The sequence below is a fragment of the Uloborus diversus genome, chromosome 3, assembly GCF_026930045.1.
Source record: "Uloborus diversus isolate 005 chromosome 3, Udiv.v.3.1, whole genome shotgun sequence".
Taxonomy (NCBI): domain Eukaryota; kingdom Metazoa; phylum Arthropoda; class Arachnida; order Araneae; family Uloboridae; genus Uloborus; species Uloborus diversus.
In genome coordinates, this window is record NC_072733.1 from 147,615,318 (window position 1) to 147,726,459 (window position 111,142).

The 111,142-nt window shown below is 33.1% G+C and overlaps 1 protein-coding gene across 3 annotated transcripts; it reads left to right on the forward strand.

The window, feature by feature from the left end:
• Positions 1 to 9,056: 9,056 nt before the first annotated feature.
• On the forward strand, positions 9,057 to 110,517 carry LOC129218174 (serine protease 30-like). Of its 3 annotated transcripts, none has more exons than XM_054852390.1 (9): positions 9,057 to 9,169; positions 14,515 to 14,675; positions 17,673 to 17,916; positions 25,537 to 25,647; positions 38,254 to 38,470; positions 76,345 to 76,477; positions 82,911 to 83,067; positions 95,237 to 95,379; positions 110,223 to 110,517. In XM_054852390.1, the coding sequence occupies exons 1-9, from the start codon at positions 9,121 to 9,123 to the stop codon at positions 110,382 to 110,384; spliced, it is 1,377 nt and encodes a 458-aa protein (XP_054708365.1). In that variant the 5' UTR covers positions 9,057 to 9,120; the 3' UTR covers positions 110,385 to 110,517. The 3 variants fall into 3 exon arrangements, with proteins under 3 accessions (XP_054708365.1, XP_054708366.1, XP_054708367.1); XM_054852391.1 differs by having other exon boundaries at positions 17,720 to 17,916; XM_054852392.1 differs by lacking the exon at positions 14,515 to 14,675 and having other exon boundaries at positions 9,088 to 9,169; positions 17,720 to 17,916.
• The last annotated feature ends 625 nt before the right edge of the window (positions 110,518 to 111,142 follow it).

The following is a 111,142-nucleotide window of genomic DNA, read 5'->3' on the forward strand; positions in this document are numbered from 1 at the left end:
TGCGCTATACAACTTTTTTTTTAATACTTACATTTCTTAACGTTTCTATACATTCCATAAATATATATTTTGTTAGCATTGTGTCTGCAGCAAATATTTTTTTATGGAAAACACTTCGTGATTAATAAAGTACCGCGGTTTCATGTGTATTATTCAAGTTATTGAAGGTATTTGTTTTCTCTTTTAAAGACGAAATTAGTAGGGGAAAGGGGCACATGTGAACAATTTTTTCAACTTCTTAATTTCTCGGAAAATATTAACAATCTCTCGTAAAAAAAGGGTCCCCATGATTGAATAGTATTTTCTTTGCCATGGATTTTTTTCAGATTTTTTAAAACGATATTTCTTTGCTTTATGGAATTTTTAAAAAATGTTTTCAATTATTCAGTAAGTTACCGCCCTATTGCCAGGGCTGAGGCATAAATACATGAAATACACCGTCAGCTCAGTCATTTCCAGCCGAGGACTGCAGTTTCGTGCTTATTAGCACTCATCAGTTCGGCATAGGAAAGTGACTGAGCTGAATATACTTGCCTTGCCTGCAATATTCGAGTTGGACCGAACCATTGTTTCGGTCACTCGTCTGGTCAGTGCTAATTCTGTATTAGCTACCAGTTTGTTTGGCACTCTTGGCTTCTTTAAGAGGTTTTCCACCTCCAGCTCAGTCACTTTCCTATGATGGGCTGATGAGTGCTAATAAGCACGAAACTGCAGTCCTCGACTGGAAATGACTGAGCTGGCGGTGTATTTCATGTATGTCTTCAATTGTTCACATGCACATGTGAACAAGCTTAAGCTTGGGGCACGTGTGAACACGATTGAAAAACGCACGAGGAGCACCATATTTCAACGAAAACTCGTCATAATGAAGCATACGTATGTACTGATTACATTCAAGAGTTTGTAACCTATACTGTGTAAGTTTGAATTGTACAGTAACTGTCATTAAGAAAATATTTTCCCCGAATTATATAACTCTGCTCAGTGTCAAATTTCAAAGTTTCATAGCATGTTCTAATCACTGGATCATTTTTGCGATCTTACATTTACTGTTTTCCTAAGCAAAATGCAACAAACGGTATATTTCTATCGCTGCCCGTTTAATTTTTATTGATTTTTCAAATGTATCAGTCATTTTTTGGAACACCCTGTATGTGCATTTACTCGTTGAGTTGGGAATTTTCTAAACTAAATATCTTTAAGTGAATCCATTAGCAAATGTTTTTTATTTCGATTTTAGTATGAATAAAAAACCTTAAAGGATAGCCCGAAATGCATGCAAAATTACAACTTTTAGAAACACGGATTAATATCGTCTATCTGCACTACTTGAATCCGAAAACTAATGTTCTTGAACCGAATCTCGATTATAATATGTGTAAATAAATTTTGAAGCATATATATTTTAGGACTCTAAATTACTTGCAATATCCAAGGTAAATAGAATGCTATACACCTTATCCTCTGCAGACTCAAATGCCTGTACAACTTCTGGCGTTTTTTATGCTGACTTCGTGATTTTTATTCCTCTTACGTGTTTCCATCCCTCAGCATTCAATTCAAAGATAATCTTTAGCCAATCTGCTATTGCAAATGCAGTACAATCAGTGTTTGTTTTTAAGTTTATAAGAACAAAACGGTTCGAAACATAAACTGGTAGCGTAGACAAACTCTTGTTTTAAAAAATTAGTATAAATACATATATGCATAATTTATAGCCTATGTCACTCAGTAAGAATGCACCTTTCATGTAGTGAAAGATTTTTCAAATAGTTGCAAAGGTTCCAGAGATTTCCTCGAACATATAAACACACAAAAATCCGCTCTCTCTCTCTTTATAATATTAGTATAGATAGTGCATTTAAGCATTATACAGAAAATGATGACGATATTAAAAATTATTCTAAACTTCAGTTTTCAGTTAAAGGAAAATATTTTGTTTTTATTTTCCTTGCAAACATTATATAATACGGAATTTTTGTCCAACTATTCAATAATTAAAGAATTAAATAAATAAAATAATAAAAAAATAATTAATAATTACGTAATGATAATTAACAATAAATTTACAAATTAATTGCAATGAATTTATAGTTATAAATCTTTACATCTCTTGTAACACTTATAATAAGCTTACACTAATATTTCTATTGCGGAGAGGATATTGGAACTGTTCACATGTGCCCCTACATGTTGTGTATGGAGTTGTTGTTGTGACATGTTGTGTAGAACTTATTTTCAAAAATAAATAATTTTTAATTGAATTTCAAAATTTAAACTTTGGCATATTCATACGTGAATGTTGAAGTTCATATAATAGTTTGCAATGATTAAATTTAACTTATTAGGTAGTTTAAAATATGTTTTTACACGAAGAAGACAGTGATAGAAGTTCATCCGCATCGGCTAAAACAAAGAAGTTGTCACCACAGGAACATAAACTGGCTCCTTGCTCTGAAAGTTTGGTTGAGAAGAAGGGCTGGTACTGCCATATTACTTGAGATTTTTTAAAGATTTTTTGCTTGACGTTATCCTAGTAAAACATACCATGTTCACGTGTGCCCCATGCTCACATGTGCCCCCTTTTCCCCAATGTAAAATGTTATTTCTAAGGAGAAATAAAGCTGACCGCAACCTGAAAAATTCTAGAGCGAATACAGATTTCTTATGCAGACATTATTTGCTTGGTATTCTGACAACAGTTTACTCTCGGATTCGCTGCAGTTTTCGATTGTAATCCGGTTCTCATACAAATTGCTATGCCTCTTTAGGAACACGTTTTGGATGAATGCATGCTGAAAGAAAGATTGAGATTGATTTCTTACTTGCAAAGGATTAACATTAATCGTGGGAGAAACTATGCTAGTTCTGTGAAGTGATATTCAACAAAACTCTTGCAATTGAACCGTTCAAAATATTTAACTCGAAACATCTGATATGATGCTTTTCATTGCCAACGAATTGATTTATTTTTATGTTCAAGGATCATTTATTATTCATTGTATTATTTATTGTTTTCATTATCAATATTTGGCATTTCATGAGACCACACCTTTATTTTTAATACCAGTCCCTATGACTTAAGAAATAATCTTAATTATTTATGCGTGCAAAAAAATTAAAATACAGAAAACTACTTTTTTTTCTACTACAGGTTTAATAAATACTTAAAATGTATTTGAGATTAGGTTTATAAGGTTCAAAGTGCTTTAAAAATATTTGTTCACTTTATAGAATGCAAAAGAGAAAAAAGAAAGTTAATGGAAACGTTTAAGTACTCACAAGGGGAAAGCGTTATAAAAGATGCAAATTATCTGAGTGAAAGGAGACAAGGCTGAGATTAATGGAAATGATTAATTTTGCACATTTCGTGCAGTAGAAAAAAATTTTTTTTACGAGAGACTTGAAATTTCTATTATGAGATATCACATCTCCAGGATCCCCTGTACCTACCACTATTTATGGTTTAACCATTCGAATGGGACCTCAATTGTCTTTAATCATCTAAAGGAGATCTAATGCGAATCCGGCCTGGAGTCACTGAAGTCATAGACTTAGTTTAGCTTCGCTAACAAAAGAGGACTAGCATCAAAAACAATACATACCGAATAGGCTAATAGAGCTGCTCTTTCTCGCTTTTTCTCAGACTAAGATTTGTGTTCAAATTCAAAACCCCCTCCCTATCAGTAACAATTGAGCAGGGAAAATCAAAGGGGATTTAGAGGACTCTTTTTAAGTTTTGAGTAAAATACGTTCAAAGTTCTTTTTTTAGGTGGCTTTCACTGAAAATCCCATCTAAATCATGCTGTATATCAGCCTCTAAAGAGGTTATTAAAACTATCTACTATCTTTACAAGTCATTTCCATATTTTCAGTATTATCACTTACACCCCTTTGCATCTAGGGAGCTATTGTAATTTGAAATGGTCTTAGGCAAGCATTCGTTTCTGTCGAACATTTCAAAAGGTAATCAATGCCCCAAACATTTTTGTTCGTGGTATTGTCCGTTTTTCACAAGAAGGCACTTGACTCCTCCTTCGTCACGTGGTATCCGATGATTCTATTTCACTGTTTTCGGCAGAAGGTATATTCGGATCATAGCATTTTGGTGTAAAAGCAGCAGTTTTTAAAATGTAAGAATAACTAAAATGACAACAGACAAGTGAAGCAAGTGATGTAAAGGACACTAAGATTGTTTTGCTCATTAAAATGCACGCCCAAGTTAAAGTTTTCTGGTTGTCTCATTTAGAAGCGCGTGGATATGTTTACCGTAAAATGGAACTCAGCGTTCAAGGAGGTGTGGCGAAGTGCCTTCTCGTGAAAGACGGACAATATTTTCCATACATACTATTTATCAGAATAACCTTTTGCGTTTCTGCTGACATAGATAGTGTCAGATAAGTATTGGAGGTAAGCTTTTGTGTCTTAACAAGATAAAACATATGAGAATTAATAAAGAAAGAACTAATAATATGATATTTATCAAGAAACAAGTAACAACCTGAAATTAGAAATAAGACAGTAGAAATTTGATATAGTTATTAGATTTAAGTATTTGGGTTCTAAAACTGACAGCTTGAATCATATAGGATCATAAATCTTTTAGAGAACCACAACTCATAGTCGTTGTTTTTTTGGGGGGGGGGGGGGGGGCGTGAGAGAAAGACACTTGAAATCAAGTTTTCTCTAAATATTAATTGAATTATTTATTCACAAAAATTTAAATACACCCATTTATACAAATGCAGCTAATAACACACGACTTTTGACCGAGAAAAAAAGAAATCCTTGCTTTTTTTCGAAAGAAAAATCCTTAGGCATATTTTTGGTGCCATTAAGGTTTAAAACTTTTGATGACGAAGATCTATTTTAGTATTGTACATAAATTATAAACTCCCAGACTCTATTAAATTTATTAAAATACGCGATTAGTAATAAATCCATCTAGTCTTTTTGAGAGAGGCAGGACCAACCTAGGATAGATAGTGGCTTTCTGGAAAATAAGCAGCAAACCCCAAAAGTTTGAAAGCGGAAAAATCTACAGGAGTGCGGAAATAGAAATTTAGGAGTTTAGAAGAAGGCCAAGATTAACCCGGGGCTCTAGTTTTAGGAAAGAGTAAGAAGACACATTTCTACTTAGACCAACTAATTTTATCACATTTAGTTAACACATTATCTCTTTAAAATATAATTAATTATTGTTCATCTTCATCCCATACACAAAAACGATTTTGTTTAGCTGAAATCACTTTTTGAAATGTCAAGTTCTAGGGTGAAGTTTTTTTTGCTAGTGGCTGATGATTCTTGAATGACAAGAGACATTTGACGAAAAGAAGGATTTCACGGTAATGGATCGAATTCGGCTATGCTTCAGACTCATTCCTACTTCACGTGCAGTCAATTGTTTCCGCTAAAGACCAGCATCCGAAACTAAAGAAAAAAAAAAAAAAAAAAACGAGAGAGAGGGAGGGAGAAAGAGAAAGTGAGATAGACGATGACTTGATGCAGATGAATAAGTTTGGGTGTAACTAAAAGATATAGAGAAATCCGGTGAGTCGTGTAAAGTCGTATGTGTCGTCTTTTACTTTTTTAGCAACGAGTTAATCGCGCGATTTATGACGGAAAAAGAATGGATCTGAAAAGATAGCGAACAGGTTCCCAGACAGTTCCAATTCATTTTTTTACACTTTCCTTTTAAGTAGTTGACACAAAATGCATTTCTTTCAGTCTTTTAACGAAAGTCTTGAAATAGAAAGAAGAAAGTAAAAACGTGTGTCTCATTTTTTGAAGTTGAACAACGTCCATTAAAAAAAAAAAAAATCATTCATTGCTTTGTAAGAAATTTAACTTTTAGCGGGTATTTGCATTCATATTGTGCACTTAATCAGCAAGGCTTTTTATTTAAAGTGTGGATCTAACAAGTTTTTTTTTTTTTTTACAATTATAGATTTTTTTAAGCAATTGTTTTCTTGAATTTCTTCGCCGGGGTTTTTTTTTTCCAGAAAAGTTGATCATCTCTTTAGTGAATGCGGTGTAAAACAGACAGTACTCTTCTCAGTACTAAAATCTAGATGCAGTGAAATAAGTCAAACCTCAGGAATGACATTGTGTCGACCATACTGAACAAAGGAAGAGCAATAAATGAGCCGCTGATATGTTGGATATTTTTGAACATAGAAAAAGATGAGAGTAGCTAAAATGATCTGAGGAATTCAGTAATTTCTCTACAGGAAATTAGAAATAGAAATTTGTATTTGTAAAAGGTAGAGAAATTACTCTCCCGGCAATAAGCAGCTAATGGTTGCAAATGATAAAGATGATATATATGTCAAGCTTTAGTGTAACATACTCTCTTCGGTGTAAACGCTATTGAAGCATTTGCTTCCAAGAGATGATACCTGTGAAAAACTTTGCAGTACACCTATTCTGCCAAGCTAAGAGCAAAGGTCGTATCTGTATCTGAGTTCAAAATGTATGAAATTGCAATTTAAAGTTTTTCACCTAGATGTATTTGATTCAAATGCAAGTTTTGCAGAATTTTTTGAAAAATATTTCCCATTCACAAGTTTTGATAAAACATTATATTTAGGTGACATACGTGACAAAGAACCTCCTGGTGATCGTAACTCAATTTTGATAAAAAGTACAGATATATTTTATGTGCTTAGCACGGCAGTAGTGTCAATTTTAGTACGTCAAGCAGTTGATTATCGCCTAAAACTCAGGTGAAATACAAAACGACAATTTAACTTATCATTGTCACTAGTCAGTTTAAGTTATTTTTTGTACTAACGATATTATTATTATTTTTTGTCTTTAGCCATTACGAGAAAATTTGGATTCATCTTTTCAGCAGCCTTCATATAGCAAAAAGAAAACATCTCTTTTAAGTCTTGATCTTACTATTTGGGGTACCTTACAGTTTCTTTCCCTAGATCTAATACATTTGCATACTACATACGAAAACACAATTTTCGTTTTTTCCTTGTATACAATCATAGTAAAAAAAAATCATTCGTATATGATGAAAAGCAGAGACACATGAAATGAGTAAATTTTTTAGAAATAAAGTAAACTATAATTCTCATTATAAACAAAATTGCTTAGCGGTCGTCTTCATGCTAAAATGGTCATAGGCTTTAAAATTTTCAATACCCCCCCCCCCTCTCTTTCAAACACAGTTTTATAATCGGCATTAACTTCGTCATAATTTCGTTTACAGAATTTTGTTTAATTTTTTGTTCAGCCGTTGCTTCGAATTTAAGTCGAGAAAATCTCTGAAAAATTGAGCAACAAAACAATGCAATCAATTAGAATTTTGCGTTATTGCACGAGAGTTATTTTTAAGCTTCTTTTAAATGCTCTCAGATTATATGAAGAGGGACGTATATTGTGTAGCTTTTTCTACACTAATCACTATTATCATACGGAAACAATTTAGTAAATTGATTATATCTTGTAATTTTGTGATATAGTGTGCTTTGCATGTCTCGCACTATTTAAAGGTACTAAAACCAATCAAATGACCGCAGCTAAAATGAGATGTTCAAAATGTCCTCTGATTTTATACGTCAAACTATGATTTCTTTAGACGTCGGGCTAAATAAAATAAAGAACATTAACGAAGCCTCTGATTTTGCTATTGATTATTTAAAATTTACGTATTGTAAGTAGTAACTTTAGTTACTTTGTTTCAAAGCATCTAAAATGTTTCATTACATTCTTGTCCATTGTTTGGAAAATTTTGACCTTGAAATCAGCATTTTATATGTGGTCATATAAAATCCCTCTGTTGTTTCAAAGGTTTTCCGTTTATATCTTTAAATAACATTTAAAAAACCCAGAATTTTCAATTACTGAAAATTTACGTATTTAGTAGCTTTAGTTACTTTCTATGAATGTATTTTGATGCTTCATTAGATTCTTTACCATTGCTTGGTAACCATTGACCTTAAAAGTAGAATTTTACATGTGGTGGCACTCCCTGTATTTTATAATAGTTTTTCATTAGTAGCTCTTGTCCTACAGATCAGAATGCAATAAAACTTGGCATCGAGCCAATTTTTGTCTTCACAACGTAATTATGTAGTAAAAAATCTACATTCAATTGAAAAATTCAAACTTTGTGCTCATTTTACTTTTTGTATAGCATTATCAAAATTGTATTTAAACATTTTTAAAGAAGACGATACGATAATTTATACTGATGAAACTTATGTTCTTAATTCTAACTACGGTAGAACTTTCAGCGCTCAGTATTATTTCGAATTACGAGCACAGTTGCAGGTTATGTATTTCTGGATAATTAATTTCCTAATCACTAGTCCAGGGTTTCAGCACAGTAGTTGCAACTTATCCCCGTGTTTCATGACGCATAAAATACAAGATGGTCGAGGAATACTACGCGAATTCGTGCAAATATTCATTGCGAGTTATTAACTAGTTTTATCATTAAGAATAATTTAGACTTTTTGTAAAGGACTTTATCAGAATTTTTTTCTAAATACTTTTTTTCTGGCCAGAATGAAAGAAAAAAAAAATCATCTGAGTATAATGTAAAGGAAAATCGTAAAATTTTAGTTGTTGCTTTTTAGTAGTTCTAAGAGTATACTCAAATTTCCGACCATGATTTATATCAATTTGAAACAGATAAAATAAGTATAAAAATGCTAGTCAAAGAAATAGTGAGAAGTATGTGTGTGAAAATATAAGAAAACAATTTAAAATAATGTTACTGAAGCGACTGCGAATATTTGCCACAACACGATATGTTTTTCTTTTGCAAGACAATTGTTGCAGAGATTCAAACTCAATTTATTCATTTATTCTGAGTAATAATATGGCAGTTCTTCTTAAACATATAATAAAAATTGAAAAATAGAAGCAAAAAAGATAAATTCATTTGAGACGAACTTGGCAGTTTTTACAATGGCTTTTCTTATCACGGCTTAACTCAGGAAGATAAATATTTCATCCGGCCACGTCTTAAAAAGATTTAAGATGTCAACGACATCCGGCTACCATGAAAAGATTTGGCATTTTCATCACCTTTAATCATTTTTCTTCCAGATAGATACATCCACCAGAGAACTCAAATAACAGAAAATAGTGCTATTAAACATGTTTAAGAAACTAGTTTATTTGCTATTAATTTTCGTTTTGTTTGCAGGTAAGAGTATATTTATGTTTGACATTCAGCTTCCCATATTTTAACAACTATAATGAAAAGAAACTAGTGTATTCATATCTTTATGAATTTAACTTTAAAAATGCTAAGTTTTATTGTTAAAGTAAACACCAATAAAATTAAAACAAAAGCGCATTTGAAAAAAAAAAGAAAGAAACAAATTTTTTTATGCGTTTTAAAGAAGCGAAAACTATAGTGTCATGTTTATTTAATTAATTAATTTAATGAAATATATTCTAAACATTTTTTACCTAAGACTGTGACACTCTCACGTTTTAGAGTCACAAAGGCTAAAAATAAGGTAACTCTTATCGGGACGCGCTTTCGTTCCATTGTTCTAAAAGCGCAAAAGTTCTTTAAAACATTCTGTTTCGATGTTCCCCAAAAAATAAAAATAATAAAAAGACTCCTGAAACAATTCCATTAAAAATTCAATGACGCACTCCGTGTTATGACCCCCCTGGTGAGCTTTTCTACAGCCGTAAAGTGGTAGAAAGTAGACACTTGACCTACTGGTCTTGTTGCTTTGGTACCAGCAACATTAATTATGTAGGAACACATTCTAAAATAGTATATTTGCAGAGCTGGGTTCTTCTTGAAAGCAATTTAAGCCAAGAAATAACTTGTTTTTAGACAATTTATTTGAAATTTTATTGAAATTAATAAATCTAAAAGTAGCACTCATTAAATTTTATTGTTTCTTTGCTTTTAAAGGTGTTAAAAAGGACCAATAACTTTCCTTTTTATTATAGCTACCGGTGAAGAAAATAGGTAACATTAATCGCCAATTTTTAGAGCAGCTTTTAATTACAAAAAAAAAAAAAACATGGTGTAGATGAACGAAGAAAAACAGAAAACAATGTTACGTAAACTATGCTTTCAATGTTAAAAATGTTTAGCATTTACAAACATTTGAGAGCTCTGAATACACAAACACTTATCAAATATTTGCATCCAATTATTAGATCTCTTCATTTTGGGGTCGCAGAATGAGTGACAATCTCACGATGTACCACGAATCCGGTGACACCTGCGGGCCACAACTGCCGAATAATATGGGTCATCAGAAACGCTTTGAGCTAAGAGTATTCATCATTACTGATTTACCACTTCAGGTTTTAATTTTAAATACCGGTTGTCACATTCTTGCAGAAAACGAGTTTATGAATATGTATGAGCTTCGAACTACAACTGTTATCTTAATGTATTGAATCTGATAATCATCAGTGCACTGTGTTTAGTAATGATGATTTTGTAGCTCCGGCCACTGGAAGCATAACAGGTTCTAATAAGGATGGCAGTGCTTATGAAACATTACCTATTTGTTACGAGTTCGTGTAAATAAATACTTTGATTAGTGTGAGGGACTAAAGACAAAGTCTTAGTCTCTGCCAAATTGAAGGAGATTAACTCTGCTAACATTACAGAAATATAAGTGTAGGTAGACTATGTTAAGCAGTTGAGAGCAGCGCTGCCGTGGGCAGATCAAGGGCAGTAACTGCAAATTTTTCATTTTTCATTTTTTGCATTTTTATCATCTATTGTACGTTAGATTTATTGTACAAGCTTGCATATTTGGTTTTAACTGGAAAAAAAAGCGCAAAAAACCTATCTTATTCCAACATTTTCCTACTGTTAGCATTGAATCTAAAAGGCGTTTCTTCAAATATATCTAAAATTCATTTCTGCAGATACCGCCGTTTACCTGCCCACGGCAATAATAGAGATTAGAAATCATGGGCGATTTTTGGTAATTTTTCTGCTTAAGTGTGTTTGACTGAATTTTATTTTCTATAAACTCAGACAGAGTTACGGTAACGTGATCGTGGTGAGATTTCAAAAATATTAGCGCAACGGTCATTACAAAAGACCATTAAAATGTAAAAATTAAACCTTGACCAAAAAAATGTTCTTTTCTGTTACAGGTACGTCATTTGGTGGTTTTTTATAATCTTCGTAATATATATATTTTTTCGTTTCATTCATTTCCGCCGTATTTGGTCAAAGTTATACAGAACCTACGTATTTGGCTATACAGTCTTTTTAATGAACTGTGTTACAAAACGCAAAATTAAAAAAATAACACTAAAAGTTCCATTACTCTCCAAATGATTATTTTTAAAATAATCCCCAACTCCGTTTTTTTTTTTTTTTTTTAAAATCAATCTCACCTAGCGACCACCATTATCGTAAAACAGTCGAACACTCGCCAAAGTGTCTAACACTGTAAAATACTTGTTCGTTCAGTTACACGATATATTTCTTAATTCTGAAGAGAAGATTCTTGAGATCATATATTCTGCACAGGCTTGGCTAGTTTAAATGAAATATTACCTGAAATTAGGCTACTCATTCTCTAAAAGGAAACCATGGATACAATGGTGGCAAATCCAGCCAATAATTTACAATGCTGATACACTAACTTGGGATAAAAAATAAAAGTGATCTTATTTTTTGGGGTTAGGCTACCCGAGGATCACTGAACACCTTTAAATCAGCTACTTTACATATGTATGTGTATGAGTAAAAAACATTACCTTTCTGACTCGCTTTGTAAAACATAAAAACACTCAAAATACGAATTTAGACATTCTTTAGGCAAATTAGTGGGCCAAACAATTTTCTGGCACTAGCGTATTTGGCCAATCACAGTATGATTATTATCATTTACCAGGGCCAGATTAGCCATAGAGCAGAAGTAGTAAATGCTACGGGCCCCACGCCATGAGAAAAAAATTCCAGAAGAAAAACTACTTTTCCGTATTTTTACGCGTTTAATTTTTTCTATTTAGATCTAGCTTTTCTAAATGTTCAGCTAAATTAAAAATGCTCAACGCGCCTAAAGAAGTTTTCACTTCAAAAACCTTAAATTTTTCATTAAAGCGCAGACTCGTAGCGGAATAATTCCATGCTGACCAGTATCACCGGTGCAAGGAGGAACGGGGGGGGGGGGGGGGCTTCTTCCATCATTTGGAGACGGTAAGAGCCTTCAAACTAACAAAGATTGAGAGCACTCATTACCTTATAACTCCACTTGTCACATGTGTGTCCGTTAGCTCATCAAGGCATCAGAGACTTTGAAGAAACAATATGTTTAGTCACATCAGAAGAAGCACGAAGGGGAGGGGGGGGGGATCGCTGGATGCCTTCCAGAAATTTCGCTTGACTGAAGTCTTAAAAACGCAATTTTAGTTAATCTTTCTTAGTGTTAGGAGAAAAAGCTCAGTTGGGTCGGAAATTTTTCAAAGCTGACCTAAAAACTACAATATTAGGCAATGCTTGGTAATGTTAGGAGAACGGATAATAGGCTTCATTAAGATTTTTTTTTTCAAAATTTAAGTCAATTTTTAGGTATCTTAGGAAATTTGAGGGAATTAGGGATCCCTAAAACTTTCAGCTATTCAAGACTAAAAAAAGCAAATTTAGGATGTTTGATAACACTAGAGGAAAGAAGATGGGGTTCTTTCCTGAAATTGTGTTCAAAACTGAAGTCAATTTCAGGCTATCTTTGGGAAGAAAGGGTTTGAGACATCGACTTAAAGTCTAGAAAACAAAATTTCAAGCAATGTGGGAAGTTTAGAGAAAGAGAAGAGTGGCGGAACTCCCCCAGAAAAAATTCTGACTTGAAGTTTCATTTTGCGATTTTAGATTATCACTAGAGACGTTTTTCGGGGGGGGGGGGGGGATACGGATTTGCTTCGCAAAATGTTAGAAACTGAAATCGACAAGACGCAGGCTATCTTTTGTACTAACTTTAGGTAAAGAGTGGTGGCTCGGAGCCTTTCCCTGGAATGTTGAGAAGCTGGGGAAGTAGTTGGGTATATTTTTTTAAAAATCAAGCTGGTTCAAGAGCTCTCCTTTTAATTTAGGGTCTGAAAACGCAATTTTAAGCAACTTTTTGGGATATCAGGAGGAGGAGGAGGTTTTTGAAACGCTAAATGCACGAATCTTAAAAGCACAATTTAAAGCTCTCTTTGGCGATATTAGACAAGAGAGGGGGAAAGGGTTACCATCCAGAAATCGAAAGTGGCTTTCTTCTTAAAGCTTTCGAAATTGAACTCCTGAAAAGGTAATTATTAATCATCCTTAAACTCTCTTTGGTCTCTTAACTTCATGTCAATTTGTCACCCTCAAAAATTGCCGCCCGCGATACTGTAAGCAATAATGAGCGAAAAACCTTTTTCTTTTGCATCACCAAAGGTAGACGAAAACTTTTTTATTCAAACTCGAAATTCAGAAAAATTCAGGGAGAAAATTGTTTAACATAATCGTAAACCCGCTAAAACTGCTTTTTGGAACTTCAGTTTCGAAAAATGTCCATGGGAGAAATCCCAAGCCCGATTCCTTCCTATAACGTCACCTAAAGGTGGCCTACAAGTGCGTATTTTGTACTATAATTTCAAAAAATTTCTATGCGAGTGTACCTCTCCCCCTCCAGCATTGTTAACGATGGTCTAAAATGTACTTTTAAGACTTCAACTTCAAAAAATTTCCGGGTTGTCTTGGAGAGTGCCCCGAACCCCAATCGATACTAAAAGTAACTCCCAATGGCCTACAATCACGTTTTCAACACTTCTATTTCGAGAAATCTCCAGGAACTCGTCCCCCCCCCCAAATCACCAAAGATCGTATAAAATTATCCTTTTAGAGTCTATAATTTCGAAAATGTTCTGCTCAAAATTGTGTTTTTAGATTAATAATAAATAATAAATTCGAAAATTTTTCAATGGGGCCTCCTTGAACACCCCTCTCCCCACAACAACATTAAAGATAATCTACAGTTCTATTTAAGACTTCAATTTTTAAAAAAATGCCAGGAGAGAGTCACTGTGTGAACCCAAAATTTTCCCTTTAATTTTCCCTAAGATGGGATGTTATCGCGTTTTTTTGACTTCAGTTTCAAAAAAAGCTCCGAATAGGAGCCTCCGAACCTTCTCTCTTCCTAATGTCATAAAGGGTCGTTAGAAATGAGTTTTAGAATTGAAATATCGAAATTTTCCGTGGGTAAACCCTCGGACACCCTCCCTTAATATCGTTCAAAAATTGCGTTTTTGGAATTAAAAGTTAAAAACGTGTAGTGACGGGAAAACGAGGGGCAATATAAGGGGGTCATAACCCTTGTAAAGCTTTGAAATTTTATCCGTATTTATGTATTCATGCGTGTTATATGTGCACCTCCCGTCTCCATGAAGAAGTGCACTATTGTTTACTATATGTTCTCATATTTACTTTATGTACTCATGTAAAAACGAGGACCCCGTGAAAACATTTGCTACGGGCCCCGCGCTGGCTTTTAATCCGGCACTGTTATTTACTCATACTTTTAGAAATAGAATTGGAAGCAAATGAAGATATGTGTAAGGATCAGTCTATTGCTGTAAGAAAAAAAGAATCTGTCAACATTTCTAGCCCTGGTTTCGAGAAATCTCACTACCCAATGAATGCATTATGTTCTTGGACTGTTGTTTCAGCTGATGGATCTAATAGAGTAAGCTAAAAGCACGTTTCCATTTGTTTTATTTCTTCTCTTACGATTAACATTTATGCCCTCTTTGATTGTATTTTTAAACATTATTAACACAGCTTTATTAACGTGTCAGCATTAATTTTATTTTTTAAAAGACCAACGCAATTTAGATATCAAGTTTCAGTAACAGGTATTAATGAAAATTTGCATGTTTGAGTGCCACAATATAATTTGGAGAGGTTTTGATAAAAATGCCCATAAAGGTATTAGCTTATCAAATTTTATTTGAAGGAATTATATTTTTTTCTCTAAGTCTTTTTCGAAAAATGCGTGGTTTGTTCTAATATCTTTTATCACATTCTTTAACGCGTTTCGGCTTTAGTATTGCTTCTAAGCAAAATAACTTTTCCCTTACTTAGGTAAAACCTAGCAGGAACATTCATTTTGCTTTCTTGCAAGTATACGACGAGGAGAAGTTGTAAAAAAAAGAGCAGAATAAAAAAAAAGATTGAATATTTCATAGAAAAGCTTAAAAACTAAATAAACAAATAGTAAAGCTAAAATGACTTTGCAAACGAAAAAAATATGTAAAAGAATAAGGCAAAAAGCTGGAATAAAGATTGATCAATATCGTATGAGGCTCAGCATTAGATCCAATTCCTAAAACTTTAGTTGTCAACGCTGGTTTTAGAAATGAGAGGAGGAATCGGTCGGATTATAATGACGGATGTCTAGCTCTTAACAAGCTCAGAAACCTTTTCTTAGTTATCTCTTAATCGGGAAAAAGATACCAAGCAGCCACCCGCATAAATATATTCAGAAAGATTTCTTTTCCTGTAGGACGTGAATAAACAATTCCCAAACGTTCAGGTTGTCAACATTAAAGCCGTTTCTGTTTACTTCGCGTTGCTCATGAATTTTTTAACTAAACCTTATCAGCACGAAATAAATAAATACCTTTGTGCACAGAAGTAACGTTGGTAAAATAACCAACGTTTTGTACAGCAATTATATGGATTTCTGCACACACGTGTTTCGGAATTTCAAGGAACACCTTTTTCAATTCAAAGTAGTGAGCTTTTGGATGTAAGGACATCCAGTAAAATTAACGAGAATGAGTAGCAGATAGCTTAAATAGCAAAATAGAGCTCCATTTTGTCTTGTTTGTTTTGTTATTGCTATTTTGCTTTTTAAGCTCTCTGCTGTTCATTCTCGATGCTTTTACCAGATGTCTTTACATCCAAATGCTCAGAACTCTGAATTGAAAAAGGGGTTCCTTGAAACCTCAAAACTCGTGTACGCAGCAACCTATTTTTGTGATACAAAACATTGGTTATTTCCTGTTACCTCTCAGCACGATTTGAAATCGTGATTTGACGCAACTCAAGCAAGGTAATATACGTAAATAGAACTAAAGTCATCATTTGAAAATTTGCTAAGAATAGGTATAAACATTGCAATTTTCATACAAAATAGTCATTAAACGGTCAATGGTTTACGTTGTTTTTGATTAGAAGTTTGTTGCTAGAAATATATCTACGAAATTAAAGGTTAAAAACTAGGTTTGAGTGACATCCTAATAGTTTTGCCTGTTTGATGTAACAAAACGAAATCCATTAAATGCACTGGCATTCATATCCAACGAGTTTCAAGAATAATGTCAAGAAATTGTACGAAAAGAAAATAGAAGAATCTCAATTTCGTTTCAAAAAGGAGAATATCTTGCAGTCACAGTTCCATATAAAAGTTACATTTCTAGCTTTTACGGAAAATTAGACAAATAGAGAAATACGAGCAAAAATAATTAGATAAGAGCTAAAAACATTATAACAATATTAACATTGCCCAAATATCCATGAACTGCATTAGAAGCGTTGTTATTGTTAGAGTATCGAGCATAGTAAAAATTTTATTTGTATTTAAGAGCTGTTGAGTAATAACAGTATTATTTGCTTTATGAATTTTTTTTTTCACATATTTGTAAAAAAAGGTACATTTTCCAAGACATAATTAATTTTCACAAAGTACTAAATTAGTCATTTATGATTCTTTCCTCCACAACATTGTGAACAAAAACAATTTCATCGAGCGGAATAATTTTCTTTGGCTTATAACGCTTCGTCTGACTTGTTTCGGGCTTCTCCAGCGCAGATTTGAATCCTAAGAGAAAGTACTTTTTTAAAATTCATTTTACAAGCATTTTGGAAAATTTTCTTGCATAGAATAACGACAAATTAATGTAGTTTAAACGTGACAATTCACCAACGTATTTATTTAACTTCTCTTTGTTCAAGCTACGTGTAGATTTATAACTTTCATGATACTGCTCGTGTTATTTGTTTGGTAGCTTACATATTAATGGGCCTCTTAAACTATTGTATTTGATACATGCCAGCTCAGTCATTCCAGCCGAGGACCAGTTTCGTGCTTATTAGTACTCATCAGCCCGGCATAGGGAGTGAATGAGCTGGAGGCGGAAAACCTCTTAAGGAAGTCAAGAGTGCCAAAAAAAAAAAAAAAAAACTGGTAGCTAATATAGAATTAGCTCTGACTAGACGAGTGACTGAAGCAATGGCTCGGTTCAACTCGAAGATTGAAAGCAGGGCATGTTATTTTCGTAGAAAATACCATGCCCCGCCTTCAATCTTAGAGTCGAACCATTGCTTCAGTCACTCGTCTGGTCAGAGCTGAGCTAATTCTATATTAACTACCAGTTGTTTTGACACTCTTGGCTTCCTTAAGAGGTTTTCCACCTCCAGCTCATTCACTCCGTATGCCGGGCTGATGAGTGCTAATAAGCACGAAACTGCAGTACTCGGCTGGAATGACTGAGCTGGCGATGTATTTCTGCCTTAGCCCTGGCTATAGGGCGGTAACTTACTGAAAATATTGTATTTCATGTACAACGGCTGGCTAAAGAGCACCAAAAATAAAATGTTAATATGTAGTGAAATTACAATGTTGATAACGTTAATGATTTTACAAACATTCTTAAAAACGTATTAATATTTTGAATAGAGATTACATATTGATTTCCTTATGATTTCTCTATGGCCAACGTTCAGTTGCGTAATTGATGGTTTGGTGCTCTTTGACGGAGATTCAAGTTCGGCACCTATGATAGGAACGTATTGTGCAGGATCTCCTTCATCTGGCATTACTACATCAGGTCCGGCTCTACACATAATATTCTACAGCGGAGATTTTCCGCAACAACTATTTCGGGGATTTCTTTTGAAAATTACGGATATGGAACCTGCTGGTAAGTTGTATGCATTTAGGATTTTTGATAACATAAATTTTACATGCCTATTAACTATCAGAAAAACATTCAGGACTAAGCATGAATGATTTCCCGATACTTAAACACTATATAACAAAACGTATTGAAACACTTTCAAAAACACACATTTTTATGGATTTTAAGAGAAATAAGAGACTAATTGTTCTATAATTTTTGTCACATAAAAGGTAAGCTGTCACTTTCAATAAAATAAATAAAAATAAAATAAAATAAATCCTCCGTTCATTTAAGCACTGTAAAAAAATGTGTAAAGTTACCAGTGTTAATGGATGTGAACGTTACACGAATTCTGAAGTGTGTAGCATCATTGTTTCAAAAACTCAAATTGTTTGAGGGACCTTGCTGAATGGTTTCAGTAGAATTCAAAGCGCACGTGTCAAGATCAAATTCGGCGCAGAGCATGTAAACTCTTATTAGCGAAACGAAAACCGGCCTTCGTAGTCGAGCGGTAGAACGCTCTTGCTCTGTGAACAGTCTCGTCTGTGAGATTCGCCATGTGGGTTCGAACACCTCTCAGGTCATTTTCTCTCTTATTCAAACAAGACATTTTTATTGCACTATTAAAATAAATAAATATCGTATAGTAAAATAATTGGTGTACGCTGGTTCTTGAAAAGTATGAGCTTGATAAATCGTTCAAGAAAGTCAGATGATGAAAGCTGAATTTTTGCTAAGGTGTAACTTTTCAAGCAATTTCTCTGTAAGCATACAGGAAATCATGGTGTAACCTCACGTAGAAATTAGTGAGACGTTACGATTAACATAGTGTAACCTTCCATAGCGATGTGTAACATTACACCAGTTATATCAGTTAAGTAACTTCAGAGTAGTGGAGGAAGCTAAGCTGTCACTGATTTTATGGAGTAAGATTACACAAAAATTTTTACAGTGAGAGATCAGCAATAAAGTAATTGAAACGAAATGTTTTTTTTTTATCATTCTTTATCCTAAACAACCGGGAATAAGCTATAAACCTCAGCAATAAGTTTAGGAACTATGTACAATAATTGTATAGATTTTCAATAAATTATCATCTGTATTCACGAAGATATAAGCATGTTTTCAAAAATATCAATTTTGTTTGCCTGCTTTTAACTCATAACAAGCAGAGTTTTTCGTGTTATGAGCTAAAACTTTCAATAAACTTGACAGAATACAAGAGAAAGATAATACTAGAATTTGATATAAAAATCTTGAAAATTTGATGAAATATGAACGTTTAAAGCAATAAACTTATTGTTTTAAACGTTCATATTTCATAAAATTTTCAATATTTTAAATTCAAACTTTAGCATTGTACTTCTCTGGTATGCTGTCAGGTTTTATGAAATATTGGCAACCTGTTGCGGAAAATTCAGCTTGTTATAAATAAGCCAAAAACTTGTAAACAGAATTGATACTTTTGACAAAAATATTCTTTATGAATAGAGGTGATACTTTCACGAAATGCTATTCAATTTTTGCACATAGAAAGTAAAATTCTGTAATTTGCAGCTCATTCCCAGCCTATTTTTACTTTTACAATAAAGAATGATCAAAGGGCGTATCTTCTTTTTTTCACAATTTGTTGCTGGTCCCTTAAATGTATAGGTTATTTCACTTTTATTGAAAAATGATTGCTAGAGCATACTTTTGATGTGACAAATGTTATTGCACATTTATTTCTTGAGAAATCCGTAAAAACATGAACTTTTGAAAATGTTCTAAAACTTTTGGTTTTATATACGATATACAGGTTGTTTATAAAATTTTGCACTCATTAAGAAAACTTATTAAAATAATAGTTATACATAGATCTTTTTTCTGTTTTTGTCCTTATCTCCTAAAGCGTTCCCCTCCCCCCCCCCCATCAATACATTATTAGATACAAGCAATGAGTTCTTGTTAACATCGAAAATTTAAAACGGCTTATATGTAAGAAGAAACTTTCAGGGGGGTGCTGCGATAGATTTTTGAGAGTCAATCAACCCTAAAATGAAAACAAAACTTCAATTTGATCCAAAGATTGAAGTTCGTGTATTGTATCTCAACTTACATAAAAAGCACACAACACCTAAAACAATGGTTAATAGAGGAATAACATGAAATTCAGAAAATGAATTCACAACATCCACAAAACTAACCAGAAGTGCCGTGAAAACTAGTCGAAGCATTTTCCGAAATAATGGTTTGATCAGTTCAGATGAATAATAATATTTTGAATTTCGGTTCACCACAACAGTCAAAAAAGTCAAAGAAACAACAATCACAAAACAAAATCAAAAATGACTTTGACATTAACACAAATGAAATAAAATTGATGAGGCAAAAATGAATTCGTAGAAAATTTCAAGCAGTTTAAAAGCAGGCAATAACGAAGAAAAAATTAAAAAGAAAACCTTCAAATGACGAAAACATGTGCCACTCTTGTAAGAAATGCGGAACGAAAGCTGGATCATGCACCAAACTAAGTCGATTCCATGTAATGCAAAAACGATTTTCTAAGCAAAGATCTGCAGGAGAGAACAGTTTTAGATTTTTTTTAAATCTTCAATTGAATCAAAAGATTGAATGAGATTAGAATACTATTAAGTCTTGAGAAACTTGTGTACTTGCTGATATTATTTAGGAACAAAATGAGTATTAAAAAAATTCGGATTAAAATCCCCACATAACTATCAGTGGCGGATCCACAGGGGGGGGGGGAGCGATTGAGGCGATCGCCTCCCTCAAAAGGGTTGTAAAAACGAAAAATTTCCGGGAAAATGTCCACAATTTCTCTCTCTCTGCCCCCCCCCCCCCCCCGCCAACACAACACAAAAAACCGCCTACAACCGTATTTTTACGACTCTAATTCCAAAAAATTTCCAGGGGAGAGTTTCTCAACCCCCTTTCTCGACGAAGATCGTAAAAAATTTTGAATTTTTGGAGCTCCAATTCCGAAAACAATGCCGGAATCGAAAACTTTTTCAAAAATGTCACTAAAGAGCAAGGACCACCGGTTCAATAACGTTTTTATAACTTCAATTCCAAAAAAATTCCTCGGGAGAGCCCTTGATCTCGAGTCCTGCCCCTAATATCAATGAAGATCCACTAACATGAAGTTTTTGTAGCTTCAATATTGAAAAGTTGAGAGATAACACTTGACTTAACGCTACCAAAGATGATCAACCAACGCATTTTAAAGCTCCAAATTTCGAACAATTTTCGATGGAAAGTTCCAAACCCCGTTCCTTCCCCCTACATCATAAAATATAACCAGGGACGATCCTAGGGTGTCAGCCGCCCGTGTGCAAAGATCTAATGTTCCGCCCTTCAAGAGTAATTTGCATATTTTGACAAATCTTTGACGTCCATATAAATATTTCTTCAAATTTCCATATCAAATTCTAATTAAAAAAAAAAAAGAAAGATGAACTTATGAAAAGGAAGAAAAGTTTTATAGTAAGAAACCCTTAGGTACAATTTATATCTTTGAAGAAAGTAATAGATACCAAAATTTACTAGTCGTAAAAACTCATTTTATAGTCTGTCTTCGGTGACATCAGAGAAAGGACGGAGGAGGGGGAATCAAAGGAGGGGGTATTGCTCCCAGAAAATTATCGAAATTGGCTTATGCAAAATAGTTTTAGTAATCTTTGGTTGTGTTTGGTTGCAAGGAGAAAAGAGTTGGGCATATTCAAGGTGCATGGAGAAATTTTCGAAATTGACGTCAAATATCGCAATTTTAGGAACTTTTTCGAGACTTCAGGGGAAAAGTAATGTTGGAGTTCTCTCCTAAAATTCTTTCAAAATTGAAATCAATTCGAAGTTATTTTTTGTGACCGTAGTTTAGGAAAGATTGGCGCTCTTCCCGAAAATTTTCCGAAACTGAAGTTTTAAATAAGCAGTTTTGGGTTATCTTTGTTGACGTTGCTAGAGGGAGGGAGATTCAATCACCTCCTATCGAAAGTTTTCAAAATTGAAGTTTAAAACGCTAATTTAGGCTGTCTTTGGTGATGGTAGGGGATCTGGCGGCTTTCCTTTGGTAATTTCTCGACACTATTGTTTCAAAAACCCATTTTTGGCTATATTTGAAAACGATAGGGAAAACGTGAAAAAATTCCGAACCGAAATATTTTTCGGAACTAAAATCAATTTTAGGCTATTTTTAGGAAGGAAGGGTTTTGGGGCTCCCAAGTGAATATTTCTAAAAGCGCAATTTTATGCTATCTTTGGTGACGTTAACAAAACTGGGAAGCTTCGGCGGATCTTTTGGATATTTTTCGATATTAATATCTGAAAAACACAACTACAGACTTTTGTCCATCTCGCTTCGATCATTGATGGGTATATGCCCTAGCGCCATGAAAAGTTACATAAGCCAGGCAGTTCTCCTCCAGAGTTTTTTTTAGAAAGTCGTATTTTACGCATTGTTTGATATCGATGGGACAAAGAGCGGGCGGGGGTTCAGTGTGCCCTCACGAACTGTTTTTTGAAACTGAAGACAATTTCAAACTGAAGGGGTGGGATTAGGGGGCTCTCTAAAGACGCTAATTAAGACTCCCTTTGGTAGTAATGTTTGGGAATGGATTTCGGGGCCCACCATCGCAAAAATTTCGAAAGAGAAATACGAAAAATGTCATTAAGCAAATTTTGATGACATTAAGAATGGCTGTCCTCTGAAAACACATTTTGGATTTTAAAGCCAACATTTTCAGGCTATGTTTGATTGAGTAAATGTAGAAGGGGTGAATCAGAGATTTAATTGGGTCCTTATGATCAGTGGTTCAAACAGCAAAATTTTCCGAAATTAAAAACCTAAAAACGCAATTTTAAGCCTTCTTTAGTCTCGTCAAGGAGGTCATGGCATCCTTTTAGATCTTTGTTTTGGAGCCACGTTTAAATTTACTACCCGCGGCAAGAGCCCTGATCTGAAACCGAGCAGTTCATTCGTGATTTTAATTCGAAAAAAAAATGCTGTAAAGGTGGAAAATTACAAAATTTTAGTTCGTCATTCATATATGTTTGACTCTCAGGGGAGTCACAATTTTCCACTGTCTCTCCACGCATCCGCGATTGTTGAAAATAGAATTTGTTGTTTGAAATGCTTGCGAGAGTATCTAATCAGTAGAGCTTTTTTTTAAATATAATATATAAAATGTGTCTTCATTGTTTAGGTCTATAAAAGCTTGGAGGGTAAACATTAGTGGCCGCCTAGGGCCCTGAGTGCTCCTTTTAGAAGACACCCTTTCATGCTTCAGGACAGGAGGGGGCCATTTCCCTCCTCTCCCCTCACCTGTATCCATGCCTGATTACCGGTTCTGTCACAAATTTTGCAACCAAATGAAGCATGTGTGTAAAGAGTAGATATTAATGGACAAGGAACCAACACAATGTTCCCTAACAATCTATTTTTCTTAAACTATGCTATGCTGTCGGGAAATCGGCACTTACTTTGATAATTGAACATTTAAAATTCACCATATTTATTTTAGTTATTATATTACCTCGTGAGAAATTCTTGAGGAATTTTGCTTGATTAAAATAACTATATTATGCGGCTTGAGGCCGCCGCCCCTTGCTTTGGCCGCCCTTGTGCGGTGCACACGCTGCACACCTGCTAGGATCGGCCCTGAAGATAACTTACAACTACGTTTTCAAGACTTTAATTTCGAAAAGTTTCCGGAGAGGAGCCTTTATGTCCTTCTTTCCAACCGCCTGAAACAGCATTTTTGGAACTCCTACATCGAAAAGTTTCTGGAGAAAAGTTCTGAACGCCATGTTTTCTGCAAAGATGGCCTACAATTGCGTTTTAAGACTTCAATTCCGAAATTTTTTTGGGGGAAAGCCCTCGAACCCTCTGGTTTTTAGTATCATTAAAGATATCTAAAATTGCGTTTTTGAAGCTCTAATATCATAATCACGACTGGGGAGAATTCCTGAATATCATCCTTTACCCTCAAGAAAACAAAGGCAACAGTGTTTTCGAAAATAAACCCTTGTATTTCAAAAAAAAAAAAAAAAAAAAAAAAATGAGGAAAGGGACCTCCAAACCTTCCTTTCTCTTATTAAACAACAAATAGTCTAAAAATGCGTTCCTAACAACAATTTTCGGAGGAGAGCCTGCAAACACTAATACTTATGCGCGAATATTAAACAACTCAATCAATAAACAAATCCATAACTACCCTCAAATTTTATTTACAAATGCAATTTTAGTATTTCCTTGTGTTCAGTACGAAAACTGGTAAAAAGAGATGCTATCTTGATACATCAACCTTTCTTTTATAAGGAAAAAAGTACAATTGAGGACCTGTGAATAGCTACTGAAAATACTTCGAGTCCTCAAACGAATCAAAAGTTGAAGGGTTTAATTTAGATAATGGATCCAGAATATTAGTAGAAACTCCTTTTTTTCCCAATTTTTTATTCTTGGTACTCGAAACACACACACACACACAAAAAAAAAAAAAAAAAATAAATAAATCAAACTCTTTGAACGATGCACATTATTCGAAAAAACATGCTTCAGTTCTTAAATTTTTTAAAAATTTTATTTTCATTAGTCACACTTCCCCCTATAATGCATTGCTCAATCATCCCTCCCAACAGGATCGTCTGAATCCGCCACTGATAACTACTCAAAACCTCAAAATAATAATAATAATAAATAAGTAAAAACACTTAAAGAAATAAATTCAAAATTAAGATAGAAATATTTAATCTGCTGAAAAGAAACAACTATCGTTTGTTTTGGGGGGTCGCGGTGGGTGGTTAAGGGCCCTGATGATTTTTTGCTGGGAGACCCAAAATATTTAGTATAAGTAAACATTACAACATAAGATCATCAAACTTTTTCCGTTGCAGTAAGCCGTAAGCATCAAAATTTTCTATGATAAATCATTTAATGGTGTTAATCTTAATATAGACTAAACTTAAAGTGGCTTTGGGATTTGCGAAAAGATGGAATTTTAATTAGTATTTTTTTATTCTCGGTTTAATTTTTACATCTTGCAATAGTGCGATCTTATGACATGAGTTCAATTAAAATGTTTCCTACAGAACAGAAGTAGTTTCCTCCAAGTGTTGTTGCCCTGGGACTGTGCCCCATGTGCAGGGGCGTAGCTAAGGGGGGGGTTTTTGGGGACAACCCCCCCCCCCCCCGAAAAGTTAGTCTCAAGAAAAAAGAGAAAAAGAAGAGAGAAGAGAAAGAAAAAAAAAAGAAGAAAAGGAAAAAATTCCAAGCGATTATACATATATATATATATATATATATATATATATATATATATATATATATATATATATATATATATATATATATATATATATATATATATTATATATATATAAAAGAAGTAACCCCCCCCCCCGAAAGTCGGGTCTAGCTACGCCACTGCCCATGTGCCCATGCCTTATAATCAGGCCCCGACTAATTCTCCTGTTTGTGAAAGCGCGCCTTGATCACGCCTTTATTCCTCCGAAAAAAAACGAACTTCAAAGTAGTGGCGCCATCTATCTTTTCATGTATCAAATATGCAACTTGCTGGTAAATAATTTCTTTTACTACAAAAACGGTGTCCATAAATTCAATGATTCTTTTTTTCTCTCCTTTAGTCGTTTGCACTGACGATGAAATTACATGCCACGACAAAAAGTGCGTCAAGAAAGTATTTGTTTGCGATAGAAAAGATGACTGTGGTGACGGAACAGATGAAGAAACATGTGGTAAGCTAGACAAATTGTTTGGTTTAAAATAGCTTAATTTGACTTTGCTAAAATTTGCAAGCAAAAAAGGGAGGGAATGAGAATTTTTTTTTTTATATTTCAACTTTATATCACTCGCAGCAAAAATTTTGTATAAAAGCTAACAGATGGCAGCACTATTCCACAGTTTAGCAGTATTGAAAGTTTGTTTCAAAATGCATTTTTACCGCTAAAATGAACATTCCATCTTTTAATTAAAACAAATCCAAACATGACCATCAACAACACGAAAACTAGTGCTAAAGCTCAAATTCCTTTAGAAGTATAAGGATCATTCGCCAGAAAACGTAACTTTTGAACGCAAATATTTTTCAATTTCGAAACCTTTTTTTTTTTTTTTTTTTTTTTTTTTTATATTCCTACATGAAAGTGTTACCTACTAGAAGTTTACCATAAACAATGGCCCAGCTAAGTTCCAATTATTTTACTCTTAAATAAAAAAAATAATAAAAAATGCCATGTTCACTGAATTAAAAAAAAGAAAAAAAAACTTTTAATATTTAAAAATCGAGGTCAAACCAAAGTAGTAATTTTGTTAATTGTGCCAACAATCAGCTATTTTAAGGATTAGTGGGAATATAATATTGAGCTTTCTCAATTAAAGTACGGCTTAATTAGTTTCAAATGTATGTATAAAATAGTATTTAGTAAATTTGAGGATATACTGGCAATTTATAATTCTGGTAGAATGCCTATTATTGATGTATTTCCCCCTCCATCATTTATTTTCACCTCAGAAATAATGACATTGATAAGGTCTGTCACGGAGGTAGGAATTTTCCATTAATATAGGACTAATAGATACATTTTTCATGGAATTTTTTTTTTCTTCGTTGCTACAATCTGTACATGCTAAGCATATGAAAACTAAGTTCACTTATTTTTTTACATTAATGTACATCCCTGAAATTCAAGTTCATGGTGGTGAGGAGTCAGAATAACCACACAGAGTTTTTAAAGCAAAATCTATATTCTTGTTTTTCGACAAAAATCTCACAACTTCAACTATGGCTGAAAATAGACAAGGGGGCTCTCTTGTATCATGGAAAATAACATTTGATGTCATTACTGCCAAGGTTAATGAGGAATGACATTTTGTGTTTAGGTAACGGAGGTGAGAATTTATTGTGTAACATGACTCCTTGTCCTACTAAAACGAACTAAAACACACTATTAAAAAAATTAAATACACTTAAACAATTAGTATTTGAGACACTTGTGAAAGGAATAATAAATAAATAAGTTCATACTTTAAATTAAACAAGTTATTAAGCAACATAAAAAGTCACACAAGGTGTGTGACATGCCATGGAGGTGAGAATTCACATGTTGTGAACCAAAAATATGTTAAAATAAAAATTATTATCAAAAAATTGTTAGCAGGTTTAAAAAGATATATATTTTTGATGAAATTAAAAAGCATTGTCAAATGCATTGTTCCTTAAAATTTTTTCTGTAGAAGGCGTGTGACAGAAAAGTAACTTTTTGAAGAATGACCCATAAATTATAAGACTAACGTTTTGAACATTGCATTTACAAATTACAACATATATATGTTGCAAAGCATCAGCACTAAAGTAAGGCGATAGGAATGCAATACCCCCAAGGGCTATTTGAATGCTACGGAGAACCCCATTCAGGACGACAGCCTCCAAAAGGAGATTAAAAACCCTCTCAAACTACCCTTTTCCCCTTAAGACTGTCGGTTGCGCAGTTTGCACCATGGACCCTCTCTTGTGGGCACCCCTTTACTGTTATAAAATTCTTTGTTATTATACTTAGTAAAATTCTTTAAAAGACAAAGTGTAGGGATTCAGAAAATAGGTAACGAGAGAGTAACATCCTAGTCATTCGGTGGTTTTAAACATTTGATAAGAAATAAAATTGAAAGATTTTCCAAGAAGTTTCTAAGATTTATTTCATTATTTTCAAGAACTCTGGAACAATTAAGGTAATTATGGCACTTCTCATAAGCTCTTTCCAGTATCTGAGACTTTAATAGTTGAATGTGTAGTTTTACAGAATTCTCCTTACTGTGTATAGCGTAAAAAAAAACCCCTTGTTTTAAGTTTAAAAAAAAATAGATATAGCTAAAGATTTCTAGAAACAAGATTTTCATTTTGAACCACAAGTCGTGCAGAAAAAGAAAAAGGATAGAGGACGTGCAACAATTTTTACTCCTGCTAAACTGATTAACAGTTTGCAATAGAAGAAAGACAAAAGCACGCAATAACGAAAAAAATTCAAAAAATACTGAATTCTAGATTAGATAAATAGCAACCTATCAATCATAAGAGTCAAAAAAAAAAAAAAAAAAAAAAAAAATCACTGAACTTCACACATTATCATATTACTATCTTCAGAAACGCGAGAACCATGATTTTTCATTTTTGATACAGGATGCATCAAGGAGCTGAATTTGGCAAATTTTGGTACCCCCCTCCCCGCACTTGGAAATGAAATTTATTATAATTTATTCAAATTAATTACCATCTCAATAAGTATATAAATATAGAGTAGTACCTCCTCTAAGGGACACCTACAAGTCAGGGTACTTCTATTCAAGGTAGGGATGCCCCGATTAATCGGCAGCCACTTTGCCGATTATTTGTAATTGCCCAAATTTTGCCGATTAATCGGTGGAAAAAATTATTTTTCAAAATAAATCTTTTTAGGCATACCTTCAACAACTATGATGAATAAATTTACGAACAATAAATAAACGTAATTTTCTGCAAACATTATTTTAGAACTGCAGTATGAAAGTGTACAGAGTAAAAACAAATAGTTTAGAAAGTGCGTAAAACTGAATGAAATAATAAAGAACAGCTCTCACCGCTGAAATTCACATGACACTGCTACAAAGCGTAATTAAATTACAGGACTTCTCAATTGGAATGCGAAAAATATTCCCCCTCCCCTACACTTTTCATATTACCTGCCTTGCAATAACTTTTTAGTTTTATGTTATTGATGTTATTTATATTTATCTTTTGGAGGAAAGAAATGTTACAGAAATAAACAAATGTGTTTATGATCCCATTGGAAATTCTCATTAACTCTCTCGAATGAAAAAGATAAAACTCCCAAATGCTTTTGTTTTATTTTTTAAAGAAAATCAGGATAATTTTCCGAAGTTTACGATGATACCCTAGCCCCAGCTTTTGGTGATACAACTTGATTTTTTTTTTCAGTTTTTTTGTCCCTCGAAACTATACACATGATTACATCATGCAACTTACGATCTAAAGATAACTTTTGATTGAATCAAATATATATATATATATATATATATATATATATATATATATATATATGTATATATATATATATATATATATATATAATTTGATGTAAAAAAATATGTAGGGGAAAAAGGGGTACATGTGAAATTTTTTTTTCATTTATTTATTTTTAAAAAAATATTATCAATTTCTCAACGTAGAAGTGTGCCCACAATTGAATACACTTTTCTTTGTGTCATGGATTTTTTTGGGATTTTTTTTAAAACTATTGCTTTACTTTACAGTATCTTCAAAAAAATCTGCAGTTGTTCACATGTGCCCTTAGAGAGGGGCACATCTGAACAGACGCCTGGAGCACATATGAACACGGGTAAAAATTGCAGGAGAAGCATTATATTTTAACACTAGAACCGCCGGACTTTCGGTATACCTAGAACGCCGAGCGGGTCATTTTGACCCCAGATTAAGAAGCAATAAAAAATGCACAAGCGCTTAACTTAGCTAACTAAAACATTTTATTTAAAAAGTATTTCTAAGCAATTACATGACGTAGTTTACATAAATCAAGAGAAATTGACTTATTCTTTTTTAAAAATCATAGTTTTTGATGTTTATTATTCTTGAGTATCATTATATCTCTCTTCAACAAAATAGGACAAAACTTTCCCACTTTCAAAGAAAAAACATAATATCTCTTTTAAACAAATTTAGATGTTTATAAAGAATCAAAAATTTAAACTTTTTTCATTTACTTACTAGTTCTTGAGAGTAAAAAAATCTGATTTACTGAATACATCTCGCACAAAATTTAGTGAATAGTTTTGTACATTTTCCGCAAATGGGTTTTCTACATTTCGAGCAGTTATCTGTAGTTTTATCCTCACATTTCACACTGTGACATTTGACTCGTTTATGCTTAGCTTGTGCTTCATTTATTTCATTTTTATTGGTTGCTTCACACTTTCTTTTTGCAGCCTTTTTTTGTCGGGAGAGAATAAACTTTTCTCTCAATTCTTCAACTAACTTTTGAATGAGAATTTTCGTCGACTTATAGATTGTCCAGTAATAGCTTTATACAAAACCCAAGCATTGATTGCATCAAGATCCAAAATATTACAAAAAACCTGCACTGGCCACCTACGTGAAGCAGACTTGACTGTATATTTCCTTGCCATCTGGTCAATTACTTCTACACCGTATTTAGTTGCATTGTAGAAAGCGATTGAATCAGGCAGTTTTTTTGGGTGATCTAAAATTTCTACTGTTGGATGGAGACTACTGAGTAACAAAACGTTTTTTTGTTTTTTGCTTTGATAAACAGTTAGACTAATGTCTTTATGTGTTAGTACCGTAATCGTATGCAATGTGGCTTTTGGCATTCTCACAGAGTCCGGTATTTCTCTTCTAGAACGTTTTACAGTTCCAACCAGACTTGTATTTTTGGATTTCAATTTCTCTTCAAGCTTCAGTGTTGTGAAAAAGTTGTCCGTAGTGACATTTCTGCCCTTGTTTTCATAAGGACTTATTAATCGCATCACAACATGTTCAGAAAGAAAAACATCGTTGGATCGACTTTCGTTATTTTTCCCAAGGTATGGGAATCCATTTATCAGATATTTTGAATCAACATCCGCAGCCAACCAGAACTTGATTCCAAACTTATCTGGCTTGTTTGGCATGTATTGGGTGAATTTACATCTAGCTTTTGTAGGAAATAACTGTTCATCTACAGCTATATTTGGGCCTGGTGTATAGTTATTCTTGCAATTATCAATGAAAAGATTCCAAACATCCGAAATAAGAGCGAATTTGTCTGTCTCTAGACGCTTTGATCTCATTGATTTTATATCAAAACGTAGAAATCTCATTATTTCCCGAAACCGGTTCTTGTCATTGTATTTTGGAAAAAGGATGGTCCCCAGTCTTTTGACCACAAGCTATCCAGTTCAAGCCCTTTTGCACAATAAATTCCACGAGCATATAAAATTGCTACAAAGTATCTATTTCTTCTAATGTTATACTCCACTCTTTATCATGAGTCTGACGATGAGCTTCATCTTCAGTACATTTCTGTATATGCTTCAAAATCAATTCATCTATAAAAAGCTTCCAAGCACTTAGAAGACTGTTGTCGATAACATTGCGTTTAGCATGTGCTGTTGGGCCTCCAACTTCTTTCAAAACATTACATTTTGATTTTCTTCCTCCATCGTTTATTCCTATTTCAGCGACATTCCAAACTGTGCCATCTTTGCCAACTTCAATATTTCGAACTTTGAATGTTCGTGTTGGTTCCTTTTCAAAATTTCTTTGCCTATGTTTATCTTTTTTTCGAATGTTTGATTTCCCTTTCACATCGGATAAATTGTCCTTATTGATATAAGAAGGGCCAGCGATTGTTACAGCATTTTTACTGTTATCTTCACTTTCATTTTCTGAATCCGAATCCAAATTTTCTTCACGAGGAGGCAGATATTCGTCCTCACTATTCAAAATCGAAACTCGTTCATCGTTATCTTCACCATCTGAATCATTTTTAGACAACTGTTTTAGATATTCTAACGCTTCATTAACAGTAAGATTTCGGCGTCGTGACATAACTTTCATACATATACTAATCACAGCAAAAACGCAACTTCGAAAGTCTTCTAAGTATTACCTGCCACATATACAATTTTTTTTAATGTAAGGGTTACTCTATATATATTTTGCTTTTACGCTTCATACGTTGTTTGATAATGTATTTTAAAATGATTTTGAACTTTTAGTTTTTAATTTAATAAAAATATTTTGTGTCTTTTTATTTCCTGTGAGTATTATGTAACACTAAATTATGGATCTACTATTTAGTACAGGGGTGCCCATCCCCCCCCCAAGTTCAATGGTGCAAATTCCCCCCCCCAAATTTTCCTCAACTCTCCCCCCCCTCCCTTTTTGTTTTTTAGCTCTTTTTTATTTTTTTATTTATTTTTTAAAAATTATTTTTATTTTTTTAATTTTTAATATTTTTTAGTTATTCATTCTTTTAAATATTTTTTATTTATTTATGTATTTAATTATTTTTAATTATTATGATTATTTTATTGGAAAATTTCTTTGCTACGCCAATGACACACACAAAATAAATAAATGAAATAAAAAATAAACAGAATAAAATAAAATAAATAATAATTTAAATTAAAAAAATAAATAAATAAATAAAAAGCAATTTTAAAAATCCCCCCCCCCCGAAAATTTTGATGGCGCAACTTGCGCCGTAGTCCCCCCCTTGTGGGCACCCCTGATTTAGTACGAAAAAAATTTTAAAAATAAAAGTATTAAGTATTTATTTATTTATGTTTTTTAATATTAATAACAATTGACAATAAATTTACAAACTGGTTCTTGGAAAATAATAATTATAAATATTTACACATTGTTTAACACTTACAATATCCTACACTTGTAATAATATTAAGGAGAGCGGCTATGGGAACTGTTCACTTGTCCCTCTAGATGTTGTGTTCACAAATGCACCATCGTCTACTTTAGAGCTATAATTCGCAAAAATAAAGAATTTTTAATTTAATAAAAAAATTTAAACATTGTCGTAAATTTACTTGAATGTTCATACAATGGTTCGTAATAGTTAGATTTAGATTAGTAGTTAGTTTTAAAAATGTTATCACGTGAAGAAGACAGTGATAAAATTTTTTCCACACATGCGAAAACAAAGTTGCCACCACAGAAACATAAAATGGCTCATTGCTCTAAATGTTTGTCCAAGAGGTACAACTGGTACAGTCCTTAATTGAGAATTTTTCCAGATTTTTTGCTTGAAGTAAAATATACCATGTTGACATGCGCCCCGTGTCCCCTACATACTTTACTGTTATTATTATTTTTCTTTTTATAAACTGATGGTTGAAATAATATATATATATATATATATATATATATATATATATACTATTTTTTTTTTTTTTTTTAACAAATGCACATATATACAATGTTGCATCTTGTTTCATGAATCGACACTTTCCCCCTTTTGAATAGTGCTTTTAGATAACTTTATATTTTTTTATAAGGAATAAAACTTGGATTAAATGGCTGCTAATAATTTAAAAAATAAATTTAAATTGAAAAAATGCTCCTAAATTTGCCTGCTGACAACAGGATGTCCCTAATATTTTTTAATTTTCATGTCTGGTTAATATTATGTGATTTTATTAACATTAATATGAAGTTGGCTGAAAGAAATTGCATGAATTTTTCAAATTATTTTTGGAAAATTAAGGAAAAGGAGAAAAAGCGTCTCTAGAAATAGTTAACAGTTTATTTCTGAAAGTCAAAAAAAAAAAAAAAGTGACGGAGGTATTGGTAGCATTAAAAACAATCATTATGATCATTAATCGTCCAGAGCCGATAAATCGTCTGATTAGCAACATCCGATTAATCGGTAATTGACCAATTTGGTTATCGGTGCATCCCTAATTTAAAGGACACCTCCATTGTAAGGGACACATCTATTAAGGGTCATTTTTTCTGGTCCTGGTCCTTTTGAATTAGGACTTCCATGTGTTTGCCTCCAAGGGACAGTCACAGAGAAAAATTACAGAAATTAATGTATCAATGCGTACGAAGTATTGAATTTACAAGAAATAAAGAATCTCAAATTCACCTAGTGAAATTTTGAAATCAACGTGTACTAATACGACCTATTGTAAAATTCTTGCTAAAATTTTTAGTGCGTGTTTTTCCCTCTCAGTCATTTATTCAAGTGGGCTAACAGCCAATGGATGCTGAATAATTTTGTTGCATGAATAATTTTGTATCTAAAAAAACTTCGTTGAAATTTATATTGTACTGAATTTTAAATTACCTGAAAACAAACAAATCCACCCTAGGAATTATATAAAAATAATTCATGTGTATGCTACAATGCTTTACGATTATCAAATTTTTGGTTAAAATTTAATTTTTAAAATAATAAATTTTGAAATTTGAATAATTTTGATTTTTATTCAGTATACATAAACTATTTTTAGCAATTAAAATTAAATGTTAATTGCTCTTGTTTTTTTAACGAAGTTATACTGAGTTCATATACAGCATGCATCATTTCATATACGAGTACATCCGAAGAAGGGGCACTTCTATTTAACGGACAAGTTATCTGGTCCCCTTAGTGTCCCATATTCAGAGGTTCTATTGCAAATAAACAAATAAAGTTAGATAGCAAAAAAATAGCACATCTCCAATTTTGAGAATGCTCCTTTTAGAGGCTTTAATCTCAACCTCAGAAAATTAACTATGTTTTTAATGAAGTATTAAAAAAAAGAAAAATCCGTTTGCTATTTTTGCAGACATAAAGTAACGAGCACATAGCTATATTACATCTCTAGTCAGCGGAAGTATCGGATCGTAAATGAAGTACTTCAAACATTTTTCATTTTTTCATAGAGGCTTCATAAAAAGAGCTCTTTCGTATCCTTAGGGCCAACGAGAGGCCTATCAGCCAGAAACCAAGGGCCCGGCGCTTAGGGAGGGGGCGGGAGGGCTCGGTTTCGAGAGTTTTTTTTAGTTTTATGGGAGGACGAGAGTCGCTGACCAAACTGACAAGGCGGCAATGCGATGCGAATACTATGGTCTAGTGGAGGGGTAGGATTAGCTATTACCATTGAAAAAATGTTATTGGGAGATTTTGTCTCTAAATCATATCTACTCTCGCTTTTTTTATTCTAATCTTGCACATGGAACAAGGAAAAAAAGGTAAGAATTGCAATTTACACTTTTAAGAACTTTCCTGAAAGGAATTTAAGAAAAGAAATAAAAGTATTAAACAGTATTTTCTGCTTTTTCTAATACTGCACAGCTAAAAAAAATGCAGAATAAAAATAAGCTCATCAGTATCCAGGGGGAGGGTTAACATCAAGCCTTTCTTTTCTAATCCTCGCTTCCCTTTACTGTCGCCTCTGGTAACCAATCTCTGCAGTCATGGTTTGTTGCTTTTTAGTGCTCTAACCTCGAACTGAATTGATCACAATAGAACTTAGGATGAAAGGATTTTTTTTTTTTTAATCTAACTTTACATGTAAAGAGAAGTTGGTTTCTATGTGACGAAATTTACATAGAAAAAAAGGTAGAAAAATAACATTTATCTCATGAATGCGAAAAACTCGTGTAGTATTTCATCTAGTGCGAGACGATTTTCATTTTGGGAGGGGCTGAAGCCCACTAGTCGCTCCCCTGAATCCGCTAGTGGATGAATTAAGAGAAAAATATGCATGTATATTTGGCATTGTGTCTGCGCAGGAATGCACACTTTGAGAGGAACTGCATATGAAAAGTTTGACTTTATAACTGTTTGCTAAAAAATGAAATCCTATTTTCCTTTTTATCAAAGTGTTTTATTTATCGTAAAGTCTAGCGGGTAAATGGAAGCAGTAATTTCGTTCCCCATGAGGTTGATGTAGGCAGATAATGGCCCTATATACAATCAGGTCAGAAGTTTAACGACAACTAAGCCAACTAAGCCGATACTAAACCTATGGCGCATAGATCGCATGCGATCCCCTGAATCCTAGAAATGTAATATGAAATCAAAGAAGAAATTTAATCTGAAAGAAAAATGGTATAAAATCTTAAATTATACGTTAAATTTATGTAAAACACACACAAAACTACAATTCAGATCGAAATTAAACCTTCTAAATTAACAAGAAGAATGTGAATTTTAGCTGCTGCCACTTACATTACACTACAGCATTTGTGTGGCAAAAAATCACACCTAAATTGCTCATCAAAAACTGTTGGGAAGCTGAAGTTCATAATTGAATGCTTGTTGTAACCTTCCATAAGACAAGTTAAGTCAGTTAAAGCCATGTATTTCATATTTTTAGCCTTTCTGTAGAGGAAAATGTATGAACTTCGAACTTTGAAAAACAACGCTTTTTTACCATGTCATCTTCAAACGATGATTGCGCCAATACAACTGTTTAGAAACACGCGGAACTTTAATAATGTCTTTTTTATGTTGCCTAGGCTTCACGCACTCACAGTTAAGCTAAAACAATACCTTTAGTGTGATAATAGAGTTGGTTTTTATTTACCACATGTTTTTTTTATTTTTTTAAATAAAACCCTAACTGATCCTACATAAATTTTTAACTGACGTTTTAGTTTTTTGCTTTTATTTTTGTAAGCACACAAAGCTGTCTAACACTACAGATTCAAGTGTTTAATGGTAGTCTAATGTAATAGTGCGTAAGTTCTTAGAATATTTTCAGGTGAAGTAAATTACTTGAAATTGATATTTCTACTTTCTTATCCAAGTTTATTTAAAAATTAAATCCGATTTTTATGTCTATTTTATTAGTTAACTAACAAGTTCTGACTTTTTACGATAATTAACTTCGTTACATGAAAATTTAAATACATATTTTTGCTTAATGTAGACTTTACTATGCCAGTTTATGGTTTGATTTATTTAGGTTTATCTTTTATAAATACGAAGCTGAGTCCAACAGAGTAATTTTTCTCACTTCTGTAACTAGCAACTTAAAGTGCAAATTTGCCATTTTTCAAAAACTGTCAGGAAAAAAAATATCGAAAGTAATAAAAATAACAGAAGTAAAACATACAAATAATAAAAGATAAACAAAAATATTAAACTTAAGTGAAATATTAAACTTAAGAAAAAGCAAGTGATTCGTCAATTAAAGGACAGCTTTTTTCACCGGTCAAAACGTATAAAAAGCATAAATAGTCCCAAAATGACTAGGTCAATATGTGCAGTAAAATATTGTTTCTTAGGCTCTCGTTGATCGTAACCTGCTTATTTGAGAATTTGTTTTGCTTATTACCCGTATTACCTTGTTTATCCGAAATTTCAATTATCTGTATTGCCGTTGGTCCCAGTTAAACCGGATAATTAAGGTTGTTCTTAGTAAAAGCAATACCGGACAAAAATACGAACTCGGTATTCGGTATTTTTTAGAACTAATTTTAGAAAATCCCCCCAAGACCCCCCACCCCCCAAGTACATACTAGTGTAAAAATTTTTACATACATAAACTGTAAAAATACATAAAAAATAGCAATTATAAAATGCAAAAACGGATGTTATATTCGATTACGAAAAAAAAAATAAATTGATAATTTATGAGGTTAAAAATGAAATATAAATGTAAAAGTGAATTATAACGGTATAACAGTACAATAAAAGAGCAAAACTTTAATTCACTGCATATTTTAAAAATATGATCGTAAATAAAACATAAAGCATCTTCTGAACGGTCGACCTTGAAGGTATCACTGTGCACAAACTTTCTGCAGTTGAAAATAAACAATACACCTAGTACGTACCAAGGACAACTGCCACCTGCTGCTGGTTTTGGAGGGGTCAATAATAAAATATAAACATACAAATAGGAAAAAGGGTCATGAGTGGAATTTTTGGGTCCAAATAGGAGATTTGGGACTCTCCTGAATTAATTTCTAGAAATCGGTGCTCCGCTAAAATGCAGTTTTGTGCTATCTTTGGTCGTGTTAAAGAAGAAAGCATGTGACACCGATGACTCACGCCTTTGAAATTGTTAGGGGGGGGGGTTGATGAGTATTTTTTTCATTATGGAGGGGAGGGGTTCTTGCTTTTGGCGAGTTTTCGGAGGGGGGATGCGCCCTTGATCTTGGGAGTGGGCACCCCTGGATATGCAAAAGTAAAGGAAGAAAGAATTGAAAAAAAAAAAAAAACATGATGCACATAAATGTACGAAAAAGTGCCAAAGTAAACAAAGAAAAAAATGAAGAAAAAAAATGTACGTGCAGCTCATTACTGTAAAAAAATGTAATTCATTTACATACTTCAGTGATGAAAATACCGCTTTATATTCTCACAATACGCTTATTCATTATTCATTTGAGTTACTTGTAATGGATTAGAGGGGTTTTGATGCCAAATTTTCGCTAAAATAATCGAATATCATTCTGCATCAATCATGAAAAAAGACATTTAATAGAACAGTAAATATCTATTATCAAAACCGCTTTAGTTAGAAAATATTTATTCTTTGTAGTTAATATAAAAAATACCACTGTTTTATTTTGACAAATACCGGTTTTACGAAATTTCAATAAAGCTCGAAATATCGGAACTCGGTATGTTGGTATACCGAAATTGCAATCTCTAGTATTGTACCCTTTTCTTTTAAAACATAAATACTACAAATTGTTTGATTAAAATCACTGCAATTCCAACGCTGATAAAATTAAATTGAATGATATATCATTTCCTTTTATCAATTCTCTTAATACCTTAATTCCTCTTCTCAAATTTCCGCAGGATACAAAGTTCGTCATTTAGTGCCTTGTGGGTTTACTCCTATTCATCCTGAAGTGGGAAACGGAGATAGAATTGTCGGTGGGAGAGCGGCAGTTCCTGGAAGTTGGCCATGGCAAGTCTCTTTACGGAGCAGGGAAAATAGTCTCTATGGTCATTTATGTGGAGCGGTTCTTTTAAATGACCAGTGGCTTGTAACAGCTGCTCATTGCTTTAGAGAGTAAGTCTTTAATGATTAGACAATCTTATTTTTCATTAGAATGTATTTCGACACATTAAAGATCAATTAAAGCACAATTTCATTTTTAGATATTCGTAATATGATTAAAAACTGGAGCATTAGGTACAGACGGTAAAGGCATTTTTATTCAAATGTCATTATCATTAAAAAAGAGAGATAACTAGTATGGGGTTTCACTTTTTGTTTTTTGTGGGTTTAAATAAACACTGGTGCAGCAATCATTGTTAATTAACAGTTTTTTAATGAACATGTCCAACCAGTAAACAATGAAGAAATATTTCTCATGAACGACGTGTCGGGTTTTGCTTTAAATCGATGTTTTGTTGATATTTCTTTACATTTTCTGTTTTTTTGTTTAGAATCATCTTTTATTTTATACTATTTACTAGTTACTAATTTTTTGCTTTCGTAGCTTTCTATTTGTTTTTTTTCTTTTGTTCTTCACTTTTTAAGAATAATTTCTTTCATACGTTATTTTTCTTTACCTTTCTTGTACAGAAGAACGTTACCGTTACCAATTTACTTAAAAAACTTTTTTGTAACCTTGGTAAAAATAATTTAAAAAAAAAAGCACATATACTAGAGTGCAATCAGTTAATTCTCTGTTAGCACTACCACACCTTTTTTCTTCGTGAGGGACTTTTCAGATTGAATTAACGTAAATGTTTATCAATGTTAAGAAAGAGAGATATGTTACCAAAAGTTCGAAAACATTGCTAAAGCTTTAATTAAATTTGTTTTTGGTCTCTTTAATGCAGGCGGGAAAAAATTGTTACTGGAAAATGAACTCTCGCATACCTTTTATTTGTCTGTAATTACAGAGCAAAACATCTCACGCTTCTCTCGAAATGCTAAAAATGCCTATATATATATATATATATATATATATATATATATATATATGTAAAAAAGTATCCAATAACTTTCGGCTTATAGCGTAAGTTCAAGGTGACTTAGTAAAAAAAAAAAAAAAATACACATCGTCAAAAATAGGTGAATGTTCTTCCACTTTATCATTTACTCGAGTCATTCAATCACTTCCGCTTTAAAACAAAAAGAGATAGAAATTATAAGCCGCACAAAAATTGTTTCACGGAGGCGAGGAAAACATAACCTGGAAAGAAGATCCAAGAGTACGTTTTGGCACAGTGCCAGCTGTCATGCCAGTATGCTTTCTTGAAAGTCCTTAAGAATTTTCATTTTAATTAATATATCCGCTACTTATAGTTGTAAAAAACGAACACTACCAAAAAATGTCTGAAAATTACGAATCTATCGATATCTTGTTCGTTCGTCAATTCTCTGGCGTTCAGAAGAAGTTAGAGTGACATAGATAAATAGGTGTTTACAAAGATTCATACACTAGCTTTTCAATATATAAGGCTATTATTATGTTATTATTGAGGTGAGTGAACATCTTTTAACAAAAAATTGTGTATTGGCATTATTAGGAACAAGAGCTCCTAATAAGGCAAAACGCAAAACTATCAAATTAACATAAATTGAAACATTCTTTATGGTCAATATAAAAGCATATAAAACCACTTTTAAAAAACTCAAAAGCATGATCGAAAATTCTATTTTTTTTTCAATGAAAAGTAGAAAATCTATCGTCACGTTGATTGGTCGATATTTTTTTGTTTTTTGGTTACTCCTGCGCATAGATGCATAGATCGTGCATAGATGTGCTGCATTGGGTCATATCCTCTACCTCAGGGGTTCTCACACTTTTCCGACTCGCGGCACCCTTTAAAGAATTGGAAATTTTCACGATACCCTAATCTATCCCCATTATACAGGGTTTTCCGTTTTAACCTGCAAGACCTTTATTTTCGCAACCGTTAGTCCTAGATGTACAAAAATGTTCAAAATCAGATGTAGAGTTCAGTAAGAAAGTTTGAGCCAAAAATAAAAATGAGTCATAGAATACAAAATTTAACTTTTTATACGTGCCCTAGGTCCCCGAACTAATATTTAGAGAAAATATCTCCATTGAAAACTATTACTAACAAAAAATATTTAACATTTGTGCGACCAAAACTGAACGAGATATTCCAGTTCAAAGTTTTAAGCGACCATACTGAAGACGAGATTGGAACTTATCTCCCTTTCAGAAGAATGACAGGTCGTCAAAGTAAGAAAAACAAAGTATTTATATTTTTTATTGCTAATCAAAAATTTATAAAAGTGTTATGCCGTTATACGCGAAATCACACAACAAAACCTCGAACAATTTGAAAAACCACACTCTATACACACATATAATGTTAAACACTTGTTAACCGCTATTTTTTTTCCCATAAGGTCTTATTGAAGGCGAGTGAAAAGCGGTGTAAGTCACAAAACGCTGCGTTTCATATCTCGCTAAATATTGGTCGCACAAATGTCAATTTCATTGTGTTAGTAATATCTCATCAAAAACAACCCTGTTGTAAAAATTTCCCCGCCAAGAAAACCTTTAACTTTTCCGCACAAAAAAGAAAACCTGCATCCTAAATCCAAAAACCTTCAGCCATAAAAAGTTATGATATCTAGTTTGCCCGCCAAGTATCTGCCAAACTATCATCCTCCCTCTTCTCCTTTTTCATCACAGCTACTTCCATAAGAACCTCCTCCCACCTTCAACTCCTCAGAAATATGGATAGATCTTTTAAATTGTTTATCTTGTTTGGCGGGAAGCTTTTTGCTCACCAAGCAACCACTTCACTTTGAAAAGCTTCCCGCCAAACAAGATAAACAATTTAAAAGATCTATCCATATTTCAGAGGAGTTGAAGGTGGGAAGACCAACGGTAGCGAAAATAAAGATTTTGCAAGTTAAAACGGAACACCCTGTATACATACATATCAAAAGACTCTGCGAGGTTTGGAAGCCTTATTGAAGCAAATATATTACAAATACAGTAACAATACTGAATTTGCTGGAGAGTGAAACGGTACAAGTTTCGTTTTCATTGAACTTTCGTATTGCGGCAGATATCAAGTCTAAAGTCTAATTCTTGTTTCACTCGCTGTAACATGACACGATCAATCTTAGAAAAAGTGATTATAATATTTTGGCCCAAATCTTTAAAATCACGTAGTCCATCACTATTTTTGATGTAACAACATTAAAAAATCGCTTGGCGATAGGTCCGGAGAACTCAGTGGCCACTGAAGAAAGTGATTGTCGTCAGCAAAATCTCGTCAAATCCAACGATTATGAAGCTGGTTATTGAGAAAAGATGGAACGTCTGTCAGGTATTGGAGGGTGGCCCATCTAGTTGGAAAAGGAACGACCATTGATTGGGATATGTTACAGCAAGTGAAGCAGGAATTAGACATTAGACTTGTTACCTACCGCGTCACGAAAGGTTGCTGTATTGGTAATACATTTCTTTAAAAAGCCACAAAACCCGGACACTTTGCGGCACCCCTCGTCATCTCGTGCGGTACCCCAGGGTGCCGTCGCACCCAGTTTGAGAGCATCTACTCTACCCGATCCTTCTGTGTCTTAATAAGCACGCCTGAGTCCTAATAATGCCAATCATGGTCTTATTGGGATAGAGTCTGCATTTTTAGAGTTATCAAGTCACAGTTACAAATGGTGGTAAACAGCGGAATTTTTCTATTTAAATTCCTCAACTGCATAAAAAAGGCTTTCTAAAACAAATAACTTTTTTATCGTTGTAAACTACAGTGAACTTTGAAGAAACAAAATTTACTGTAAAATAAGATCAGGCAATTTTCCCAAGAGTCTTTTGAAATAATGGTAGCTACACTTTTGCCTGTTGATAACATATGACTTGTTGATAACGTTTTATCATCAGTTAACTTTTTGATGATGATAAAACCCTATCTAGTCATTTTTTGCAACCCTCCATAGAAAATGTGGATGGGCCTTATTTTTCCGCATTGCCTTATTTAACACACACACCTTACTGTATTCACTGTTCTTACTACATCGATAATTTGCAACACTAATGCTCCGTTATCAAAGATATTTTTAACGCCTGTACAGTGTGTTTCCCGAACAGAAAATCGGAAATACGCCTCGAAAACAAATCAAGCGTATGTTCTTGCTTTTTATTTTTAATAAAAATTTAGCATGGCGGTAAAGAGACAAAATGCCATTGGAATTTAAAAATTGAATTCTTGGATGCTTTGCTTTTTTTTAAATACAAAATGCCAAGTGTTCTAAATGTTAAAAATCCAAATAGTACGCATCTCTTCTTTCCCTGCTTCTTTCAACTTCATTCTTAGAAATTTAGTTATCTTTCGTGATTTCGATCAACAATAGTCTGTATTATTTTAATTATATTTTATTCCTAAAATATGAATTTTACGACTCTGATAATTACCAAGGCGTAGTTTCGTACATTGGAAAAAACCCTAGAATTATCTCTGACTTTTATATAATGTTTCAAGATTAGGAGCAAATAATGGAGTTATCTATTTCCAGGTTTCAAAAAATTGTATTTTTTGAAGAGGTGCAAAATAACTATTTAGGAATTTACCTTATTCTACAAAATTATGTAAATTTTTTAGGTTAAGTCTTCATTGCTTGGAAGGTAGTTGTCTAAGTTCACTAAGACTTTGCAGTCTCGTTTTGGACCAAAAATAAGAATGGGGAAAGTAAGCTCCGAAAGAAAAGAAATCCAACTTACAAGGATATTATACTCTTTACAGTTTACTAACCTCTTACACTAATGCATAAATAATTGAATTTCAGAAACGTACTTTTAAAAAGGAGATTTTTACGAGGAGATTTAATAGCTCTACAAATTGAAAACAACTCTCACTCTTCATTTTTATTTTTCTTCAAATTTTAGTTTACGCTAGAAAGTCATCAAAACTTTGCAGCAATAAATTTCACAAAACCTCATTTGCTAAAGAGTTGAAGGGTTGCTAATAACCTAAAAGTGGGAAAGCAATGAGTAGACAGAGAATCATAGAAGTAATTAATTTTTAATCTATGCAGCTGTTATCTCAACTGAAACAGGCACAAAAGTGAGAGCTCATTCATTTCGATGATCAGCTTTTGATAGTTCGAGTCTGCTTTCCCTACATAAGGGAACCGGAAAACTATGGAAAATCAATATAGTTTCAACTTTGGGGATAACGTTAGTGTAAATAGAGAATCTTCTTTTGAAATTTCTTCATCCGAAACTCATAATCGGTTCAAGGCTTTGTAAATTGTTCAACAGTTTGGAGATTTTATCGTGATTTATTTGATTAGATTTTAATTGTAGATTGCGTTTTATTTAGTCGGAATAATTTTGGTGATATTTCAGAGATTGGTTTTACTAAGACAGATTTGCTGCTTTAAGGGTTTTCAGTTATCGTTCAAATAGTTTTGTGATTGAAGTAAAAAAAAACTTTGAAAAGGAATGGTTTTGTGTATTTTCCGTTTTCCACACGAAGGCACTTGACTCCCCCTTAGTCACGTGGTATCCGATGATTCTATTTCGCTGCTTTCAGCAGAAGCATATTAGAACTATAAAATTTTGCGTAAAAGCAGCAGTTTTTAAAATGTAAGAATAACGAAAGTAGCTACAGAAAAATGAAGCAAGTGAAGTTAAGGACAGTGACTTTTTTTTTGCACATTAAAATGCACACCAAAGTTAAAGTTGTCTGGTTGTCTTATTTACAAGCGCGGGGACATGTTTACCGATCACTCCCGCGTAAAATTGAACTTTGCGTTCGAGAAGGTGGGGCGAAATGCCTTCTCGTGGAAAACGGAAAATATATTGTTACGAGTTCGAGGCAACTTCAAACTTTCTTTAATGACGACACAGTTCTTGAGAGAAAAAAAGGAGATTTATTGACAACAATGTACAAGAAATATCGTTAACAACTGCTAAATTAACCATAGCAATTAGGCAAATATCAATTAACACCGTAAACTCAACTGTCACACACGTATTTACATCAAAATACGCAAAAACAAAGCGCAAAGGCAAATACACACTTTCAGTGGAACGATGAGAACGAGACTCCTCAGTTAGAAAGCAAACTGACTCTCCCATTCACAAGACGTCCGACGTTATATACCCAACGAAGAAACATCCAGAAAATTCTACAATGTTCTACCGATTTCTCATATTTTCTTTTTATTCCATTCACAAATCTTATCATTCAGAAAGGATAGACCGTATACTTCAGTCGAATGTTCGAGGGTTGTATGTAGACGGTCTAGGAAGATTGGATGCCGCAGATTGGGCGCCGCATATTGGGCGCCGGGAACTTTGGGCGCCGAGCATTTTGGGCGCCGGGAACTTTGGGCGCCGAGCATTTTGGGCGCCGGGAACTTCGGGCGCCGAGCATTTTGGGCGCCGGGAACTTTGAGCGCCGAGCATTTTGGGCGCCGGGAACTCTGGGCGCCGAGCAGATTGTGCCCATTATTCCCGGGGCCTAAAATGCTCGGCGCCCAATGTTTCCGGTGTCCAAAATGCTCGGCGCCCAATGTTCCCGGCGGCGAATTTTGAAACGCTCTCAATGCTTACGTTACGGTAGCTACTGGTTAGTTAATCACGTGACAGCAAATGATCACGTGCTCCAATCAACTGCTTAGAATGGTAACCGGTTGATCATAGAACGCTGCGGTTAGTAACCGGTCGACCGGTGAGGTTCGTCGAACGCAGGGAATGCTTGCGTTCGACGAGCTCAACTGGTAGCTACCGGTTAATCGATCACATGACATCTAATGATCACGTGCTTCAATCAACTAATCAACATATTAATACGGTAACTGGTTGATGATAGAACGCAGCGGTTAGCAACCGGTTACTCAGTGGTCGACCGGTTAGGATCGCCGAACAAAACCAATTACGAAATGAGAAATAAAAACGAGCGCGTTCTATTAAACAGCATAGTAACCTGGATACATTACAGCAACCCCGAGTAAAATGTAAACAGAGCCGCCCCTTTAAATTGTGAGGTAGAAATTGCAATGCGAAATATTGCTGTTTAAAGTTTTTGTTCGTTTTAATTTCACGATTTACCGTTTTTGTGTTGTGCAATATTTCCGTTTTCGTAGGGTTTCTTCTGAATCTAAATTTACGTCTGTATAGTTGTTATGCTTGGAAAATTCTGCTTGCTGTAAACAACTCACATTGAAAGAGACGCAGAACAGATTTAAACATGGTAGATAATACATGCTGTTTCAAAATGAGTTTCTTTGACTATTGATTTTTTTTAATATTCTTGAGAATAGTAACTGAAATACGATCTGAGTGTGCTTCTCTTATATTGTTGATGTTTTAATTTATTGGTTTTCTCTGAACAATGTTGAAGATTTTGGTTAGTTCATAAAGTTTTTTAACAATAAAAATGTCGTGAGAAAATCTGTAAAAAATACTACCATTTAATGATTTAAGAAATACATTTTATCTCAGGAAAGAATATAATCCTTTTCATTTAATTTGTAATTTCACCTTCATCTGTCTCAGTTTTTAGTTTTATAAAAAAATAAAAATAAAAAGGGGAAAGGATGGGTGGAAAGATGTTGAGTCACTGCTCCTATGCTCTGTGGGGCTCGTGAGAACTTGAGATACCAGTGTCAGCCCCCTTTGAACACTCCCCCCCCATTTCCTAGAAAAAATTGAAATGACACGTTTGTCTACCACCAACTACTCGCAATCAGTAGTCATTGGCCCCAGGAACTGTAAGCTGTTCCATTTCGATTGTTTTATGCTCCGAGCTTGTGTCACTCCTTAACTGTACTAAATCATTATAGTCTAATAGGTGTGAGTTCATTTGTATGCTAATGATAATAGTATATTCAGAGCTCTAAAAAAAAAAAAAATTTTTTTTTTGGCTTTGTAATTTTGCCTGAATGAACTGATAATTGATAACAATTTGCAGATTGCACCAAAATCTTAATTATTAAAAATGTTCCCCATCAAAGGAGTTTACAGAAAATATTGTATAATTGACTTTGAATTCATAGCACCTGTGATAGTTAAGTTAGAGGGGGGAGGGGAGCCAAAGTGAGTGCCCTTGGCTAGTGCATTCTTGCTACCTTTGAACTTGTTCGTTCCCGTTTTTTTCCCTTACATTCATGGCATGTGAAGCAATCCGGAAAACTTGCAGAAGGGGTTGCTATTCATATTGTATTGTAATTAACTCTGAATTTGGAGCACTTCAGAAGTGATTGGTAGTCGGGGGAAAGGGGGGGTGAGAGGCTCTTGAGCTAAAGTAAAGCACCCTACAACATGTGAGCCACCCATGTCTTTCTTTTTTAGGTTCAAAGCAATCCATATAAGTTTGCAGAAGGAGCTTGCAGTTAATTATTCTTGCATTATAATTAATTTTGAATTCATGGCACTGTGGAAGTGGAAGGAAAATTGGGGAAGGGCCAGATCTGAAGCCTAAGTAAGCGCAAGATATGACACGCTTCTCCATGACATTCAATCGTCTTCTCAACTTCATACTTTGTACAGAATAGGGAGCTGAATAAGATTCAGTGCAAAGGGTTGTGAGAGCCCATGGTGCACCTACCAATCCTTACGCCCTTATGAATGAAGAACCTTTCAACAGAAGACATTTTGACAAAACCTTATTCTTTTCAGCCCTCCATAAATATATCACTTAGATTCCAAGCTAGGCCCACTATAGTTGGGGCAAACCTAACCTGGGAATATTGTGAAGGCTACGCAAATCCTAATCACAGCATTACAGAGCTGCCGGTTTGGTTTACACCAGGCAGACATGGCCTCTTGTTGATTTCGTCGAAATTTAAACTTCCTATAAGCAGGCCTGTCATTTAGGAGGGTCAATTGCCTCACCCATAGCTTTGAGAAATTAATGTTACATATAAGGGGTTGTAGTTTCAGCAATAAAATTTGCATTGAGTAAACACCCTCTCCTACCCCTCAAACCCTGGAAAAATTCGAAATGACAAGCCTGCTTATACGAAGTATTAGCAGTTCAGGAATACTAAGAAATTAAGAATTTCTGTACTTATTCATGTCTTGAGCAAACCAATGTGGTTTTAGCCAATTGTTATAATTACTGTGAATAAGAAACAATTACCTTTCACAGATTATAGGTAGTTCAAGTATTTGGTAAATATTCACTTCAAATTACTTCAGAGTTACCAGAAGATTAGTTTTCAGTGGCTGATTTATGGGTTTAAAACGCCAATTGAAATATATTTTTGGGGACCCCTTTGTCTGTAATTATCATTATAATTGGCTGGATAGCCCATTGCAAGCCTTGGCCTTTTTCAGGAGATCCCGCAAGGCTGTCCTCCTCTTTGTCGTTGACCTCCAGTTTTTGTTTTTAATGAAATCAAAATCAGAGTCCACACAGTCGACCTATCTTGTTTTTGGTCTACCCATTGGTCGCTGTCCAAATGGGACCGCACTAAAGACCATCAACGCAGCTCTGTCATTTTCCATTCTTCAGAAATGACCAGCCCATCTCATTGTTTAGTTTGGTAAGTTTCAAAATATTGATATTTCTAAAAAGTTTATTAAGTCTTTGTCTATCATAGAACTAAGTAAAAAAAATATAAAAAAAAAGTCTGCAATTTTGAATCATCTTTATAGCCTTATGGTCCTGGGAGCCCCTTACAATTGCAACATGGTAGATCTGCCATTCCATCTTTAGATTTTTTTTTTATTACTTGTCTTGATGCTGTTCTAGATATTTTGGACTAAACTCGGATTTTTTTAATGCAAAACCAAAATACATCATAGCTTCAGAACAACAGTAACATACCTAATCACAGATATAACACTAAGATATCTTACTGTTGCTTTGAGGGGACAATATACGGTTTTTTTTTTAAAGAAACACAACCGAGATTTTATTAGTATTTAAAATAAATTGATATGATATTCCGTTATCATTCTTTATTTTCAACTTTAACTTTTTAATCACCAGTAGGATTGCAGGAAAGGTAGGAAAAATTCTTAATATTTTTTGACTGTTCCACAACCCAACTAGTTTTTATCTCATAAGTAAAATGCACTTTAATATTTTTCGGAAAATATAAAAGGAATATCGTCTGCAATTTGAATTATGCGTAAGTTCAACACACAGAAGAATCAAACTGAAGTATATTTACGAATTAAAATACAGTGAATCAATACTGAATTAAAAGAAATGTCAAATATATCCTAAAAAAATCATATATTTTTTACATTATATTAGTCAACAATATAACAACTTTTTAGTAACGCTAACAAAATTCGTGGTTGTTTCACAAAATAAGATTTTATGTGACAAAACATAAGTTTCAGGGATTTTAAATATAATACGAGTTAAAATATGAAAGCCATAACGTATGAAGATGAAGCCAAGCTTTCACGACTGCACAAGGCGCATTTGTAAACAAAATTTATAAGTCTCAATACAAAATTTAACTAGCGTAATATCCATACACGACTTGCAACATTTAAAAACTTAATACATATTGTGTTCAAATAATTGTTTAATTAGACCAAAAATATCGTTCAGAGTTTTAAAAATACAAAACTTTATGACAATCGCGACTATTACAATGAACTTTGTTTTCAAACGGACAGGTTGCAAGCAGAGGCGCTTGAGCAGAGCATAAGCAGCATTGCGCTCCGCAAAGAGCAACACTGCGAAATTCTTGCCAACCATTTTGGCAGCTTCCGAATTTCGCCAATGCCCTGTAATTGAGAGGGTTTCAAAATTCGCTTGCCGGCGCCCAAAGTTCCCGGCGCCTAAAATGCTCGGCGCCCAAAGTTCCTGGCGCCCAAAATGCTCGGCGTCCAAAGTTCCCGGCGCCCAAAATGCTCGGCGCCCAAAGTTCCCGGCGCCCAAAACGCTCGGCGCCCGAAGTTTCCGGCGCCCAAAACGCTCGGCGCCCAAAGTGCTCGGCGCCCAATGTTCCCGGCGCCAAATATGCAGCGCCCAATAGTCGGCGCCCAATCTTCGGCGCGCAATCTTCCCATTTCGGTATGTACATTACAAGAAACTATTTACAGGTTACGTTACTAAGATAATTTTAGATTAAAATTAATGGAACAAACGCCAAAATTAGTCAGATTACAACAAATTAATCAAAATAAATAAATAAATAAATAAAACAATCATGATTTACAAAATTTGTAACAATATTTATTAAATTACCTGTAAAGCTACGTAATTTACAATAGCATAAAGACATTGGAAGTTTAGATGCTTTGAACACATATTTACGTTGACGAAAATTTCGATAAAATTCGAAAATAAGGGGGCTCTACGCCCCGCTTAAACTGTATTTTCGCGGGCCTAAAATTTGAGCACTTGAATTAGATGAGAAAAATAACGTTTTTAATGCTATTGCTAAGAAATTTATCAACTTTAATTTTTTCCGTCTACCCAATTCGATGCAATTATATTGCAAGGAATACAGCATAGAACATACTACCGTTATATAATCGGTAGTAATTTAGAATAGGACGAAAACATAAAGGATTCCAACCCCGACGGTAGGATTGTTTGCGAAAGTATTACCCATATTTTGTCTTACTTCAAAAAAGTTATGACGTCACTTTATCGAAAACTTCCATAACATTATTAAAATATACTCCGAATAGCTCCAAAAGGCGTATAATTTAAACAAAAGGGAAGATAAATGAATACAAATATTGTTAATAAGAGAAAGATTTGAAACTAGAGTTACAACAAGGACAAAAGTGTGCTCTTGTCCGTAGATCATAACATGATATTACATTACAAAAATTTATTCGAAAGACCTACACAGCGCACCTCATTCCTATACGTTGCTTTGTCTTTCAATATTGAACAGTTCAAAAAAATATTACCTACGAGAAAGTTAGAATAGTACATAAATCTTGAACTGACACACCGATTTGCTTCAAACAAACTTAATGGAAAAACTACGTTTATCCTTCTACGTTATTAAAACGTAGAAGGATAAACTTTTCGTGCTTCAGGTAATGATAGAAATTGATATTTTCTGGTGAATCAAAGCGCCACATTATTCATCTAATAGAAAAAAAAAAGAAAAAAAAAAAAAAAGCAAAACTTTATGTCTTTCCTAATCATTATAATTCATTAGTAGTACAAGACTGGTTACGAGAATTATACCTTCATGAATATTTGTCATTTATCATTTGAAAGTCTCAGGTGCTGCTGGGGTATATATGCTTACCTTAATTCATTGAACTATAATTAGTGTCAAATATCTAGGCGATATCATACGTAACTTTGATGTTCGTTTAAATGAGATTTATTAGCGCTTGCAGTTAAGGTCTTAATCAACTTTTAGGGTAATGAATGATATATTGATGACGCACCGCGTAATTCACGATTCCTTAGTTAACTTCTCATTCTTGTTCAACACGAAATTTCAATTTATTTGCAGAAAAAGCTTCTAAATTTATAAATTTGGATTTTTTAAGAAAATGATTTCAGTTTCTTCAACTTTTCTAAAATGGTAGTTTTTATCGAGCGCCGTTTAACCTTTGTTCAATAAATGGTGAATATAATTCGAAATATGTATCAGCATGAGTTTAACTATTCATCTGCCAACTAAAAGATAAAGTATGTAGTGTTATTTTGTCGGTATGCATTTATTAAGTGAAAAAAAATCAGAATAAAATACTGTTCTGTTTTGATACATTAGCCATGTTTAAAGAAAAAGTGCAGAACATTAAAGTAACCTAAATGTGAAATAAGAAACTGCTAATACCATGTATGCAAATGTTGCAAGTATTGTATTACTTTCAGCAAAAAATCACAACATAAACATTAAGAAAAGTAACATTTTAGAATAAAAATTCAACTGTCCTCTAAGTATTTATATTACCAACATTTGAGCTTTTTCCAATCTTATTGGAAATTCTAAAGTACATAAAGTAATGAATATTTTGGAGAATTTTAGCAATATTTAATACGTTCCATCTGTTTCTTTCTCAGTAGAAATATCCATTTTGCGCCATTTCAGCTATACAGTTATTTTTACCCTTAAATAAATAAAAACCATCCATAAACAAATTTTGAATAAGATGCATGCTAACAAAGAAACACTGAAATGAGCTGTCGAAAATTTATTGGTACGGAGTAGTTAATGGATGTCCAATAAGGATCCCCATCTTCTTATTGATTACTTATTAGAGGGGAATCGCTTAGTATATTTATCAATATCTCATAAAAACTTTGCGGATTTTTATCTCTTCTTTTATTCATGCTAAGCATCCCGGAAAAACTAATTTTTTTAATTTTAAAGTAATTTATAATGCATCTGATGCTTAATATTTCATTGCATAAAAAATGGATTCCTGTATTCGTTTTTCATTTGATCAGTTTATATATAAAACAATGTAGGGTGATTCGCCAATAGAGTGGAAGTTTCTACAAACTCTACTCAATTTCACAGGATATCAAAAAAAAGGGAAAAAAAAAAGAAAAAAATTCTACGTGTCAATACAACTTATCATGATGAATGATTACCAATCATTTTTCTGTTTTAGCTACTATTTTTCAAATTATTTCAAATCGTAGTTACAAAAGGAAATTTCGCCAGTAGTTGATCTCTTGCCTCCAGAGATTGACCCTTGTCCGCCAGTAATTGACCCCTTTTTAAACACAGTAAAAACTAAAATCTACTCAATTAAAATCCGACCGTATGTATGTATGTATGTATGTCTGTGTGTAATGTTCGCCTAAAGGTTGCCTCTGATGGTCTGTTGGGTGGATGACGTCATCAGAGATGTCACGTGACCTTGATAATGTTACATTGTAGGAATGACAAAAAAAATTCAAAAAGTCACCAAATGTCGTCAAATTTGGTGATATTTAACAATTTTTCGCCAAATTTGGTGCCAAAATGAGTCGTCAGAAATGATGTCAACTTAGCTATGTTTTTTTAATATCTCGCCAAGCCGATAGACTCTAAAAAAGCGATTCCCAACCTTCTCCGCATTGCAAATGATAATGATTTTCTAGCCATGAGCATTTCTTGAAAAACAGCAAATCAAGAAAGAGACAATAGGATCAGTTCAAAGCATATTAACTAACTTCTTTGGCGTTGTACAGAGATAAAAATCACACATATCAAATGTATTTGATTTTTAAAATTTTTACCCGTTTTTTACGAGCACTCTGTTATAACGAGCGAATATCGTGATCCTTTCGCGCTCGTTACAAGCGAGTTCGACTTTATATATTTTTCGAAATAAGCGCGCAAATCTTAGAAAGTACAGAGGATACCAAATCCATGTTTAAATCAATTTAAGATTTTTCACGCAAGCCGTCCATTTTTTTTGCACACATGAAAAATCATATGTCATCAAATTGATCTTAATGAAAGATAATACATATCATTACATATTTTTGGCTCTTATATGTATTATTTAGGAAGTAAACGAAAGCTCCCTCTTGTGCATTTAATTAACTAAATCTGCAAAATGAAGTATCTGAATCTGCAAAATATTTTGACGCTATTTTGAAACGACTAAACATATTATCAAGGTGAGTAACTGAAACGTTTATCAAATTTACTTTGTTATACTAAGAACACGTATTTGACATGTTTCCAAAGGAACATAATAGCCGTGCATATTTTTTAATTTGTACTCCAATTAACTTTTGAATGCTTTCTGATGTACCTCATCACTGACTCTGTGATGAAATTTTTGAAGCGATGCTTCAAATGAGAGATTTGCGGTCAGAATGAGCTGAGAAAAAACGAAATAAAAAAGCGTTCCAACCTGCTACATTCAGCGCGCATGTGTAGAACTTGGCTTAAACGAAATTGTTTAACAACTCATTTGCAGCGAAGCATCCGTGACGCAATCTACTAGCGCCTTCGGTATAATTCGTCGCTAAAAAGCCGAATAGGCGTATTTTAAAAGGACAAAAAAAAAAAAAAAATAAAAAAAATCGGAAAATGAGTTATGACCACCAGCACAGAAATGGCTGAAGTCGATTTTATAATATGACCAATGAGCGTATCTCTACAATAAATAGTTAAAAAATTAGTCCCTCACACTGGTGGTGGTTCTCAAGCGATACAGTAAACTGGACATCGTTAAATCGGTTTTCTGCAAAATGCTAAAAAGTGAGTAACGCCCATTCGTCTTTTTAGCGACTAATTAATGGTAAAATGTTCTTTCACACTTATAAATATATCACTAAGCTCTAAAAAGGATTGCTCAAAAAAGTTAAAATTTAGAAGGAAGAAACACAAGATTTAATTATATATTTAAGTGCGTGTAACATTTCGCGTAAAAAATCTCTTAATAAAGTAATATATTTAACTTATTTTTGTAAAATTTTCTTATTTCTGAGAACTGAAATTTTGCTTTTTTCTTGGTGAAAACCAAACATCAAATTTCAAATTACATACGACGTGATTCTTTTCAAAGTGAAAGATAAAAATAATTTTTATCAAAGGGAAATTGAGCTGTTTCAACACCAGACGACTTTTTCTAAACTAATATATATTTTTCAAAAGTAAAAAGATATTTAATGCAATATTTTTAAATGTTTTTAAATCGTTAGCATAAAAAAATAACTTTAAACGTCTTATTAGTTTTTTTCTTACAACAAAAATTCAACGAAAATTTAAAATTAATCTGCATAGCTACAATAAGTATGTTTCAAAAATAAACATAAAATAAAAAAAAAACTATATATATTTTTCATTCGCAACGCAGATGAATGTTTCATGAGTAGGAAAAACTCGGGAGGTTAGACCCACCCACTCTTTTTACCAGACTGTGCGTTCGCGACACAAAGGAGGGTAATGTGTTTATAAGTCTATGCATGTATGTATGTTTGTTCCTATGTGGCGTTGTAGAGGGTAAACGCCTAGCCCAATTTTGATGATTCTTACGTCAATCGATTTGTCTTAACTTTGGGAGTGTCACTAAACGCATGGCAGTAATCAAAATTCACCATATCAATAACCAGGCCCCATATAGTCAGTGCATGATTGTGTCACACGCTACCTGCGTGCGACACAGCGTGCGACAAATGCAGGTAGCGTTTTCACCGCCTGAATTTTTTTTTCGCTAAGTCTACTAATTCGATTTTCGTGTCTAACGTGTTGCATTTGTTTTTGTCGTGATTCAGGGGACTGAGTTTCGTGACGTTAACGGGCTTTTTTAGTTTTGCGAGAAGAATTTGACTGACACGTTTCCGCGCTTGCGTCATCAGGAGTTATACATGTTATATAGCTGTGCGTTTATATAGCTGTGGTTGACTTAAGTTCGCGCATTTTTGCTAAAGGTCAAGCATATGTAGCTTCAAGCCGAGTTAGGGCCGTAGAGGGACTAATAATCAGTAGCTTAGACCACCGCAAGTCACTTAATAATTCTCAAGATATAAACTCTCTCAATAAAATGACAAGATTGCGAAGTTTACCGTGTTATATTCATAATAACTAAGTCAATGAAAATTAACAAAAAAGTTAAAAAGTAATTATCAAGTAAAAACAAAAACCTGACTGCGTCATAAGCAAAAAGACTAAAAAGAAAAATATATAATCCAAGTAGTTTAGAATGTTATTAAGTACTACTGAATAACTGCACTATTGAAATAGTATTATAATCGATACACAAATAAGACAAATCATAAACTGAAAAGCAGAATGGAAGGATCAACAGTCGGAGCAGTTGAAATTTTATGGGGATCCTTGATTGGTCGAAAAAGAGTGGACCCCGACTGTTGATCCTTCTATTCTGCTTTTGAATTTATGATTTGTCTTATGTGTGTATATCGTTAATAAAACTATTTCAATAGTGCAGTTTTTCACTAGTACTTAATAACATTCTAAACTACCGGGCTCATATTTTTTTTTTCTTTTTAGTCTTTTTGGTTTTTACTTTTATTCGAAAATTATTTTTTATTTGTACATTACGTTTATTTAACTGACGAGGATATGGTACACTGTAAAAAAAATCCAGAAACGTTTCTGAGTATATCGTGCAGCTGTGGTTCATGAAAGTTTCAAAAACGTTTCTGAGTATTTCGGAATCCTCTTTCCGTAATGTCCAGAAACGTGTCTGAGTATTTCGGAATCCTCTTTCTGTAATTTTCAGAAACGTTTCTGAGTATTTCGGAATCATCTTTCTGTAATGTCCAGAAACGTGTCTGAGTATTTCGGAATCCTCTTTCCGTAATTTCCAGAAATGTTTCTGAGTATTCTGTGCAGCTGTGGTTCATGAAAGTTTCGAAAACGTTTCCGAGTATTTCGGAATTCTCCAAGCAATTTTCAAAAACGTTTCTGAGAATTTCGGAATCCTTTTTCCGTGATTTTTTCTAAAATATAATTCTTTATTATAGTATTGCATACCATATCAGTTTCAATTCTTTCATATCTAAGAGCAATAATACAAGCAATTTTAGAATCATTCGTGGATTTTTTTTTTTTTTTTGAATTTCTAATGACAAATAGCATGGTTAACAACATAACATATGCACAGCTATAAATTTTTGAAAAATTATGAAATAATCTAGTAGTTTCATTCCTAATCAGAAAATCGTCGGGGAATTGGAGGGGGGTACCTTCTGAAAAGTGGGGATTGTTTGTTAAACAATCTTAAACTTCAGTTTTTCTCTCAATATTTTCAAGACAAAACCATCAACATATTGTATTTTTAATGCAGAACTTAAAAACATATCTTGTATCAAACTTAAAAGCTTTTATTTTCGGATAAAATTTGACAGAACTTACCTTCCCTTCGCGTCAAGTCATATTTCACTGACGAACAAAGTGTACCGAAAAGTGCCAACATAGAAATTGGTGAATTTAAATATGACACCAAGTCCTCCTGTTGGAACCATTCGGGGTGATTATTTTGTTCTTGCCCTTTTCCAGTTCATCACAAATAGGTTACTGATTTTATTTTTACAATGTGCGCAAAATGCATTACATATTTTATTAATTAAAACATTGAATTCTATTGCATGATTACTCCATTTCATATATACGAGATTCTCTCCCCCCACACCATAAGAGTGATGGTGAACCCATCAAATGCTATAAAGCGCCCCCCCCCCTTAAAAAAACAATCCCTGAAAATGTCAATGGCAGTCTGCGTGGTGAACGCCCCTCGTCTTCTCCCCATATGTACATTGTATATTAATAACATAGTATTTAAAAAAGGATCACTTTTAAAACAATGACATGAAATAATATTTCTTTTTATTTCGGCTTGTAAATTCAGCTGTTCCATTTTTGCCTCTGACTCATTCCTTCTGACTATCCTATATTAAACTAGTATATCCACGAAGGAAATGTTATTTACCGAACAAACTAATGTCAAGGAATTTTTTATTGTCAACCACATTTAACAAAATGAATAAGCACATGAATTAATTGCATAACTATGTTGCTTACTAATAGATAACTGGGCCATTTTCTAATGGTATAAATATTTTTAAATAAATGAATGAATTATAATAAAAAAAGATAAATAATACTGGCACATTTTTTGTGAAGCATATTACAATACTAGAAAACATTTGCATTACCATATTTTTAATGAATTAAACAATTGATTTTTTTTTTGAACCAATGTATGTATATCCAAGTATTTCGAAACAACTTTTCTGTGATTGCTTTTCAAATATAAATCTTATTTCTTTTGCGTAATTAATCAATTTCAATTGGTTACAACAAATAGTACACTGCGCACATAGGTATGTAGGATAACTTTAAATTAATTCGATAAACCCAAAAACAGTTACAATTGGAGCCTCATCAAATGCAAATCAACAAAAATATAAATGTATATAACAACATGTTTTAAAATATTCATTAATACAATTGAACATGAGAGGAAGAAAATCTAAGTACCTCCATTACAACTGGATAAGTAATCCAAAGGGTTTCGTTTCATTAAGTAGAAAACGGGTGTTGAAACTATTCACGCTTGAACACACAATATATATGTAATCATAGTCGCACCGGAAATTGTAAAGGAGCAAATCGTTATTAACTAACTTAATAGCTGCGTACATCGTCTAAAAAATCAATGGCAGCCCAAAATGCAAAGGCGTAAAATTAGTTTCGACACAATTTACTACTGTCTAGACAAGAAGTAGCAAGCAATCCAATGCTAAACAGTTACTGACTGCAGCAACCATAGACAAGGAAAAAATAAGCTCTCGTTATTTTCAACTCAGTGGCGCCAGTTTCGAAGCATTGCGCCTCACTTCCGCTTCTAGATTTCTTGAAATAACAAAAAGCTTTCTGAATAATGAGGAGTTTGCTATTGGATGAAGGATTCTTACTATTTCGGAGACGTTTCCGATATATCTAGAAACGTTTCCGAAATTTGTTACAGTGTAGGAAGGTATCAAGAAGAACCAAAAGTTGTTTCGATTTTCTTGCCATTTTGAAGTAGAATGAAAGAACAATTATATGTGATGTCTTTTTCAGGCAAAAAAGGTATTGCAGTAGGGTCATTCTCCAGAAAACGTAATTTTTGAAAGAAAATATCTTTCAATTTCGAAGCCTTTTTTTTTCTTTTTCTTCATTTTTACATTAAAGTGTTACCTACTAGAAGTAAAGATAAACAATGGTCCAGCTAAGTTCCAATTATTTTACTCTTAAATAAATAAAACAAAAAAATTAAAAAATGCCTTGTTCACTGAAATAAAAAAAGAAAAAAACTTATAATATTTAAAAATCGAGGTCAATTTAATATCAAAGTAGTAATTTTGTTAATTGAGCAAACTATAAGCTATTTTAATGATAAGTGGGAATAAATTATTAAGGTTTCTTAATTAAAGTACAGCTTAGTTAGTAGTTTCAAATCTAATGTTAAAAAATAGTGATGTATTTCCCCTCCATCATTTATTTTCACCTCAGAAATAATGACATTGATAAGATCTGTCACGGAGGTGAAGAATTTTACATTAATATAGGCCTAATAGATAGTTTTCAGGGAACATATTTTTTCTTCGTTGTTACAATTTGCACATAATAAGCATTTAAAAACATGTTCACTTTTTTTTACATTAATTTACATCCCTGAAATTCAAGTCCACGGAGGTGAGAAGTCAGAATAACCACACAAAGTTTTTAAACCAAAATCTATCTTCCTTTTTTTCGACAAAAATCTCACAACTTCAACTATGGCTAAAAATAAACATGGGGGCTCCCTTGTATCACGAAAAATGAAATTTGATGTCATTACTGCCCCGTGTTAATGGGGAGTGGCATTCTGTGTTAAGGTAATGGTGGTGAGAATTTATTGTGTGATATGACTCCTTGTCCTACTAAAACGAACTAAAACACAATATTAAAAAATTAAATATACTTAATCAATTAGTATTTGAGACACTTGTGAAAGGAATAATAAATAAATAAGTATATACTTTTAATTAAACAAGTTATTAAGCAACATATACAGTCACAACAGGTGTGACTGTTTACTAGGTGTGTGACATGCGACGGAGGTGAGAATTCACATGTTGTGAACCAAACATATATGCTAAAATAAAAATTATTATTAAAAAATTGTTGGCAGGTTTAAATAGACATATTTTTGATGAAATTAAAAACCATTGTTAAATGAATTTTTCCTTAAAGGTTTTACTGTAAAAGCCGCGAGACAGAAAAGTTACACTTTTTGAAGAATGACCATGTACTATTCGTCATTAACAAACACAAAAGTAAATTGATTAATTTTTCCAATCAGATTAATATACTAAAATACAGCAGAATTATATTTTGTTATTTTTTATACTAGACTATTTTTAAATTTGTTTGTTAAAATGTCTATTAATGTAGGTTTAACCTAGATCAATTTTGGGAGGCTTGACTCTTCTCAAACATAACCATTTAGTTTTGATTTTAAAAATTCACAAACTGTGCACGACATTTAATTAAATGAAAAATGATCAAATAAGCTTTGCGCTACAAAATTATTCAAGTGAAAACCAACGTAAATAAAGCACAAATTCTCAACAAAATACAGCAAATGGCTTTTTCTAGGCTACAATTGAGCCTCTTCATCCGTGTAAAAAGCTCACCACACAAACCCACGCGAAAGTCGAGAGAACTTTCTCTCGGTTCCAATATTCCTCGCTAATTATCAACGGCCCAAACCATGTTTATGTACATATGAAGGAAACTGGTGTATTTTGATTAGTATCTTAAAAAAAAAAAATCAAGCTGATACTTAAAACGTTTTGAAAAATGTGGTTTTAATGTGCACTTATGAAATTGAACGTATAAAAATATTATTTACAACATTTTAAGAAGCTTGATTTAATGAAAAAGGGAACTTTTCTGGGAAAAACTATTAACGCCTTTATTTATGCAATGATTGCTGAAAAATACCCGTTTAGGTCATTTTGAAGATAAAAGACTGAAGTATTTATCCATTTAATTGAGTAGCATTAGAAATTTTAGAGCTTTTCAAAGGAATATGCCCACAACAAAGTTTTGCAGGTTTTCTCTCGGAAACTTGGATAAAATGCTTGCAAAAAAGAGGTAGAAAAAAGTTTCTTGGTCTTTTCTTGAGTAACTTTAGCTACTAATTACCTTTTATCATTTCTTTTGGAACCTTACGCTTGTATAATTCCTTCAAACATTGTTTTCGGTAATGATTTTTGTTTTCAAATGTTGTACAGAGTATTTACACGCTAATGTCGTGTACTCCTTTTACACAACTTACTGCACTTTTTAAACAATGTTAATAATATTATCTATATGAATAAGTGTTTTTGTTTGTATAGGTGTAGTACACACGCACACAAATAGTAAGGAATAATATACAGTATACTATTCCTTATACAAGTCCAGTTTACGTCGGATTTTTGCCAATTTTACAGAGAACTCCTTTGATGCTCAGGAATTCACATAGGGTAGTTTTCGTCCTGCTGTGTGGGGCATTTCCCTATAGGAGATTTTTCCTTTTACAAATGCAGTTTATTTCTGATCATCGGTAAACTTGGTACAGCAGTTCTTTTGATGCTGAGGAATTCACATTGGGTTTCTTCACACCTTATTGGGGGCTCCCCCTGGAGGTTTACCCCTTTGGAGAACTTTTCCAGAAAATTCACGAACCAGAATGTATGCGTTTATTACTTACAATGACCGGATTTTTGGAAGAAAAAAAAATCCAGAAGCTGAAAATTAAATTTTAAGTCGTAAAATTCAAAAACTTAAGTCGTAATTTTTGATATGCATTTAATATTCACTGCGGTTTTCAATATGCATTATATTTTACTTACACTTTAATTACGACTCATTACTTTGGTATATTTCTTCGGTTAGTATCGGTCATTAGACCTTTTTTTTTATTGCTTTTATACGTCTCCAATAATGTTTTGTCTGCTTTTTACAATAGTTAACTCCCGACAGTTTCTAATTACAAGTTTTAAAATCTTCTTTACCATCTAACCATCGAAATTGAGATATAATCGTAAAAGTTTTCCCTCTTTTTACGGGTGTATATGGAGGTTTTTTATTGCTGCTAAAAATCAATGCCAATGGATACAAATGTCATACACGGATATTAGTTGACTGCTATTGGTTTAAGAGTGAGAAATTGTTGTCAGTATCTCGTCAATGAAACCAGAAAAAAACCATGAAACCAATTTTAAATTACCCTGTGTTGCAACTGAAAGTAATTTGGTCTTGCAGATGGTGTCTATCAGTGTTTATTACTCCTTGCTATTTTTGCTTGTGATTCATAATTTAGTAGAACTTTAAGCTAGAAAATCGTGCACATTTTATCCAATCATCATTTGATATTTATTAAGCTTTAAAACGAGCGAAAACTTGATAAAAAATTTAAAAAAAGAAACTAAAAAAAAAAAAAAAACTTAACAAATAATAAAAAACAATCAGTAAGCATACACGTACGATAGGGGAGACCAGGTATACTTAAGACACAGTTAACTCTTTGATTTTTTTTAAATTTTTGTTTCTTATGTAATGTATCAAAGTAAAATTTCATGCAACACTTTTACTATTTTCTTAACTTTAACACCTATGTTGACATATTTTTTTACATAAAAAAAACCTTCAAATCTGTCGAAATGTATCAACTAGACCCAACGTGGGTCAAGATTATACAGAAAAGAATAATCTGTAATGCTGACATACTAAGAAATGTTTAATAAACAAACCCTTTGTTCTAGACATGTTGTGGTATACATAACTGACACAAAGATTTATCATGAATGAAAAATTGTAACAAAATTAGCGAAGCGGAAATTTTGATTGCATAGTTTCTAAAAACTAAAGAAGTTAACTTAAAACTTTCGGAAATATCCTCATCTTTCAAAATAAAAGAAAGCAATTAGAAACTATTATTTGATATTGTAAATGATTTGAAGAAAACACGTAAGCGTTTTAAAAAGTAAGGTAACGAGAGATCTGACTGGTGAAATCACGCTGAAGATAACGAAGATGATCAGAGCTTTCAAACGGTTCGGGTGGTTGGAACAGGGTGTCCGCTAACAGAGCAAAATCGCCGCGTTTACATGGACTCTTTCGACTTTTCATCCTCCTGCTTCCTTCTGGAGTAAATGCGGAGTTTTTATTCAGAATGCATTATAGTCCAGTAAACTTAGGATTTTTTGCACCACAAATTTATGATTAGGAAATATTTTCAGAATTAGTTCCTCATAGCATGTGGAATAAATCCTAAAAAGTCCGCTAGAGCCCATGTGAGCTTCCATCGAAAATGGCGGATCAAAGATGGCCGCCTAGTACTTTTTGTTTTTCTTATAACTCGGTCAAAAATGAAGATTTTTCAGTTCTAAAAAAACCTGTGTGATCTAAAAGTAATACTGTTTCGATATTTACCCTAAAATAACCAACAAAAAGTTCAAACAATTGTTTTGACATCAAAAATTCAAATTTCTATTTTCTACGTAATATGCAGCAGAACAAATAAGCTACTAAAATAAAGAATTTTTTATGGTATTCTTTTTAAAATATCAATTGCAAAATGATTGATATATTCCATTTATTGAATAATCAAGTAGCTTTTATTCCATTTCTGAAAGAAATCTTGCTATTTCTAGCACTGGAATGAGAATATGAAAAGAGAAAAAAAAGAGACCTTATAATGAATTTTCAAAAAATTTGCAGAATATCATTTATTTAGTACCTTAAAATCTGATATATACTATATTTAAGAAAAACATGTAAAATATATAAAAAGAATATAGTAATGTCAGTAAAAATCTATTAAATGAAAAAAAAAACATCATCATTCAATATAATCATTCTCATCTTCGAAACTGCACAGAAATTGAATTTTTACATGTTTCAACTAAACAGTGCATGCAATGCTTAGAACATTAAAGGTCTGCGTTTTAATTGGCATCTAGGAAGAGATTAGTAGTGAATGGCTTAACAAAAGATTCTACTGATTCTATGATAGCTGCCACGCTTGTGTCTTTCTCACAAAAACAACCAAAAAGCGAGGATAGTTGAGAGGCTAATTCATATTTGAGGTACCTCGTAAATTATCGTTTGGTTTAAAAACAGCAGCATCCTGGTCAAAAACTGTGGAAGATTGAACAGAATGCTCATTTCTTAATAATAACCCCTTTTTCTTCTGAAGTTTAACTTCCGCAAAAGAACTTCCCTTAAGTTGAAGACAGTGATCTTTCACCGACATTTATTCACGTTGTCACATAAATATAAGGAAACGTAATTTTTAAAAAAGTCATTCTTGAGTAACTCTTAGCTACCTAAGATGCACAAAAAATACCATTTTGTGATAACAATGATATTTTCATTAAAAAAAAAAGAGGAAAAAGAAGTTTTGAATAATTTTTAACGAATTTCTATCGTTACGGTGAGTGTTTTTTTTTTTTTTTTTGAATTCACTTAATATTACAAAAGGAATTTGCAGTCACTTTACGTTTTATGGCAGTCTCAAAGAGCTAAACAGATCAGCATTGAATTTTCACACCGAAAATTTTGCATTTCGGACAAAAAACACAATTTTCAGATCATATATGAGGCAGTGAGAAGCAAAGGGATGCAAGTGGCAAAATTAAAAATTTGGAGATAACCAGTACAAATGGTAGGTGAACCCCTCCTCAATCTTAGGGCAAGATCTAGTATTAGTAGCCTTGGCAGATTCCAGTATACAGCTTGATTTAGAAAAAAAATCAATGAAAGCCTACATAGGATCTGATCATTAAACGCGTTTCGCTCTAAACTTTAAAATGTCCACTTGCATCCCTTTGCTTCTCATTGTCTCATATGTTTATAGCTTTTTATAAAGAAATGTCGGTAAACACAAGCACCAATTCAAACATTCATAGCATTTTTTAAAACTGAAAAATAGCAATTATTGACTTATTTATGAAGGAAAATTTTTAAAAAATACCTCAAAAAATGTAAAAAAATATGAGTTTTAGTAGCTTATGTGTTCTGCTGCATGTTATATAGAACACAGAAATGTCAGTTTTTGGTGTCAAAACAAATGTTAGAAATTTTTTATAGGTTATTTTAAGTTATGTATTGAAACAATATTACTTCTAGAGCCTACAGGTTTTTTTTTTCAGAACTGAAAAATTTTCATTTTTGACCGAGCTATAAGGAAAACAAAAAGTAGAAGGCGGCCATCTTTGATCCACCATATTGGATAGAAGCTCACATAGGAACTTAAGGGACTTTTCAGGATTCGTTTTACACATGTTCAGGAACTTATCCTGAAAAATTCAGCCAGTTATAAATTTGTGGCTCGTGCATAGACCCCTTTTTTTGGCTCAAATTTACTGGGCTATTACGCGAAACAAGTTCTTACTTGCTGGGTATAACCGCTAAAGATGCTGGGTAAAAACCGCTTTGTCGGGTACGACGGACAACCTCTTTTTACATGTAAACGGGGAATTTTAAAAACCAACTTTTTTGGGAGCTGAAGCGGGGATTTGCGAGGTACTAAATTCTCTTGTGAACGCGGCTCCGGTCAGTTGAGGATGATGACTGCGTTGACGGAAACATGTCTCGACAATGAAATGTGATAAGGTTTTTGCGTTGTAGGGTATTGAACTACCCTCCTTACAGACAGTGCCGACCTCACACCAAGTGATTTCCATCTCTTTGGAGTGATGCTACAGTTTAGCAATCCATCTTGATGTGGATTCACTCTTGACGATGATTTCTTCAATGCCGGATCTTCAAGTGTGTAAATGACCTAAGACATAGAAATCGCTTGGTGTGAAGTCGGGACTGTAAGGAGGGTGGTCCGATAACCTCCAACGCATCTACCGGCACCGTTTAAAAGCTCTGATCATCTGTGCTATCTTCAGCTTAATCTTCATTCATACTGAGAATCTTTGCACCCGTCAGAGCGTTTGTTACCTTACTTTTTGAAACCCCCTCGTATGTTGGAAAATTAGACTTAATTAGTTAAAAATTATAACGTTGAAAACCATGGGGGGGGGGGAGAGGGGGTAAGTAAAACGATTTTATTTCGTAACAAAATATTGCATTCACAGAAGCCCTTCGATCTGTTTTCCGAATATCCAGTTTGGCTATAATAGAGGTATCTTGTAAAAAACCATGAAATTTCATTTCTCAAATGATGTAACTAACTCTCACCTTTCAAGACCAAGTATGAAAACAAAGAACTTTAATTTAAATAATAGAAAAATAAAGAAACACATTTGATGAATAATTAGTGAGCATTAGAATAGGTTACAAAACGTTTCCCTTAGTGCGGAACTAAATGTGAGATCTCACTCAGGTTACTTATATTCCGATTCCTACAGCTTTTACATCTCTAAACAGGCACCTTGTAACATCTAAGTGCATGTGTGTAATTTATTTTCCAGTTTGCATTTTGTCATATTTTCTCCCTCTGCCATTTGAGATGCGTCAAAAGAGAAGGGAGGGAGAATGGGGCTATGAGACCTTCGTTGTTACTCTCAGACTTAAAATGTTGATTGAGTGTGGGAGATGTCTAATTTATTTTATGTAGTCAATATTAGCTTCATTATTCAGTGCTCAAAAGGGAAACATACTTCATAATGTGTTTCAGAGGAAGCTTAATGGGATATGCAAATGATGTGATATTCTCTAGAGTCTCTATGTTTAAAAGGTCTTTTGTACATTTCTGTTTTTGTCTCTTCAACATACCTTTTAAATTGTGTGCGGCATTGAGTTGAAATCATGTTGGTATTCAGAATTTATGCTTTACAAACTAAATAAAAGTGTTTATTTTAACTTTAAAAATATAATTTGCCTTAGAGTAGTGTAAGATGCAAAACAACAAGTTTTAGCTAATATATTGTCTTATATGAACATTTACTTTAATGGAGGATGTTTAAATGTTTCTTTTTTTATAATAGCATCCTTAGCGCAAAATCAAATTTCTTTAAAATGCTTTTAAATTACTTCTATTATATTTGAAACAAAACATTTTACTTTTTCGCTAAACGATAACTTCAGTTTTTGAAGGATCATGTACGTGACTCTTTTAGTCACCACAAACCATTGATAATATGCTTTTTTAAAACTAATCTGAATTAATAAAATGCAAATTTTCAATGCATAACTATGTAGAAACGAGGTATTTTTACGAAGCAACAATACATAACGGGCAGATACAGTTAAAAATAGCCTGCTGCTTGCATAAAAATTGTGAGCTCATATGATAGTTTAGAATACGCTGTATCATATCGTTAACTTATAAATTGTAACTATTAAAGATAGAAGAAAAAATGGAATTAAAGTACAAGAAAAAGCAATTGAAGACAAAATATTCAATTTAATTAGCGAACAAGACGATGACTCCTTATTAAATTCATACGTGATGTAATGGCTCATGTGAAAATCTGTCAAGGAAAACTAATATTATTCAATTTTGAAAAAAAAAAAGAAAAAAAAAACGTACAAAACATTTTCTTTTTTTAAAGAGAGATCAGTATGGTAGGATATCACAATCTTAAGATTGAAAATTTTTTGCGAAATACGTAACGTATTGTATTTTACCTGTATTCTTGTGGATACTCGTAACACGAGTATTCCTTTCATGACACCTATAAGAAAGACACTACCGTTAAAATATGATTTTCATACTAAGCATCATAGATCATTTGTTTGATTCATTTATATTTAATCCGCCCTATTATGACTTAAATACTATTGCTTGAGAAAAATAATTTTCTAAGGTGCTCCGGAAGAAGTATTTTCCAATAACCTTTCATATAATGATGAATGTTATGAGTATATTTTGAAATGTTGCACATTTTTTTTTATTTTAGAAATAAAAAAGGGAGAAATTTGAAAGCAATAATAAATGGGAGAAATTCGAAAGCTTTTTTGTTTTAGGACAATGGATTGGAATTCTAAACATAGAAACAACCTCTTAGCAATTCACATTCAAATAATAAAAGACCTACTGTTGTTACTGCTGTTTTATAACTGTATTATCTTCAGTACAATATTTACATTCTTGAAGCTGGAATGTACATAGTTGATAACTGCATACAATTTAAGTCAACATGAAATTTAAATAAATTCCATTGCTCAAAATTGAATTTATTACGAGAAGCTACTTAGAGCTTTTGAAACTATTTTGTCAACTAATTAAATCCCTTGGGTCAGACTCTGCCAGCAAAAGATGACAGTTGGGAAATGAAACGCCTTTTAGCATGCAACACTAACGAGTTTAACTGTAATCTAGTTAAGAGTTAACACTAAACTCATGTTTCTGAATGCCTAAACCGATTTAAGGAAATACCAGTGATCAGTAGAAATATGTGCACTTTACAATGATCATTTCGCATTAATACGCAGGCTTGTGGAATATTGGGAAAGCACTAAACTGTTCAAGAGAAAGTTGTGAAATGTACCCCATAAGTTTTAGCAATCAACTTAAATTGTTATTGCCGAATGTAATAGACCGATATTTTCCCCTTAGTTAATTTCTTTTTGTCTTTGTGTCAAGGCCATTATGATTTGAGTAAAAATGTGACAACGTGTATACATGTACAAATAAAAGAATTAAAAAATAGTTTAAAAACTCTGCAAACAGCTGTTTTGGGTTTATAAAATCAAACTCCTTCATCAGTGCATAAAAGAGCGATGGAACACAAAGTCGAACGACGGACAGGTCAACGAGAAAAGGTTTTTCTCGTTCAAATTTGTGATCCATCGTTCTTTTATGCACTGATGAAGGGATTTGGTTTTATTACCCCGAAACAACTGTTTGCAAAGTTTCTTTTTAAACTCTTTGTTAATTGCTTGTTTGTACGTGTACACACATTATCATGTTTTTACTCATTTCATTGTACACAGTTTTCGAGTGCATCTTTTACAATTATGATTTATTTAGTTTCTATTCATTATATTGACGGAATATTTCAGAATATCATTTTTGTGTCTAAAATCTATTTGAAATCACTATCAAGACATTATTTCAATATGAATCAGGCAAAATTTAATGATAAGAAAATCGTAAGCAATGACACATTTATCCTTATCTCTTATCCTCCTTTTCATAAGCCCATTAAAATAAAATAAATAAAAATATTTAAAACTACTCTATTGTTCCAGTGTTATGCGATGAAGTAAACGCTTCTTTTAATATCTTCTTATAAAATATCTTAAAATGTACCTTTTCAATTGGAGAAACTACCGCAAAAAGTAACAGTCAGTAGCATAAAGAATTTCAATAGTTTCTTGGGTCATATTTGTATTAGGGTTATAGTGACGAAAGTAGAACAAATCAAGTCCAGCACTTTTGAATTGTATTTGTTCCTTTCAATAATGCCTCCTAATAATTGCATTTTTTATTGATTCTTCATTAATGATGTATAATAAAGTATACATTTTTTGCACATAAGTAATTTATCACAAAACTGATATAGTAGTGTAAGAGTTTGTTTCTTGGGTGATATTTGTAGGTCATTATGTCACGAAAATTGTACAAATGAAGGTCGACACTTTTCAGTTTTATTTATCACTTATAATAATTTCCATGTACTAATTTTACTTCTTATTTACTTCTCAAATTGTACTTCATTTTACTTCTTATTTTTCTCTCATGTACTACTAGTACCCGCACGGCGATGCCCGTACTAAGAATTAAAAGAAAGTCAGTTGAATAAAAAAAAATCCACCCCCCCCCCCCCCCCCACCTTCTGATGAAATGATCAATTTTTCTTCAGCTAAAATGCGTACACACTAGGGTGGCCCTTAGCTATAGGACATTTTTTGAAAGTTAAAATTTTATTGCTCCCACCCTCTTACCTTGTTCCAATGGACAAAAGAACAGCCTGTGCAAAATTTCCCTTCAATCGGACAATTTCTAGGGGTGCCTCAAATGCCCTGAAGTTCAGTCAGCCCAAGAAATCTAGTAAAATGTTTTAAAAAATTGCATTTTTCTTTAATATCGCAACAATTTCTAGAGAATAAATACATTTTAATTAGGACTAATAATTTCTATAGAATCAAAATATAGGAAGATAAACCAATGTTGAACTTTATTTTTTATAAGTGCGGATTTAGTATCAATAGGGCAGTTTTTATGCTCTTCAGCAACGATGTGTGAAATAATTTTTTTTCCTCACTCTCATCTTCTGCGAGAATATTATTGTGTTCCTGAATTTATCTTACACTTCTTTCTGTAGCATCATTCACAAAAATTGTTTTGTCAAGTTTTTTTATTCCTCTTATAATATACAAATTCATCCTTCCAAGTTGAAGCCTTCGTTAAGAAAATCGGAAATGATAGAAAATCGGGTAAAGAAATATTTTGTAACAGGTATTACAAAATACTTATAAGCTTCTAGAGTAATTTGAGTCATAATTCTCTTAACCGTGGTTGGAGTAATATCATCTAAAAAGGAAAAGCCATATTTTCGTAAGCCAAATTTAAGCTATGGTTTGGAAATTTTTTGAGAGTAACTGATTTCTGGATCAATATTTTGAAAATTGATCAGTTGACGCATGAATAGAAAATCCGGATAGGGAACTTTAACAGCTTCCGGGGAGAGAAAGCAGGAGCCAGGAAAAATACATAATGTTCGTAAAGAATTCCTCTTCATTTTAGATAACTGAAACTGACCCTTAAGTAATTAAATCTTGAGTACATAAAGAGCCTTTGACATCCACCTGGTATGACTTTATAGTTCCTGGCTTACGAAATGATATCCCATTCTTTAGAATTCCCCGGTAAGAGTATAATAGCTAATTCTAACAAATCTCGATGATCATCACGCTATTGTTTCTAAATAGAAAGGTGTTCAAGATATCCGAGCATGGTTGATAATACATCATCAAGTACTTCCAACGTTACCAGATATATATCTTTTTTATCGAATTTTGTCCTGGTTCTCTGTCACTGTCGTCAAAACCATCGTTGCTTGGGTTGTTCGACGCTAGAAACTAAATCATAAGCTGTTGATGAGACATATTGTTATTCCATTTCTTCATAAGTTCTTTTCTTTCGAACAACTCATTTTTTTTTCTTTTTTTTCTAATCTTTTTGTGCTAGTATTTTTGTCAGCACCATTATCCATGGAACCCGGGCTTCCTTTCTTGCACTGAAGAGTTCAGAATTTCCTATCCTTTTCATTTTTGATCTCCCTCAAAGCATTTGCACGCGTTGTGTCAGAGAAATGATCCATAATTTCAGGTCTCTCCCCCTCAAAAAGATCTTTTCTCCTCCATTTTTTAACCTGAAATTCTTGAAAAAAAAATCTGTAATTGTTTCGTAAATTATAGAATTAGGCTAATTTATCAATTCAGTGTTCGTTCTTCTAGTAGGAATTCGTGATTTTTTTTTTTTGTCAGAAAACAGAAATTTTTGACGCAATAATGCTGTACTTCTTGTATTTTTGCAATTGTAAAAAAGAAAAAAATGCATAAAAATTGCCTATTTGATTTTATTTTCACTCCAACAATTTGATTGGAAATGTAATCGAGAAGATCGATGTAAAAATCTCTCCAAAACTTACATGAACAGCTACCGGTAGGCGTTGGTGCTATGTTACAAGCCTAGTTTGATCATTACAATAGTTGGCCAAAAGTTACCAGCAGCACAAACCGCTCTTAAGTGAAAATTAGGGAAAATGGTTACAGAATAAGTAAACGACGCACATTTTGTAAAAGTAGAGTTTTCGCACAAAGTGAAAATTAATGTTAAAAGATAATGTTTTACTTAGTTAGAAAGTAAATAAATCATACACATTTCATAAAAATAGAGTTACAAATTAAGTTTATATTTAATCACTTAAAAAAATACATGGATTTATTTTGTAATATCAATAAAACATTACCTTTCATAATCCTTTCATAAGTGTTTTCTCACATTCCCTTAACAGAAGTAAATGGTTAATTAAAGTTATAGAAAGCACTCTATGCTGACAAAGTTCATAAAACTCAAACTAAATTGTAATTCTAATTAATTTTAAATACACTTATAAATTTATATGTTTTCACAAAAATAACTCCGCTAGAAACTAACAGAGAAGCTTTTGGGAGAGTGTTGTAGAAATGATTGCAAAAACGTCATGAGTCGCGAGAGTCGTCTTGGCGAAAAAGCTTCGCCACCTGAAAAGGAACCAGTTGAAAAGCGGGAAAACTATACAAAGTCACAGGAAAAAGAAGTTTGAATAAAATAACACTTGTGACAGGAAATAAGACCATCAACAATCCAGATCTGCTAGAAATTTGTTTAACTTGAAAAAAGATGAAAAAATGTCTAGGTGAAAAATTTATGATTTCATACCAATTGAGGCACCATTTAAACTTTTCCGATTGAGCTAATATTTCGCACACATCATTTTTTGTCCATTAGAACAAAATAGAGACTTGGGAGCTAACTTTTTACAAAGTTGAAAAATAAGGGCCTCCCTAGTACGCACCTTTTTAAAACACCTATTAATGTCGCTTTGGATTTTAAAACTATTTGCCAAAACACATAAAAAGATTAACAGTTGCTTTAAAACTCAAAATAAATCTTCAACTGTATAGTTCATCGCTTAACGCGCCAATCAACCTCGCTACCGTAATCCTGCCCTTTAGCGAGTGAAGCGGTTTTTATCTGCAATTTAAAATGTTTCGCCAAATAAAAAAAATACTGTAGGAAAAACGTTATAAGGAACAGTCACAATTGAATAATACAACAAATCAAATTATTTACTTAGATAAGTAACTATCTTCAAATATAAGAACAAAAACAAACGTTGAAGAAATAAGGAAAACAAAATTAATAGATAGCAGAAAATTCCTACTAAATCAAATTATGTACCTGAATATCGAAAGAAAAAACCGCATTCAAAAATCAGTTCTCTGGACACAACAGCGTAGCCGACCACGCGTCTTAGCCGCAAGGCATGGTTCCTCGCTGCTATCGGCACTGTCAGCCAGCGCCCTCTCGATGAGTTAACTTACTTCACCATCCATTAAGAATTCATAGAACTAAACTTACCCCGCCATCTATTAAGAATTCAGACAACTAAACAATTAATTAAACATTGAAATTGCAATTACAAATATTTCGGTCAATCTGATTTAAAAAAAAAAATAGCCTTCATAGTCTTTCTCAATAAGTGGACTATTCAACACAAAAATAATTTTTCAATTCGAATTAGTAGTTCTTGAGATTTGCGCGTTCAAACAAACAAACACTTCAGCTTCATATTATTCTTATAGATAATAAAGTATACATGGTTTGTGCATAAGTAATTTATGAGGAAGTATAAAATATTTTGGACCACTCCGTAAAAGCGTGGATGAATAAGCCATTATAAAAACGTTCTGATCATAAAGAAAAGTTACAATCAGGATTTTCAGAATGAAGTCAAGTTTATAAAACTGTTATTCTGTCTTCAGTTTCAGGAAAAAAACCTTTTTCTTGACTTTTTCTCTGAAACGAACGTAACAGAATGGACATTCATTATTTATTTAATTTTCGAAATGGTAGCTGTAGCAGAGGACAGTGCGAAGCATAGAATATGCTCAAACATTAATTAACATTATTTTTTTCAGCGAATTCCCTTCCCCCTAATGTTGTGTTGTAACTTTATTTTATGCAAAAGATAAAGTATAACTAATTGTTTACATTGTTGTTGCATTTAAGCTCAAACTTTATTCGCATTTTAACTGCTAGTGATTTGAAGCTGGGGCTCGTAATATATTCCGTTATCTTTCAAAGAAAAACATTTTTCAGCCATCTGATAAGTTACTTATGTACATACAATTAACAATTGATTACAGACAATTAAATGAAGAATCATTAAAAACACTTGATCGATTAGAGGTAATTTTAAAATTGATTTAAACGTTCCAAAATATCAGACAGGATTTGCACCATTTTCGTGATTAATGACCTATAAATACATACTAAAACATGTACAGGTGTCCCTCGTATAGCACGGTTAATTCGTTCCGTGTAGTATCGAAACCGTGTTATACGAGACCTTTTTAAAGATAACATTTTTACTTATTTTTAATACCAATTATGTATGTGCATGAGAAAAATCAGGTTAAGGTGTATCGTGTTATATTGAAGCCGCGTTCCGTGTTACATCGAATCCATGTTATACGAAACTTAGAAATAATGTAAATCAAGGGATGTGTACCGTATTGTATCGAAACCAAGTTTCATAAAAACAAAGTAAATTTTTAGAGTTATTAGCAAAAATTAATAGAATGTATTAGAACAAAATAAAATTCCACTTTTTATAAATATAACATTCATTTTATATAAAAACCCAAAGCATTAAATTCAAGTTTCGTACCGTGTAATATCGAAACCGTGTTACTATAATCGCGAATTTGGTACCGTGTAATATCGAAACCGTATTGTTAAAGTACCGTGTTATACGAGAGACGCCTGTATAATCATTTTCAAACTGGTAACCATGCTAATATTGAAATAATATTTAAATCTAGTAATTATTCCTCTCAGAGGAAATGTTTGTTTATAACATATGAAAATGCATGGACCTTCAGAAATGAAAACTATTTCATGTTAAAAAACTAAAAATTTTTTTTTACAAATTGATGCGTCAACTCATTTTTAATATAAAATAATGCCATTTTTTATTCAAAATACTCCTATCAGTGCAGTTTTACAAACAAAGTTTTCCTTAATCTCAATTACGGCAGGGTTATGGATCATCAGACCCTTAATTGTCTCTTCTTGCAGCTAAATACAATGTAGCCTTTGAAAAAAAAAAAAAAAAACTGCGGTAATATGGAAGAAGTGTTGCCCATATAGGCACAAACTGTTGAATAAGAACTGTTCATTATTCTCTTGAAGAGTACAAGGATCTGTCAGTTGTGTCAGTGAAGCCGATACGGTGAAGGTCGTTCCAGAAGTAGTTTATTCGGAAGTTAGCTGAAAAAAAAACAGCCGAAGAAGATCCATGGTAACAGGGTTGTGGTGAAGGCGGAACCACCCCTTCTTCACAACATCGAACGCCTCGGATTTTTTTTTTTTATAAATTACTTGAAGCCGTTACAATGATGGTGAAATTTCGTTTTAAGGCAGAACAAAGAGGGGCTGTGTAAGTTAACATTACAAACAGAACAAATAGGGGCTGTGCAAGTTTGCATTAGTAATAAAGTGGTAATGAGAAGTTTTTCAACTTCCAAAACCAATTTCCTTTTGTATATTTCAGTGTATCGCAATTTCAAAGACACAAAGCATTAATTTTTTTCAAAGTGATTCATTATATATTTCATTAAAGCCATACCAATATTTGATAATTGCATTCCAAAATTGCGATTTAAATTTTTTTTTAAACTATAAAATATCAGAATTTCCATTTTTTTTAAAGCTTTCTCTCTTTTATTTTTTAAAAAAATATTTTATGCATCAAAATAGATTTGGCAAAATGTATATTTCGATGTATGTGGGAAACATTCATGTTCATGAGAATGCGGAAAAAGTAAACATGATAGTATGGAAATTTTTTGCGTGAGAATAAATGTCTGTAAGGAACGTTAAGGAAAATTTCATTTTTTAAAAGAAATAAATTGGAATAGTTTTGCATTACACACTTTCATTTCATTATTAAAAATTAACATAATATTTATAAAATGTAGATACAAATTATTATTTAAATTTACTTCGTAACTTTAGGAATCCTCGAAGGGGGGGGGGGTAGTAAGGAATAGGTAGCCTAAATTGAGGCAGTCAGAAGTAAAGGGATGTAAATGGACATTATTAAGCTTTGAGAAAAACGCGTTTAAAGATATGGTCCTATGTAGGCCTTCAGTGAAAAGATTTCTAAATCATGCTGTATAACTGAACCTACCAGGGCTACTAATACTATCTCTTTCCCCAAGACAGAGGAGAGATTCCCCTACCGTTTTTACTGGTTATATCCAAATTTTTAATTTTACCACTTACTCGTACATCCCTTTGCCCACTGCCTCAATTCAATTTCAAATTTTTCCTGCTGCTAAATGCTCTTAGAATCAAAAATGTTTTATTTCTATAGACATAAATTATGCATGAAGATAACTCATTTTTCAGATGCTGAATGCCAGATAGGGATGCTTTACATAAATAAATCCCTTAAGGGTTGGAAACGTTTAAAAGCTGAGAGACAAGATTAAAATTGCATTCAGTGAAATATATCATTTAAAGGTTTTTCTTTTATTATGCATGTAAAGCTGAATGGTTAAACTATACCAGCATAATGCAATTTATTAACTTCGAATTTTATCATTTATCTGTACTTAAAAATATCTGAGGGTCAAGAGGATGCAAAGATACTAATTGTTGATACATTTACACCAACTCTATTAATGTTTGTAAAAATTTCGCTTTAAATAACATCGGTACTCTTGTGGAATTATGATAACAAGTAAATATATAAATAAGCGAGTTTTCTTAACAATGTTTTTGGAGTTATATCGAAGGAACTTAAGAGTTTCCATTCCTGGAGAATTGTCCCTAACGTAATATTTCATCTAACATTTTAAACGCACTAGGAATGGCTTGAAGCTAAATGGGCGGATAAGAAGATGCTTTTTAAATAACAGGAAAATGAAAGAGGTACGTAGTATTCTTCTCTTAAGATACGTTAACTTTGGAGATCAATTTATTTAGGCAATAAAAATGCCGTTTCAAACATATAACTCCAACATTGCTTTGTTGCAAGTTTTTCACTAGTAAAAAGAGATAACTGCAGGGAAAAATACGTTTTGGCTTTGCATTTATTATCATTATTATTTTTTTATCTTCTTTTTTCCCCTGAATATACTGTTTTTAACTGTTGCTTGACCAAAGTTACCAAAGTGCTTCCATAATGGTTACTAGAGCAAGAAAAATAAATAACATTTATGAGGGCCTTGTAAAAGAGCTAAGAGTAGAGGCTCACCCCAATCTCAATGCATTCTAAATGTGCAAGGCTTAGATTTCTTTCTGGAGACCTATAAGGATAAAAGCGTCTTAAATGATTGCGGTAACCATTTTTAAGAAGCTTGAAAACTGATTTGTCACTTCAGTACTCATCTTTTCGTTTCTCAAAGTAGTGCCTTACGTATAGGAATTCGAACTATTCACTATTGTTGAGTCATGAGTCCAGATTTTGTTCATTTTGCACATGTAGCTCTCATCCCCAGAAGTAAAGTGTCATGCGTTGAAAACATTGCATTGAACCGGATCTAGATTCAAACAATTATTAACATTTGCTTTGGTCAGTCTAAACTACAAAGCGATGTATAAGAAGCGCATGGTTCGCATTGTTTTTGTAGTTTTAGAAAAAAAAAAAGCAACTTTATGTTAACTTTTTAAAAAATATCGGAATCATAGTTAATTTAAAGTGTGATTATTACTACAATTTTGCTTCGTAAGTTGAGTTACTTCGTTTTTAAAATAATTACTAAACTTCTGATTCATGTTCATATGTGTTCTTGTCGTTCATTATTTGTATCACAATAATAAACAGATTTTCAGGTTATTTAATGTTTACAACTGCTGATTTTAGCCTACACAACGCTAGTCAATGGACGGCTCATTTGGGTAAATATTACAAAGAATTAGAAGAAGAACAGGAACAAGTTCGTTACTTAAGGAAGATAATTGTTCATCCAAAATACACGGGACTGTCATTAGACCTGGTAAGATGTTTATATTTCCTTATGAATTGCATTCACAATTACCACATCAAGCACTATCTTCATTTTTTCGAGATGCATGATTAACGGGTTTTCGGACAGTTAAACCTTTTCAGCATTATTGAAGGTTTTTCTAAATAACATTTTAGAATCAGTATCAATTGTGTGATAAGCATACTTAAATAATATGCAGTGAACTCTCACTTTTGAGCCCGTCCAAAGACTCAACAGAAAAAAGAACGAAATTGAGAGATGTATAAGTGAAAAAGTGTATTTATAATTGAAGGGCTCGGGGTAGAAATGTGACAAGGCACATGAAGTGACTTTTCGATCAAAACGTTTGTTTCTTTTAACTAAAATTGAAATGAATATGTCAACGGATTATGTCATTTGGAGAAAAGCATATCTGGTTTTAGTAGGTATTTCCTCTGAAAAATTCTACAAATATTTTTTATATGTTGGAAATTGGTCTTCTGAAAAATTCACATCATGTTTCACCATCCGATTCTTGCTCCGAGCCCTTCAATTCTAAATTGCATATGAACTGCAGTGAGAACAAAAACAAGACTGTTCCTCAAAAATATGTGTTGATCTTTATAATGGTTTGGTACTTACTCTATCTTTACAAAAGAAGAAAAAAAACTAACATAGGGTGGTATTACCAATAAATGACCACTTTTTAGAACACAATTTCATTTCCAGAAAGCTGCAATACCACTAAAATCTGCGCGATTTTGTTCATGACATTAAAATTTTATTGATGCGTGTAATAATTTTCAAAAAAGCAAAAACAGCACCAAATGATTCTGCTTCGGGTATTCTTGAAGTTTTAAAATAATGGTGGATGCTGAAACCCCCAGTATAAACAAATGCACCTTACCAAAGGCAAAGCAAAAAGGTTGCTAGTCGTATCCGTTGTTGTTGTTGTCGTGTGCCAGCAAGACTGGCAATTTGGGGTGCGCTGCTTCACTTTTCCAACTGCACCGTAATTTGGTGTGAAGTCCGACTTCTACAGTAAACACATGCCATAAGGACCCGGTTATAGGGTAGGCAACCATTCACAGCACAACAACACATTCTCACAAAGAAAGGACAAGGACAGGAGAGAAAAAGTACGTCCATGCCCGAGCCGAGATTCGAACCCGGACCTTCCTGTCGCAGTCGGACATCTCTGACCACTAGACAAGGCAGGCAGCAGTCGTATCGTTTTGGAAATGAAAGCAGGGACTAACTTTTGCCAATTCTTTCAAGAAAAAAGTTTAAAATCTTATTGAAGAGAAAACTTCTTTAGGTGCGTTGGGCATCTTTTAGATAGTTCCCGGTTAGCAGAATGGCTAAGGCGATGAACTGCGGATTCGGAGATTGCGTGTTCGGGCATCAGGTCCGAATCTTCATTTGCTCATCTTTTACTTTCACATGTCCTTCTCAAAGTTAGGATTTTTTTTTTTCATTTGTTCTAAATACGCTTCTGCATTACTTCAAGTTAAAATTAAGAAGATATTTGATGAAGTGCTAATGACTTTGAGTGGGGGTTTCAACATCAATTTTGCAAATCATAAAAATCTATCATTAAGTGAATGTTTTAATAGAGAATTTGATTTAATGATGTCCAATCAACGAATCGCACAACTACTCTCTTAAAAAATTCTAGCGATTTCAACTCAGACTGAGTAAATTTTCACTCCTTTCCAGTTTTGAAAACGCACTTTCCTTATAGGAGTGAATTTCATTCCTTTTGCGGAGCGGTTATTTTCACTCCTTTTGGATAAGTTAATTTCATTCCCTTTTGATAAGCTATTTTCACTCTTTTTTAAGACTAAATTAATATTGTAAAAGAGTGGCTGCTTTCCGTTTTGGAAAGCCGATATTTCACTCTTTTTTAGAATAAAATAGGTAAAATCATTTCACTCTCATTTAGTGAAATTGTTTTTTAAATGTGTTTTCATGTGCTTATGCTGTGTATTTGAATTTAAAACTGTTTTTAAAATTATTATTTCATTTGAAAAAAAAATTAGTTTTTAGGTTAAAAAAATGTGAAAAAAAAAAAAAAAAACAAAAAAACACACATGTTTTTAGTGTTTCCGAAGAGGATGCACAAAAACTGCATGGTAAATAGTGCGAATAATTTTCTTTTTTATTAAAACTTTAACTGATAATATGTCTTGAACTACTCGTATATCGTTACAAATCACCCACTTGCAATATTACGTACATTTCCGATTCTAAAGATTGAAATAAAATTTAAAAACCCACACAGTTCCAAATAAATAGATTTAAAAATTTTAAACTTTATATTGATATTCTCAATGTGCCTTTTAACATTAATAATGTTTTAAAAGTTAGATCAGTCCAAATTAATTTAAAAAGTCACTCATAAATTATGACAAGATACGTTTGAATTCAATTTTGTTTCTTCGGGGCCATTCTTAAATTACGTAAGGACAATTTTGGCAATTTTTGACCTTCCCTTCCCCTTATGTAAGGGTCTGCAAGATTCCCCCCTCCCATCTACGTAAGATTCTTTTTTTTTCTTCACAATAATAAAATAACAAATATTATATCACTGGGATCGTTCTTAAATTAACTATCATTATTATTTTTTTAAACCTTTTTGAGTAAAGAAATGTTTACTGTAAGGAATCTAGACCGAATGTTTTTTCGACAAATAATTTTTGTATATGATGCGATAATAATTAAAAATAAGACATGCAAAACACAGAGCGATTCTTTTATTATATTTTACACGTTTCATTCTTTGAAACACTAGTAAAAAACAGCTCATCTTATAATACCTTTTACCTTCCTGAAGCAAATGAAATATAATATTTGCCAAACCACTTGACCGCGGATTTCTAATATAAAATATCGGCTTGGAAAATATTACGTAAGAATGGATCTAACCCCCCCCCCCTTCAAGCAAGGGTATGTAGAGAATTTTCCACCCCCTCCCCCTCAGGACCCTTACTTAATTAATTACACATATGAATAAGTGTATTATACAAAGTTTATGAAACTCTTTAAAGTTTATTATACACACAAACAATATTTGATTAATTTAAAATATACGCAGTGGTTGGAGCTCCGACCATCGGGAGCGAATTCGGTATCCGACTTATAGATTTGCGCACGATCGGGTCTGTAATACCTGCCTAAAATATATATACAGTACACACACACACCAAAGATGGTAACGACTGTTTCAAATGTCATATTTTTGATTCGATGAACGAAACAAAATTGTTGATGAAAATTTCATTAATTTGGAAGAAAAAGTTACAAAAAGTTAGCCGTAACATTGCACGTGGGTGATTTGTAACGATATACGAGCAGTTCAAAAAATATTAACAGTTACAAGTTTTAATGAAAAAGAAAATTCTTCGTATTTACCATGCAGTTTTTTGCATTGCCTTCAGAAACCTCATTCGGCAACAAATATTGTTTTAAATCATTAAATGAAGACATTTAGATAGCGACATGCACTTGGTACTCGCGACCAACGTTAGTTAAGCCGAACACATGGAGGCATAGAAGATTCTCCCTAAACAAAATCACGTGACAGAATCGAACCAATGAAAATGTTTTTGAGTCCTTCTTTTAAAGAAAGTTTTTATTTTTCGCTTATCCAAGGGAGTGTTTCCGAATTTCACGCGAATAAGGAAAAGTTTTAGTCTTGGTTTTTTCGTAAAGCGTCTTTTTTCGATAAAGCTAGCACTCAGAAAGAATGAACACACTTGCAATAGATTTCACTCCTTTTAAGAGTTATTTTTTCGCTCTTTTGAATTAAGAGTGTACGTTTGATGCAGTCTTTACAAGATATTTAAATAGATTCGAATAACAATTGTTTGCTTCCTATTTTAGTAACCATAAACTAATAGTATCAGTTTTGGAATCTAATGATAATAACGATGCTGCTGCTGATGATGATGAAAGAGTTGTTGAAATTGTGGATGAAAATTTAAAAGATTCATTGGTATTCATTTCAAAGAATGTCAATTAGTTAAATTTCATGCATTCGTAAAGTTTACATTTTGAGCAATAGATGGCAATTTTTGTAATGTAAAATAATATGCTTATTTTTCATGTCCAAAAGTGCATTACATGAAAACTGTAATGTAATTTTTGTTATAGCAGTTTATAATAATGAATAAAAAACACTTCATTTAAAAGTATTTCCCTCAAAAAATGAAATATTTCATGACAATTACAATTCAAAAAGCTCACACGTAATTGTTTAAGTTTTTACTTTTGTCGCGCTCCCGGAGTGTCATTTTCCTTTTTTAAATATTTTTTAAGGAGCTTTTCATTCAATGACTGGATTACCCTAGCTAATAATCATTTGTTTCCTGTCAAAATAATCCATAGATGCAGTGGTGTACCTAGCATTGGTGACTCCCGAAGCGGCAATTTGTTGTGTCACTCTCCCTCCCCTTTCCCTCCAAACGCAAAAAAAAAAAAAAAAAAAAAAAAAAAAAAAAAAAAAAAAATGGCTAATGTACAAACGACAAATAAAAACTAAACTCTTTTTATAATGTACCCTAGACGCGCATATGCAGGGCTGTCGAGAGAAGAGAGATGGAAAGATAATGGTGTTTAATTTTTTGTTTTAAGAGGAGATCACCATGCAATATGAGGCTAATCCTGAGTATAATATTCACTCCATGATGAACGTTGAAATAGGAGGGGGCGGGGGAGATTTTTAATTTGTAGTCTTAAAAATGTATTTTAGATGATCTTTGAAAATTTTCTGGGGAGAAGAGGTTCGGAAGAGTTCTCACGTTAATTTTTCGAAATGGAAACCTTAAAAATGCAAATGTTATCTTCAAGTATGTTACAAAAAAGGAGGCTCTACGGAACCATTCCGGAAATTTTTCGAAATTGTAGCTCTTAAATCGAAAATTTAGACAAACTTTGGAGATGTTACGGGGAGTAGAAGTTCGTGGGTCCACCCTCGGGAATTTTTTTAAATTGTGCTCTTAACAAAACGTTTGTAAGCCATTTCTAGAAACGTTAAGAAGATCGACAATTTTTCGAAATAGAAGCCGTATCTTTAGAAAGCCGTAAAAAAAAACGACCTATCTTGAATCTCTAGTGTTTTAGAGCCTTTGCTCAATAATTAAATTCCTTAGCACAACTCCAGAAATTTAAGTTACGCAACTTCAATATTTTTCTACAAATAGCATCACCAACTTCATAAGTGTAGTTGACGTCTTTAGTATTATTTACATTTTGGGTGTTACTCTTTAAAAGGCTGTCACACCCCAAAGGCGTCCCTTCACCATTTCTGTTGTAATGATGCGACAGCGTTTGACAAATAAAATATAATTTCAAATATATCAGTATTTCAGTAGGGGAGAGCGGGGCTAGAAGTTCCGTTTTTCAAGCAATATCAAAATTTTTGTGAAACAAAAGTAACGAAACAAAAAACTAAAATTTCTAAATGTGGAAATTTATCCTCCTATTATTTCATTGTATCATAATATATCTATTTTTTGCGAGTCATAACCTGAAAATTTATTTTTTTTCCACACAAATTTACAGAAAGAACACTTTGAAATTTCGTAATTTTCTTTATGAAATTTCTTAATGTTCTTTTAACATAAATCTTTTATTATAAGCTCATAAGCATGCATACAACAGAATTACATTTTTTTTATCTCATAAATTTATTTCCGAAGAAGCTCACTGAACAAAAGTAAACAATAATTGATTTCAATGAAGTTGGTCAATTCAAAACCAGCTAAATTTAGATCAAATTGAGCTTATTGTTACTTACCCTATTGGCCAAAAGCATTACAAGCTTCAGAAATCTAATATTCTTCAGGGATAAAACCAAGTAAGATTTTAAACTAGTCATCAGTATTTTAAACTAGTTTTAAGATAAAATATGAATACATTATTAAACTAAAATATTAATTTCCGCATATAAGAAATGAGAAACAAAAATTTTCAGGCTATCAAAAATCGAAATCCATTCACGTCATTTGCAATAAAATAAAATGAAGAAACTATTTCAAACCACTTCTGAGCAGAAAATATAATAAATATGTGTAATTGATCCGACTCTTATTTAGTATGCTTCTAGGCCACTTTTGGGTTTGATCACAGAAATCACTGTTTTCAGCATGGAATTAAAAAAAATTACAATACTTTTTTGTGGTATTTTGAGGTACTAAATTTAACTTATTGTCTTTTTGAAATTTCTACATCACATTTACATTTAAAAAAACAGTTTTTTATTTAAAACTAACAATTCAAATTTGAAAGTTACCAACGTTTTAGGGTTTTTCCAAAAAAAGTAAAATTTCTTAAACTTGCTATAATTTTGAGCAGTAATGTAAAATCAAAACTGATGTTTTAATTATGTAGCTATTTCAATAAAAACTAAAGTATTTTGTGCCCAGTATCTAAATTTTCATATGGGATGTGTTTTTCGCAGTGTTCACAAATGAATAAAGGCAATGACATTGCACTTGTGAGACTCAACGCTCCTGTGACAATGACAAAATTTGTGCGACCTGTTTGCTTGCCTCCATGGCGCTCAAAGATTTCTCCAGGTACTATTTGTCACGTTACTGGATGGGGAATGACTCTTGGTACGTATTTTCATAATATATGACTTTGTTTAAGCAACACTTGATACAAATGTTGTTACGCCTGTTTAGAATTTGGTTGAAAACAAATTCTTCGGAGGCAATGTCATTTTTTACATGAATAACACAACACCATATGTTAACTTTTTTTTTAAATTTATTTTCAAAATTTGAGCTGATTAAAATGGTCAACAAAATAGTTTGGAGTATTCTTGGGTCAGAGGCACAGAATTTTTTGAGATTCCAGCCTGCACTTTTGACCACAAAAACTAAGAAACTTAGGGCCTGTTTTCGTTTGTGATTTGATTGTACTGCGTTAGAACCGTCAACTGTTAAAACTAACGCTTCTATACTATTTAAAGCGTGCAATATTCAAACCGTATCAAAAACAGTGCACATATGTCTGCGGCTGTATCTGAGTGTGTGTTTGTGAATCTGGATCTGTAACCCTATCCAATTACTAAATAAATAACGAAATACTCGTTTTCATTGTTAAGTAACAAGAGCATATAAACACTTCGTTATTTTTCTGTCTGAATTGTTGTCATACCCGATGTCCCAAACGAATACAAAACATACTTCATGCTCTAATTGTAAAATATTTATTAAATATAAAAACAATTTATTAAAAGAATATTATCAGTTTTGCATAGGGGAAACCCGGGTAAAGTGAATACCCCGGGCAAAGCGAATATTGCCTATAACTCCCAAATTCTTCGTTGGCCGACATCCGTGTTGTCATAGTAAAGGGCGTCTGTTGGCACTCCGCGCACGGCAAACACGTCGGGACGAGTTCGCGTTGCGTGGCGCCAGTAAAGCCCTGGTTTCCTAGGAGCGAATCGCCAATCTTTGACGTTGCTCCTCGCCGTGACGCTGAAATCAAAGTCAAGTGGATTCCGGCATGGCCATTCACGACGTCGATTTAACTCGGACGCGAATGCGCAGAAGAATCAAGTTTTCCCATCGGCGAGGAGCGAAGCCGAAGATTGGCAACTTCCCTTTTTGGAAACCAGGCCTTAACAGATAGAATGTGTTTTTGAGAAAACAATATTATTTTAAAGAGGTAAATGTTTCGTTTGTAGCTTTAATACTGTTTGTGCCACGTTCTTTGTTATGAGTGGAATTTGATGCATGAGTATGTTGCTTTCAACTATCCGTAGATGACGAGTTTAGGTGCTCTGGTTTTTTAGTTATTTGAGATTGTCCACTTTGCCCGGTCATGACAAGTTATACAGTTAAATGGAATTATGTATTTTATTGCGTTTTTTTTTCAATTGTAGGTGTTGTATAAATATGAAAATAAAAAATAATTATAAAATTTAAACAAAAACCCAACTGTTAAAAAAAAAAAAAAAGAAATGAAAAGAAAAGAAAAAAAAAATTAATTTGAATTTTGTCATCTTGAATTCAAATTATGTTTTTCGCAATCACGAGTGTGTGTGTATATGTAAGCATGTGTGTTTGTGTGGGGGGTATGTGTGTGTGTGTAGGTATGTGTGTTCGTACCTGTGTGCAGGCATGAGTGTGTAGGTAGTTGTGTGTATGTGTGTAGGTGTGTGTGGGGGGTACGTGTATGTGTGTAGGCATATGTGTTTGTGACTATGTGCAGGCATGAGTGTGTGGGTAGTTGTGTGTATGTGTGTAGGTGTGTGTGGGGGGTACGTGTATGTGTGTAGGCATATGTGTTTGTGACTGTGTGCAGGCATGAGTGTGTGGGTAGTTGTGTGTATGTGAGTGTGTAGGTGTGTGTGTATGTGTTTGTGTATGTGTGTAGGTGTATGTATGTGTATATATGTATATGTGTGTAGGTGCGTGTATGTATGCGTGTAAGTGTGGGATATTGACGAAACCTGGAGACGGTCTTCATTAGAGGTTCAGCATCGTGAGGACCCGGTCGACGTTGATGCTGGCGAGGGTGCTGGTGGGAAAAATCAAAGGAACGTCAAAAACAGTCAAATGAAAGCAATAAGCAATCGTGATTGCTCAATAAAAAAAATATAAGCCCAGTAGTTTAGAATTTTATTAAGTATTACTGAATAACTACTCCATTGAAATAGTTTTGTAATTGATACTCACATAAGACAAATCATAAATTCAAAAGCAGAATAGAAGGATCAACAGTTGGGGCCCATCCCTTTTTGACCAGTCAAGGAACCCCATAAAATTCGAATGAGCCCCGACTGTTGATCCTTCTATTTTGTTTATATAATACTGTTGTTCGCTTTGCCCTAGTACCGAATCCACTTTACCCGGGTTGATGGGTAATGGGGATATTTGTGCTATTGTTGAAAACTGGCCTTGTATCTAATACTTTAATTAATATTAAGGACAACTGTTATTGTATTATGTAAGTTCATTAAATGAAGACTGAATATAAACATTTGTTTCAATATTTCCCCAGTTATAACTAAACAACAATATTTAAGAAAAACTTAAAGTATTCACGTTGCTCGAGTTTTCGCTACGTTTTGTTTTCTAGGATTTCTATCTAAAAATATAGTATTTCTGGGAAAATTATTTTTAATTTGGGGGGTATAAAGAAAGCAATAACAGATTGAATTTGTTTCTGATTAATATTAGGTTTTCCATCAATTAATGTAGTCAGGTTTTGCGCCGATGTTTTTTCTTTTTCACTTTCTTTTTTTCTGAAATTCTTTATTACTTAGCTCACTACTTTCTGTATCTAAAAATTGTGATTATGTATTATTTTTTTGCAAAATATATGAAGTAATCATCAGAAAAAAATGGATCTATGAAGTAAACGAGCTGATGTGTGCATCACATGACTTCCTATTTTAAGCTAATTTAATGATAATAGGGCCTTGGACTTGGAGTAAGCAAAGAAACACTTCAAATATTAAATATTTTCACCCCAAGTTTGTTGCAAACCGAACAAAAAAAAAAAAAAAAGTTTTACCCAGATTAATTTTCCCAATATTGGCAATTTTAATTCTATGGTTAACTCTCCTCTCTAAATATCGCCAATAGTGGCCAAATTGAAACCAGATTTAAAAAAAAACACCAAATTTGTCGCCAGGCTGGCGACAAAACTTGGCGACCAAAAGCTTGGCGATATATTGCCATGTGTTTGCCAAATTACAACACCACTTGAGTTTCCGTTGAAATTAACAATGATTTCCCCCAAAAAAAGTTTTGAACCCCCCCCCCCCCCTTTGGAGCATCCGAATGCAACCAAAAAGGGAGCTGCACAACTAGACCCCACTAGGAGTCTACGTACGAAATTTTAACTCTCTAGGACATACCGTTCTTGAGTTATGGGTCATTCCATGCGAAATGAGCAAATCAGCTGTGGCTAACATGTCACAGATTTCAATGCAAATTTTTATTTAGGTAAACCATGCATATCTATGACGAAATGCAAAGTATGGAAGTTTAAAAACTGTTTATTGCTTTGTTATTGAAATTAGAGAGAAGTTGATGCTTACGCTAAGCTTAAATTTTAAGAGTTCATTGCTGCCAGTTTGTGACTCAATAACTCCATAAGTTATAAACGTACACTTAAAAAAAAATAAATACTTCCACATTCTATAAACAAATCTCTATTGGGAAAAAGCGAAGTAAAATTTATTCCGATCTTTTTTTGAATCTGAAATATTAACAAAGATTGAAATTTTGCCAATTTACTTCAGATTTCAAATCATTCTTCTAGTTCTTTTAATAGAAAAATAACAGTAAAAATGATTCAGATTGAAAAACTATCTAGAACTAACTATCTGCTCTAATTTAGTAATTGTTTATGAATTTCTTGATGACGAAATCGTACTTTAAAAAATCGAAAATTTCCGAAAATTTAATTTTTTCCTCTATTTCAGATTTTTTTTCAAGATGAGGGAATGCTGTAAATTTACTCAATTTATTTTACGTAACATATTGAAGTGTCTTTTAGATGCTACTAAATTTTAATCATCGGAATCAGCGTATTTTTGTTACTAGAGTAACTTGAACTAAGGTAAAATTTCGTTAGTTACTTCTTTTTATTGTAAGTTTAGCAAAACTAACCGTTTCTTTCGTGTTTCATTTTCTCAAAAGCATGTTTATGATGTACTTGCTGAAATGTACATTTTTTTAAAATTAAAATAAATGTTAGATATACTTGCTTTTGCATCATTTAGTCATTTATCTAGTTCTTTGAATTCTCGTAATTTCACATAAGGGTGAATCCATACAGCTTCCATACAGTATAAACTACTCATTCATGTTCAAATATTTTTAAGTTATCAAATTAAAATAATTCTTTTGAAAATTACAATATGTTTTTTTCAGTACAATGTATTATATAGGGCACAATACACGTAATTTTAGAAGGTGCAATGAAATTTTCACTTTTTATTTGTTTTAGTGTGTGAATTGACTAGCAAAATTGCTCAATTTCAAAGACCTGTATCTTTTTTACAAACCAAATACAAAAAACAATATGTATAACATGTATAGTACTTGAATAGAGTATTCAATTGGCCAAGAAATTTTACTTTTAATTCCATCCCCTTTTGGTTTTCAAGGGTCTAAAAATGTCATTTTTATTATTTTTCCGATTTTTGAAACCCTATAATCTATAAAGGGTACACAAACACACAGCAACAGTTACATATTCTTTTAGCATGGTTTCAGTGATTAGTTTTTGCTGTATATCATTTTGTGTTTCCGTCCCCTACGCGAATTATCCCTCTTTGAAATGAGTTAAAATTTTTTACATTTGACCTTGAACCCATATTGCCATTATTTTAATTATTAACTTACAGCTACGTAACTCAGTATGTAAGACTATCAGCTTATGCACTTCAACACCAAAGCGTTGAATTAACTGTCATAAATGTAATTCAAATAGATTTTGGCCAAAGTGCAAAGGTTTAAAAGTCCCACTTTTGAATACTAAAATCACTTTTGATGACCTCTAAATTATCAATTCAAAGAAGAAGTAAAAGTGGTTTTAAACATCTTTCATATGCAGCTTTTAGGGATATGAATTTCAAAAGCATTAAAAATGGCCGATCGCACCCATCCGTCGAACCTGTATGGATTGACCCATAAAACACAAAGAAAATGCTATTTTTCTGAATTTTATTTTACGTTTGGAAATCAAAAACCAATTTCAAGTTTTTTCTAGCAAATAGTAGAAACACAGCTCTTTATTCTTGTAAAATTTTAAAGTTGTCTGAATTTTCCCTCATTTGAATTTTTGTGTCAATGTAAAGGGGGGAAAATCATCATTTTACGAAATGTCACTAAGTTTAAAACTGATTCTGAAGACAAAGGAGTTAAAATACAACTTCAAAAGTACGGTATTTCTTTTATGATACTTAGTACATTATTGGGTATAAGTTTCATCAAAGCTAATAAATTTCTTAAAGATTGAGATTAAAAAATAAAATGCTTAATTATGAGAAAATTGAAATATTTTCAGTTTTTGAAACTCTGTTAAAAATTAACTATAATAACTTTGGAAATTTTACTGATACCAGATTAATTTCCCTACTCCATAGATTGCAACAACAAATAACTTTTATGTTTTCATTAAATAGTTAATAAGGTACAAGCCTTCAAAAATGCAACATTTAGCATTTATGAGAATGCTTGACCAATTTTCAATCGCATGTAACTATTCAAATAAAAAATGTTAAGCAAAAATATTTTAGACATTTTTATATAGTCATAAAAGGAACTTGTATACAAAATTTCATAAAAATCTGTTACCACGCGGCCACCACGTTTTTGCGAATTTTGCTCATTTCGCATGGAATGACCCTTATGCGAGATACATACGCACATACATACGTACGTACATACAGACATCACGAGAAAACTCGTTGTAATTAACTCGGGTATCGTCAAAATGGATAATTTGGGTGTCTATACGTTCCTAGGTATATATTCACGTGTGGACGGGTTGAAAAAAAGCTCAATATTCATTCGGGGCGAGCAAAATGGAAATTAAGGCCCATTTTTGAGTGAAATTTTTTTCGCGAATACAATACTTCCTTTTTGGTAAAAGGAATTAAAAATGGTCAGAAATTTAATACTTTGGTAAACGACACTGTTTAAAATGCAACAAAACCTATTTTTTCTAATGCCTACAAATCGGAAACGGAAATTTTACTCTATATAAATTCGTTTAAAAATCTGTGATATCAGAAATTCCTAAGTTAGGTATGAATCAACAAATAATTATTGATAATTAATTTGACCTTGAAAATTAAAGAGTATTTCAAAAAATACAGAACAAATAGCAAGTATCAAATATCCAGTCCGAATTTTTTTTCGAAAATATAAACAAATAAATAAATAAATAAACGAAAATACAAGCTAATTTCTTACCCGTGAAAAAGCAGTCGATGATATTTATTACTAGACACGCGACTTCCCCCCCCCCCCCAATAATTTATTTCATTCATCACGCAATGAGAATGGACCATTTCAATTTTTCTTTACCAAGCACAAAACAAATAAAAGATGCCAATGGTAAAGTGAAAGCAATACTGATTGATGCTGAGAAAAGGGGAAAGAATTTAGAAAGGCGACGTTTCAGTTTCAAAAAAGTGTTTCCCTACATGAATATTGTTTCTTGGTTACAAAAACTTTTGGCTCCTTTTCAGAAAATGAGTATCCCCAAACAAATGAAAGTAGGGTGATTCGCTAGTGGTTGACCAGCTGCCAGTAGTTGACCACTCGAGCACTAATATGTAAAAAACAAGAATAAATAAGTAGATATTTTTAATCTAATTGCCAGAACTAATTTATAGCATTCCATGTGTTCTCTTATAATTTATAGTTGTGTAACTTAAGTTTTGAATGGAAGTTAGGACGGTATAATTACAAAGACGTATAAATAATTTCAAGAAAATCACTTTTCTTACTAGTGAGAATTGTAATGAGATAAAATGCTCAATCGTATTCCTCGACGTTAAATTTTATTCTCTCATTTATTCATTTACTGATAGATGCTGATCATCCCTGTTTATACTAAGTAAATAAAACGAGCTGATGTGTGCATCACTTTGACGTCCTTTTACACCAATTTAATGTTATTTCATCATTATTGCAATCTTAAAGTGATTCAATAGTTAATTCTCTAAATTATTGCAATCTTAAAGTGATTCAATAGTTAATTCTCTAAATATCACCAACAATGGCCAAATTGAAATCAGATTATTAAAAAAAAAATCGCCAAATTTGTCGCTAAGTTGTCGACAAAACGTGGCGACCAAAAGACTGGCGATACATGGCCACGTATCCGCCAAATTATAACATCACTTGAAATTGCATCGAAATTAACAATGATTTCTCCTCAAAAAGGTGCAAAAGATCCCTTTAGAAACACCAGAATGCAACCAAAAGGGGAGGTGCACAACTAGATCTCACTAGGAGTCTAAGTACCAAATTCCAACTTTCTAGGACATACCGTTCTTGAGTTATGCGACATACATACGCACATACGCGCATACGCACATACATACGCACATACATACGTACATACAGACGTCACGAGAAAACTCGTTGTAATTAACTCGGGAAACGTCAAAATGGATATTTCGGGCGTCTATACGTTCTTAGGTACATATGTACGTGTGGTCGGGTCGAAAAAAAACTCAACATTCATTTGGGGGTGAACAAAATAGAAAATAATTTTGAACGAAATTTTTTCGCGAATACAATACTTCTTTTTTTGTAAAAGGAAGTAAAAAATTGCATTAATTTACTAATCATTTATGCTGGGATTGAGGGGTGGTCAACTACTGGTTGTCTAAAGGAAATTAATGCCAGTAGTTGACCAGAACGGTCAAGTAATGAACTTATGTTGGTTTTAAAGCATCTTTCTCGAAACCAAAATGATTACAAACATTTTTTAGCTAAAAATAAAATATAATGCTACTTTTGTTCAAAAAAAAAGCATTTTTGCAAGTAATTGACTAGCCGCCTGTCCGCTGAACCAATTGAACCAAAAATTGTGATACGGTATTTTGAATAGATGTTTTCCTAGTGCCGAAAATTTTAAACAACGCAGTACTAACACATATTCTGTTATAGTAAAAAAAAAATTGGAAATTTCGAATTGCAACACCCACATTTTTCTTGAGCAAATTGATCCACGTATTGAAAAACCTCAAATTGCGTTGTAACGAGTGGCGTGTGACAAAAGCTGCAAAGATGAAAATTGTTTATCCTAGTGACAGTATAGAAGGGAAAGCATTTTGAATAACTCACAGGTTAAGACAGTAGTAGAAGAACCAACCACTAAACATCATGTGCAAAGCTTACGGAAAAAAAAATCTTTAAAATGCAGAGTGGAAAGTTTTTTTTTCAGTCGGTGCTTAAATTTTCGAACAAACAATTTCCGTCACACGTCGATCGATCCAACGCCATTTCTGGCCCACATTGATCAATTTGCGCGAAGAAAAAGTGGGTGTTGTAATGTGAAAATTTTGAGATTCTATCACTGTAACCGCAGCCATGAGATCACTGCGTTGTTTTAAATCATCAATCTCAAACGCATTCCATCAAATAACCGTATCTAAAATTTTGGATTGATAGGTTCAGCGAATAGCCGCTAGGACTTCGTATATAGGAAAGTTACTTTTGGACACCCCGGATAAACAATTAAACATTTTTCATGTAAGTTTACTTAGCAGTAATGTTATAATATTTAGGCATTATTCTGGAAGCTATGCTGACTAGATTCGGGTCGACGGTAACGTTCGGGTCCTGCGGCGACTTACATGACGGTGATGTAATATCTGCTTGCAGTCGCTGCTATGGACTTGGCGAGAAATTAAAAAGAAATCGTTAAATTGGCATCATTTTTGGCAACTTACTTTTTGCCGCCGAATTTGGCAAGAAATTACTAAATGTCGTCAAATTTGGGAATTTTTTTTTAAATTTAATAGGTCATCGCTGGCAGAATTTAAAGCATGTGCGAGGGTTGATTTTTTTAGCTATCGCTTTTAATTTATTTTGTGGATTATCCGTGAAATTCACTTATCCGCGGTTACCATGTCACCCTATGATGCAGATGTGATTGGTTCACTGTACTTACACTCATCACTAATAATATCAATGCATTATTTTTAGTAGTAATGTTTTTATATTTAAGTATTATACAAGCTGACTAGGATGACCAGATTCTCCTTCGGAGTCTCGTATATCAATGACGTCATATGCGTTTGTAATCTATGGGCTATGCAAGAAATTGAAGATATAATATAAAGTTAGCACCATTTTTTGATAACTTGGTTTTGGTATCAAATGTCACTAAGTTTTCACGACATTTTAACCTATTAGTCATCACTGTCGTGTAACCATCATCAAAGTCATGTGGCATCCGTGATGACGTCATCCACCCAACAACCAATCAGGGGCAACCCTTAAGGGAACATAAGTACATACAGGCATGCATCCGGTCCGAATTTAATAGTTTAGATTTCAGATTTTACTGTGTTTAAAAAGTGGTCAACTACTGGCAGACGCTGGTCAACTACTTGAAGTGAATGGTCAACTACTGGCGAAATATCCCTTTTTACCTTCTATTCGAAATAACTTAAAAAATATTAAGTACAACAGAAAAATGATTAGTAACCATTGATCCTGATAATTTTATAGACACATTGTAAAATTTTCAATTTTTATCCCCCTTGAAATTAAATAGAACTTGTAGAAATTTCCACTAAATATTCAACTACTGGCAAATCACCCTATTTCATTTCTTTTAAAGTACAGACAAAAAGCTAGCTTCTTACTTTTATGAGGGATTATTCTGAGCTAACCCTATGCAAAAATTCTTGCAATAAAACTTACCTTCATGTACAAAAAGAATCATTATTCTTTAATTAAACAACATTCCTAGTCTAAGAATAATATGCAAAAATATGTAAAATATGTATAAGAACCGTATCTAAATATATCAACAGCTAATGGAGAACGTTTAGTGAAAGAACTAACGCATGATGCTTCATTCATTTATTGTTTAAAGAAAACTAGAAGGTACTTCAAGCATTATATTTGAAAAAAAAAAGAAAAAAAAACTTAAACTTTTCTTTAGATTACTTACATAAGGAATTTTAAAATCTTCGTGGTTCTTTTGTTGTACAAAGTGTAACACTAAGAGAGAAAAAAGAAGATGCATTTTCAAGAACTTTATGCCCGAACAAACTATGTAAATTGATTTAAGGAAAAAACAGCACAAAAGTAAAGATTATTTTAGTTCGCTCGGCACAGTGGAAATACCTTTTCTTCTACAGTAAATATAAGTTTTAGAGTTTTAAGTTGTTTTCCCTATACTGTAAATAAAAAGTTAATTTTAAGCTCTATGTTATATTTCATTTGAAAATGCATATATATTACAATGTATTATGTATAAAAAATATCAGAAAACTTAATTTCAATTGTTCATACCTTTGCTTTTTTTACGCGAGCATATTTTTTCGTATTAGATTGATTTGAGATCATTTCGTATATTTCGAAACAAGCACGTAAATTTATTATTTTTAAAATTAATGCTAATCAATAGCTATATGTACCAAGTTGAGTATTAAAATAATTTAGGGGACTTAGAGGGACTAGTTTTTATACGCCCAAGCACATAAATTCATATATATTTGTTATTTTTATTATTTACCTTTAATTTTTTGGAAAAGTAAAAAGTGTAATAAGATCGAGAGTGTAGTTTACGTGTATACACTGTTAAAAATTCAGGAAACTTCTATGGTAAATATTACGGTAAAATGGAGTGTTTGCAGTACAGAAAAAAAATTACAGCAAATTGCATCGAAAAAATAAACGATTGCAGAAACAATTGATACACTACGAGACTAACACCGTATTTCCCCTTACTCGATCTGCCCCATCTGGTCTGGTGGGTAGCAAAGCCGCCTGCTAATACGAAGATTCCGATATCGAACCAGCTACTCGCATGTTGCTTTTTTTAACTCTCGTCTATTCTACTGTAAAATGTCACAGTAAAATAGGATTTTACTGCAAAAGTTAGAGGCAACATTGGATGCCAGCAACTTTTACCGTAAAATTTCCGGATTGTTTCAGCACCTTTATTATACTTGGCTTAATTGTCACGGAAAAATCTGAGGCTTGCTTTTGCTTATACCTCAGCAACTAGACCACTTAGAGACTTCGGTATTTCTTTAAATGATTTGCTAAATCTTAAGGTAGAACTTAATGTTAAAAAATTCAATTCTAAAATAAAATTTTTATTTCGATTAGCATGAAAAACAGCAAATTTCATGTAATTTACCTATTAAGTGTTTAAATATAAAACCCATTGTTACAAATTTAGTTGCCTTACAACAGCAATATTAATAGTAATCATAATAAAAATGTTGAATCAAGACTTCTCTGGAACAAGCATGAAATTTATCCACTATCATTGCTTTCTTCGGATTTTTACCCTGATCTATGCCGATAATCGAAAACGGGGCTAAGTAAAGAGACATTTTTCATGAGTAAATTGTATGTTTTTAAACATAAATTAGTTTGGGAAACCTTTAATATATTTAAATAGTTTGAATTAAGTTAGCAAACAAATAAATCCTAGAGAGGAACAAGGATTAATATTCAGTGCCAACTGCTTAAAGTAACATCATTATATTTAGGAAATACATTAACACTAAAAAGAATAAAATAACAGAATTAAAAAAAAAATACTATGCACTTCTCATAATGTACTCAAAAGGAAAAATAACTTTTCTGCTTCAGAAAGGACAAACAAGTATTCCTGTAGTTTAAAAAAATTCCAAGAAAATGACACCACAAACGAAGAAAATTGCGGTTCTAGTCATTTCAAACTAAACCTACGCATGCGTCAACACTCGAAGTTATGATTGAAAGTAAATTATAAAAAATCTCTCCATGACTTGAACCGCACTTCTTTTCGTTTGTGGTGTCATTTTCTCGGAATTTTCGAAAACTACAGGAATAATTAATTTGTCCTTTCTGACGCAGAAAAGTTATTTTTCCCTTTTGAGTGCATTATAAAAAGTGCTTAGTATTTTTTAAATAATTCTATCATTTAAACTGTGTAAGGAATGAAGAGATTGAATATACATTATTACTGCAAAAACTGTTATAAGTGTAGTGACATAGTAAGTGTTTAAAGCGTAAAAATGTTTTAAAGTTAAAAACGATGAATTCCCTTCTGCTTCTGTTACAGGCAGTGGAAACTCGGATGTTCTCAAGCAAGCAGCTGTTCCTATTGTTTCAAACAAAGAATGCAATCAGTTATATGAAGCGATTTATGTGAGTAATGGGATGTTGTGTGCAGGTTTTTCAGTTGGAGGACATGATTCGTGCAAAGTGAGTTTGCTCAAAATATAATTATATGCAGTCAAGTTCGTTTACATATACGTCTTTATATATATCGTCGGAAATACAGAACTCACTTATTCAAGGCCTAATTGAGGATAATTTTTAAAAAAGTCAAAATTTTCTTTGCGTATGAAGTTTCAAAAAAGTTATTTTTAACCTTTGAAGAGCTTACGTCGAATACATCATTTTTGCTAGAAACGTAGGAAGTAAAGAAATCGAAGTACAGGTCCTGTGTAAAACTTATTGAAAGATTAGAAATAAACCAACCTAGATATTAACTTGGAAAATAGATCAAAAAATTCCATAAAAATGTTTTTTTTTTTTTTTTTAATAAAGAATTGATAAACTCCCACTGAGAAATCTGATCTACCGATACTGCCTACATGGCAGCACATTTCAGCATTTTAACAACGCAAGAGGAAGCTCGCAATTTAACTGTTCATTAAGTTGTACAGAAGTTGAAATGAAGTCAGTTTTTAATTTTATTTTTTTCAAAAAACTGCCGAAATGGGAATCGTTTGTTTATTTCAGTACATGGAAGTGTTTCTTTTTTTCCTCTGTCGTGTTTAATCAGTTATAAAAGGAGTTTGCCGTCACAAATTTGTGTAAAGCATGAAAGGCATTTTTTTTTCAAAAGACTTGAGTAAAGGGATCTAACACGAATAGAAATACCTGTAATTAAAATTACTTCACTATCAAAGAGCGTCTCTTACTCAAAGAAGTCATGAAAATGCTTTTATCTTTTAAACAACGGGACGAAAAATTTCCCTGGAATGGATTTTTTTTTCTTTTTTTTATTAAAATACTGCATATTGGTTTCTAATCATTTACAGATCTAGTGCATTTCACAATAGCAAGCATTTATTATTTAATGTGGCACCTCTATCGGCAGAAAGACATTACCACAGAGTTATGACGCCCAGTCACCAGATGGAAGAACCTGGGCTCCTAACGATGTGAAACTGCAAATGGAGTTCAATGTTTCAAAGAGTGTTCAAGGCAAAACGAATACTCATGGGGAATTTTACATGCTGCATAATTATACAACATAGTTGCTGACGATTATCTGAATGTTGAAAATCCACCGATTGCTACCGGGTTTGAAATCGCGCTTTTGGGCATATGATTGCAACGCTTAACTTCTACGTAATGAGCTAACGGGCAACTAAACAAAAGAAAAACCAAAGCATATATGCGGAAGGAAAGGTAGTTAAGAGGTCAAGAAGCTGAAGAATTTTATTTCTGTCATAAATATTCACAGTGAAACAGATGAGCTTTTAAACAAGTCATCCGTACATGCAGTTACGTAGTCTTTCCGGACTTTGCCGTAGCACTTATAAATTGGTGATTTCTAAAGTTGAATTTTATCCCCTGATGAATCGAGTTTGAGTTAGAAGATAAAATCAGAATTTATCTTTTTAACATTGGGTAGAATAGTTGTTTCTCAATTACCTGTGGGATCAGAGATTAGAGGGTAACAATCACTAATTTTAACAATCTTGTATTGCAAGAGCATTTCTTACCTCCATTTCGTGTTATAAAAATTAACTTGTTTCTTTTAATTACGCATATGGGTCGAACACATGAAAAGTGAACCCGTGCGATTGCGTCAGAATGACTTCAGTTATAACAGCGCCAACGTATAAGGATAAAAAGGAAAGTTTTTGGAAAGGGAGGCAAACCGTATCGAATCTGCGAAAACCAGACGTGGAACACTGTAAATGCCTTCTTTAACATTTTTCGTTGAGAACAGCTCTTACACCCGCCATACAGTCCAGATTTGTCACCCTGTGACCTCTTCATTTTTAGACCACTTAAGACTGAATTACAGGGGTAACACTGCGATTCTGAAAGTGAAGTGAAGGAAACTGTGTGAGATTTCCTCAAGAGTCATTGAAAACCTTTCCACAGTAATGGCCGTAGCCAGCCATTTAAACGATTAAACATATGTTACAAAGATCATGGGGATTTCTTTTGATTTCAAAAGGCATTCTTTTTTATTCAACTTGTCCATTTTTCATTTGGGCAACTAAAAAAACGAATACTATAATTATTGACCTTATTTTTTTAAAGCTTTCAAGTAAAAACAATTAATTATTTTTTCCCAAAAAGTGATACTATATAATAACATTAAAATAAAAATAAATAAAATAAAAAACCAAAAAGATAAGCGAAACCAAGTAAAAGTATATTTTTACAAGTGACAAACATACCGTGAAAAGTAGCTGAATCTGAGAAAACTAATTTTTACGGCAAACATATTATAACGTGTACATTTTAATTCATGAACGTCAACCATATTTTTAAAAATATATCACTGCCAAAATGTGTTACGTAAGAATTTATAGTATAAGTCCGAAACTTTCTTTCTCATATTCTTAAATTCACATTCTTCACAAACATCTGTGATAAATTCTTCCAAGTTCAACGTATATTTCCTTAGAAAGTAAATCATGCATAAGAATTTCTTAAAATAGTTCATACGATATCCTGTTTAATTCTGAGGAGTCAAATAAATGTTTATAACTTTGAGCTTTGTAAAGATAACACTATTTAAGAATTCCGTAAGATCTATCTCCCATCGAGCATGTCTGGGACATGATGGGAAGACAATTGCATCTGGCACGGAATGTTGATGACCACGTTCGACAATTTTAACGAATTTGGAAATGCCGCAAGACACCACCCGGGAGCTTTATTGGTCTATGCCAAGCCGTGCTTCATCTTGTATCTAGGCTAGAGGCGGCTCAACACCTTATTGAACTTAATACTGTAACTCTGACATAAATTATTCAATTGATCTGAGATTTTAATCATTTACTATTCTGTACATTGTCTTCCTATCCACCTATTTTCGTCTCAATCGGACAACGCCTTTTTGGTGATCGATTTTTTTGTTATATATATATATATATATATATATATATATATATATATATATATATATATATATATATATATATATATATATATATATATATATATATATATATAGTGTTCCGGTTTAACATGCAAGACCTCTATTTTCGCAACTATTGGTCCTAGATGCATACTTCCAATTGCAAAAAAAAAGTTCAAAATCAGATGCAGAGTTACGATGCTGAAAGTTTGAAGCAAAAACAAAAATGAGTCAAAAAATACAAAATTTAACTTTTTATACAGTCTCTACGTCCCCTAACTTATATTTAGGGAAATAATCAGCATTGAAAAATAGTTCCAACACAGAAAGTTTGACATAAGTACGAGCAATATTCACCGAGATATGAACGCAGTGTTTTGTTACTTACATCACTTTACACTCGCCGTCAGTAACACTTTGTGAAGGAAAATATAGAAGTTAACAAAGGTTTAAAATTATATGTGCGCATAGAGTAGTGTTTCAAACTGTTCGAGGTCTTCTAATGTGTTTTTGCGAATCATGGCATAACATTTGCATTTATTTTTGGATAGGAATGAAAAATATGAATATTTTATTTTTTTACTTCGACAACCTGTCATTATTCTGAAAAGGCGATAAGTTCCAACCTCATCTTCAGTATGGTCCCTTACAACTTTGAAATCGAAAATCTCCTTGAGATTTGGTAGCGCAAATGTCAATTGTTTTGTGTTAGTATTATTTTTCAACGGATATTATTTTCCTAATTATAAGTTAGGGGACCTAGGGCATGTATAAAAAGTTATTTTTTTATTTTTTGACTCCTTTTTGTTTTTGCTTCAACTTTCAATATATCAACTCTGCATCTGATTTTGACTATCTTTGCAATTGGAAAAACGCATCTAGGACTAACGGTTGTGAAAAAATATGTCTTGCAGGTTAAACCGGAACACCCTGTATACGTGAGTGTGTGAATTGAGCATTGACGATACCAAATAAGTTATTCATGAAAAACTGCAAATAAATTTTTGTGAAAGTGTATAAAGTCGAAAATGTTGTTCATAAAGTCTTATTTAGCTAAGCATAAGTAACGTTACTTCAAATAAAACTACTGAATGACTAATTTCATTTGTTAAAATTTAGAACCACTCTTTTACTACCACGCCAAGTTGATGTCATTTTGTTTTCTTTCTTACTTGTGTAAACTTAAAGAGAAGTTAACATTTGTAATGGTGTTTATCCATCCAATCTGCTACATGTACGCAATATATTTTAAAGTTAGTTAACAATTATTCTTGAAAAGTAACTCATGCATCTGCAATGCATGAACGTCGCTTTTGAAATACCTCTTGGCCTAAATGTCTCTGTTCAAAAATAACATTAAAGGTTGTCACAAGGTGTTGCTATTAAACTGTTATATTTTGGTATCGCATTTCTTGTTACAGTACCCTTTTATGTTTTTTCAAATAGCGCATTGTTATTGGAAACTGCAAAGTAGTAGTGACCAGTGGTTGGAAAAACTACATTTCTTTTGTAGCGAACTACAACTACTTTTCCACAAATGTAGTTAACTACAACTACTTTTTTCAAAATGTAGCAACTACAAACTACTTTTGAAATGTAGTCGCTACTTCGCTACTTTTTAAAAAATAAATAAATAAATAACATACACATACACACCATTTGAGAATTGAATGAAAAAATTTATAAAATGTTCAGATTATATATTGGCTCATTTGAACATGGAATATTGCAATAAGTTTTTTATTCTTTCTTTCCTTTACTGAAACGATTCGTCAATCCAAACATTTTTTACCATTTGCACGAATCCGCAAGAAAGGATTAAGAAGTGGAAAGAATTCAACCTTCAAATTTTTAATCCTTTCCTGAGAGTAAGTAGCATTTCATTCAAGAAGTGTAACTCGGCTACTTGAAATTGAGATAAATCCAGTCATAATTTGATTTAAATTTTACATAGACATACATATACATGAAAGTGATTTAGATGATGAAAAACATCTTTTAAACAAAAGAGAAACTTTAATTTTCATTATATGAGTTAATTTTAAAGGAACTTATATTTCGTAGGAATTAATTGCTTTTGAGCTTCAAGCTAGGGTTCCGGACCTGGACACCATCTCATTGACTTTTAATATGTTAATATATCAATACTCGATCAGTGAAAAAGAAAAAAAAAGGAAAAATATCCCAAACGGGGCTACTAATTATTCGAAACATGAAACATAACTAAAAATACTTTACTTCAATGTACAATTTTAAGCAACAGTGGACTCTGGCTACAACGCAATTCGACTGACGCGAAATGTCTATATAGCGAGTTTTACTCGAGAGATGCATTTTGCAGCTGACGCGAATTCCTCACCCGCAACACGAAAATTTTCGGAGCGGAAGCGCTGGGCTTATATCACCTTGTTTCTTGGATACTAAATATTAGTTTCGTGAATAGAATTTCCCTTTAGCATCACTGAAAGCCAAAATTTCCCGCACCGTACTTGTCGAAACATCAGATTGTTAACGTACAAATCGCCGCTCAGCATTTTTTCTTTCTAAATATGAAGTTGGTGAAATATAATTTCGCATAAGCGAGCTGTTTATCTAAAGTTTGAAACGCATCAATCGCGTAAGTTGAGGTTCGACTGCATGTGCAAATGGCATTGATACCGAAAGCTTTTTGCTTAACGGGCAAAGTTTTCATGAAACGGAAAAAATTCGTTTCTTTCTTTTTAAGCCATACTCTATTCAAGGCGCATATAGGGAAAACGTGAAAGTTTCTATGCCAAACAAACTAATGGCGTCAAACAGATACAACGTATGGCGTCAAAATAATATGTCAGAGGTCAGCTCGTATTTTTCAGTCTTACGAATCTGATAGGTGCGCAGTTTTACTTGCGTAAGACTTGCACCAGTCAGATTCGTTTAAAAATGCGCTTTTTTTTTATATAAACTTTATTCAAAAGTAGTTTCCAGAAATCGCTACAAACTACTTTTTTTTTGTAGCGAACTACTCGCTACTCTACTTTTTTTAAAAAGTAGTGCGCTACACTACAAACTACTAAAAGATGTAGCTACTACAGTAGCGTCGCTACTTGTAGCGCGCTACTTCCAACCACTGGTAGTGACTATAGTAGTGAGTAGGAAAAATACTAGGAGGAAAAGTAAAGACCAAAACCAACATTCATAATAACTAAGAAAAGAACTAGAACTAGAGAAAGAAGACTCTGGGTTATGATAATAACCAGTGTTGGGCATCAACTAAAAAAATCAACTAAATTTGTAATTGATTGATTAGTTGACTAAAGTAATCTGACTCCCATTTAGTTCAGACTAATATTTTAAAAATTTAATTCAATTGCAGACGAAGATTAACGTTAGTTTAAACTAACTCGTTAGTTGCTCAAAAAAACTAATTTAGTTCAGATTGATTTAGTTCAGATTAAATTAATCAGATTGAATTTAGTCAGACTAAAAGTAATCAGATTAAAAGTAATCAAATTGATTTGATTACTTTTTTAATTCAGATTAAATTCGTAAAATATAAATATCACATGAACAGAGGCACATTTGTATTTCTACGTGTATATATATATTTATGCAAGCATACACGAGTTAATGCGTGTACATACGACTACGTGCGGGTATATACGTATATAAACGTGTGATCCCGCGTATGTTCGTGTACGGAGGTATATTTGAAATTTTAAGTAAATATACATATTTATGTGTGCACACATCAGTAAATACGTGTATACACGAGTATGTACGTATATATAAGAGTATGTACGTGTACACATGAGAATATGCGTCTAGATACGTGTTACCCCGAGTATACTCGTGTAAAAAGGTACATTTGTATTTCTACGTCATATTCCAGCGTGCGTATACGAGAAAGTACGTGTATATACAAGTATGTTCGTGCACACACGAGAATATGCTTATAGATATGTGTTACCCCAAATATACTCGTGTAAAGAGGTACATTTATATTTAAACGTGTATATACATATTTATGCAGGCATATACGAGAAAATACGTGTATATACGAGTAATTACGTGCACACACGACAATAGGCTTATTGATACGTGTTTAACCCGAGTATACTCGTGTAAGATGGCACATTTGTATTTCTACGTGTATGTGCATATTTATGCGTTTATAAGCGAGTAAATACGTGTATATACGAGTATGTACGTGTACATACGATTATGCGTATAGATACGTGTTACCCCGAGTATACTCGTGTACAGAGGTAAACTTGCTTTTAATTGTGTATATACATATTTATGCGTACACACAAGCTAAGATACGTGTATATACGTGTACACATGAGAATATGCGTATAGATACGTGTTACTCCGAGTATACTCGTGTAAAGGGGTACATTTGTATTTCTACATTTATATACATATTTAAGCGTGCATATACGAGAAGGTACGTGTATATACAAGTATGTTCATGTACACACGAGAATATACTTATGCATACGTGTTACCCTGAGTATACTCGTGTGCAGAGGTAAATTTCTATTTAAACGTGTATTTACATATCGATGCATGCATATACGAGAAAATACGTGCATATACGAGTAAGTACGTGCACACAAAAGAATAGTCTTATAGATACGTGTTTAACCCGAGTATACTCGTGTAACATGGCACATTTGCATTTCTACGTGTATGTGCATATTTATGCGTTTATAAAGGAGTAAATACGTGTATATACGAGTATGTACGTGTACACACGATTATTCATATAGATACGTGTTACCCCGAGTATACTCGTGTACAGAGGTAACCTTGCTTTTAATTGTGTATATACATATTTATGCGTGCACACAAGCGAAGATACGTGTATATACGTGTACACATGAGAATATGCGTATAGATATGTGTTACCCCGAGTATACTCGTGTGAAGAGGTACATTTGTATTTCTACGTTTATATACATATTTAAGCGAGCATATACGAGAAAGTACGTGTATATACAAGTATGTTCGAGTACACACGAGAATATGCATATAGATACGTGTTAACCCGAGTATACTCGTGCACAGAGGTGAATTCGTATTTAATCTAGTACATGCACTTTTATGCGTGCATATACGAGAAAAGACAAGTATATACGAGTATGTTCATGTACGCACGAGAATATGCGTATAGATACGTGTTTAACCCGAGTATACTCGTGTACAGAGGTACATTTGTACTTGTACGTTTAAATACATATTTATGTGGGCATACACGAGTTATACGTGTATATACGAGTAAGTACGTGTATATTATATACGAGTATTTTTGTGCATATACGTGTATATACGTGATGACTCGACGATATTCGTGTATACAGGAATTTTGTATTTCTACGTGTATATACCTACAAGTACGTGTGAACACAAGTAAATATGTGTATATACGATACATATTTGTAAACACGAGTTTATACGTATAAATACGTGTTATCCCGGAGATATGTTTAATTTCTAAGTGTATGTACAAATTTATTTGTGCATACACAAGTAAATACATGTATACACAAGTAAATACATGTATACGTGTACACAAATGAATATAAGTATGGATACGTCTTAATCCGAGTATACTCGTGAACAGAGGTAAATTTGTATTTAAACGTATATATACATATTTATGCATGCATATACGAGAAAATACGTGTATATTCGAGTAAGTTCGTGTACAAGCGAGAATAGGTTTCTAGGTTCTTTTTTTAGCCCGAGTATACTCGTGTACAATGGTACATTTGTATTTCTATGTGTATATGCATATTTGTACGTTTATACATAAATAAATGCTTGTATAAACGAGTATGTACGTGAACACACGAGAGAATGTGTATCGATACTTGTTACCCCGAATATACTCGTGTACAGAGAAATTTGCTTTGTATATACATATTTATGCGTGCATATAAGAGAATACGAGTATGTACGTATTTACACGAGTATATGCGTATAGATAAATGTTACACCGAGTATACTCGTGTGTAGAGGTCGTTGTATTTACACGAGAATATGCGTATAGATAAATGTTCACCGAGTATACTCGCGTGTAGAGGTACATTTGTATTTAAGATTGCATATACATTTTTATGCGTGCATACATGAGAAAATACAAGTATATACGAGTATGTACGTGCACACACAAGAATATGCGTATAGATACGTGTTTAACCCGAGTATACTCGAGTAGAGAGGTACATTTGTATTTTTGGATAAAATACATATTTATGCGTGCATACACGAGTTAGTACGTGTATATACGAGTAAGTACGTGTATATACGAGTGTGTACGTGTATATACGGAGCTGTACGTGTTAACCTGAGTATATTCGTGTCTACTGGAATTTTGTATCTCTACGTGCAAACAGAAGTAAATACGTGTATATACGAGTTCGTAAGTGTAAACACCAAATTTTACGTATAAATACCTATTTCCCGAGTCTATTAGTGCACGGATTTATATTCAAACTTCTAAGTGTACACAATGTTTATCAGTAAAGCGTTTACAGACTTTCAGGGCAGATAGAGTACACCTAGACGGGGGGAAACACATAGCAATGCATGGTCGGAAGAACTTTCCTGGCGCGGTAGTGACAACACCAATCACCAAAAAGACAAAACACGAATAAGAAAAGAGAACATGTTCAGAATCTTTAGTACAGCAAAAAACTAAGGAAAAAGAAAATTAAGGGGCCAACGATCATCATCAAAGAAGGTGTTCGAAATTACGACCCCGCCAGTAATATCGAAATTTAGCAAAAATACCGGGCGGGTCCCGGACTTCCTGGTGGAACAAAAACCACGTGTACGCATGCACCGTCATTTGATGCTTCGGTTTACGTAGCAACATCTGTTGTATGCACCAGACAAATCTTACCAGTATTTTTGCTGCATTAAAAATAATAAACATGTTTTCTCATCTTAATCGTGCCCTGTCTTACGCTTTGTGTCGTCACTATCGCGTCTAGGTGCACTGTATCTGCCCTGAAAGTATGTAAACTCTGTACTGATACATCCTGTATACTTATTTATGCGTGCAAACACGAGTAAATACTTGTATATACGAGTATGTTCGTGTACATACTAGAATTTGTGTATGGATACGTGTTAACCCGACTAAACTCGCGTACAAAGGTAAATTTGTATTTAAACGTTTATATACATATTTATGCATGCATATACGAGAAAATACGTGTACAAACGAGTAAGTGCGATTCCACACGAGAAAAGACGTAAAGATACGTGTTTAATCTGAGTATACTCGTGTACAATGGTACATTTTTATTTTTACGCGTATATGCATATTTATGCATTTTTACACGAGTAAATACGTGTATATACGAGTGTGTACTTGTACACACGAGAATATGCGTATAGATACGTGTGTTACCTCTGTACCCAAGTGTACTCGTGTACAGAGGTAAATTAGCTTTTAAACGTGTATATATATATTCATGCGTGCATATAAGAAAAAATACTTGTATTTTCGAGTATGTACGTGTACAGACGAGAATATGCGTGTAGATACTTGTTTAACCCGAGTATACTCGTGTACAGACGTACATTTGTATTTGTAAGTTAAAATACATATTTATGATGCATACACGAGTTAATGCGTGTATATACGAGTAAGTACGTGTATATACGAGTATGTGCGTGTATACACGTATGTAAACGTGTTAATCCGAGTATATACGTTTACACACTAATTTTGTATTTGCCACGTGTATGTACATCAAAGTACGTGCAAACACAAGTAAATACGTGTATATACAAGTATATAAGTGTAACTTGTTATCCCGAGCATATTGGTGTACAGATGTATATTTTTATGTCCAAGTGTATGTCAATTGCAGATACAAAGAGGGGTCATGAAGGTCAGGACCCGCTCCCCCCCCACACCGCGGGGAAAATTTTGAACGTTTGCTTGAAAAATACAAAAAAATATCGAAACCATGAGAAAATGTAATAATCTTTTTGAAATTTTTTTTTTGGAGGGGGGGGGGAGGGGCATTACAGTAGAACCTCGATAATTTGAATTAATTGGAATCCGACCCAATCCGGACTACCGAAAATCCGTAGAATGAAAAAAACAAAACAAAATAAAACATACTCACTGAAAATCACCTTAAAAGGAAACACATTAAATTACAAATAAACAGTAAACATGTCTACTTTGTTATTACAAAGTCTGTAATCTTCTCCTGTGACAGTTCAATTTTTTCCCTATCGAGTAAAACAAATTGATTCAAAAGTTGCATAGCGAAGAAAAGGGAACTCAATCAACGATATAACACGGTCTTGCCCGTGAGAGGGTTAAATAAATAATTATTATGGAATTTTGACGATCGCTCTTTAAATGTAAAGGGAAATCGGTCAAATCGATCGAGCCGGATTATCCGGGGATCCAGACTAACGGGGTCCGTGGCGCCGACTTCAAATTTGTAAGGTTTGTTTTTAAAAAATTTTCGTGTTTTAATAGATTTTTTGAAGGTGGGGGAGCCCCCCAGAATATGAGGGACTTTCTTATTCAAGGAGAGGTAACCCCTTACGTAAGTTACTCAGAAACAGACCATGCATCAGCCATCTGGATTTAAAAAAATCAAAAATTTTATTCCAATAAAACCAGAAGCAGTGTGGTCTACGGGGGGGGGGGGGGGCGTGTCAGTGGAGAGGTTGGTTCAAACTTAAAATTTTTAGCGCTTGTTTTTGAAAAAAAATTTGTACTTATGTTTTTTTGGGGGAGCCCCCTTCCCCCGTAATTTGAGGGGGGTTCAATCTAAAGGGAGGGTATCCCCTTAAGTAAGTTACTTTGAAACAGAACAAGCATCGGCCATCTGGATAAAAAAATTCAAGCATTTTATTCGAATAAGATCAGAAGTGGTGTGGCCTACGGGGGGGGGGGATTAGTGGGGCGGGTGGCGCAGACTTCAAACTTTTAAGGTTTGCTTTTGGAAAATTTTCGCGTTTTTAACCACCCCCATAATTTGAGTGGAGTGAATTTCTTTTTGAGAGGGGGGCATCCCCTCATATAAGTAACTGCAATATGGAAAAGGCGTCGGCTATCTGGATATGAAAAAAATCAAGCCTTTATTCCAGTACTAGTGGTACCCGCACGGCTTTGCCCGTAATAGAAAATTAAAAGGTCTTTTGGTCCGCCTGTATATTTACAAATAATGTATGGTGAATTTTATCGCCAATTGGCTTATGCCCCAATTGGCTATTATGTTGTGGTTCCACGTTATGGTAATCTCGTCCATCTTATGATAATTTTGTTCCTAAAATCGGAATAGAAAAATAACCACATCGAATTTTCGAAAAATCGCTTCGAGGTGCACAACCCCATGATACAAACTAACTTTGCCAAATTTCATGAAAATCGGCAGAACAGTCTAAGCGCTATGCGCGTCACAGAGATTCAGACTCCAGACAGAGAGATTTTCAGCTTTATTATTAGTAAAGATTATGTGAAAAAAGGCTTAAAATTTTAATAAAAAATTAATAAAATCGAATTTTCGAAAAATCGCTTCGAGGTGCACACCCCCATGCTTCAAACTAATTGTGTGTCAAATTTCATGAAAATCGGCTGAACGGTCTAGACGCTATGCGCGTCACAGAGATCCAAACATCCATACAGAGAGACTTTTAGGTTTGTTATTTAAAAAGAATGAAAAAGGAGAAAGATAAAGAAGTAAAGAAAAGAAAGATAAAGAAAGATAATTTTCGGAACAAATTCTTTCCCATTTTATTAAATTTCTGTAAAAAATGGGCTTAAAATTGGTGTAGAAAAAGAACAAAATCGAATTTTCGAAAATTCGCTTCAAGGTGCACACCACTATGCAACAAACTAACTGTGTGTCAAATTTCATGAAAATCGGCCGAACGGTCTAGGCGCTATGCGCGTCACAAAGATCCAGACATCAAGACATCCTCCGGACAGAGATAATTTCAGCTTTATTATTATTAAAGAATGTGAAAAAGGGCTTAAAATTTTAATAGAAAATTAATAAAATGGAATTTTCAGAAAATCGCTTTCGAGGTGCACACCCCCATGCTTCAAACTAATTGTGTGTCAAATTTCATGAAAATCGGCTGAACGGTCTAGGCGCTATGCGCGTCACAGAGATCCAAACATCCATACAGAGAGACTTTCAGGTTTGTTATTTAAAAAGAAAAGAAAAGGAGAAAGATAAAGAAGTAAAGAAAAGAAAGATAAAGAAAGATAATTTTCATAACAAATTCTTTCCCATTTTATTAAATTTCGGTGAAAAATGGGCTTAAAATTGGAATAGAAAAAGAACAAAATCGAATTTTCGAAAAATCGCTTCGAGGTGCACACCACTATGCAACAAACTAACTTTGTGCCAAATTTCATGAAAATCGGCCAAACGGTCTAGGCGCTATGCGCGTCACAGAGATCCAGGCATCCAGACATCCTCCGAACAGAGAGAATTTCAGCTTTATTATTAGTAAAGATTGTGTGAAAAACGCCTTAAAATTTTAATAGAAAATTCATAAAATTGAAGTTTTGAAAAACCGCTTCGAGGTGCACACCCCCATGCTACAAACTAACTTTGTGCCAAATTTCATGAAAATCGGCCGAACGGTCTAGGCGCTATGCGCGTCACAGAGATCCAGACATCCTACAGACATCCTCCCGACAGAGAGACTTTCAGCTTTATTATTAGTAAAGATAAAGAAGATATAGATACGGAAGACCAAAAGCAGTATTGTGTACCAAATGGGGGGGGGGGTAGTGTGGGTCATGTCGCAAACTGCGTCAGTCCAAAGGGGGTGTTTTTAAATATTATTGATTTTTTAAGGTCTTAAATCGGTAAGGGGGCAGTCCCTCAACCCCCAATGTCCCCCCCGTAACACATTAGGAGCTACTTAATATTCATTGGGGGGGGGGAGAAGAGAAAGGAACCCCTTAAAGAATCCAAACGCAATCTGTAGTTTTAACAGTGTAGATATTTTTCAATCTGATTAGATTTAGTATAAATTTTAATCTGACGAAATTTAATCTGATTACTTTAGTTGACTAAATCAATCTGATTAAATTAGTTTGACTGAATTCAATCTGATTAATTTAATCTGAACTAAATCAATCTGAACTAAATTAGTTTTTTTAGTCAACTAACGAGTTAGTTTAAACTAACGTTAATCTTCGTCTGTAATTGAATTAAATTTTTAAAATATTAGTCTGAACTAAATGGAAGTCAGATTACTTTAGTCGATAGAGGATTTAGTTGATTAATGCCCAACACTGATAATAACTAAAAACTACGGAAACTTCTCATGCAGGTAAAGAAAATTTAAGAAAATTGAACAACTCTTTATTGGGGACCATCAAAGCCTAATTTTATCTTACGTCAAATTAATAACAGACATTTGCAAACTCTATTAAATCTAAATCGCCTCCAACATCTAGCCTGTGAGAAGAGGCAGTGATGATTAAGTGGTGCTCATTTCCTTTGCAATGATGATGAAGGCGTATGCATTTCCGTTATCTCTCGATCATAATTACTGACTTGCGCAATTTCTTGATGTTTCTGAAATGAGTACATTTTACTGAACAAAACGAAGTTAATTTACAAAGTAAATGAAATTGTTGTTTTTTCTAGAAATTACTGTTTGCGGAACGTTAAAGCTGTAAAATTTCTATCAAGAAATCTGTCGTGTTTCCTAATCCAGTGGAGTCAATACGGGGGAGGGGGGGAGCGGTCCCCCTGGGTGTTACCGTCGGGGGGGGGGCACCCAAAGTGGAATTGACTGAAAATTATATGAATTTCATGCTTACATAGAACAATAAAACTTTTTTTTTTGCGTTTGGGGGAGGGGACACCACATATTATGGCCCCGGGTGTCACCCATGCTAGATACGCCACTGCCTAATTGCATGTCTTTTTTTTTCTTTCAGGGGGATAGCGGAGGTCCGTTAGTTCTTTACAGAAATCGACGATGGTATTTGATCGGACTGGTATCCACTGGAGGTCACTGTGCTGCAGCAATGCAACCAGGCATCTACACCAGAGTGTCTTACTATAAATCATGGATAGCGAGAATGTTATTGCTTCATTAATAGCGAAAATTCAATTTTTCTACATTCCAAACATACACTGTTAAAAATTCAGGAAACTTATGGTAAATATTACTGTTACATGGAGTGTTTACAGCACAAAAAAAAATTAATGTAAATTGTATCGAAAAAAATAAACAGCAGCTCCAATTGATACACCACTTGACTTACAGTGCAAAGCACATAACACCGCATTTCCCCTTTATCAATGTGTCCCAACTGGTATGGTGGTCGCCAACACCGCCGGATAATACGAAGGTCCCGAGATCGAACCAGCTGCTCACATGTTGTGCGTTTTAATTCTCGTTTATTCTATGTAATATTCTACAGTAACATAGCATTTTACGGTAAAAGGTACAGGGCAACATGGATGTTAGTAACTTTTAATCTAAAATCGCAGGATTGTTTTTAACAGTAGTTTTTGACGACGCAAAATTTAAATTGCATTGTAAGAAATGTTTATCACATTTGAAGCACTGAAATATTGTTCTCAAATGTATTTTTGTTACAAAATAAAAATGCAATTTCATTCAGTATATGAAGTACGTCTGTTGGAGAGAAAAGTCTATCTGCTTTAATAAAATTTTGAACTTGAAAGAAGTTACTCAAGAAGAATTGTTTGGGGAGATCTTAAACTATTTCGATACAGTACTTACTAAGAATTCAAAGCCGCATTCCGTTGCCTTTTTAAGGGTCCTAAAAGAAATGTTGGACGGAAAGTATTAAAGAACTTTTCGAAAGTAGGTCAAACAAGGCAGTCA

Coding starts and splice junctions, on each gene's coding strand:
- LOC129218174 (XM_054852390.1), top strand. CDS start 9,121: ATGTTTAAGAAACTAGTTTATTTGCTATTAATTTTCGTTTTGTTTGCA. Junction 14,676..17,672: donor CAGCTGATGGATCTAATAGA/GTAAGCTAAAAG, acceptor TATTTTGAATAG/AGATTACATATTGATTTCCT. Junction 76,478..82,910: donor CGGGACTGTCATTAGACCTG/GTAAGATGTTTA, acceptor TGTTTTTCGCAG/TGTTCACAAATGAATAAAGG.